The sequence below is a fragment of the Rutidosis leptorrhynchoides genome, chromosome 10 (genome assembly GCF_046630445.1).
Source record: "Rutidosis leptorrhynchoides isolate AG116_Rl617_1_P2 chromosome 10, CSIRO_AGI_Rlap_v1, whole genome shotgun sequence".
NCBI classification, from domain to species: domain Eukaryota; kingdom Viridiplantae; phylum Streptophyta; class Magnoliopsida; order Asterales; family Asteraceae; genus Rutidosis; species Rutidosis leptorrhynchoides.
Genome location: NC_092342.1, coordinates 324631272 through 324775450, shown reverse-complemented (window position 1 = coordinate 324775450; position 144179 = coordinate 324631272). Strand labels below are relative to the sequence as shown.

Sequence of the window (144179 nt, the reverse complement as noted above, 5' to 3'; positions counted from 1 at the left end):
CACTCCCGTGAATTTAATTATTAAAGTTTCCCCACTGTTTTTGTTTTGATTACAAATCAAACTATCTTTGTAAATATATATATACACTTATATGTTGATGGAAGATGATCACTCTCCTTCTGCATACCAAACCACCCTCTTCCATCTTTGAATCACCACCACTCCATCCGCCACACACCACCATCCATCATCACCAGAACCACCCATGACCGCCACCTTCAACCATCTTTCACCACTTTTAAACTTCTCTCTCTATACCTCACTCTCTCCCTCTCCTCTTTTCAAATGACCATAACCTCCATTTACGGTTACTGCTGCTACAACCGTCGAAACCATCACAATCATCATCATGATCGTTATTGCTGCTGTCCACAGTAAACACCACCACGAGACCCATCACTATTCTTTTTCTTGTTTCTTCTTCGTTAACAACCAAACCCTGTAACAACCCTGATTTTTTCGTTACTTTCGTTAACCTTCCGTTAGTTTATTTAACGGCGATTATTTAACTTTTATGCGTTTACGTGTATTAAATGCGTACTTGATCTTTGGAGGGTTTTAATAATTGATATGGGTTGATATTAATTCAAATAAATATTTCGGATAATGAAATACGATAAAAAAACGATACGATTTTGATAAAAGCTTTTTGAGCAACGAAACGCTCGGGTTTATTTTAATAATTAATTTTATTAATTAGTAACTTTTTAAAATATTTAATTTATTGGGTTTTTAATAAATTAGACAATTGGTTGCGTTTAACGATCGGGTTAGCGTTTCGGGCCTTCGGTACGACTAAACGGCACTTAAAACGGACCACGATTACACGAGATTGCAAAACGGGAGCCCGAGAACCCCATGTGGGCCCCATTCGGCCGACCCCTCCCCCTCACCCCTTTATGGTTAATTTTTGATAACTTTAGGGACTTATGTGCAATTTAGGAGAACTAGGGTTAATATAAATAGAAGTATTAAACCTAATTAGGAATAAGAAAATAAAAACGCAGCTTTTTTCCCCTCCTGCTCCCTCCCCATCATCGACATCATCACCATCACCATCACCTTCAATTTTCAATTTTTGATTAAACCTCAAGAACAAACGTTGTAATTCGCGTTATCCTCTACGCGTTGATATAATTCTTTTCGCGATCAAAGGTATAATTGCATGAACCCTAATTCTTAAAAATCTGATTTTATTAAAGTTTCATAGTTATGTTGTCAATTGTTCAAGTCTATACGCGTACGTGTTAATTGTAATCGTTATTTTGATTGTTTGATGCGCTAGGGTTTAAAAACGAATTTGTATTTGTTTGATCAGAAAAATTAAGTTTTTCAAATATTAATTATTATGTTATAATCATATTCCTTGCAAAAAACTATTGAGTTTAGGCTTTGGATTCGCTTGATTTCGTTTCCGTATGATTAAGTTATGTTGATTCGAATTATCGTTGTGTTTTTGTTGCTTGATCAGAAATATGGTATTGATAGAAAATGAATTGACATGTGAGACTTATACCACTGGAAATATAATTTAAAAACACTCAAGTTAGACTAGGATATCATGTCGTTTGCTTATGTATAACCCGAAATATGCTAGAATTAGTGTAAATGTAGTTTTATACAGCACTTGCATGAAAATAACCTTGTATGATAAAATTTGTTAACTTCTGTGATTGAAGCTTTGCATATTTGAAAAGTAGACAAAAATTACTTCATATTTCATGTGGATATCATAGGCTAATTGTATCTAGATCTTCGGATAATCGTATACGAATGTGACTAACTAAATGAGAATTTAATCTGTAAATTGCACACGGTTTTGTACTCTGTGAATTTTGTGAATTGTTTGAGCATGTATGCTTCTTTAAAATGAAACTTAACATGATAATTGACTTATTTTTAGTTTATGACAATCTCTGAAACCTTATTCATTGGGCACAATAGAGTCATACTTTATGCGAATTCTGATTTGAGCTAAAAACTGAATGTTCAAATTCCACGAATAAAATGTACAAATTGGCTAAACAAAAGTGGCTATATTTTTTATATGTGTTACTTTGATTTGTCCTTGAACTATGGCCAATGGTCTTGTATCAATTTCATGTTCCTAACTCCGGTTATAGCCAAAATGAAATCAGTGCGCGGTCAGAAACTGACCTGGCAAACCCCAAATGTATCCCTTCTGATTCCTGACTTTTGTTTGTCGTATGAGTCCCTGGCTGGACTTTTTGGAATCAATTTTAAGTCTATTTATGATCTAGAGTTTGTTATATTTACTTGAATTTTTTACTATGAGATAATGTGCTAAGTATGCTACGTGTTCATGGATTTGGTGCACAACGATAAACTGAAATTGTGAAAATGATTATTCATGACCTAAAACGTATTGTATGACTTAGGTTTGACATGTTGACCAATATTTGACATGAACCTACTGATTTTGACTTTAGTTGACCACATTGACCAATTTTGACTTTCGGTTTGACTTCGGTTGACTTTGTTTGACTTGCATGATATAGTTGACTTTTACTTTAAATCGCGTCGAGTCGAGAAATAAGACAACGTACACTATGAAACCACACTTATATAAGATACATATATTGACCAACCTACATACGTATACTTAGGTTACATTACTCGGGTCTAAACCATACAAGTCATTTGTCTATCATTCCGAGATTTATTCAAAGGTGAGTCTACAGTCCCGCTTTTTACATGTTTTCGGGGATGAGAATACATGTTGTTATGTTTACATTTTCAATTAATTTTATATTGACATGAGTACTACACATATGCATAATGAGTTTGTTCAAAAAGCCTCTAGCTTGAATACTTTTAATACCATCGGTGTAAGCACAATTTAGATGGACGGATCCGTTAGGTTGACAACCTCACCTACTATAAAAGCAGTGGTGCATTTATTTTGAACATTAAATACATTTGAACAAGTTTATAACATTTTAGGAGGTAAAGGCGGGTATAGTGGTTTCTATACTCAGGCTAATGCTAGTATTCAGGTGCTCGGTGTATGCAGCGATAGAATCTCGTGGTCAAGGAAATTAAACTATTTTCCTGATAACTGTTTTTTTTTCAGATACTATACAACAATATTTAAACTGTGGTTTACGAGCAAATGAGATAAAACATGACAGGGTGTTATCTACAAATGATTGAAATTTGACATGGTAGTGTCAACAAACTTTTGAAACGAGAAACAGTGTTGTCTAAAAACTTTAACATTAAACTTTGGTGGTCTTTCACTAGTAAACGTTTTCGAAATGTTATTTCTTAAACATACTGTATTGTTTACCTAAAACCGGTAGATTCGTTTTGCGTGTTTTATTCTCAGGTATTAATTGCTTCCGCTGTAGAATATTGCCATTACGTAGAAGTCAAGCCAAGCACTGGGACCAGAGTTAACATTCCGTTAAAGGAAATTTTGACGGGGTGTTACATTTGGTATCAGAGCTTTGGCTATAGGGAACTAGGATACATTAGTGTGTCTAACCGTAGGGCGCATTAGTGAAGTCTAGTCTATAGCTGTGTGTCTTGGATGACTTTTATACGCCATACCTGCACTATTTGCTTCACAATGCTACATGTAGGGCTACACATTACACCACATACATATATGCCTTATACCATACAACATGGACTTGGACTAAATATACTATATCACGAAACACATACGTACACACGAAGCCAGATTTAACTAAATTAAGTTGACTACGCTATCTTGAACTTATGGAGTGATGTCAAGTGGATATGTGAGATAGCGTAATGTAATGACTGGGATTACATTACGGTGACTCATATAGAAGTTCCAACATCGCGAAATAAGGAATTGGGAGCGAGTCAAGTAGGCTACTTGGATAAACACCGTTGTGAACACAAACTGTATAACCTTAAATATGAGTAGAGACTTACATTGTGCAAACTAATTGTTATTATAACTTATAAGTAACTTGTAAGCATGACACCACTCCTCACCGCTCGACACTTCCTTCCACCACCCGTCACTACAAAGACACTACTTAAACATACTCGTCATCTCATACCACTACTCAGTACTGTTTATTGCTGCTAACTACTACTCCACGCTGCCTCCGACTGCTAGTCACGACTGATCACTACTTCTCACTGCTTGTCATTACTAAATACTACTTACTATTACCCCTTGCTACTTGCTACTGCTCAATACTAATCATTACTACTTACCACTACCAAGCACTACTCGTCACCATTAACACATCCACGCTTTATTACTCACTACTGTGCATCACAACTCAATTCTGATACGTCTTTAGAGGAGGATTCCTGGTAACAGCCCGCACAATACGTAGTAGATATTGTCCACTCGATTTCCAACTTACCTATCATTCACTCACCCGCCGATCATGATTTTGTTTCCCAACACGAGCCTACTGATTGATAACTATTATGCCATATTGGGTGCATTAGTATATATGTATATATACTCATGATGCGAGCACGCTATCTAATAACTTATTCGCCACCGCTATCATCACTGCTTATCACCATCCATCGCTACTTATCGCTAACCCCATCACTCATTACTACTAGTAATACTACTTGTCACTATATCCTTTCTCATTCTGCCTCAACGTACTTTTCTTAAGCGGCAATCATTTTCATTATACCCACAAACATTACCAACCAACTTTGAACACATCGACTCGAACTACATATCAACTGTTTTCCCGCGAGACACACATGCCATGGAGATTGTGCTAACCCTTTTCGATTAAATATCAATTTTGTTTGACTTACCATTACACCTTTTTCATTTTCGTTTTCCATGAAATCCGTCACGTCCTCACTCATCAACCATAATGTTTATATATGCTGTCAACACCGGTGCTGAGAGAAGCCTTACGCTAGAGAAGTTTGGTCGCAACGTTTATAACCCTGTACCTTCCTTAGACAACGTTTACTAAATAGAACTATTAAACTAGGAAGTTTTAACCTCGTGGTTGAAACAAACTGGTTATCTGATGATACAACCTAGGCAGCTATGACCTGAGGGCTATTTGAATTCCTTCCACCAACGGTAATGGTGTATGGAGAGGAGATCAGTACACCCGTCAAGTTACACTAATTACTCGAAGGTCCAGAAGTACATGAGATGAGAATGTCTCACAAATCTGACACATGTAAGTAAAGATGAATTGACATTAAGAGACCCGAATATGCCCCGACTATTAGAGAATGTCCTAGGGTTACACGTCCACCCCACCGTGAAGTTGATAAAGGGTTGAATGAGTCGAACATCCGATAATTTTACACGAATAATCTACTAAACGAGAATTTAACCCGTTACCTCAGAGTCAGAAGGACTCCTTGATACCGCTAGGCCAAAGGCCCTCGGATTAATTTGGTGCCAGCAGCTACACCTATTACGTGTACGATATACGGACTTGCACCTTTAGAACTACAAGAGCCTCCTGTGCTGAAAAACATCAGTGTTGTAATGCCCTAATTTGCGACCGGTACTAGAAGGTGGGTCACATAGCCATGAATTTCCGAGTTGGAGCTCCAGTCTTGTTTGTTAAGAAGAAGGATGGGTCGACGAGGTTGTGTATCGACTACAGAGAATTGAAGAAGTTGACAATCAAGAATCGGTATCCGCTACCGAGGATTGATGACTCGTTTGATTAGCTGCAGGGATCCAGTTGTTATTCGAAGATTGATTTGAGATCCGGGTATCACCAATTGAGAGTCAAAGAAGCTGATGTCCCGAAGACAACGTTAGAACATGTTATAGACATTATGAGTTACAGTGATGTCGTTTGGATTGACGAACGCACCAGCAGTGTTCATGGACCTCATGAACCTTGTGTAAGCCATACCTAGATAAATTCTTTATTGTGTTTATTGATGATATATTGGTGTACTCCAAGAACAGAGAAGAGCACGAGCAGCATCTACGTTCGATATTGACCATGCTTAGAGAAGAGCAGTTGTATGCAAAGTTATCTAAGTGTAACTTTTGGTTACCAGAAGTAAAATTTCTTGGCCATGTTGTAGGGGCCAATGGAATACAGGTCGATCCAGCAAAGATTGAGTCGGTTAAGAATTGGGAAACTCCAAAGACGCCAACGCAGATTAGGCAATTTTTGTGTCTAGATGGTTACTACCGGAGATTCATTGAAGGATTCTCGAAGATCGCCCGACCATTAACCGCATTGACTCATAAGGGCAAAAAGTTTGAGTGGTCAGAACTGCAAGAGACTGCATTTCAGTTGTTGAAGGAGAAGTTAACAACTGCACCAGTATTATCTCTACCCGAGGGAAGCGAAGATTTTGTTGTTTATTATGATGCCTCACGTCAAGGAATGGGTTGCGTGCTTATGCAATGAAACAAGGTTATTGCTTATGGATCGCGTCAGTTAAAGATTCACGAGCAGAACTACACTACGCACGACCTTGAGTTAGGAGTTGTTGTGTTTGCACTTAAGATGTGGAGACACTACCTGTTTGGAACCAAGTTCACTATCTTCACCGACCATAAGAGTTTACAGCACATATTCGATCAGAAGCACCTCAACATGAGACAACGACGTTGGATGGAACTACTTAATGATTATAACTGCAAACTTCAATACCATCCAGGAAAGGCGAATGTTGTGGCAGATGCCTTGAGTAGAAAGGAGCGAGAGAAACCTATTAGGGTTAAAGCGCTTAACATAGTTGTTCGTACAAATCTCACATCACCAATCCGCGAAGTACAACAAGAAGCCATGGAACAAGAGAATTTTGATGTTGAATTTCTCAAAGGGATGGATAAGAAGTTTGACATCAAGGAGGACGGAACACGATACTTTGCTAACCGAATTTGGGTACCAAAGTTTGGTGGATTGAGAGAACTAGTGTTGGAGGAAGCACACAAATCGAGATACTCAATTCATCCAGGATCAGATAAGATGTACCAGGATTTGAAGGCATTTTATTGGTGGCCGAACTTGAAAGCTGACATTGCCACTTATGTTGGGAAGTGCTTGACTTGCGCTAAAGTCAAGGCTGAGCATCAGAAGCCATCAGGATTACTGATTAAACCAGAGATTCCCCAGTGGAAGTGGGAAGGAATTTCCATAGACTTCATTACGAAACTGCCGAGAACGGCGGGAGGTCACGATACTATTTGGGTTATCGTGGATCGTCTCACTAAGTCCGCACACTTCTTACTGATAAGGGAAACTGATAAAATGGAGAAGTTAGCTCAGATCTACATTAAGGAAGTTGTCTCCAGGCATGGAGTGCTGAAAGGACCCTTCCTAATCCACCTGGACGAAGTCATCAACATTTGGTCCCATTGCGATGATCGGCTCCAAGTAATGTCCTTATATTGAGCAAATGCACAGCGGAAGACTTAATTCGTACCTGAGAATAAACATGCTTTAAAGTGTCAACCAAAAGGTTGGTGAGTTCATAGGTTTATCATAACAATCATTTCAATATGTTAATAGACCACAAGATTACGTAATCATAAACATAATACACTCGCAAGTGTATGTAAAGCATTCTAAGTGGTTGAGCACTTGGTAACCATACTTAACATTTAATCAACGTCGCATATTCCCTTTATTATGAAATCTCACTACACCGTACCAAGTGTAGTCACCAAAACGAAGTACTGTGCAACCGTTGAATACTGGTCGTCCAGTCCGGTTGGGGTTGTCAGGCCCGATAGATCTATCAACAGGATTCGCGTTTACAATACCCATGTAATTAGTAGTTACCAAGCTACAGGGAAATATGCCAGTGGTACAACTTAACGTAGAATATATTTTTAAGTACTTCTGTCTATTTTGTAAACATTTATAAAAGCAGCGCATGTATTCTCAGCCCAAAAATATATATTGAAAAAGCAATTAAAAAGGGAGCAAATGAAACTCACTTTTGCCTTGAAGGTATTTAATTCGACTTGGTCTCCGATAGATATCACGAACCTAACCATATATATAATATATCAACATATTTTCTTTTTAAGTAATCGTTACATATATATATACTTTTAATACTTTTAATATTTTTCTTAGTCTGTAGTTAGCAGTTCGATGTTAGTGGTCCACAATTAGTTGCTTAAATAAAATAAATAAAGACCCCATCGTATTCGTATTGATCAGAATTAATCTCGACCCATGGTACCATGTTGTCAAATGACGTGTTGCGTACATAAAGTACCGTGTTGTCAAATGACGTGTTGCGTACAATCATGAGGTCTTATGATTAATCTTCTCGTGTTGTTTACGGGTGGTCCTGAAATATATAAAATCAAATCATAAGTAATTATATATAAAATATCATATTAATTAGAAAAGATATGATTAATTTACTTTTTCTCCAAATATTTCCGTAGCTAAACTAGCTTCGGATAACCAATCTTGTTTTAGTCGTAGTTTCTTCATTACAACTCCATTTTTGTTGGTTCAACTTGCCACTTCCTTGGATCGAGTCAAATTTTAAGAATATGAACTGAAAATACCTTAGTTTGTATTCGAAATCATAGGTTATAGGTCAAACTTTGGTGAAACTTATGAAAGTGATTATTTTCCATCATAAAAACAATATTTGATGATCATTTTTCTAAAAATACTTACACTTTGAGTTAAACCATGAAATTTTTATGTGTTAACATATTCATAAGAAATATCATTTTTCCAGAACATGAACTTCCAATTCAAAGTTCAAGATAGTTTTTAATTATCCAACCCAAAACAGCCCCCGGTTGCACTCCGACGACGTAGATTCAGTTTTTAAGATGTTCTTTGTAAAACCAAGTTATACCTTGTTAGGTTAGCATATAATTATGATATATTACAGGTCTTGAAGTGTTTTAAAATTCAAGTTAGAAGGATCTATTTAGTTTGCGAACAAGTTTGAAATCATTCAAACTATGTTCTTGTTGTTAAAATTTTATACCACAAAATAAGATAGCTATATGAATATGAATTGAATAAGATTATGAACAAGGTTAATACCTCAAGTTACTTGGAAAAAGTTACTTCAAAAGATAAGAAATAATCTTGGAATCAAAGAGTGGTGGAGTTAGATCAAAAGGTTGGAAGTAAACTTCTTCAAATGGGTGGTTATTTTGATATGTTCTTGAAAGAGTTTTCTTATGGTGTTTAAGGCTTGTAATTGAAGCTAAATGATGGAGAAAATGCTTGGAGATGATCAAGTATGAAGTTAGAAGTATTTTGAGAGAGAAATGAGGGTGTAGGTATGAGAAAATGGAGTGAAGAAATGGTGTTCATTTATAAAAACGTTTTTAGTTTATAAAGAAAAAAAGGATTCCTAATTTTGTTTTCTTACTAATAATTCATACTACTTGACAAATCCTAGTTTCCTCATATCTAGGGCAGTAATAATGTTGATTAGGATGTTGATTTGATGTGTATATACCAATAGTAAATACGTATAGAAGCTGGGTATGATACGGGTACATATACCCTAGATATACGTATAGAAATCTTGAGGAAACGGAACGAGAATTCAAATATAGCTATCTTTTGTGAATATAATTATATTGTTTTATGTATTTAAGCCCTTAAAAAGTGATTAAATATATTATATATACGATACATGTATAAGCATTATAGATTATAAGTATATATATCAAAGAATGTTACGTATAGTTATCGTTTTGAAAACTTAAGTTAGTAGTTTCAAAATATACTTATAACTCATTGTCATTAGTACACAATGAGATGTTAAACCATCCTTAGATCATGTTAAATATATATAAATACATATATATACACAAACGTATAATTATCGTATGTTATATAGTTCGTGATATCATCAGTCATATTGGACGGTCAAACGTCGTGTAAAACTCTTTTCAAAAACACAAGTCTCAACAATTTGGATTTCTTATCATGTTGGTATGGTTTAATTTGTGTAAATATTAATCTCATAAGTATAATTTGGTCAGAAAATTCCGGGTCATTACAAGTGCCTATATCCATTATATCCGACCGCGATAGCAGATTTACTTACAGGTTTTGGCAATCGTTACAGAAAGCAATGGGGACCCGTTTAGATATGAGTACAGCATATCACCCCCAGATGGATGGCCAGAGCGAACGAACTATTCAAACTTTTGAGGACATGTTGAGAGCGTGTGTCATTGATTTCGGAAACGGATGGGATAAGTATTTACCACTAGCTGATTTCTCATACAATAACAGCTACCATGCAAGTATTAAAGCTGCACCTTTCGAGGCATTGTATGGAAGGCAGTGTAGATCCCCCGTTTGTTGGAGCGAGTTGGGAGATAGCCAGTTGACAGGTCCTGAGATTATTCAGGAGACAACTGAGAAAGTTCTACAGATTTAGGAACGATTGAGAACGGATCGAAGTCGTCAAAAGAGTTACGTCGATGTTAGACGGAAGGACATAGAGTTCCAAGTTGGTGACAAGGTTATGCTTAAGGTATCACCTTGGAAGGGTGTTGTACGATTTGGGAAACGAGGTAAACTGAGTCCTCGCTATGTTGGATCGTTTGAGATAATTGAAAGAGTTGGACCAGTAGCTTACAGATTGGAACTGCCACAAACACTCAGCGGTATTCATGATGTTTTCCATGTATCCAATCTAAAGAAGTGCCTAGCCGATGATAATTTGATTATTCCTTTAATGGAACTACGTATCGACGACAAACTTCATTTCATTGAGGAACCTGTTGAAATCTTGGGCCGTGAGGTCAAACAGTTGAAGCAAAGCGGAATTCCTATCGTTAAAGTTCGGTGGAACGCAAGAAGAGGACCAGAGTTCACGTGGGAGCGTGAATACCGGATGAGGCTGAAGTATCCGCAATTGTTTCCCGAGGAAACCACTTCAGCGGATGATCACTAAAATTTCGGGACGAAATTTCCAATAACAGGTGGGTAATGTAACAACCCTGATTTTTCCGTTACTTTCGTTAACCTTCCGTTAGTTTATTTAACGGCGATTATTTAACTTTTATGCGTTTATGTGTATTAAATGCGTACTTGATCTTCGGATGGTTTTAATAATTGATATGGTTTGATATTAATTCAAATAAATATTTCGGATAATGAAATACGATAAAAAACGATACGATTTTGATAAAAGCTTTTTGAGCAACGAAACGCTCGGGTTTATTTTAATAATTAATTTCATTAATTAGTAACTTTTTAAAATATTTAATTTATTGGGTTTTTAATAAATTAGACAATTGGTTGCGTTTAACGATCGGGTTAGCGTTTCGGGCCTTCGGTACGACTAAACGGCACTTAAAACGGACCACGATTACACGAGATTGCAAAACGAGAGCCCGAGAACCCCATGTGGGCCCCATTCGGCCGACCCCTCCCCCTCACCCCCTTTATGGTTAATTTTTGATAACTTTAGGGACTTATGTGCAATTTAGAAAAACTAGGGTTAATATAAATAGAAGTATTAAACCTAATTAGGAATAAGAAAATAAAAACGCAGCTTTTTTTCCCTCCTGCTCCCTCCCCATCGTCGACATCATCACCATCACCATCACCATCACCTTCAATTTTTAATTTTTGATTAAACCTCAAGAACAAACGTTGTAATTCGCGTTATCCTCTACGCGTTGATATAATTCTTTTCGCGATCAAAGGTATAATTGCATGAACCCTAATTCTTAAAAATCTGATTTTATTAAAGTTTCATAGTTATGTTGTCAATTGCTCAAGTCTATACGCGTACGTGTTAATTGTAATCGTTATTTTGATTGTTTGATGCGCTAGGGTTTAAAAACGAATTTGTATTTGTTTGATCAGAAAAATTAAGTTTTTCAAATGTTAATTATTATGTTATAATCAGATTCCTTGTGAAAAACTATTGAGTTTAGGCTTTGGATTCGCTTGATTTCGTTTCCGTATGATTAAGTTATGTTGATTCGAATTATCGTTGTGTTTTTGTTGCTTGATCAGAAATTTGGTATTGATAGAAAATGAATTGGCATGTTAGACTTATACCACTGGAAAGATAATTTAAAAACACTCAAGTTAGACTAGGATATCATGTCATTTGCTTATGTATAGCCCGAAGTATGCTAGAATTAGTGTAAATGTAGTTTTATACAGCACTTGCATGAAAATAACCTTGTATGATAAAATGTGTTAACTTCTATGCATATTTGAAAATTAGACAAAAATTACTTCATCTTTCATGTAGATATCATAGGCTAATTGTATCTAGATCTTCGGATAATCGTATGCGAATGTGACTAACTAAATGAAAATCGAATCTGTAAATTGCACACGGTTTTGTACTCTGTGAATTTTGTGAATTGTTTGAGCATGTATTCTTCTGGAAAATGAAACTTAACATGATATGTGACTTATTTTTAGTTTATGACAATCTCTGAAACCTTATGCATTGGGCACAATAGAGCCATACTTTATGCGAATTCTGATTTGAGCTGAAAACTGAATGTTCAACTTGCACGAATAAACTGTACAAATTGGCTAAACAAAAGTGGCTAGATTTTTTATATGTGTTACTTTGATTTGTCCTTGAACTATGGCCACTGGTCTTGTATCAATTGCATGTTCCTAACTCCGGTTATAGCCAAAATGAAATCAGTGCGTGGTCAGAAACTGACCTGGCAAACCCCAAATGTATCCCTTCTGATTCCTGACTTTTATTTGTCGTATGAGTCCTTGGCTGGAGTTTTTGGAATCAATTTTAATCTATTTATGATCTGGAGTTTTTTATATTTACTTGAATTTTGTACTATGAGATAATGTACTAAGTATGCTACGTGTTCATGGATTTGGTGCACAACGATAAACTGAAATTGTGAAAATGATTATTCATGACCTAATACGTATTGTATGACTTAGGTTTGACATGTTGACCAATATTTGACATGAACCTACTGATGTTGACTTTAGTTGACCACATTGACCAATTTTGACTTTCGATTTGACTTCGGTTGACTTTGTTTGACTTGCATGATATAGTTGACTTTTACTTTAAATCGCGTCGAGTCGAGAAATAAGACAACGTACACTATGAAACCACACTTATATAAGATACATATATTGACCAACCTACATACGTATACTTAGGTTACATTACTCGGGTCTAAACCGTACAAGTCAATTGTCTATCATTCCGAGCTTCATTCAAAGGTGAGTCTACAGTCCCGCTTTTTACATGTTTTCAGGGATGAGAATACATGTTGTTATGTTTACATTTTCAATTACTTTTTTATTTACATGAGTACTACACATATGCAAAATGAGTTTGTTCAAAAAGCCTCTAGCTTGAATACTTTTAATACCATCGGTGTAAGCACAATTTAGATGGACGGATCCGTTAGGTTGACAACCTCACCCACTATAAAAGCAGTGGTGCATTTATTTTGAACATTAAATACATTTGAACAAGTTTATAACATTTTAGGAGGTAAATTCGGGTATAGTGGTTTCTATACTCGGGCTAATGCTAGTATTCAGGTGCTCGGTGTATGCAGCGATAGAATCTCGTGGTCAAGGAAATTAAACTATTTTCCTGATAACTGTTTTTTTTCCAGATACTATACAATGATATTTAAACTGTGGTTTACGAGCAAATGAGATAAAACATGACAGGGTGTTATCTACAAATGATTGAAATTTGACATGGTAGTGTCAACAAACTTTTGAAACGAGAAACAGTGTTGTCTAAAAACTTTAACATTAAACTTTGGTGGTCTTTCACTAGTAAACGTTTTCGAAATGTTATTTCTTAAACATACTGTATTGTTTACCTAAAACCTGTAGATTCACTCAACATTATTGTTGATTCGTTTTGCGTGTTTTATTCTCAGGTATTAATTGCTTCCGCTGTAGAATATTGCCATTACGTAGAAGTCAAGCCAAGCACTGGGACCAGAGTTAACATTCCGTTAAAGAAAATTTTGACGGGGTGTTACATTTGGTATCAGAGCTTTGGCTATAGGGAACTAGGATACATTAGTGTGTCTAACCGTAGGGCGCATTAGTGAAGTCTAGTCTATAGCTGTGTGTCTTGGATAACTTTTATACGCCATATCTGCACTATTTGCTTCACATTGCTACATGTAGGGCTACAAATTACACCACATACATATTTGCCTTATACCATACAACATGGACTTGGACTAAATATACTATATCGCGAAACACATACGTACACACGAAGCCAGATTTAACTAAATTAAGTTGACTACGCTATCGTGAACTTATGGAGTGATGTCGAGTGGATATGTGAGATAGCGTAATGTAATGACTGTGATTACATTACGGTGACTCATATAGAAGTTCCAAAATCGCGAAATAAGGAATTGGGAGCTAGTCAAGTAGGTTACTTGGATAAACACCGTTGTGAACACAAACTGTATAACCTTAAATATGCGTAGAGACTTACACTGTGCAAACTAATTGTTATTATAACTTATAAGTAACTTGTAATCATGACACCACTCCTCACCGCTCGACACTTCCTTCCACCACCCGTCACTACAAAGACACTACTTAAACATACTCGTCATCTCATACCACTACTCAGTACTGTTTATTGCTGCTAACTACTATTCCACACTGCCTCCGACTGCTAGTCACGACTGATCACTACTTCTCACTGCTTGTCATTACTAAATACTACTTACTATTACCCCTTGCTACTTGCTACTACTCAATACTAATCATTACTACTTACCACTACCAAGCACTACTCATTACCATTAACACATCCACGATTTACTACTCACTACGGCGCATCACAACTCAATTCTGATACGTCTTTAGAGGAGGATTCCTGGTAACAGCCCGCACAATACGTAGTAGATATTGTCCACTTGATTTCCAACTTACCTATCATTCAGTCACCCGCTGATCATGATTTTGTTTCCCAACACAAGCCTACCGATTGATAACTATTATGCCATATTGGGTGCATTAGTATATATGTATATATACTCATGATGCTAGCACGCTATCTAATAACTTATTAGCCACCGCTATCATCACTGCTTATCACCATCCATCACTACTTATCGCTAACCCCATCACTCATTACTACTAGTAATACTACTTGTCACTATATCCTTTCTCATTCTGCCCCAACGTACTTTTATTAAGCGGCAATCATTTTCATTATACCCACAAACCTTACCAACCAACTTTGAACACATCGACGCGAACTACATATCAACTGTTTTCCCGCGAGACACACATGCCTGGGAGATTGTACTAACCCTTTTCGATTAAATATCAATTTTGTTTGAGTTGCCATTACACCTTTTTCATTTTCGTTTTCCATGAAATCTGTCACATCCTCACTCATCAACCATAATGTTTATATATGCTGTCAACACTGGTGCTGAGAGAAGCCTTACACTAGAGAAGTTTGGTCGCAACGTTTATAACCCTGTACCTTCCTTAGACAACGTGTACTATATAGAACTATTAAACTAGGAAGTTTTAACCTCGTGGTTGAAATAAACTGGTTATCTGACGATACAACCGAGGCAGCTATGACCTGAGGGTTATTTGAATTCCTTCCACCGATGGTAATGGTGTACAGAGAGGAGATCAGTACACCCGTCAAGTTACACTAATTACTCAAAGGTCCAGAAGTACATGAGATGAGAATGTCTCGCAAATCTGACATATGTGAGTAAAGATTAATCGACATTAAGAGACCCGAATATGCCCCGACTATTAGAGAATGTCCTAGGGTTACACATCCACCCCACTGTGAAGTTGATAAAGGGTTGAATGAGTCAAACATCCGATAATTTTACACGAATAATCTACTAAACAAGAATTTAACCCGTTACCTTAGAGTCAGAAGGACTCCTTGATACCGCTAGGCCAAAGGCCCTCGGATTAATTTGGTGCCAGCAGCTGCACCCATTACGCGTACGATATATGGACTTGCACCTTTAGAACTACAAGAGCCTCCCGTGGTGAAGAACATCAGAGTTGTAATGCCCTAATTTGCGACCGGTACTAGAAGGTGGGTCACATAGCCATGAATTTCCGAGTTGGAGCTCCAGTCTTGTTTGTTAAGAAGAAGGATGGGTCGACGAGGTTGTGTATAGATCACAGAGAATTGAACAAGTTGACAATCAAGAATCGGTATCCGCTACCGAGGATTGATGACTCGTTTGATTAGCTGCAGGGATCCAATTGTTATTCGAAGATTGATTTGAGATCTGGGTATCACCAATTGAGAGTCAAAGAAGCTGATGTCCCGAAGACAACGTTTAGAACACGTTATGGACATTATGAGTTTACAGTGATGTCGTTTGGCTTGACGAACGCACCAGCAGTGTTCATGGACCTCATGAACCGTGTGTGTAAGCCATACCTAGATAAATTCGTCATTGTGTTTATTGATGATATATTAGTGTACTCCAAGAACAGAGAAGAGCACGAGCAGCATCTACGTTCAATATTGACCATGCTTAGAGAAGAGCAGTTGTATGCAAAGTTATCTAAGTGTAACTTTTGGTTACCAGAAGTACAATTTCTTGGCCATGTTTTAGGGGCCAATGGAATACAGGTCGATCCAGCAAAGATTGAGTTGGTTAAGAATTGGGAAACTCCAAAGATGCCAACGCAGATTAGGCAATTTTTGGGTCTAGCTGGTTACTACCGGAGATTCATTGAAGAATTCTCTAAGATCGCCCGACCATTAACCGCATTGACTCATAAGGGCAAGAAGTTTGAGTGGTCAGAACCGCAATAGACTGCATTTCAGTTGTTGAAAGAGAAGTTAACAACTGCACCAGTATTATGTGATGCCTCGCGTCAAGGAATGAGTTGCGTGCTTATGCAACGAAACAAGGTTATTGCTTATGGATCACGTCAGTTAAAGATTTACGAGCAGAACTACACTACGCACGACCTTGAGTTAGGAGATGTTGTCTTTGCACTTAAGATGTGGAGACACTACCTGTTTGGAACCAAGTTCACTATCTTCACCGACCATAAGAGTTTACAGCACATATTCGATCAGAAGCAACTCAACACGAGACAACGACGTTGGATGGAACTACTTAACGATTATAACTGCGAACTTCAATACCATCCGGGCAAGGCGAATGTTGTGGCAGATGCCTTGAGCAGAAAGGAGCGAGAGAAACCTCTTAGGGTTAAAGCGTTTAACATAGTTGTCCGTACAAATCTCACATCACCAATCCGCGAAGTACAACAAGAAGCCATGAAACAAGAGAATGTTGATGTTGAATTTCTCAAAGGGATGGATAAGAAGTTTGACATCAAGGAGGACGGAACACGGTACTTTGCTAACCGAATTTGGGTACCAAAGTTTGGTGGATTGAGAGAACTAGTGTTGGAGGAAGCACACAAGTCGAGATACTGCTACTACTTGTTACTAATTCGGTGCAGCTGCAAAACCGTCTCCATCTTCTCCTTCATCACCCTAAACCACCATATCACTATCTCCTGCTCGTCTTTTATTAAAACTGTCACCCATCTAATTGATCACTGCTGCTACACCCATGCTTCTATTTCTTTTCGATGATAGAACACAATCACATCATCAGCCAAATCGAACCACCTACTGCAACTCATGTTCTACTGCTGCTTTACAACAAATCGGATGTCAAAAGAAAACCAAAGCCTTGACTAATGATTATCGTTGCAGTCCATGGAAGTCAATCATCAACAAGTTTAACTAGCTAAGTGTGTTCTAAATTTCTATTACGATGGCGATGATACAAAGATAAATGAAGATGAAAAGGAAAAACTGTTTCTGCGTGTTCTTGGTTTTCAATATGGCCGACATTCACTAAACTAAGAACCCCACTTGTCTAAATAAAAAAACAAAAAAAAACAAATCGCATGGTTACTGAATTGATGTTGGGCCATTAGGATTCGTTTCATTTTGGGCTACTATGAGTTGCTTTAAATTTGTGGGCCGAGACTTTAATTTCAGTTGGGCCGTGACCTTGAATCCATTAAAACATGTTGTTGGGCCGAGATCTTTTTGTATGTAGGCCGAATTATACATGGGCCATTAGGACTTGCATTAGGCTTCATCATATTTTCCTTTTGTCATTAGAAGATGATGATATATGAATACGATGATTAATGAGCGAATTAATAGGTTATGCGTGATAATTCTGAATGAAGATGATAATAATTAGTTAGTAAGGATGATAATATAGAATTATGATGATGATCTTGAAGTAATGTTAATGATGGGTGTTAACAATAATAATTGAGAATGATGGTGAAAATATAAAGAAGATGAAAATGGAAGTTAAGTTAAAGGAAATTAAAATCATAATTAAAACGGAAAAGAGAAGCAGGGCAGATGGTTGAGCATGTGATGGTTAAGCGAAAGGTCTCGAGTTCAAACTCGGACTTGGACATTTTTTTAGGATTACTTCTTTAAGGTAGTTACTTATCTATTCATTTTATTAATATTATCATCTTATTATTATTATCATTATCATTATTATTATTATTATTATTATTATTATTATTATTATTATTATTATTATTATTATTATTATTATTATTATTATTATTATTATTATTATTATTTTTATTATTATTATTATTATTATTATTATTATTATTATTATTATTATAGGTATTAACATATAACATTTTATTATTAGTATTATCATTATTTTAGTATTAATATAATTATTAATTTAACAAACAAAAGATACTTATATAAAAATATATTTTACTACATATATCATGACTATATTAATATTACATGATATTTTCTTTAAAATGTTATTATCTATACTTATCTAACATTAATTAATTTACATAGCATATATAAATATTTTTGGGTATATATAATTATATAGGTAAATATTAACTTTAAAACATTATATGATATTTGTAATAAATAAAATACATTAAAATGCTTTAATAAGAATTTAATATATAATATATATAAAATAGTTACAATTAATCTATTTATTAAGATGACATAAAAATTATTAAAGTATTAATATATAAACTTGTTTGATTATGATTAAGTGTTTTAATATATATAACTGATGTAGGTTCATGAATCCGAGGCCAACCCTGCACTTATTCAGTGCCGTCATATGCATAATTACTATGAAATACAGTATCGTGAGTTTCATTTGCTCCATTTTTAATTTCTTTTGCAATATATATATATATTTTTGGGCTGAGAATACATGCGCTGCTTTTATGTTTGACGAAATAGACACAAGTACTTAAAATATATTCTACGTTGAGTTGTACCACTTTGCATATCTTCCCTAATAGCTTGGTAACTAATATTTACATGTTGGAAGAACATGTAAGCGCGAATCCTATTGATAGATCTATCGGGTTTGACCACCCCAACCGGGCTAGTCGCTCTAGTATCGTAAACGGTTGCATAGTACTTCATTTTTACTACACTTGGTACAGTGTTGGGAGATTTCATAATAAAGGGAATATGCCACATTAATTGTTAAGTATGATTATCGAAGCGCTCAACAACTTATAGAATACTTTTATACACTTGCGAGTGTACATATATTTATAAACGGAAATCTTGTGGTCTATTAATATATTTAAATAGTTGTTATGATAAACCTATGAACTCACCGACCTTTTGGTTGACACTTTTAAGCATGTTTATTCTCAGGTATGAAAGAAATCTTCTGCTGTGCATTTTCTCATATTACATGGAGTCGTTCATGACATATTTAAGTTAGTACCTCGCAATGGAACCAAATGTTGAAGACTTCGTCCAGGAGGATTAGGACGGGTCGTCACATGTGGTATCAGAGCGGTAGTCTTAGCGAACCAGGTCTTGCATTAGTGTGTCTAACTGGTAGTTGTTAGGATACATTAATGAGTCTGAACTTCGACCTGGTAGTTGTTAGGATACATTAATAAGTCTGGACTTGAACTTGGTCTGCATGTCAAGAATTTTGCTTACCATTCTTTGTCGAAAAATATCTACCTATCATTTTCAGTCTCGACACGTCTTATTGCAATTATTGCATAGATGGTGTACAGACAAATTCATATCCCATCACATTAAACCTTGTCTGACACGTCTCCTTAATTCCCTCCGTAATCTATGGGATCTTTTATACTATATATATGTATTCTATATAATTAGAATAACATCTGATATCCGAAAATCATTTCATATCAAAATCCTCTAACTAATCGTAAAAGATGGATCCTACACCTAGTTTGGATTCCATTAGTTCCGGGAGCGATTTCAAGATGTATATTGAAATAGACTCTGAAGTCAATAAACCTGAAGTGCCTCAACCATTTAGCTATTTTTCTTTCTGGAGGAGATGGGGGTGGGTCCGAGACTTACTCACCCGATGGAAAAATGAAGAAGGCGAACCCTCCCGTGAACCAAACTTACCTCCTAACATCGGAGAAAATGATGTACTCACTGGTGAACCTATGCGCAACACTCTTTTCACCCTTCTTGCCAAAATATTCAGCCTCGAAGGTCGAATTACTGCAATATCAGAAAATATTCAACCCCTGCTTCCGAATACCAATCTAAGGGGAATATTAGAAGAAGTTAGGGAACTTCGAATTGATAATCAAGATCTATCGAATCAGATGAGTGGGTGGATAGAAATGATAGAGGGTAGGATAGAAACCCTAACAAGAATGGTGCGTGATTTACAAGCTATACTTATGACACCAACGTCATCACCAGCCTCAGCACCAACAACATTTGTACCACCGACAGCAACATCCACATCACCAGCCTCGACATCACCATCTGTACCGCGAGTATAATATTTGTTCTACCTATCGTTATGTCTACTTTATCTTTGTTCTACATATCAATCTACGTCAATTATCTTCATTCTATGTGGCAATTATGTAATCTCTAAAGTCTTAAAGATTATATATTCTCGTTCTAACGGTAAATTAAATGAGCTTAGTATCATATTGACTCATTAAATCCATGATTACATCTGAGGAAAATATATATGTATATATATTTTCATAAAGATTGTAATTAAAAATTCTTTCGTACAAACTGTTATTGGTGAAAATATTTTAACGGGTAGGTAATACCCGAGGAATATTTAGATTTCACGTTAATAAGTACACTGTACATTCTTTCAAATCTAATTCAACAATCATTTACTATCCTATTTATAACCACTGATATACGTATCCGTTCACCGCAGAATAACCATTTTCATTCAATTTCATATTTAGATTTCGATCTATCAGAATCCAACAAGTGGCATAATGAAGAAAACATTGGACAAAATAAAATTTGTTAGAAACAAATAATTTAACTATGAAAAGAATTTTGTTAAGAAACCACGCTAACTGTTCCTAGCTAACTGTTCCTAGCTAACTGATTACATTTTATTTATCGCAATTTATTTATCGCAATTTATATTCTAACAATTTTATTTATCGTCATTTAATTTCTGTTATTTATTTTACGCACTTTAAATATCGGGACACGTATACAAGGTTTTGACATATCATATCGACGCATCTATATATATTATTTGGAATAACCATAGACACTTTATATGCTGTAATGCACGAGTTCGCTATACAGGGTTGAGGTTGATTCTACAATAATATATATACTTTGAGTTGTGATCGAGTCTGAGACATGTACACGGGTCACGATACATATTAATTAATTCGAATATTATATATTAAGCTATATATGAATTATTGGACTGTTAACTATGGACTATCAACTGTGGACTACTAACATTGCACAATTAAAATGAATTAAAATACTGATTATAACATATGAAACTAAACAATTCTTCAAGTTTGCCACTTGATTTCATCTTAAACATCCTTTGTATCTTGACGATCACAATCAGCGTTTAATCATCTAAAAACCTTCGATATTCTTGAAAACCCTCGGTTTGATAACCGATGATCCAGATCCGTTAACTTTGAAAATGCTGACGAAGCAGCATGTTGTAGATGACCTAAATGGCCAAAAGTTTGATAATAAAGAATGAAATGTTGGGAACACTCGATAGAAAATTTGGTACTAAAAAAACGGTTTGAGCTAACCATGAAGGAGACTATGGACAAATACAAGGACCAAACCCTATATTCAAAGAATCCACGTAATTCTGGATCCGATGAAACCTTCAACGAATATCTTGCTCCTTACTCATGTTAAAATCTTGCGGAAAATCTTTCTTCATCAACCTTCGAACTTAGAAATTCCAAAATATCATCATAAATATCCTCGATATTTCTGAGGATATTTTCAAAAGTATTCTTGTCCGAAATTATATACCTCTTCGTGCTTTCTGTATTACTTTATATTGGAAACTTCTGTAAAATTTAAATATAATTACGAATGAATTCTGGAGAAGTGTTAAGAATTTGGCATGAGTTAGTATAATATAATGACACTTGACCAACGTGATTATATTACAGTAAGTCATGCTGAAAGTTCTAATGAAACATGATGATTCACAGATCATACCATCATCATGTGCCATGTTACATAACTCTTTCATTTTACTTAACCTCTGAACATATCAAGAAAATATATTCTTGATAGTTCTATCCTCAGTGAATCTGGTAATTTGACAAGTCAAATAGTGAGAATACGTTCCTTCGTGCTTAGAATGTTATAATCATTCGAAACTCCATAAAAATTCTGGAACATTACTCGCTTTACTAGAGGTCGAGAAGAGAATAAAAAGGCAAAGATCTCCAAAACATAAGGGAAGATATAAAACTCGACAACAACACAAAAATTACAAACCGTGGATATTAATACGAATAGCAATATAATGACATGGTAGAATTAAGAATAATATCACCCCAAGATAATAGTAGAAGAAAACAGATTCTTCTGGTGAAAGATTAAAAAGAAGGATGATAGAAATGATAATTAGGAAAATATCAAGGATTAGAACTGGATGAAGCATTTTCACAATCTTTAGAAGTAAGAATTAAGAAAGAAAGTATAGGAGTGATGAAAATAATGGAACGGAAGGGTTTAATTTATAATGAAAATATCAGACGTAGCAATCAAGATAGATGACCACATTTAATTAAAAAGATCCTAATTTCCTTAAAATCTGAAGACTCGGATCTTATTTAGATTTCGAAGATTTCCTTAATCCCTTGAATTCTGGAAGTTCAACTAAGACAACGTCAAAAGGTTAGACGCACCTTATTTTCTAAATTCAACCATGACTACGTCAAAAGTTAAGACGAAATTTTTTTCTCTTTTGTGATAGCTTCACTCGTACGCTTCGAGTAATCGAATTGTTTTATCCATATTACTCAATGGTGATAAAATCCTATTTATCGACTCATACTCGTCATGAAAACATTTTTATTGTTAGCCATGACGACCTCGATCAAATTTTGGGACGAAATTTCTTTAACGGGTAGGTACTGTGACGACCCGGAAATTTTCGACCAAATTTAAACTCAATCTTTATATGATTTCGACAAGATAAGCAAACTCTGTTAAACCGAGTCTCAAAATTTTTGAACTGTTTTCATGAATTCATTTAATCTTTGATTATGCCCGACGACTCACGATACAATTACTTGTAAATAAATATGCTTATATATATTTGTATATAATAATATGAATTATTAGGTATTGTAATTGTTAGAATTAGATATATAAAATAATGATAATATATAATAAATATTATTTATATATAAATAAAGTATACATAATATATATTTTGTGATTTCGAAACTATTTAGTAAACGAAGGTAACGCTAAATTGTCATTCGAACGATATTACACGAGTAAAAAGAAACTTATGTGATTCTAAAATAAACGGTGATCCGAAAATGAGTTTTATAAATTATAGGCTTACTAAAAATGTATTTAGGAACTATTTATTGAATTTTAAAATTTTTTTTATATTTTACTTGGGGTTGGGGGTGAATAATTAATGTCATTTTTACTTCATAGTTAATGACCGGTTTTTATACCATAATGACCAGAATAAATAAATGGACTTAATTTAAAAATTTAGGATTTTTAGGAACACTTTTATATTTTAGTTGTTTAGCAATTGACACGATATACTACCCGATTGAAACTATCGGTAAGAGAAACCACAAATCACTCCCGTGAATTTAATTATTAAAGTTTCCCCACTGTTTTTGTTTTGATTACAAATTAAACTATCTTTGTAAATATATATACACTTATATGTTGATGGAAGACGATCACTCTCCTTCTGCATACCAAACCACCCTCTTTTATCTTTGAATCACCACCACTCCATCCGCCACACACCACCATCCATCATCACCAGAACCACCCATGACCGCCACCTTCAACCATCTTTCACCACTTTTAAACTTCTCTCTCTATACCTCACTCTCTCCCTCTCCTCTTTTCAAACGACCATAACCTCCATTTACGGTTACTGCTGCTACAACCGTCGAAGCCATCACAATCATCATCATGATCGTTATTGCTGCTGTCCACAGTAAACACCACCACGAGACCCATCACTATTCTTTTTCTTATTTCTTCTTCGTTAACAACCAAACCCCTACCATGAAAATATTACTGCTACTACTTGTTACTAATTCGATGCAGCTGCAAAACCATCTCCATCTTCACCTTCATCACCCTAAACCACCATATCACCATCTCCTGCTCATCTTTTATTAAAACCGTCACCCATCTAATTGATCACTGCTGCTACACCCATGCTTCTGTTTCTTTTCGATGATAGAACACAATCACATCCTCAGCCAAATCGAACCACCTACTGCAACTCATGTTCTACTGCTGCTTTACAACAAATCAGATGTCAAAAGAAAACCAAAGCCGTGACTAATGATTATCGTTGCAGTCCATGGAAGTCAATCATCAACAAGTTTAACTAGCTAAGTGTGTTCTAAATTTCTATTACGATGGTGATGATACAAAGATAAATGAAGATGAAAAGGAAAAACTGTTTCTGCGTGTTCTTAGTTTTCAATATGGCCGACATTCACTAAACTAAGAACCCCACTTGTCTAAATAAAAAAAACAAAACAAATCGCATGGTTACTGAATTGATGTTGGGCCATTAGGATTTGTTTCATTTTGGGCTACTATGATTTGCTTTAAATTTGTGGGCCGAGACTTTAATTTCAGTTGGACCATGACCTTGAATCCATTAAAACATGTTGTTGGGCCGAGATCTTTTTGTATGTAGGCCGAATTTTACATGGGCCATTAGGACTTGCATTAGGCTTCATCATATTTTCCTTTTGTCATTAGAAGATGATGATATGTGAATACGATGATTAATGAGCGAATTAATAGGTGATGCGTGATAATTCCGAATGAAGATGATAATAATTAGTTAGTAAGGATGATAATATAGAATTGGGATGATGATCTTGAAGTAATGTTAGTGATGGGTGTTAACAATAATAATTGAGAATGATGGTGAAAATATAAAGAAGATGAAAATGGAAGTTAAGTTAAAAGAAATTAAAATCATAATTAAAACGGAAAAGATAAGCAGAGCAGATGGTTGAGCATGTGATGGTTAAGCGAAAGGTCTCGAGTTCAAACCCGGACTTGGACATTTTTTTAGGATTACTTCTTTAAGGTAGTTGCTTATCTATTCATTTTATTAATATTATCATCTTATTATTATTATCATTATCATTATCATTATCATTATCATTATTATTATTATTATTATTATTATTATTATTATTATTATTATTATTATTATTATTATTATTATTATTATTATTATTATTATTATTATAGGTATTAACGTATAACATTTTATTATTAGTATTATCATTATTTTAGTATTAATAAAATTATTAATTTAACAAACAAAAGATATTTATATAAAAATATATTTTACTACATATATCATGACTATATTAATATAACATGATATTTTCTTTAAAATGTTATTATCTATACTTATCTAACATTAATTAATTTACATAGCCTATATAAATATTTTTGGGTATATATAATTATATAGGTAAATATTAACTTTAAAACATTATATAATATTTGTAATAAATAAAATACATTAAAATGCTTTAACAAGAATTTAATATATATATATATATAATAGTTACAATTAATCTATTTATTAAGATGACATAAAAATTATTAAAGTATTAATATATAAACTTGTTTGATTATGATTAAGTGTTTTAATATATATATAACTGATATAGGTTCGTGAATCCGAGGTCAACCCTGCACTTGTTCAGTGCCGTCATATGCATAATTACTATGAAATACAATATCGTGAGTTTCATTTGCTCCCTTTTTAATTGCTTTTACAATATATATATATATATTTTTGGGCTGAGAATACATGCGCTGCTTTTATGTTTGACGAAATAGACACAAGTACTTAAAATATATTCTACGTTGAGTTGTACCACTTTGCATATCTTCCCTAATAGCTTGGTAACTAATATTTACATGTTAGAAGAACATGTAAGCGCCAATCCTATTGATAGATCTATCGGGTTTGACTACCCCAACCGGGCTAGTCGCTCTAGTATCGTAAACGGTTGCATAGTACTTCGTTTTTACTACACTTGGTACAGTGTAGGGAGATTTCATAATAAAGGGAATATGCCACATTAATTGTTAAGTATGGTTACCGAAGCGCTCAACAACTTATAGAATACTTTTATACACTTACGAGTGTACATATATTTATAAACGGAAATCTTGTGGTCTATTAATATATTGAAATGGTTGTTATGATAAACCTATGAACTCACCAACCTTTTGATTGACACTTTTAAGCATGTTTATTCTCAGGTATGAAAGAAATCTTCCGCTGTGCATTTGCTCATATTACCTGGAGTTATTCATGGCATATTTAAGTCAGTACCTCACAATGGAACCAAATGTTGAAGACTTCATCCAGGAGGATTAGGACGGGTCGTCACATCATCAAAAGAACGAAACCCACCATAGCATCATCTCACCATTAAACATTTCTTTTCTTTCTTGTTTTGCAGCCCATCGATCACCTTCACCACCATCAAAACCCAACCATAATTAACTATTTTCTTTTTATTTTTCTGTCCGAGCAACACATCATACAACCACCATTAAACCCATAATAATCCACTACTGTTGCAGTTAACCTCGTGAATCAGCTCAGACTGCTGCTGTAACCTGCCTGTTATAACGATAAAATCCATCATCATCGAACCATTCCTTTTTCTGTTAATGGCATGTTTCTTTCCTTTTTCCTTTTTGCTTTTTGGCCGACAAACTCTAGACAAAGTTAACCATTTACTAAAAGAGATGAGAGTGGTTGTATTTATTACATCATGTTGAGTTGTGGTAGGACCGACACTCACAACAACAGATATCGGTTTATACACTTGGATTAAAATAAATGGACTCTTTTTTTCTTTAATAAAATTGGACTATACTCTTGGGCTTAGTTAATTTGTCAATTTGGCCGAGTTCCAATTATTTGTGAGCCGTTTTTCTGTGTGTTATCGGGCCAAAGTAAACTAGTTAGATTATAGGGTGAAAATAATACGATGAGGATGACATATAAACCATGAGATGATAATTTCGATGATGATGATTAGATGATAACATGATGATGGAGACTAGATGATATTAGAAAATTCGATGAAAATGATAAACGAAAATGATGATTAAGATGATGATAGATAATGATTGTGGTAGGGTTGCTAGGATAGATAGTCACCAGTGAATTTTGCATGCATGAGGAAGTCGATGTGTAAATTGTTTCTGTGATCAGACACTCATGAACCCACAACCACGTTCAACTTAATTTACATGTTGTTGGGCCGTTCATAACTAAAATGAATTTATAAATGGAATTTGCTATTGGACTTATATATGTTCTCTATTTTGGCCGATTAGATTATAGTTGTAGTGACCCGAACTTTTCCGAACCTTTCTATGATTATATGTTTAATGAAAACTATATTTACATGATTAAATGTTTCCAACATGTTAAGCAATCAAACTTGTTAAGACTTGGTTAATTGAAACAAAAATTTTGTAAACGTCTGATTACCCAGTTTGACCAATGATTCACGAACGCTATAAGTTGTATATGACATGATGATACATAAATGAATAAATATATATGTTTAACATGATATAATGATCATCAAGTATCTCATTAAAAATAGTAACAATAAGTTATATACTTAAAAAGGAGACTATTGACGTATGAAACTCGAAACGATACATATAACGATTATCGTTATAACCACGTCTTACTAAATATATATGAAGCATATTAATACATTGTTATATTATATATAACATGATAATATGATAATTAAATATATCATTAAGTGTATTAACAATGAACTACATAAGTAAAAACAAGACTACTAACTTAAGGATTTCGAAACGAGACATATATGTAATGATTATCGTTGTAACGACATTTAAATGTATATATCATATTAAGATATATTAATATATCATAATATCATGATAATATAATAATTTAAAATCTCATTTGATATTATAAACTTTGGGTTAACAACATTTAACAAGATCGTTAACCTAAAGGTCTCAAAACAACACTTACATGTAATGACTAACGATGACTTAACGACTCAGTTAAAATGTATATACATGTAGTGTTTTAATATGTATTCATACACTTTTGAAAGACTTCAAGACACTTATCAAAATACTTCTACTTAACAAAAATGCTTACAATTACATCCTCGTTCAGTTTCATCAACAATTCTACTCGTATGCACCCGTATTCGTACTCGTACAATACACAGCTTTTAGATGTATCTACTATTGGTATATACACTCCAATGATCAGCTCTTAGCAGCCCATGTAAGTCACCTAACACATGTGAGAACCATCATTTGGCAACTAGCATGAAATATCTCACAAAATTACAAAAATATGAGTAATCATTCATGACTTATTTACATTAAAACAAAATTACATATCCTTTATATCTAATCCATACACCAACGACCAAAAGCACCTACAAATACTTTCATTCTTCAATTTTATTCATCTAATTGATCTCTCTCAAGTTCTAACTTCAAGTTCTAAGTGTTCTTCATAAATTCTACAAGTTCTAGTTACATAAAATCAAGAATACTTTCAAGTTTGCTAGCTCACTTCCAATCTTGTAAGGTGATCATCCAACCTCAAGAAATCTTTATTTCTTACAGTAGGTTATCATTCTAATACAAGGTAATAATCATATTCAAACTTTGGTTCAATTTCTATAACTATAACAATCTTATTTCAAGTGATGATCTTACTTGAACTTATTTTCGTATCATGATTCTGCTTCACGAAATTCGAGCCATCCAAGGATCTGTTGAAGCTAGATCCATTTTTCTATTTTACAGTAGGTTTATCCAAGGAACTTAAGGTAGTAATGATGTTCATAACATCATTCGTTTTATACATAAAAAGCTATCATATTCGAAGTGGTAAACTAGTAATCACTAGAACATAGTTTAGTTAATTCTAAACTTGTTCGCAAATAAAGTTAATCCTTCTAACTACACTTTTAACATCAACTATACACATGATCTATATCTATATGATATGCTAACTTAATGATTTAAAACCCGGAAACACAATAAACACCATAAAACCGGATTTACGCCGTCGTAGTTACAACCGGGGGCTGTTTTGGTTTGGATAATTAAAAACTATGAAAAACTTTGTTTTAAAAGCTATACTTCTGGGAAAATGATTTTTCTTATGAACATGAAACCATATCCAAAAATCATGGTTAAACTCAAAGTGAAAGTATGTTTTTCAAAACAGTCATCAAGATGTCGTTCTTTCGACGGAAATGACTACCTCTTTCAAAAACGACTTGTAACTTGTATTTCCGACTATAAACCTATACCTTTTCTGTTTAGTTTCATAAAGTCAAGTTCAATACGAAACCATGGCCGCTTAATCACTCAAAACGGATTAGAAACGAAGAAATGGCGAGCAAAACAAAATTGGTAAAAACTACTCATTTTAGCTACGTGAAAATTGGTAACAAATCTATTCCAACCATAACTTAATCAACTTGTATTGTATATTATGTAATCTTGAGATACCATAGACATGTATACAATGTTTTGACCTATCATGTCGACACATCTATATATATTTCGGAACAACCATAGACACTCTATATGTGAATGTTGGAGTTAGCTATACAGGGTTGAGGTTGATTCCAAAATATATATAGTTTGAGTTGTGATCAATACTGAGATATGTATACACTGGGTCGTGGATTGATTCAAGATAATATATATCGATTTATTTCTGTACATCTAACTGTGGACAACTAGTTGTAGGTTACTAACGAGGACAGCTGACTTAATAAACTTAAAACATCAAAATGTATTAAAAGTGTTGTAAATATATTTTGAACATACTTTGATATATATGTACATATTTGTTATAGGTTCGTGAATCGACCAGTGGCCAAGTCTTACTTCCCGACGAAGTAAAAAATATGTGAAAGTGAGTTATAGTCCCACTTTTAAAATCTAATATTTTTGGGATGAGAATATATGCAGGTTTTATAAATGATTTACAAAATAGACACAAGTACGTGAAACTACATTCTATGGTTGAATTATCGAAATCGAATATGCCCCTTTTTATTAAGTCTGGTAATCTAAGAATTAGGGAACAGACACCCTAATTGACGCGAATCCTAAAGATAGATCTATTGGGCCTAACAAACCCCATCCAAAGTACCGGATGCTTTAGTACTTTGAAATTTATATCATATCCGAAGGGTGTCCCGGAATGATGGGGATATTCTTAAATATGCATCTTGTTAATGTCGGTTACCAGATGTTCACCATATGAATGATTTTTATCTCTATGTATGGGATGTGTATTGAAATATGAAATCTTGTGGTCTATTATTATGATTTGATAATATATAGGTTAAACCTATAACTCACCAACATTTTTGTTGACGTTTTAAGCATGTTTATTCTCAGGTGATTATTAAGAGCTTCCACTGTCTCATACTTAAATAAGGACGAGATTTGGAGTCCATGCTTGTATGATATTGTGTAAAAACTGCAATCAAGAAACTTATTTCGTTGTAACATATTTGTATTGTAAACCATTATGTAATGGTCGCGTGTAAACAGGATATTTTAGATTATCATTATTTGATAATCTACGTAAAGCTTTTTAAACCTTTATTAATGAAATAAAGGTTATGGTTTGTTTTAAAATGAATGCAGTCTTTGAAAAATGTCTCATATAGAGGTCAAAACCTCGTAACGAAATCAATTAATATGGAACGTTTTTAATCAATAAGAACGGTACATTTCAATAGTGAAGGTGATTATAATGATGTATTATGGTGGACAAATGATGAATTCATAATGGTAATAATGTGAGGGTAATCGATAAATAGTTTTGGTGTATCAATTAAATAAGAAATGAGGTGACAAAGGAATGGTTAAAGGCGTTATCGGGTTAGCGGGATGTTACGGGTTCAAACCCGGACTTGGGCATTTTTTTAAGGGCTACTTCTTTAAGGTAGTTATTATTATCTCTTATTAATATAATTATAAATATAAATATTATTATTATTACTACTAATTATTGTTATTATTATGATAATTGTTATCATTTCCTAACAATTTGAAGTATAATTATTATTATCATTAATCTAATTATTAGTATTATCATTTATATTATTATTGTGACACCGCTATTTTTTTTTATATAAATACGTGGCAGAAGCATTATACTCTTTAAATACGATATAAACATTTGTACAAACCGATGTCACGTGTCATTAAAACAAATTACATATTCAACTGAAAAGGACGTAATTACATTCTGCTTTCAAAAGTACATGGTTCATATCCTAAAAGACCACATCAGAGTTAACCATGTCAAACATAACATCACCATGCCCGTCTTCTCCCATAAAGCACTATCTACAAAAGCTATCAACCTGCAGGGAGGAGATGGATGGGAATTAACACGAAGCTAAGTGAGTACGACTAACTACAGGCCATAGCATACATAAGTGTTATACTAATCACAATAGTCTAACACACAAACATCACCCAAGTGCCGTCTACAGAGACTCTGGCGGCTCGGCCAAACCATTAACCACCAGCTGATCGGACTGGGGCTTACCAAAAGTTCCTCCACCACCGTATGTATATACATCATCCACACGTGACGGACGCGTCATTCACATATATATACACCACGGTTGTCTAGGCTACCACAGAGGAACCCAACCCGCAGGTTGATCTCTCCTACCGAGGCTACCACACAATAGGGACACACTGGGCTCCAGCAGTCAAGCATCAACTAACATGCAATCATCACAAGTACTAACTAACCACAACAATAAGTATATCTAACAAGCATGGCAATCATAATATAACATGCTTCTATATACTATATTCTCCAGTTAGTCTCACTCACCAAATACCAGCAACCAGCTCAGATAATCTACTACTGAGCGGCTTCCTTATCTTTTTCACCTGAACATAAGACAAATCAAGTTAGTTATTGTCTATTAATACCAAATAACACAATATATAAATTTTTGTCAGAAAAAGTATCCGCTAAAATTTTTTGCTTAACACTTGTGCACTTTCAAAATTTACAAAAATTTACATCAATATCATCAAAATACAAACGGGCAGCATAACGGCTAAAACTCAACACTTAGTAAAAAATTTCTACTGCATAGACCATCGGTCGATCGTCAGGGACGACCGGCCGATCGTCACTACACCATCGGCCGATCGACCACACTATCGGCCGATCGTTAAAATTACAACCGTTGGTCGAAGGACTTCCACCATCGATTGATAGTCTAGTCCATCTACCGATCGTCACACACCATCGGTCGGTGGTCAGAGACCATTGGCCGATGGTAGTTCATCTGCAGCAGCAGCTACCAAAGTGACGGGTTTCTCACCAAACTCACCAATTCTCGATCTGGAGCTCGTTTTTAACCTCAAAACTTACCAAATCGAAGACACTAAACATGTAGGAACATAAACCCACAAGATTTGGACTCAAACAACATCAAATCTAACTCTTTTGACCCAAAATACACATTGTAAAAACTAACACAAAAACTCCATTTTCTCAAAGATTAAAGCATAAAAACTTGTGATTCTTACCTTGATAGAATCAGTAAAACACAAGGAACAAGGTAATGTAAATGATTTGAGCTCTAAAACAAGAATTAAAGATTAGGGTTAATTAGGTGAAAGAGATGAAGGTACGGGAGTATGTGTGGAAGAGTCTAGAAAATGAGAAGAACACAGCTCACTAGTTATCTAAAGTGGGTTAAAATCCCACACTGTGCAACACACAGGTATTTATCAGTTATTTGATATCTTTCGTACAACATTTGGCAACCCAAACGAAGTCCAAATTAAATAAACAAACCTGTTCTGTGACCCTTGTCACAAACTGGTCCTAACCACATCATTAAATAATAATAAATATTAAATAAAAATAAAAGTATATAGTAACACAATACTAACTTAAGGGCAAAATAGTAATCTTACAACTAGGCCCGATTGAGGATGTTACAAATCTACCCCCCTTAAGAAGATTCCGTCCTCGGAATCTGGTCAAGGTCAAACAAATGGGGATAGCGCACCCTCATTAACTCCTCGGTTTCCCACGTCAAGTTATAACCTAAACTGTGCCGCCATTCCACTAACACCATTGGAATCTGTTTCTTTCTTAACTTTGTGACTTTCTTATCCACTATTCTAACCGGCTCTTCTACTAGTTTCTTAGTCAAGTCGACTTTCAAATCTTTCAATGGAAGAATCTGACTTTCATTGTCTACTTTGCACTTTCTCAGATAGCACATGTTGAACGTGTTATGAATTCCTGCTAACTCTGATGGAAGATCTAAAACAATAGTTTGATCATTCAGAATTTCTATGATTGGAAATGGCCCAATAAACCTCAGAGCTAGTTTACCACGTTTGCCAAATCTGATCACCCCTTTCCACGGTGATACCTTCAAGTATACACGATCACCTACATTAAAAATTACCGGACACCTACGCGGATCAGCATACATCTTTTGTCGATCTCTAGCTGCTTTTAACTTCTCACGTGCAATTTCAACTTTTTCTGCAGTTAACTGAACAATTTCGGGACCTGCAAATTATTTCTCACCTGCTTCTAACCAACATGTCGGAGTTCTACACTTACGACCATACAGCATTTCATATGGCGGCATTCCAATACTCGAATGATACGAATTGTTGTAAGCAAACTCTATCAGTGGAAGATGTGAATCCCAAGAACCACCATATTCTAAGACACACGCTCTCAACATATCTTCTAAGTTTGAATCGTTCGTTCACTCTGACCGTCTGTTTGTGGATGATATGCTGTACTTAAATTCACACGCGTAACCAGATTTTGTTGTAAAGTATATAAAATAAATATTTAATTAAGTTATTAATAGATAAATTAATAAAATAACATTTAATAATAAGATATATATAAATTATGCAATTATAATTATATGTGTTAATATATATATAAATGATATAGGTTCATGAATCCGAGGCCAACCCTGCATTGTTCAATATCGTCATATGTATTTTTACTACAAAAATACAGTATTGTGAGTTTCATTTGCTCCCTTTTAAATGCTTTTGCAATATACATTTTTGGGACTGAGAATACATGCAATTTTATAAATGTTTGACGAAATAGACACAAGTAATCGAAACTACATTCTATGGTTGAATTGTTATACCGGATATCGCCCTTGTTGAACTTGGTAGCCTAAGAATTGGTGTTTATTATAATTTCCACCAATTTATGCGAATCCTAAAGATAGATCTATGGGCTTTGACACGCCCCAGTCAGAGAATTTTAACTACTTTAGTACTTTGATATTTATATATGGGGATATTCTAGATGCATTTTGTTAATGTCGGTTACCAGGTGTTCAATCAATATGAATGAATTTTAAACACTTTCGAGTGTATGATTATTGAATAAATGAAATCTTGTGGTCTGTTAAAATTATGGAAATGATTGAATATGATAAACTAATGAACTCACCAACCTTTTGGTTGACACTTGAAAGCATTTTTATTCTCAGGTACGAAAGAAATCTTCCGCTGTGCATTTGCTCATTTTAAAGATATTACTTGGAGTCATTCATGACATATTTCAAAAGACGTTGCATTCGAGTCGTTAAGTTTATCAAGATTATTATTAAGTCAATTATAGTTGAATATATTATGAAATGGTATGCATGCCATCAACTTTTGATGTAATGAAAGTTTGTCTTTTAAAAACGAATGCAATGTTTGTAAAATGTATCATATAGAGGTAAAGTACCTCGCGATGTAACCAAATGTAATGTATTCGTCCAGATGGATTAGGACGGGTCATGAAAGTTGGTATCAGAGCAGTGGTCTTAGCGAACCAGGTCTTGCATTAGTGTGTCTAACTGATAGTTGTTTAGATGCATTAGTGGGTCTGGACTTCGATCGTGTCTGCATGTCAAAAGTTTTGCTTATCATTTCGTGTCGAAAATCATCTACTTATCATCCTTAGGAAATTACCTGCTTATCATTCTTAGTCTAGACACTTCTTATTGCATTGATTGCATAAATAGTGTAGAGACAAAATTCAGATCTTAGCGTATATGTTACTGTAGACTTTGTCTGACACGTTTCCTTAATTTTCTCCGCAATCTACGGGATCTTCTGTACCATACATAGATATTCTATGTAATTAAAATATCATCCAATATCCAAAAATCATTTCATAAAATCCTTTACCTAACCGTGCAAGATGAATTCCGCAACCAGTTCAAGTTCGTCGGATTCCGATAACTATTCCGATATGGATTTTCACTTGAGCTCCGAAATCAGTGTAACCGGAATGGATCAACCGATTAGCCATCATCTATTCTGGATGAATTAGGGCTGGGTTCGTAGCCTCCTCAATCATTGGAGACAAGAAGAAGGTGATCATTTTCATCCACCACATTGCCCACTTGGCGAAGAACCTGAAACACTCACCGACGAACCTGATCGAAACACCATTTTCACCCTCATTTCCCGAATATCTCGTCATGATTATATTCTATCTAAAATTTTAAACCTTATTCATCCACTCGTTCCGACCGACAATCATCGCAGAATAATAGAAGAAGTCAACGAACTTCGCGCTCGAGTAATCAATTTAGAAAATATGGTGCAAAATTTACCAGCTTCAGCAACAGCACCCGTACCATCAACACCACACGCCACAATATCACAATCTATACCCAAACATGATTTTCGCTTTACGTATCGTTCTACGTCATCTATCTTCGGTCTTCAAGGAAATTATGTAATCTCTAATGTTTTAGAGATTATGTATTCTAATTCTGACGGTAAACCAAATGAGATTAATATCATATTAACTCATTAAATCCATGATTATATCTGAAGAAAATATATATATGTATATATGTTTTCATAAAGATTGTAATTAAAAATTCTTTTGTACAAACTGTTAATGGTGAAAATATTTTAACGGGTAGGTAATACCCGAGGAATATTTAGATTTCACATTAATAATTACACTGTACATTCTTTCAAATCTAATTCAACAGTCATTTACTCTCCTATTTACAACCACCGATATACGTATCCGTGCACCGCAAAATAACCATTTTCATTCAATTTCATATTTGGATTTTGATCTATCAGAATCCAACAAGTGGCATAATGAAGAAAACATTGGACAAAAATAAAATTTGTTAGAAACAGACAAATTAATTATGAGAAATTTTGTTAAGAATCCACGCTAACAAAATCCTAGCTAACTGTTCCTAGCTAACTGTTAATTCCTTATTACATTTATTTATCGCAATTTATTTATCGCAATTTTAATTCTCGCAATTTTATTTATCGTCATTTAATTTCTGTTATTTATTTTACGCACTTTATTTATCGTCATTTAAATACTGTTATTTACGCATTTTAAATATCGGGACACGTATACAAGGTTTTGACATATCATATCGATGCATCTATATTTATTATTTGGAATAACCATAGACACTCTATATGCAGTAACGATCGAGTTCTCTATACAGGGTTGAGGTTGATTCTAAAATAATATATATACTTTGAGTTGTGATCGAGTATGAGACATGTATATAACGGGTCACGACACGTAATAATTAATTCGAATATAATATATTAAACTATATATAAATTATTGAACTGCAAACTGTGGACTATTAACTGTGGACTACCAACATTGGACAATTAAAATGAATTAAAATATTGATTTTAACATATGAAACTAAATAATTCTTCAAGTTTGCCACTTGATCTCATCTTAAACCTCATTTGTAACTTGACGATTACAATCTGCGTTCAAACTTTTCATGATTCTTGAAAACACCTCAATCGAGAGAATGAACCAACCGGACTTCATCTACGGAAGGAAAGATTGATGCATATAGATATGTACCTAAAAACACTCGGAACCTGAGTAAACGTTTAACACGTATCTGTGCTAGCTCAATTGGCGTTATTATTACCGAAAATAACTTTGCAATCCCTTTCCAAATTAGCCAATTTTGTCACAGCTCCAGCAAATCAACTTCAACTTTCATTCGGATTAACCTAATTATAACCTTGAGATATAATTTTGTCTTTCGTCATCGTTACCGGGGAACCATTTATATCCTACCACATTAGCAGTAAACTTACCAGAAACTTCATTACTCGTTGACTTAAATCTCTTCGACAAATCACTATATTTATCTATTGAAGTCTTGTCATGAACTCATCCGCACCTTATAACAATAATTTTCATATCAACTACCGGGAAGCTTCAATTACTAATCTCGAATCTCGCAACGTATCTACATCAACAATTATATGTATACATATAACACTTATCTCTTAGAATTATGATCTTCCATTTTAAAATTCTGAAAAGCACCTAGTCTACGAACCAATGCTCCGAATGTTGAAAAAAAAACTGAATGAGGCAACAACAACCGTAAACGACCTTAATCGTTTGAAGTTTGATAATAAAGAATAGTATGTTGGAAAAGCTCAGAAAAGTTGGAATTAGAAAACAGATTGAGCTAACCACGAAGGAGACCAAGGACAAATACAATGACCATACCCTATATTCAAAGAATCCAAGTAATTCTGGATCCGTTGAAATCTTTAGAGAATATCTTGCTCCGAAGTCATGTTAAAATCTTGCGAAAAATTTTTCTTCATCAACCTTCGAACTTGGAAATTCCAAATTATCCTCATAAATATCTTCGATATTTCTGAAGATATTTTCATAAATATTCTCGTTCGAAATTATATACCTCTTCGTGCTTCCTGTGTTTCATTATATTGGAAACTTCTGTAAAATCTAAGTTTAATTTATGAATGAATTTTGGAGAAATGTAAAGGAATTGATGCATGAATTAGTATAATATAATGATACTTGATCAACGTAATTATATTACAGTAAGTCATGCTGAGTTTCTAATGGGATGTGATGATTCACAGATCATAACACCATCATGTACCATGTTACATAACTCTTTCATTCTGCTTAACTTTTGAACATATCAAGAAAATATATTCTTGATAGTTCTATTCTCAGTGATTCTGGTAATTCGAAAAAATCAAATCGTGCTATTACGTTCTTTCTTATTTAGAACATTAAGTTCATTCAAAACTCCATACTTACGAATTCTGAACCATTACTCACTTTACTAGAGGTCGAGAAGAGAATAAAAAGGCAAAGAGCTCTGAAACATAAGGGAAGATATAAAACTCGACGACAACACTAAAGTCACAAACCGTGTACATTAATACGAATAGCAATATAAAGACACGGGAGTATGATAAATACAATTACCCCAAGAGCGAAGTAGAAGTAGACAGATTCCGCTGGTGGGAGTTGGAATAAAAGAATGATTGTTGCGATAGTCAGAATGAGGTTAAGAACCAGAGTTGGATTAAGCATTCACAATCATGGAAAGTATGGATCGAGAAAGAAAGTATTGTAGTGGTGAAAATAATGGAACGGAAGAAGTTCATTTATAGTGAAAATACCAGACAAAGCAATCGACACAGATAATCGCATTTAATTATAGAGATCTTAATTTCCATAAATCCCGAAGAATCAGATCTTATAGATTTTCAAGATTTTCTTTTAAATCTCTTGAATTCCAGAATTCAACAGTGACTACGTCAAAAGTAAGACGAATCTTTATCCTCTACATTTTACTCTTTTGTGATAGTTTCACTCGTACTCTTCGAGTAATCGAATTGTCTTATTCATATTACCCTATGGTGATAAAACTCTATTTATCGACTCATATTCATCACGAAAACATTCTTTTTATTAGCCATGACGACCTTATTCAAATTTCGGGACGAAATTTCTTTAACGGGTAGGTACTGTGACGACCCGGAAAATTTCTACTAATTTTAAACCAAACTCTTGATATGATTTAGTATTTTTGACACAATAAGTAAAGTCTGTTAGGTTGAGTCTCAAGAACTCTGAACTGTTTCGTATATTTAATTTAACCCCGACCTGTTTCGACGATTCACGAACAATTAATTGTAAATAGATATGTGTGTGTATATATATATATATATATACATATAAATGGTAATTGGAAATATAATTTGAAATATTATATAATGTAATCATGAAAATTAATATTGTAAAATAAAAATAATATATAATTATTATTATTAATAACATATCTATATGAAGTATATCTAATATATAGATGTGGTTTCGAATTTATTTAGTAATCGACAATAACACTCGTTTATCGTTCGACTGATATTAAACAAGTATATACGAAATTATGAAAATTTACTAATAAATGTTAGTCTGAAATTAAGAGATATAAATTTTAAAGTTGCAAAAAATATATTTAATTATCTTAAAATGAATTTTAATACTTCGTACATTTTTACTTGGGATTTTTCTGAGTACTTTTATCCTCCACTAATCTTCAACGGAGTACGAAATAATACCCTAATTAGAACCGTCGGTAGACATGAGTGACTGCTTTAAGAATCATACGTTTATATTTATATTATATTATTATATTATTATTATTCGAACACTGTTTAATTTGAATCATTACTCCGTATTAAATTGGACCATTTATATTCTATTCTTCCACTTGCACAAAAATCACATTTTCTGTTTTCCCTTCCTTTTATTTTTCACTTTCCAGCGCTTACTTTTCAATTGAATTATTCGTACAATCAACCAAACAAAAACCATTAAGATTTATATTATAATATATATATAAATCGAAAAAGGTGCATATTCGGTTAGCTATCTATATCAGTTTCATCTTTTCTCTGCTCTGCTCGTGATTTCTGGCCTCCCACTGAATGTATATTATTGATAAAAGTTGAATATTGTTTCCTTTCACTGTGTATCTATGAGATATATACAAAGATATCAACCATATCTATCTATCTTCATTACTCTCTTACGAGCCACCATAACCATCACCCACAACACCATTTACCTTCTAACAACACCACTTGAAATCAAACCACCACTGAATACTCTCTGGGTGCTGTGTTAACCGAGAACCACCACATCATCTCGATCACCAATCATGACCATCATTGAAATTTTTGCCACTCTTATTATCATTTCTGTTTTAGCATTCGACTACCACCACCAGCTCGTTACTAAGGTAATGTTTCTATTTTCTATTCGAAGATCACCACTTCCTTCTTGTTGTTTCCCTTTTAATGAAACCTTCCAACCCGACGAGCCACCATCTATCACCATAACACTACCTTTACAACTCACCATCGGCTATCACCTTCGGTTCATCAAAAGAACGAAACCCACCATAGCATCATCTCACCATTAAACATTTCTTTCCTTTCTTGTTTTGCAGCCCATCGATCACCTTCACCACCATCAAAACTGTGATGACCCGGGAATTTCCGACCAAATTTAAACTTAATCTTATATGAATTCGACCCCAAGTCTATTAAACTGAGTCTCATAATGTTTGAACTATTTCCATGAAAGCATTTTACCTTTGACTAATCCCGACGATTCACGAACCTTTGAATTGTAAACACAAATGTACATATATAAATGATTATATATATAAATAACTATACATAATAAGTTAGATATATTAATGAACTATTATATATTTAATTTTTTTAGTTAAATTAAAATAACTAAAACTTGTTATTAAATGATTCCGAACATAAACTGCCAACGTTAATAAAGTATTAAATATATATAGTATTATACTTGAGATTAAATATTTTTAATTAATACATTTAACTAATTAATAAAATTTGATTTTTAGAATGTAATTATATACAGTAGTTTGAATAGTATTATTATCATTATAAGCATAAATAATACAAATAGTATTATTATCATTATTATTATCAATTTTATAATTGATATCATTATTATTACTTATTAGTATTATAAATATTTAAAAAAAATTATTATTAGTATTATCATTAATTATCATTAATAATACTATTATTATCAATACACTAAGAATTATTATTATGAATTGTTATTACTACTAAAAATATTATTATCGTTAATAATATTATTACTATCATTATTATTAATAATATTATTATTGTTTATTATTATTAATATAATTATTATTATTAGAATTATTAATATTATTATTATTATTATTATAAATTGTGTATAATATTTATCAGCATTAATACAGATATATGTTTAACAATGCAGATTATATCCAGATAAATAGATATATAGATATACACTACGATTATATGTAAATTATATATATAAATATACAGAATACTGAATATAGATAGATATAAAGATATAAATACACGATATATACATATGAATACAGAAACACACGTAATAAATTTCATATCGATTTCAGCTGTATATAATTGATTTGTTAGTACAAATCAGAATCTAAAACAAAGAGATGAGTCCAAGATTTCTGTTAGCAATACCTTTCTGCTCTTATTTTTTTATATTTATTTTGTACCTGAATGAAGAAACCTGTCGACCATTAAAAGCTATAGGATTTAATAAGTTACAGTATAAATGATACCAGACAATTTACATTATCAATTAACAACCTCAGATATCCTTTACAGCTTTCCAATTATCGAGTTCAATCAGAAAAAGGGAAGAAAAGAGAAAAATGTCCTGTTCTTATTCTCAATCTCCAAAAAACACGATTTCTTAATAAAATTTAAAAGCTGCAATTGCAGTTACGTTCTAAATCCTTTACTAAAACTATCTGGAAACTTTCAAGGATCAATTTTAACTATCGTGTTCTAATTTTCGAGTCAAACATTTGTTACAAAAAGTCAAACAGGTAGTTCCTTGCAAAATTTGAACTTGTTTTAGAGTTTTAAGATCAATTGAGGATCCAGAGAGTTCCTATGAATGTTTTAAAATCTAATTCGTGTTATAATTATTAACCAAAACGATCTGGATTTAAAAATCACAATTTGGGTTCTGTTGGTTCTTCGTGAGGTCTGTTAACAGACCTTTCTATTTTTTTTTTCTTCTGTCAATCAAATGATTTCTTAGGTTGTATGTATCCAATTCAAGTCTTAAATCCAAATGATAAATCCTGCTGTTATGGTTATTGATGGGTTATGGGTCGACTGAAAATTTGGGGAAAGAGGAAAAAGGAAGCAGTAATGTAAACGGGTTATATATATATTTCCTGGGTTAATATAACAGATAAAATGAAATGGACGAGTGGTAAGGAGGGTGTTCGGGTGTGCGAGAGGTCAAGGGTTCGAGTCTCGATTTGGACAGTTTCTTTCTTTTTACTCATTCTAATTAAGGTAGCCTTTTATTTATAGTTTCATTATTATTATTATTATTATTATTGTTATTATTATTATTATTAATTATTATTATTATTTTTGTTGTTAATATTAATATTGAGATCGTTAGTTATTGTTAATACCACTTGTATTATAATTCGTATTGATAACATAGTTACAAGTAATAGAACTATTATTATTAATATCACTACTAATATATGTATTATTATTAACATGTTTAGGATTATTATTATTATTAACATTATTAATGTATCTATTATTATGAATTTTGTCATTTAAGTATTAGTTATCATTATCATTATTATTATTATATTTATTAACAACTAATATAAGTATTATCATAATTGTTATGTAAACGTAAATACTATGATTAATCATCATATTGTTATTAAGTAACATCTTTATGTATTATTAATGTTGATATAATTATTATTATGATTAGGCCTATTATTATGATTGTTATTATGAAAATAATACAAACTAGTATTATTATGATTAATATTAGTATTGTATCATTGTAGAATCATATTTATTATTATTATTATTAATAAAATTATTATTATTAAGATTACCATTAATAATAAGATTGTTATAGTTATTATTATTAAGCATTATGTACTAATGTCAATAATTATTATTTTCACTATCAATATTATTAAATTATTTATTCTATTAAAAACTACTGATATTATCATTATTATGAGATTGATTATTGAAAACTACTATTAATATAATTATTAATAGAACTATAAATAATATTATCATTTTTATTAATATTAGTATTAACACTATGATTATTTCAAATATTACTTTAGTATTATTAAAGTACCATTTTAATTAACAAATAACATATATATAATTATATAAATATACTTATTACATATAACATAACGAAACTTAAGATTTTTTTATATAAAATGAATATAAGTTATTAATATAAAAATTGTATCACTAATAATAATATATATATATATCTTTGTTCAACTACAAGTATATGTTTTAATATATATACAAATGATATAGGTTCGTGAATCCGAGGCCAACTCTGCATTGTTCAGTTTGTCTAATGTTGTCATATGTATTTTTACTACAAAATACATTAGGTGAGTTTCATTAATCCCTTTTTAAATGCTTTTGCAATATATATTTTTGGGACTGAGAATACATGCGCTGCTTTTATAGATGCTTTACGAAATAGACACAAGTAATTGAAACTACATTCTATGGTTGGATTATCTAATCGAATATGCCCTTTTTATTAAGTCTGGTAATCTAAGAATTAGGGAACAGACACCCTAATTGACGCGAACTCTAAAGATAGATCTATCGGGCTCAACAAGCCCCATCCAAAGTACCGGATGCTTTAGTACTTCGAAATTTATATCATGTCCGAAGGAGGATCCCGGAATGATGGGGATATTCTTATATACATATTGTGAATGTCGGTTACCAGGTGTTCAATCCATATGAATGATATTTTTGTCTCTATGCATGGGACGTATGTTTATGAGAAATGGAAATATGAAATCTTGTGGTCTAATAAAATTATGGAATGATTATTTATGTTAAACTAATGAACTCACCAACCTTTTGGTTGACACTTGAAAGCATGTTTATTCTCAGGTAAGAAAGAAGTCTTCCGCTGTGCAATTGCTCATTTAAAAGATACTACTTGGAGTCATTCATGACATATTTCAAAAGACGTTGCATTCGAGTCGTCGGGTTCATCAAGATATTTATTTAGTCAATTATAGTTAAATATATTATGAAATGATTTGCATGTCATCAGTTTTCGATATAAAGCAAGTTTATCTTTTAAAAACGAATGCAATGTTTGTAAAATGTATCATATAGAGGTCAAGTACCTCGCGATGTAACCAACTATTGTGAATCGTTTGTAATCGATATGGACTTTGTCCGGATGGATTAGGATGGGTCCTTTCAGTTGGTATCAGAGCGGAGGTCTTAGCGAACCAGGTCTTGCATTGGTGTGTCTAATTGATAGTTGTTAGGATGCATTAGTGAGTCTGGACTTCGACCGTGTCTGCATGTCAAAAGTTTTGCTTATCATTTTTGTCGAAAATCATCTGCTTATCATCCTTAGAAAATTACCTGCTCATTATTCTTAGTCTAGACACGTTTTACTGCATTGACTGCATAAATAATGTATAGACAATTCATATCTTAGCGTATCTGACAATTCATATTTTAGCGTACCTGTTATTGTTACCTTTGCCTGACAACTTCCGTAGATTCCTCCGTAACTTATGGGATTTTAGTATTATACATGCATATGTAAATTATGTATTGCAGGTTACTAATCTACATTCTATAATCTATTTCTTATCGAAAATCCTTCATCTGATCGTACGAAATGAATCCCGCAACCAGTTCGAGTCCCTCAGATTCCGATAGCTATTCCGATAGTTATTCCGACAGCTATTCTGACATAGATGTTCACCTAAACTCCGAAAACAGCGTCATCGGCATGAATCAACCAATCAGCCATTATCAATTCATCTGATGGGTTTGTAGTCGACTTAATTAATGGAAACGCGCAGAAGGCAATCCCTTCCACCAACCGAATTCACCTCTTGACAATGAACCTGAAGCGTTTACCGGCGAACCTGTTCGAGACACCATTTTCAGTCTCATTTCCGGGGTAACTTGACAAGATTATATTCTATCCACAATTCTGAACCTTATTCATCCGCTTGTTCCAACCGAAAATCATCCCGGAGTAATACAAGAAGTCAACGAACTTCGCGCTCGAGTAATCAATTTGGAGAATAATGGTGCAAAACGTACCAGCTTCAGCAACATCACCTGCATCAACAGTACAACCAACAACATAAGTTTCAACATTACATGCTCAACATCTCATTCTGTACCTCGAGTATAATCATCGTTCTACGTATCGTTCTATCTATGTTATTTTCGTTCGACATGGCGATTATGTAATCTCTAATGTTTTAGAGATTATATATTCTTGTTCTAACAGTAAATTAAATGAGATTAATACTATATTAACTCACTAAATCTATAATTACATCTGAAGAAAATATATATTTAAGTATGTTTTCATAAAGATTGTAATTAAAAATTCTTTTGTACAAACTGTTAATGGTGAAAATATTTTAACGGGTAGGTAATACCCGAGGAATATTTAGGTTTCACATTAATAAACTACACTGTACATTCTTCGAATCTGATTCAACAGTCATTTACTATCCTACTTGCAACCACAACTATACGAATCCATTCATCACAGAATAACCATTTTCATTCAATTTCATATTTGGATTTTGACCTATAAGAGTCCAACAAGTGGCATAATGAAGAAAACATTAGACAAAATAAAATTTGTTAGAAACAAACAAATTAACTATGAGAAATTTTATTAAGAATCCACGCTAACTGTTCCTAGCTAATTGTTCCTAGCTAACTGATTACAGTTTATATTAATGCAATTTAATTATCGCAATTTACATTCTCGCAATTTTATTTATCGTCATTTAATTTTTGTTATTTACTTTACGCATTTAATTTATTGTCATTTAATTTCTGTTATTTATTTTACGCACTTTAAATATCGGGACACGTATACAAGGTTTTGACATATCATATAGACGCATCTATATATATTATTTGGAATCACCATAGACACTCTATATGCAGTAATGATCGAGTTCTCTATACAGGGTTGAGGTTGATTCTACAATAATATATATAGTTTGAGTTGTGATCGAGTCTGAGACGTATACGGGTCACGACACGTATTAATTAATTCGAATATTATATATTAAACTATATATATGAATTATTAGACTGTCAACTATGGACTATCGACTGTGGACTAATAACATTAAACAATTAAAATGAATTAAAATATTGATTATAATATATGAAACTAAACAATTCTTCAAGTTTGCCACTTGATTTTATCTTAAACGCCATTTGTATCTTGACAATTCTAATTTACGTTCAAACCTTTCATGATTCTTGAAAACACCTCAATCGAGAGGATGAATCAACCGCACTTCATCTACGGAAGAAAAGATTGATGTATATAATTATGCATTTGAAAACATTCGGAACTTGTGTAAACGTTTAACACGTATCTGTGCTAACTTCTTTGGCGTGTTATTATCGAAAATAACTTTACAACACCTCTCTAAAGTAGCCAATTTTGTCACAGCTCCAACAAATCAACTTCAATTTTCATTCGAATTAGCCTTATTATAACCTCGATATATAAGTTTGCCTGTCGTCATCGTTACTGGAGAACCGTTTATATTTCACCACATTAGCAGTAAACTTACCAGCAACTTCAATGAATTTGGACTTTCTAAAAAATCATTATATTCATTGAAACCCCATCTTGTATTCATCTATACCCTGTAACAGTAATTGCCATACCAATTACTGGGAATCAGCAATCAGTATTTCGAATCTCGTAGCATTTCTACATCAATAGTTATATGTATACATATAACAATTATCTCCTAGAATTACGACCTTCAATTCTGAAATTTTGAAAAGGCACCCAGTTTACGAATCGATACTCTGAATTTTGAAAAAGCTGAATGAAGCAGCAGAAACTGTAGGCAACCGTAAACGACCTTAGTCGTCGAAGTTTGATGATAAAGAATAATATGTTGGAAAAGCTCAGAAACGTTGGAACTGAAAAACGGAAAGAGTTAACCATGAAGGAGACCAAGGACAAATACAAGGACCATACCCTATATTCAAAGAATCCAGATAATTCTGGATCCGTTGAAATCTTTAGATAATATCTTGCCCCGAAGTCATGTTAAAATCTTGCGGAAAATCTTTCTCCATCAACCATCGAACTTAGAAATTCCAAAATATCATCATCAATATCTTCGATATTTTTGAGGATATTTTCATAAATATTCTCGTCCGAAATTATATACCTCTTCGTGCTTCCTGTGTATCATTATATTGGAAACATTCAATAGAAAATTTAGTACCGAAAAGTAGATTATGCGAAACTATGAAGAAAGCCGTGGACAAATACCAAAGAATAAGTTTGACTTCAAAGAATCCAAATGATTCAATGTCTGCTAAAGTCTTTAGTGAATATCTTGCTCCTTACTCTAAACCCTTGCAGACAATAGTTTCTATCATCCTCTGATCTTAGATATTCAAAGATATTATCTTATCTTTCACTATAAATATCCTCCATATTTCTGAAGATATTTTCATAACTATTCTTATCTGAAATCATTAATCTCTTCATGCTATCAGTGTTACATCATATGGAAAATGTTAGTTTCTATATTCTGTAAACTTTCGAGCTTAAAAAAAAATGAATGCTATTGAAGTAATGTTAGGAACTGATGCATGAGTTAGTATAATATAATGACACTTGATCAACATGATTATATTACAGTAAGTCATGTTGAGTTTCTAATGGAACGTGATGATTCACAGATCATAACGTCATCATATGCCATGTTACATAACTCTTTCATTCTACTTAACTCCTGAACAAATCAAGAAAATGTATCCTTGATGGTTCTATCTTCCGTGATGTTGATAAATTTAAAAATCAAATCGTGCTATCACGTTCCTTCTGGCTTAGAACATTATAATCATTCGAAACTCTATATCTACAAATTCTGGACCATTATTCGCTTGATTGGAAGTCGGGAAGAGAAAACAAAAGCATAAAGCTTTGAAATATAAGGGAGAATATAAAGCCCGATAACAACACATAAATTACAAACCGTGAATATCAGTACGTATAGCAATATAAAGACACGGTAGGATTATAAATACAATAATCCCTAGAGCATAATAGAAATAAACAGATTCTTCAGGTGGGAGTTGGAAAAGAAGAACGATCATTACGATAGTTAGAATAAGAACAAGGATCAGAACAGGGTTAAGCATTTTCATAAACCTTTTGAATTTGGGAATTGAGTATAGAAGTGGTGAAAACTAATGGAACGGAAGAGCTTAATTTATAATGGAAATATCAGACAGTGTGATCGAAGCAGATCACCGTATTTAATAGAGAGATCTTAATTTCCTTATTCGCTGAAGAATCAGATCTTATAGATTTCCAAGATTTTCTTTTAAATCCCTTGAATTCCGGAATTCAACCATGACTAGTGAAAAGTTATGATGAAACTTGTCTATCTCATTTTACTATTTAGTGATAACTTCATTCGTACGCTTCGAGTGATCAAATCGTTTTATCTGTAATATTCAATAATGATAAAACTCTATTTATCAGCTCATATTCGTCAGGAAAACATATTTATTGTTAGCCATGACGACCTCACTCAAATTTCGGGACGAAATTTCTTTAACGGGTAGGTACTGTGATGACCCGGGAATTTCCGACCAAATTTAAACTTAATCTTATATGAATTCGACACGATAGGTAAAGTCTATTAAACTGATCTCATAATGTTTGAACTATTTCCATGAAAGCATTTTACCTTTGACTAATCCCGACGATTCACGAACCTTTGAATTGTAAACACAAATGTACATATATAAATGATTATATATAAAAATAACTATACATAATAAGTTAGATATATTAATGAACTATTATATATTTAATTTTTTTAGTTAAATTAAAATTACTAAAACTTGTTATTAAATGATTCCGAACATAAACTGCCAACGTTAATAAAGTATTAAATATATATAGTATTATACTTGAGATTAAATATTTTTAATTAATACATTTAACTAATTAATAAAATTTGATTTTTAGAACGTAATTATATACAGTAGTTTGAATATATATATATATATATATATATATATATATATATATATATATATATATATATATATATATCATTTCTATACATATATATTATTATATGTAGTATATATAAAATGTATAAATATCAAGTGTTCCATATATGAGATTAGTGAATGTATTATATAAATATGAAAATTAATACATGTAAGGTGTTAGAATTACTAATATTATTGTTATCATTATTAATAACATTGTTATTGTTATTATAATTAATAGTAAAATTTAATTAGTAATATGCTTATTATCTTTATAAGTATCAGTATAAGCATAAATAATACAAATAGTATTATTATCATTATTATTATCAATTTTATAATTGATATCATTATTATTACTTATTAGTATTATAAATATTAAAAAAAATTATTATTAGTATTATCATTAATTATCATTAATAATACTATTATTATCAATACACTAAGAATTATTATTATGAATTGTTATTACTACTAAAAATATTATTATCGTTAATAATATTATTACTATCATTATTAATAATAATATTATTATTGTTTATTATTATTAATATAATTATTATTATTAGAATTATTAATATTATTATTATTATTATAAATTGTGTATAATATTTATCAGCATTAATACAGATATATGTTTAACAATGCAGATTATATCCAGATAAACAGATATATAGATATATACTACAAATATATGTAAATTATATATATAAATATACAGAATACTGAATATAGATAGATATAAAGATATAAATACACGATATATACATATGAATACAGAAACACACGTAATAAATTTCATATCGATTTCAGCTGTATATAATTGATTTGTTAGTACAAATCAGAATCTAAAACAAAGAGATGAGTCCAAGATTTCTGTTAGCAATACCTTTCTGCTCTTATTTTTTTATATTTATTTTGTACCTGAATGAAGAAACCTGTCGACCATTAAAAGCTATAGGATTCAATCAGTTACAGTATAAACGATACCAGACAATTTACATTATCAATTAACAACCTCAGATATCCTTTACAGCTTTCCAATTATCGAGTTCAATCAGAAAAAGGGAAGAAAAGAGAAAAATGTCCTGTTCTTGTTCTCAATCTCCAAAAACGCGATTTTTTAATAAAATTTAAAAGCTGCAATTGCAGTTACGTTCTAAATCCTTTACTAAAACTATCTGGAAACTTTCAAGGATCAATTTTAACTATCGTGTTCTAATTTTCGAGTCAAACATTTGTTACAAAAAGTCAAACAGGTAGTTCCTTGCAAAATTTGAACTTGTTTTGGAGTTTTAAGATCAATTGAGGATCCAGAGAGTTCCTATGAATGTTTTAAAATCTAATTCGTGTTATAATTATTAACCAAAACGATCTGGATTTAAAAATCACAATTTGGGTTCTGTTGGTTCTTCGTGAGGTCTGTTAACAGACCTTTCTATTTTTTTTTTCTTCTGTCAATCAAATGATTTCTCAGGTTATATGTATCCAATTCAAGTCTTAAATCCAAATGATAAATCCTGCTGTTATGGTTATTGATGGGTTATGGGTCGACTGAAAATTTGGGGGAAGAGGAAAATGGAAGCAGTAATGTAAACGGGTTATATATATATTTCCTGGGTTAATATAACAGATAAAATGAAATGGACGAGTGGTAAGGAGGGTGTTCGGGTGTGCGAGAGGTCAAGGGTTCGAGTCTCGGTTTGGACAGTTTCTTTCTTTTTACTCATTCTAATTAAGGTAGCCTTTTATTTGTAGTTTCATTATTATTATTATTATTATTATTATTATTATTATTGTTATTATTATTATTATTAATTATTATTATTATTTTTGTTGTTAATATTAATATTGAGATCGTTAGTTATTGTTAATACCACTTGTATTATAATTAGTATTGATAACATAGTTACAAGTAATAGAACTATTATTATTAATATCACTACTAATATATGTATTATTATTAACATGTTTAGGATTATTATTATTATTAACATTATTAATGTATCTATTATTATGAATTTTGTCATTTAAGTATTAGTTATCATTATCATTATTATTATTATATTTATTAACAACTAATATAAGTATTATCATAATTGTTATGTAAACGTAAATACTATGATTAATCATCATATTGTTATTAAGTAACATCTTTATGTATTATTAATGTTGATATAATTATTATTATGATTAGGCCTATTATTATGATTGTTATTATGAAAATAATACAAACTAGTATTATTATGATTAATATTAGTATTGTATCATTGTAGAATCATATTTATTATTATTATTATTAAAAAAATTATTATTATTAAGATTACCATTAATAATAAGATTGTTATAGTTATTATTATTAAGCATTATGTACTAATGTCAATAATTATTATTTTCACTATCAATATTATTAAATTATTTATTCTATTAAAAACTACTGATATTATCATTATTATGAGATTGATTATTGAAAACTACCATTAATATAATTATTAATAGAACTATAAATAATATTATCATTTTTATTAATATTAGTATTAATACTATGATTATTTCAAATATTACTTTAGTATTATTAAAGTACCATTTTAATTAACAAATAACATATATATAATTATATAAATATACTTATTACATATAACATAACGAAACTTAAGATTTTTTTTATATAAAATGAATATAAGTTATTAATATAAAAATTGTATCACTAATAATAATATATATATCTTTGTTCAACTACAAGTATATGTTTTAATATATATACAAATGATATAGGTTCGTGAATCCGAGGCCAACTCTGCATTGTTCAGTTTGTCTAATGTTGTCATATGTATTTTTACTACAAAATACATTAGGTGAGTTTCATTAATCCCTTTTTAAATGCTTTTGCAATATATATTTTTGGGACTGAGAATACATGCGCTGCTTTTATAGATGCTTTACGAAATAGACACAAGTAATTGAAACTACATTCTATGGTTGGATTATCTAATCGAATATGCCCTTTTTATTAAGTCTGGTAATCTAAGAATTAGGGAACAGACACCCTAATTGACGCGAACTCTAAAGATAGATCTATCGGGCTCAACAAGCCCCATCCAAAGTACCGGATGCTTTAGTACTTCGAAATTTATATCATGTCCGAAGGAGGATCCCGGAATGATGGGGATATTCTTATATACATATTGTGAATGTCGGTTACCAGGTGTTCAATCCATATGAATGATATTTTTGTCTCTATGCATGGGACGTATATTTATGAGAAATGGAAATATGAAATCTTGTGGTCTAATAAAATTATGGAATGATTATTTATGTTAAACTAATGAACTCACCAACCTTTTGGTTGACACTTGAAAGCATGTTTATTCTCAGGTAAGAAAGAAGTCTTTCGTTGTGCAATTGCTCATTTAAAAGATACTACTTGGAGTCATTCATGACATATTTCAAAAGACGTTGCATTCGAGTCGTCGGGTTCATCAAGATATTTATTTAGTCAATTATAGTTAAATATATTATGAAATGATTTGCATGTCATCAGTTTTCGATATAAAGCAAGTTTGTCTTTTAAAAATGAATGCAATGTTTGTAAAATGTATCATATAGAGGTCAAGTACCTCGCGATGTAACCAACTATTGTGAATCGTTTGTAATCGATATGGACTTTGTCCGGATGGATTAGGACGGGTCCTTTCAAAAACCCAACCATAATTAACTGTTTTCTTTTTATTTTTCTGTCCGAGCAACACATCATACAACCACCATTAAACCCATAATAATCCACTACTGTTGCAGTTAACCTTGTGAATCAGCTCAGACTGCTGCTGTAACCTGCCTGTTATAACGATACAATCCATCATCATCGAACCATTCTTTTTTCTGTTAATGGCACGTTTCTTTCCTTTTTCCTTTTTGCTTTTTGGCCGACAAACTCTAGACAAAGTTAACCATTTACTAAAAGAGATGAGAGTGGTTGTATTTATTACATCATGTTGAGTTGTGGTAGGACCGACACTCACAACAACAGATATCGGTTTATACACTTGGATTAAAATAAATGGACTCTCTTTTTCTTTAATATAATTGGACTATACTCTTGGGCTTAGTTAATTTGTCAATTTAGGTCGAGATCCAAGTATTTGTGAGCCGTTTTTCTGTGTGTTATCGGGCCAAAGTAAACCAGTTAGATTATAGGGTGAAAATAATACGATGAGGATGACATATAAACCATGAGATGATAATTTCGATGATGATGATTAGATGATAACATGATGATGGAGACTAGATGATATTAGAAAATTCGATGAAAATGATAAACGAAAGCGATGATTAAGATGATGATAGATAATGATTGTGGTAGGGTTGCTATGATAGATAGTCACCAGCGAATTTTGCATGGATGAGGAAGTCGATGTGTAAATTATTTCTGTGATCAGACACTCATGAACCCACAACCATGTTCAACTTAATTTACATGTTGTTGGGCCGTTCATAACTAAAATAAATTTACAAATGGAATTTGCTACTGGACTTATATATGTTCTCTATTTTGGCCGATTAGATTATAGTGAAGGTGATTATAATGATGTATTATGGTGGACAAATGATGAATTCATAATGGTAATAATGTGAGGGTAATCGATAAATAGTTTTGGTGTATCAATTAAATAAGAAATAAGGTGACAAAGGAATGGTTGAAGGCATTATCGGGTTAGCGGGACGTCGCGGGTTCAAACCCGGACTTGGGCTTTTTTTTAAGGGCTACTTCTTTGAGGTAGTTATTATTATCTCTTATTAATATAATTATAAATATAAATATTATTATTATTACAACTAATTATTGTTATTATTATGATAATTGTTATCATTTCCTAACAATTTGAAGTATAATTATTATTATCATTAATCTAATTATTAGTATTATCATTAATATTATTATCATAAGTATTACTATTAATACTATTTTTTATTAATATGATTGTCATTATTGGTATTATTATTATTATTATCATTATTATCATTAGTAAGTAAAATTATTATTATTATCAGTAATATTATTATTATCCTTATTACTAAAAGTAATTTTTATTAATTATCATTTTTATTAAAATTAGTATTATTATTGAAATTAACATTTTTTATTAAACTATCATTTTTAAAATTTTCATTTTTATTATTATTAGAATTATCATAATTTTTATCGTAATTAGTATTATTTTTATCATTATTATTATTAGTATTATTAATATATTAAATAAAGATTTTCTATATAAAAATATATATATATATATGACATAACACATAACTATAATAATATATTTGTAATAAATATTAATAATTCATTTAAAGTATATAAAAAAAATATTTAATTAAGTTATTAATAGATAAATTAATAAAATAACAATTAATAATAAGATATATATAAATTGTGCGATTATAATTATATGTGTTAATATATATATAAATGATATAGGTTCGTGAATCCGAGGCCAACCCTGTATTGTTCAATATCGTCATATGTATTTTTACTACAAAATACGGTATTGTGAGTTTCATTTGCTCCCTTTTAAATGCTTTTGCAATATACATTTTTGGGACTGAGAATACATGCACTTTTATAAATGTTTGACGAAATAGACACAAGTAATCGAAACTACATTCTATGGTTGAATTGTTATACCGAATATCGCCCTTGTTGAACTTGGCAGCCTAAGAATTGGTGTTTATTATAATTGCCACCAATTGACGCGAATCCTAAAGATAGATCTATGGGCTTTGACACGCCCCAGTCAGAGAATTTTAACTACTTTAGTACTTCGATATTTATATATGGGGATATTCTAGATGCATTTTGTTAATGTCGGTTACCAGGTGTTCAATCCATATGAATGAATTTTAAACACTTTCGAGTGTATGATTATTGAATAAATGAAATCTTGTGGTCTGTTAAAATTATGGAAATGATTGATTATGATAAACTAATGAACTCACCAACCTTTTGGTTGACACTTGAAAGCATGTTTATTCTCATGTACGAAAGAAATCTTTCGCTGTGCATTTGCTCATTTTAAAGATATTACTTGGAGTCATTCATGACATATTTCAAAAGACGTTGCATTCGAGTCATTGAGTTCATCAAGATTATTATTAAGTCAATTATAGTTAGATATATTATGAAATGGTATGCATGCCGTCAACTTTCGATGTAATGAAAGTTTGTCTTTTAAAAACGAATGCAATGTTTGTAAAATGTATCATATAGAGGTCAAGTACCTCGCGATGTAACCAAATGTAATGTATTCGTCCAAATGGATTAGGACAGTTCATGAAATGACACTTAGACATATTAGGGAACTCATAATGGGATAAAGGTTACCTAACCGTTATAAGCAAACTAATATGATTAAGGTGAATTTCGCATGCTTGTGGGATAAAGGTCACCTAACCACCTGTATGTTAAGTTTACACGTTTACACAAGTAGGATGACTTAATTTGGGAATCATGAACTTAGGGTCACCGAAGCATGAGGAACAAATAGGCGTTGATGGGATAAATATGCCATACAAATGGTTTGTATGATCTCATACCCTAAAAGTTGCAAAGGGATTGCAATTATCATTTTAAGACTAGCTAAATCAAATAACGAGATAAAGGTCACCTAATCGAAATTTGGTTTACCGTTGGATTCTAAAATTTAATATATCAATTGGATTTAAAAGGGTATTGATTGTTAAATTAAAATTGATACTTAAACAAACTTTGTTAAATTTTGTAGATGGCCTCCAATAACAACAACGTTCAAAACGCACCAATCAACTTTAATAACTTATCATTGAGGTCCATCCTCGAAAAAGAAAAAACTCAACCATACGAACTTTATGGATTGGTACCGCAATCTTAGGATTGTCCTCAAACTTGAGGATAAAGCGTATGTGTTGGAAGACCCCATTCCCGACCAACCCGAGAAAGATGATGCCGAAGGTATGGCATATTGGGAAAAGTATTGCGCCGATTCGGTGCAAGTCGCTTGCCTTATGCTTGGGACTATGATCCCCAAACTCCAAAAGGACTTTGAGCATCATAGTGCATATGACATGATCAAGCAATTGAAGGAGATGTTCCTTTAACAAGCTCGTGTTGAGTGATTTGAAATGGTTCGAGCGCTTCATGCATGTCGTATAGACGACTCCCAATCTGTTTCATCTTATGTCCTTAAGATGAAAAGCCTCATTGATCGATTGCACCGTCTAAACTGTAACGTGTCTAATGAATTAGCCACGGACCTTATCCTCAACTCTTTGTCAAAAAGGTTTGACACATTCGTGTTAAATTACAACATGAATGATTGGGATAAGAGCATTGGAGAATTGCATGTCATGCTTAGGACGGCCGAATTAAGCATGGGTAAAAGGGTTTCACCCGTGCTTATGATCAATGAAGGCGGGTCTAAGAACAATTCCACTTCTAAGCCAAAGGTGTCCAAGAAGAAAGGACCCTCCTACCATGGCAAGGGCAAAGGAAAGGGGAAGATGGTTACCCCAACCAACAAAAACAAGAAGAAAAAGGTTGTCGGTCAAGCAAACCCCAAGGAAGATCCGTGCTTTGGGTGCGGTGAGATGGTCACTGGAAACACAACTGCCCGATCTACCTAAAGGAGTTGAAAGAAAAGAGGGATGCAGAGCAAACCTCGGGTAATGTATATATGGTATACGTTGAGCTTAGTATTACTTCTTCTAATACATGGGTATTAGACACAGGATGTGGAACTCATATTTGAAAATCTTTGTAGGGGTTCAAAAGAAGTAAACAAGATGCGGGAACAACAAGTCTCTTCATGGGAAATGGTGCAAAGGTGCACGTAGAAGCTCAAGGAGACTTTATTATGAAGCTACAAACTGGTTTGGAGCTTATTTTGAAAAATGTTTTGTATGCACCTGATTTAACTCGAAACATTATTTCTGTATCACGTTTAAGACATTTTGGTTTTAATCTTAATTTTATTAATGATGATATCCATGTTTCTTTAGATGATGTGTTCTATTTTAAGGCTTCGCCTTCGAATGGTATTTATAAATTGGTTCATGATGACACATCATACAATAGCTCAATATTTCATGCAAACACCAAGAAACTCAAAAGAGATTTGAATGATTCCTACTTATGGCATTGTCGCCTTGGTCACATAAACAAGAGTTGAATGCATACACTTCAAAAGAATGGTCTTTTGAAATCAAATGAGCTAGACTCCTTTGATGTATGTGAATCTTGTTTACAAGGCAAAATGACTAAAGCACCTTTCAAAGGGACCTATGAACGGGCTAAAGACTTATTAGGATTAATACATTCAGATGTATGTGGACCCTTTAAGCCCATGACTAGGAATGGTGAAAGATACTTCATTACTTTCATTGATGACTTCGGTCGTTTCGAATATGTCTACTTGTTGAGACATAAGGACAAAACTGTAAGTAACTAGAGGGGGGGTGAATAATTACTTAGTAGTTTCTTAAAACTTTTTCAAAATCTTTAACAATCAAAACATAAGTTTTAAGTTTGAAACCGTTCCTGTTTGTTAATGCAAGTATGTAAAGAATGTAAGTGCACAAACACAAGGACTTATAGTGGTTCGGGTGGATGTTAACTAATCCACCTTAATCCACTCCCCAATTCTACGAATTGAGAGTTTTCTTCACTATGATACCCCAAACCCGGTGGAGTGTCCAGATACAATACTAGCTCCTCGATAAGCCGCTACTTATGAACCCTTGCGTCCCTTTGAAGAATTCACAAACACCAAATGCTCTTACCACAAGATCCTAATGCTCTAGCCTAATGAAATCACAACTACCTTCTAGATCCCTTTAAGAAGATAGCTTACAAGTAAACTTATAGCTAAGCTTACAATCACTCATAGTTCTTCAATAGGTCACACCAACTTAATTCCCAATGGAATTGATCAACATCCTAGATCCCTTTAAGGAAGTTGAAAAATTAAGCAAGATGGTGTTTCCTATCATAAGAACTATCTAACTTCCTTGACCCCCTAAGGAAGTGTCTTACAAAGAAAACTTAAAGATACAAATGATAAGTACAAAGTTTACATTTCAATTCTACTTAGTGTAAGTAGAATCTCTCTTTCTCTCTTATAATCTCTCCATAGATATGTGCTTGAGGCTTAGGAGATCAGTAGATATGACTTTGAAAGAATGTTGGAAAGAGGTGATCTTCTAGTTTGGCAAAGAGGTTTATTTATATTCCAAGAAAAACTTGACAGACAAAACTGCGGTCGAAGCACGGTCGACCGTGCGGGTGACCGTACAACTTCTGTCAGCATTTCAACATATCCGTTGGAGCTCCTTTTTCTTTAAATTTTTGGCTTCTTACCCAATATAGAGCCTTCAAAATATGCTTAATACACCTAGAAGTTAACTCCATTACCCCTTTAATCTTGGACATATGCATGGAGGTTGACATGTGCTAGCTAAAGAGGAAAGTCCAATGTCCTTGACCATTGTCATTGATTTCCTAAAAAGGTAAATGCAGATTTTTGTCCCTTGACAAACCACTAGCATCCAAAATTCATTACCCAAATCTTTAAAATCTTGTCTTCATCTTTGATGGAAGTATCTTACCCATTGGAACCTTGTTACAACTTCATTGAACTAGTTTGAGAACACTTTGACTAGTTGCACTAATCACAAAGATACATCACTACATTCCAAACTTCATACCCATGTCTTCACCAACTTGTCTTTTCTTTGATGGAGGTATCTTGCTCTTTGGAACATTGTTACATCTCAAATGAACTAGTTTGAATCTAGTTGGAACTTAATGATCCTTTTTACAACCTTGACTAGCTTGAACTAATTACATTTACATACATACAATGGTACTTAAAACTAATGAGAGAGCACCTCTTTAATTGGGACTTTAATGACCATTATTAGTATGTTTAAATGACACTATGTAATAAGATAAAAAGATATAACACTTGTATGTTTAATCTTATTTCAAGTTAAATCATCATTAAAATGTCATTAGGTGTGATTAATCAAGATTAACATCTTTTGGTTCAAAACTCTTTTGAAATCAAAGAAGGCAACTATTATAAGTATGTTTAAAAAGGTTTTGTAAATTATAGATGCCTCAAAGTGATCTAACTTAAAGTGGCTGAATTTGGTTACAGAGAAAACTGCGGTCATTCCACGGTCGGCCGTGAAGTTGACCGTAGATCAACAGTTTTGTAAAATGGTGCAGCCGTTGGAACAGGACATCTACGGTCAGACCCGCGGTCGACCGTGGTGCAGCCGCATATCAGTTTTTACCAAGTTAATTATTTATGTATTGGTCTTTTGCTAGAGATAGTGTAGGCTTATGAACTCATGTCGTCTTACATATGATTAAGCACTTATCTCTTTTATGTCATCATCAAAACAATGTGATTAACTTTTGAATATTATAATTTAACCAACATTCTCCCCCTTTTTGATGATGACAAACATATGAGTAAGTGTTTAGTTATGTAAGCCGACATAAGTGTTAACATCACTTACCATACACTGTCTCCCCTTTTTGTCGAAGCAAAAAGGTTAGCTCCCCCTGGAACTAAGCGCGCCCTAGAGTTATGCTCCCCCTTGAATCATACATAGTAGAAGATCTTATGGCTCCCCCTTGAAACATACACAGTTATAAGATCAAGTAAGGAGTGATATGAACTCAACGAGCTAGATAAACCTTCAATCAAGGGTTAGTACACACACATAATAGTATATAGCAAGCATAAGAATCGTTGTGTATCATGCATAACTAAGATAGTGGAGCGAGCACTTTGACCAATATATGTGATCGTTAGAGAGCATGTAAGATCAAAGACGCGTATGAACCACCACATATCAGAGTTAATGAATAGTATAGCATGAATGTGTGATATAACATGTAGTGAGCAGAAACCTTAGTATATCATGCAACATTAGCATTAAGTACCAACATTACTCCACTAGTTCTACCAATTTCAGGTATGTATAAAAGCAAGTAGGTTTAAGCAAGCATGTAGAACCATATAGCATAGCATGGTATACATTTTACACATAGCACAATGTGAAAACATAAGTGAGAGTAGCATGCAAAAGCTAATATACATTAGATCAATTGTCAAGCAAACAATCATGCATAACAATCATATTTATAAGCTTAGATGCTAGAGCATGAAAGTAAGTTCAAACAAGCATGTTAAAACACAAGCATAACATAGCATGGCAAACAATTAAGAGTATCACACGTAATCATATCATGTAACACTATAGATACTATCATAGTAGTTTCAACAATCATGTAAAGAGACAAGCATGGCATACATATGGCACGTATCATTAGCATAGCATGTTTAATACATATTGTAAGAGCACAAGTAGCATGCTAAAGCTAATATACGTAATCATGCATAACGATCTAATTTTTGTATAAGCTTAAAACACGCATGAGGCACATCTATTCAACATTATGAGCACACCAGTCGAAGCATGTCAAGTAATAGTGATCAATAAGGTCGATATGAAAAGGCAAAACGTTATCCACATGATAAGTTATCATTGAGAAATCATTTGCTAAGTTTCAGGTTATTCAACTAAGAGCACATCTCTTTGTATACTTAGTGATGAACATATGTATAACCTAAACATATAGAGCATGTTAATATTTCACTTATCATGCAATGATCAAAGCTAAATCGATGTTCAAATAATCACTTATTAGGTTAACTAATCCAATTTAAGCAAGATGATGCACACATATATGAGTTTCAGAAGAAGTGGTACCTTAATCGAGAAAAGTTTGTTTCATCCATAAGTCGTGAGCACATGATCTTTCAATCGCTACATACTCGAATTTAGTGGTAGAGAGAGAGCTACGGGTGTTTGTTCCATTGAGAGCCAAGAGGTTATGCATAAACTAACTAATGCACATACACCACTCTTCTAAATAGTAGCTATCCATAATTATCCGAATCTCCAAGGCACATGATATTCATGATGCATAGAACCCTTTAGATTTCTCTAAAGATCCTTTTAACGGCTCAAAAGTGTGACATATCGGGACTTTCCTTTGCATGGGTGATAAGCATAACAATGCCTTGAAGTCTCGCATGTATTGTTAGAAATATATGCATGCATAGGATTCAAGAATAATAGTCATCATAGTAATCACATGTCACATCAAAACAAGCAATCATGCATAGTAAGCTCAATTAAAATTCATACTACAAGTGAGTAGCAATTATGCATAACAAATAAGTAATCATGATTGTCAAATATAAACATGTTCCATAGTATGAATATTGATGAGAAAATGCATAAACTAAATAACTAGATCAAGTAGGTATTTGACTTGTAAACTACGATCAACATGATATATGTTAAGTCACTACTTATTTAGTCATTTATTCAAATATAGCTCAAGATTGCACTTAAATGATATAGCATAACAGGCAGTCACATAACTCATGGTAAGCTAGCTAATATTAAAGTATTATTTAGCACTCAACAAATATGATGTAGAGATATGTTAACTTGACTACGTATAATGTTAACTAGTTAAAATTTTCGATGTATCATAGTTAACAATTTGGAGTATATTGGATCGTGAGTATAAAAACATCCATGCATAATTTTTCAACATGTTAATAAATCATAAGCATGTAAGCACATAAGCATGATGAAAATATAAGGCATGTTAGATGTAGCAAATATTAAGCACAATGCCTTCACAAATAAGATTCAGTTAGCAAGTTAATGAGCCTAAAGTGTGTAGTATAACAACTAACAAGGTGATTTTAACCAACATTGGTTCAAAAGAGATAACTCAAGTTGTCAAGCATGAAGATCATATGAGCATGCGAGTATGACAAGTAGATTTGCACATATACGAACACATAAGCATACAAATATGGCATGTAGATGTTGCACACATACTTATACAAGCAAAGAACACATATATGGCACATATAAGAGATAAAGATTATGCAGTTTACACCTAGTGTATAATGAGCGGAAGCCTAGAGTTAAGCCTAGAGTGTAAAGCATACAATAAAGCATTCAAGTTTCTCTATCAAGTATGTTTCAAACTTATCATCCGTGAGTTCAAAGATCTTTTCACAAAGAAAATGGTTAATTGGATCAATAACCAAGTCATAAACATCTATTAACATTTTATTCTTATGCTCCTTAGCAAATAGTGTATTGCCAACTTTTACCATTTCTCACACATGATCAAGCAAGTATGTCCTAAGTTTATCAAGACTTTCAAGATGCAATGATATAGCCTTTTTATGTATGTTCGATTATTCCTTAAGGCTACTCGGACATCTCTTTAGACCTAGGTGAGTTTTGCTTTCTAAAGAGTATCCTAGAGACGTACCTACCTTTAGAGTCACACCTACACCTTTGAGTGATAATCTAGCATTGATTTCCATAGGTGTTTCTAATTACTTAGCACTTATCTAAAAGGTTAGTGAAACTTTTCATTTTACTTGTTTGTTCTAAGTGTTCGTTTGACGCAAACCTAATCCTAGTTTAGAAATTAAGAGCATGAATTATTCTTAAAGCTTTCTAACCTCAAAGATTTAGAATCATCCGTCCTAATATGTCTAAGTGTGTTTTAGACATTTTAACAACTCAACAAACGCTTATGGGTTTAACTAACAATTTTTATTAATGACTACTACTCTAGCAATTTAGACAAGAATAATATCATTTTCTTTTTGTGATTTAGGCATGAGCCTAGAATGAGTTCTATCATCACAAATATATCTCCTTAAGCATAGATGATGGAAATTATATACAAACCCTTTAGAAAGACTACAAGGTTGATCTTTGGAAATCTATATTATACCTAGAAAACGAAGAACTTAGACTACACACTTCAAATCTAGTTTGACTCCTATTGATGTCTCCTAAGATTTGTTTAACATGATTCTCTTTGCTATCATTGTTTATCAAATATTTACTTTGTTGAAGCAAACTAGTGAGAATGAACTTTTTAACACTTTAACTCACTTAGTGATCATCATATATTACTTTTAGGTAGATCTCTAATGATTAGTTTCATGGTCGTATGATCTAATCTTTTATGCCATCAAATTGAAAAACATATGTTGACATATTTTTCTCTTTTCACCAATTTTTACTTGTAAGCATGTATGACGTTCTATTTAATTGTAACATGTTTTTTTTTAATGGAATATGACTTTAACTAGCATGTTAAGATATTTGCATATTAAATACTTATAGAGATCAAATAGCACACTTTTAAGACTATCTCATTTGTAAGTAAAGTTACCTCCACCGATGATCATTCATCAAATATGTCCATCCAATATTACGTCACCATCATCATGATCTTTGTGCTTGATGTGGCATATTTATCATGAACATGTGTTTTGAGTGCTCGTGATTACATCATCTTCCACCACACTTGTTAACAAACCTATAACTTGTTAGAGACACAAAACATGGTACCCAATGTTTGTTGGGTCCGAGATTGTTAGCATCAAATATTCTCACGATAACTCATCTTTGTACCTTTCTCAAAGAGTAGACTATTGTTCTTTTAGATATGTTTATATTTTAAATTTCGATAAACCAATTTCATGTCTTGATTGAGAATAATTGATCTTTTACGCTTATAGTTGTTTAAAAGTCACTAACACTTACGGGTTGAAAACTCAACCTTTTAAATGAGTGTCGTTTAATGGCAATAATTAGCTTCACATTAGCAAATGTGTTGATCTTACCAATAAACAATATAAAACTAATATTGTGATCATTTTAAAATGATTCAACATCTAAAAGTGTCAAACCACGGCCGATCATAAAATTGCGAAAGCACATTTTGATCAGAGCCTATGCAGTCGATCCACGGTCGACCGTAGGTTCGACCGCCTACTGGTTTGACATTATGTTGAGTTTTATCAAGTGTGTTTTCAAAAAGCTTGTGATAGGTTCACTCAAGGTGTCTTTCATTTGGTATCTTTAAAAATCACTTTTACTATATCACCACTTTTTGTCATTTTCTTGTTCAAAATAGTCATATGCTAGTTATTCTAGTTTCAAATTATTATTACCCCTAAGTAACCTTTAGTTTGATTATATGGGTTTCGAGAATGCTTATTAAGATACTTAGAGTCTAATCTTAGATATTATATTCTAGCATGTAAGATTAATTAATCAAGCATACATCAAGTAATCACCCATGTCATTTTTCATGCAAGGATTCAAGGTACAAGTAATTTCAATTATCACATACATTGCATAGACCTAAGTTTCATGGCAAGTTTCAAAGTACTTCTATTGTATACACTATAGTTGTGATTTTGACCCAACCCCACATTTTTCTTTACATACTTTATTTTTCAAAAATTAACTTAGTTTAAAAAAAAATGTTTCTTTGTTCAAGTTTTTCTTTTTAATCATAGTTTTGTTACTTATCACAACATATAGTGTACACAAATATTAAATAGACTAGAAATAAGCAAACTTACCTCACCATGTGAATGGTGGTATTTTTCCTTAAAGTAATGGATGTATGTTTGAGCATTCGGGTTCGATCCTTGACTCCACATCACGCAAGTGTCTTGAAGTTGCTTCTCATATATAAATTTTCATCGTGATTCAAGACTAACTCATCCAAGATCTCTTTTGCGTTCTTCAAACAAGTAGAGTTTAGTTCCAAGATCTTTGACTCGAGTCTTTGCACAAAATGAGTTTTTGGCTCAAGCAAAAATGTTTTTAGAGCAAAGATTCGAGCAACCGCTCTGATACCAATTGTAAGTAACTAGAGGGGGTGAATAGTTACTTAGTGGTTTCTTAAAACTTTTTCGAAATCTTTAACAATCAAAACATAAGTTTTAAGTTTGAAACCGTTCGTGTTTGTTAATGCAAGTATGTAAAGAATGTAAGTGCATAAACACAAGGATTTATAGTGGTTCGGGTGGATGTTAACTAATCCACCTTAATCCACTCCCCAATTCTATGAATTGAGAGTTTTCTTCACTATGATACCCCAAACCCGGTGGAGTGTCCAGATACAACACTAGCTCCTCGATAAGCCGCTACTTATGAACCCTTGCGTCCCTTTGAAGAATTCACAAACACCAAATGCTCTTACCACAAGATCCTAATGCTCTAGCCTAGTGAAATCACAACTACCTTCTAGATCCCTTTAAGAATATAGCTTACAAGTAAACTTATAGCTAAGCTTACAATCACTCATAGTTCTTCAATAGGTCACACCAACTTAATTCCCAATGGAATTGATCAACATCCAAGATCCCTTTAAGGAAGTTAAAACATTAAGCAAGATGGTGTTTCCTATCATAAGAACTATCTAACTTTCTTGACCCCCTAAGGAAGTGTCTTACAAAGTAAACTTAAAGATACAAATGATAAGTACAAAGTTTACATTTCGATTCTACTTAGTGTAAGTAGAATCTCTCTTTCTCTCTTATAATCTCTCCATAGATATGTGCTTGAGGCTTGAGAGATCAGTAGATATGACTTTGAAAGAATGTTGGAAAGAGGTGATCTTCTAGTTTGGAAAAGAGGTGTATTTATATTCCAAGAAAAACTTGACAGACAAAACTGCGATCAAAGCACGGTCGACCGTGCGGGTGACCGTACAACTTCTGTCAGCATTTCAACATATCCGTTGGAGCTCCTTTTTCTTTGAATTTTTGGCTTCTTACCCAATATAGAGCCTTCAAAATATGCTTAATACACCTATAAGTTAACTCCATTACCCCTTTAATCTTGGACATATGCATGGAGGTTGACATGTGCTAGCTAAAGAGGAAAGTCCAATGTCCTTGACCATTGTCATTGATTTCCTAAAAAGGTAAATGCAGATTTTTGTCCCTTGACAAACCACTAGCATCCAAACTTCATTACCCAAATCTTTAAACTCTTGTCTTCATCTTTGATGGAAGTATCTTGCCCATTGGAACCTTGTTACAACTTCATTGAACTAGTTTGAGAACACTTTGACTAGTTGCACTAATCACAAAGATGCATCACTACATTCCAAACTTCATACCCATGTCTTCACCAACTTGTCTTTTCTTTGATGGAAGTATCTTGCTCTTTGGAACATTGTTACATCTCAAATGAACTAGTTTGAATCTAGTTGGAACTTAATGATCCTTGTTACAACCTTGACTAGCTTGAACTAATTACATTTACATACATACAATGGTACTTAAAACTAATGGGAGAGCACCTATTTAATTGGGACTTTAATGACCATTATTAGTATGTTTAAATGACACTATGTAATAAGATAAAAATATATAACACTTGTGTGTTTAATCTTATTTCAAGTTAAATCATCATTAAAGTGTCATTAGGTGTGATTAATCAAGATTAACATCTTTTGGTTCAAAACTCTTTTGAAATCAAAGAAGGCAACTATTATAAGTATGTTTAAAAAGGTTTTGTAAATTATAGATGTCTCAAAGTGGTCTAACTTAAAGTGGCTGAATTTGGTTACAGAGAAAACTGCGGTCGATCCACGGTCTGCCGTGAGGTTGATCGTAGATCAACAGTTTTGTAAAATGGTGCAGCCGTTGGAACAGGACATCTACGGTCAGACTCGCGGTCGACCGTGGTGCAGCCGCATATCAGTTTTTACCAAGTTAATTATTTATGTATTGGTATTTTGCTAGAGATAGTGTAGGCTTATGAACTCATGTCGTCTTACATATGATTAAGCACTTATCTCTTTTATGTCAAACAATGTGATTAACTTTTGAATATTATAATTTAACCAACAGAAACTTTTGAAGCATTCAAAGAATATCAAAATGAAGTACAAAATCAACTCAACAAAACAATCAAGGTACTTCGTACTGATAGAGGAGGTGAATACCTAAGCGATGCTTTCCAGGATCATCTTAAAAGTTGTGGGATTATCTCGCAACTTACTCCACCCAGGACACCCCACCTTAATGGAGTCTCCGAAAGGAGGAACCGAACCCTAATGGATATGGTTCGATCTATGATGGCAAGAAGCTCATTACCTCTATCATTTTGGGGTTATTATCTGTGCTCCGCGACTCGTATTCTAAATATGGCCCCAACCAAGAAACTGGAACGAACACCTCATGAGATGTGGTTTGAAAAACCTCCATCTCTATCATACTTAAAGGTATGGGGATGTGAAGCTTATCCTAAGCGCTTCGTTGCTAATAAGCTGAATGCTCGATCCACGAAGTGTATTTTCATAGGATATCCCAAGGATGATATAGGATACTATTTCTATGATCCATCCGAGCAAAATGTATTTATTGCTCGAAAGGCAGAATTCCTTGAAACTAAGTTCCTAATGGAAGGTAATAGTGAAAGGAAGATAGATCTTGAAGAAGTTCAAGATCAAGTAGATGATACACAATTGGTTGACACTAGCACTCAACACGAAAATGTTGAGAATGATCAAATGGATGATCAAAGTATACAAAACGTTCGTAGATCTGATAGGATTAGTAATCCTCCTGAGAGATATGGATTTCTCATGGATGACTGCTATGTGGTTGATTTGGATGAACCAACCAACTATCAAGATGTTCTATCATGGGCTGATAAAGATAAATGGCTTGAAGCCATGAACGCTGAGATGCAATCCATGTATGACAACCAAGTTTGGGAACTTATTTTACAACTAACTAACTCTAGATTAGTTGATTGTAAATGGATTTTCAAGATGAAAACCGACATGCATGGAAACTTGAATACATATAAAGCTAGACTTGTAGCAAAAGGTTTCACTCAAACTCAAGGGATTGACTATGATGAAACTTTTTTACCTGTGGCAATGCTAAAGTCTATCAGGATATTATTTGCCATTGCTGCTCATTATGATTATGAGATATGGCAAATGGATGTCAAGACCGCTTTCCTAAATGGATATCTTGAGGAAGAAGTCTATATGGTTCAGCCTGAAGGTTTTGTTGATCCGAAATATCCTAACAAAGTGTGTAAGTTAAAAAAGTCAATCTACGGATTGAAACAAGCATCTAGAATGTGGAATCATCATTTTAATGAGGAGGCCAAGAAATTTGGCTTCATTAAAAATGGTGATGAAGCTTGTGTATACAAAAAAGCTAGTAGGAGCACTATGATGTTCCTTGTACTGTATGTGGATGATATATTATTATTTGGAAATGACATTCCGACAATGCAAGGTGTTAAAACTTGGCTAAGAAGCTGCTTCTCCATTAAAACTTGGCTAAGAAGCTGCTTCTCCATTAAGGATCTTGAAGAAGCACAATACATTTTGGGGATTAGGATCTACAGAGATAGATCCAAGAAATTGATAGGTTTAAATCAAAGTGCATACATTGAAAAGATCTTGAAAAGGTTCAAGATGGAGAACTCTAGAAAGGTTTGGTACCTATTCAAAGAGGGATGCTTCTCAGTTCATCTCATTGCCCTACCACGAAAGATGAACAAGAGAGAATGAAGAAAGTTCCGTACGCATCTGCTATTGGGTAAATCATGTATTCAATGATATGTACTAGACCGGATGTGTCATGCGCTCTTAGCCTGACAAGTAGATACCAGAATAACCCAGGAAACAGTCATTGGATTGCGGTTAAAAGTATATTGAAATACCTTAGGAGGACTAAGGATATGTTTCTTATATACGGGTCTGGTGAGGAGGAACTCGCTGTAAAATGTTACGTGGACGCGAGTTTCCAAACTGATCGAGATGATTCTCGATCACAGTCCGGTTATGTATTCACGTTAAATGGAGGTGCGGTCTCCTGGAAGAGTTCAAAACAGGATGTTGTTGCATTATCCACTATAGAGTCGGAGTACATTTCCGCCTCATTAGCAGCTCAGGAAGCTGCATGGATGAAGAAATTCATCGACGACTTAGGAGTAGTCCCTTCCATTCAGGACCCTCTTGAGATCTTTTGTTACAATGAGGGAGCGATTGCTCAAATCAAGGAACCTCGTGCTCATCAAAAGACCCGTCACATTGAGCGGAGATTCAACTACATAAGGGATGAAGCTGAAAAGAGGAAGATATGTATTCGCAAAGTTCACACATATCTTAATATAGCAGATCCACTCACGAAGCTCTTACATGGAGCAAAACATGAAGGACATGTTTGTGCATTAGGGCTTCGATATTCTAGTGATTGGTTGTGATCTGTTTTATGTATTGTAATAGAACAAAGTTGTTCAAACTCATTAATATAATTATGGTGTTAATTTATTAAATTTGAGTTATGTTCCCATTTTGCATATTTTATCCATGAATAAGCTATTATTCTAGATTCCGTAGTCGATCACATTTGTGGGAACAAGTGTGAGGTCTAGACTATTATGAACTTAGATTGGTATACATTCACAGGCTGAATGTGGAGCAAGATTGCTACCAAGGTTCATAGATATTTGTGAGATACAAATATTGGAAGACCCGCTCTCAAGATTTACTAAATAGAGCCTTTGTGGTTGATCACATGTAATCTTGAGTAAAGGCGAATATCATTGTATCCTCTGACCTGAGATACATATTGGGTTCGGATATTCACTAAGTATTGTGCCTTGATTCTTTCCTTCGCTATTATGAAATATGATAGTTCATAAGGAAGAGCTCGGGTGTAATACAAAGTATATATCTAGAACGTATGTAGTCAAGATGGAATTTGTCCCTCTTATTCGTTGAGAGTCAGATGTCTAAGGCCTGATAAAGTTAAATCTAGAAGAGAGTGATCACTATGTGTCTCTTGGATTTAACATGATATCTAGGACGAAAGGATAGAATGAAAAGATTCACCTATTCATATTCGAGATGGGAACTCAAAAGGGATGATGTTATTGAATGGCACAAAGTCATAACATATTGGGGGTGATGGATGGTCGTTAGGTGGTATCCATCACTTGCATTAATTTCTTATGTTTCTCGTGAAAGTGGGAGATTGAAGGTATTTCGTATGCCCGAGAGACATATTAAATTAATGTGGTTAATATGTTTTGATCCAAGTCGGGTCATACCCAATAACAAGCTTACCAACACCTTATTCGTATTTGATCTTAGCGACTGGATCGTTGATTAAATTACGCGACACTTGGATTTTAGGAAAAATGGTTTTTTAAAATAATATTACTTGATGTGTATATAAATTATGGAATAATTTATATAATAAGAATTTAATTATTTATAGGTTAAATAATTAATTTTGTTATGTTACATTTTATAAAATTGGTTTTATGAATAAAAATGTACATAACAGATTATATGGAAGTTTTATAAAATAGTTTTTATAAAATCTAACTTTTACAAAACTATTTTTTATAAAAATATGGGTGGTCTTGGAAGTGGAAGTTTACTTCTCCTAGATTCTTTTAGTTAGCCATGCTTTTCCATTTATCAATATGTATGTTCCTTGACTATTTGAAAAACACACACATGCAAACATATCAAGTAAAATAGCAAAAATTCTCTCCCTTTTTTTGTTGATTCTGGCCGTGAGGTTCAAGAGCAACAAAGGGGGGTCTTAAGTTTATTTGTAAGCTCATTTCAAGTGTTAAATAAATCCTAACCAAAAGCAAGGGTGTCGGTGTTAAAGCTTGAGGTATTACAACTTGAGGCTTCATCTTTTGGAGCTCCATTCTTCATCATCATCTTCATCATCCACTACCTAGCTTGGAGAAAGTATAACCTCCTTTCTATCTTCTAGTTTGTAAGTATATTTCACAACTTAATCCTATTTGGGATTTAACTTTAAATGGTTAAAATATAACATGTTCAAAATGGTAATATATACATGCTTCCGCTAAGTTTAACTTAAAATGGTTTTAAGTATTATGTAACATGTTAAATCCCAACACAAATAGCCCAAAGCCGACATCAAAAGAGGATGTTGAATCAAGACACGTAGGATAGATTAGAGACCATCTTCTAGCCGAACCAAACTAAGACGTGCAACATCTACAAACACAATATCAAATCTCCCTCACTTTATTTCGGTCCCCCGTACCATCCTCTTCTTTCGAGGCTTCTTCGACTTTGTTGATGTTTTAGGACGATTCAAATAATTAATTATAGCTTATATTTTTTTTAACTTTCATAACCTTTCATCACATCGTCAAAGACCCTAAAAATGAGCAAGTCTTACGGATAACATCCTCGGGGCCCAAGTCACAAAGAATAAGCTTGTTACCATTGTTCCTATCCATCTTTTCTGCAACAGTATCAAAAATGATTCATCCTTTTCACAGTTAATCTATTAAAAAATTCTAATGCTAACAGTTTACCATAAAACAATTATATATCAGGAGGCCACCAACGTTTATCGTTTTGTGTTCGTAAGCCACGTATATTTTAAAATTATTTTGTAAACCACCCATATTTATTTTTTCATATTTGTAGACCATCCATATATGAAAGAGATTTTGGAGGCCATCAAAGTTCATAGGCTGTTACATATATATCAAATTCGACTATAAAAAGTCTTTGAAAATAATATAAAAATGCAAATATCCGTGTATTTGTTAAGGGGGATGATTCTCACACACACTTTTTTGATCCTCACACACCTATTTTAACCTTTTACTCTTCTAATAATACTCAATTGGTGTGTGAGGATCAAAAAAGTGTGTGTGAGAATCATCCTCCATTTGTTAACAATAATCGTTGTATAAATAATGTTAATTAAAAAAAATTTGGTCATTTCTGTTAGTTTTTTATAATTTTTTAATAAGATTTAGTCAGATTTATATGTATGGAACAATACATGAACTTGAATGACACATAAAATCACTTTCAAACATGGGTATGTTTGAAACCTATAAACACGACAAAATAAACTTGACGGCTTACAAAATAATTTTTAAATATCACATATCAAAAAACACAAAATGATGAATTTGAGTATCCTAAAGATATATAATCCTTAGCATATAGCCATAAAAATAATTTATCATATCATTGATATTTTTCAGTACAATACTGTTTTGTAAGCAAAAGATACGCAAAAGATGACTTTTATTTTTATTGAAATCGATTAAAAAGAAAACAACTTGAACCGAGATTCTAAGGGAAAAATAACTAACGTAAATTAAAAATTAAAAATTAAAAATTAAAAATTAAAAATTAAGAAACAAAAACAATAATAAGAATAAGAATGGTCAATGAATTGAAGACCAACAAGTACATCTGAAGAAATAAAAAAAAAAAAAAAAACATGAAACAACTACAAAAAAGAAATAAACTTTGATGATGAATTGATAACGATGATGATTTCAAATCTGACAGTGTTCTTGTGTATCATATGGGCTTCTACTCTTCTTTATGGCGAGAAGTTTTCATTTTGGGTACCTTCCTATTGGACCTGTTCATGGCCTCAGGTTACTTTTTTTTGCTTTCAACTTATTAATTAATTTATTATTTGATTCAAATCTTGTGCTAGATGTTGTTACCAAACAGAGTAAGTAATTATGAGCTGTAATCTTGTTTATTTTTAGCAAATAGCTTTTCTTTTACTTTGAAATCAAAATGATACTATTTTACTTATGTCATTTTCAGGAGATTTCTATAATTACATATGTAAGTTGAAGTACATATGTATATATAGATATAGATATATGGATGCATGAATTATATACTCTAGAAAGATCACATTTGAAAGTACAATGTTTGACTATAGAATTAGAGGAAAGTTTACTATGTGATCTGAGCAAGTGTTACAAACATATAGATGCCCTAATTGTTAAGTTAAGCCAATTATGTAAATAGATGTAAGGTATGTTTACCAATGTTATACAGGGGTTGTTTACTTTTTTTCTAAATTTGCCTCTGTTTTCATTTGCCTCTTATTCTGGAGGGGTGTCTGATTCCATGTCTCCTAGAAACTGATCAATTTTCAAATTTAGTGGCAGATTAAGTGACAAAGAAACAACAATTTTACTTACCGAATTAAGAGCTGTACAGAAACGGACCATTATGGTGTAATGACTTTTTCTTGTAACCTAATTTGTGCTTAATGTCATTAAGATTCACTGATATATCCGGTCATTGTTTATTTTACACGAAAATTTGTTCCCACCCACAATGCTATATAAATATTCATAGTTTAGTGTTCATAGTCAAATAGTCAATCTCATGATGAGTGATCTATTAACTTTATAATGCAAATAAGAATACTGTCAATTTCTATTACTACAATAGTATAGTATTTCTCATTTTTTAAAAATTTCTATAAATACATATATATCATTTATTGAATACTGTAAATAGGAAAATATTTAACTTTAACTTTCAAAACTTCAGTGTTTGATTTCAGAATTACAGGAAATATTTCAATATTATAGGGATATGTTGCAAAATATACCAGCAAAAAACGCCAGAATATGTATGATTAGTTGTCAGTTTTGTTTTTTTATTGATTATTTGTGTAAGCAGCTATGTTTTGACACAAAAAATACTTGTTAAGTGTAATATATTTATATTTAAATTTATGAGACTAATTTTCTTAATGGTATGTTTAGATGGATACAGTCGATAATCCCGGTGAATATGTGAAAATTGCAGTGATAACCGACCCACAGGTATGTGCAATCTGAATAATGCGGACATGTAACTTAAATGTAGCTCCGAATTTGTTTTATTTTTTAACGAGTTTTTTTTTTTTTTTTTTGTTGTTGTTGCTAACAGCTTATGGATAGAACTTCACTTAAATTAGCTCCAAAATCATTGACACTGGAGATTGTACAATTTTATACCGACGTCTTCATGCGCAGAGCAATGCTGGCTTCCATTATGCCTTTCAAACCTGACGTAGTTTTGTTTTTGGGCGATTATTTTGACGGTGGTCCCGTTCTTTCCGATGAAGAGTAAGGCCAAAACTACCATTTTTTAAGTTTTAAGTATTATTTTTTTTTTATTTTTTGCAGATTTTCAATAATCTTCTGATACTAAATTTTGTTGGTTTTGCAGATGGCAGGATTCTTTGAACCGTTTTAGGCATATTTTTGATCTTAATACTCTTGAAAAAATTACAAATAATCATGTCTACTTCCTCTCGGGGAACCATGATATTGGTTATGCAGCATATCACTCTCGTAATCCTGAGGTATTTTATATTTTTCGTATAATAATATTTACTCACTCTAAAATAATGATGATAGTATTTCTATTTATATGGTGTAATATAATACATAATGTGTTTTCCTTCATTTATTACTTAGTAGGTAATCAGCCGCTATGAAAAGGTATTTGGTTCAAGAAACTATGGTTTCACTGCTGGAGAAGTTGAATTTGTTGCTGTTGATTCCCAAACATTAGATGGTAATTAAAGTTTATTATCATTATTATTATTATTTTTAATATTATCACGAAACATTAAAGGATTCTAATTGGTGATGAAGGTCTTCCACAACAAAACCAGACCGCCGCTTCATGGAATTTTGTTAACATTGTATCTAAAGGTATGTAACACTAATTGAAATTTTAATCTTATATATAATATATATTTTTTTTTGTTTAGAAGATAATATTATTTGCAATTCTATAGATACTTCTTCACCTCCACGGGTTTTATTAACTCATATGCCACTTTATCGACCTGACTGGACTTCGTGTGGTTCTCAACGTTCTTCGCCTATTATAAATCAGGTTATAATTATAAACATAAATAATTATGTTAGTTCATCGAAGTCTTACTTTTTATGCGTTTTTGTCGACTTATATTGACTTCACGTTTTCATGTTCAGAGAATATCTCGTGCAACCGATGATCGGGAAATAATGTAACTGTCTTATACTATCTACTTATCTTTTTATAACTTTTTACGGTTGCAAACTTAATAGCAAGGTACTGATGCAGGTATCAGAATTATCTTACAAAGAAAACAACAAACAAGTTACTAGATTCGATCAAACCTGTATGTTCTCTCTTCTTTACAAAAAGGGTTGAGGTTGTATAATGCACATTTTAAAACCAAATCATAATGGTAATATGCACATTTCAAAACAAAATATCTTTAAATGTCATGTAGGAGCCACTTGGACACCACATGGACTTTATGTCATCTAGATCAAACATGTTGGTGTAATGTAGACTCCACATGAGCGCCACATCATCAAATAAAATAGCTACTTGGTAATAATAGCAGGTAATTTGAGAGTTAGATAGTAAGTTTTCCATTCTAAAAGAAGTAAAGATATTTGAAAGTTCGATGTGTGTAAAAAGAGAGTGCATACCATAATGACTTTTTTGGAAAACTATGTAACATAAATATAACCTTTCTTTTTGGACAGTTGTTAGGATCACCCAAGGGGACTTAACCACCCACGCGTTCATCTCCTACACAGTTATACCCGCCCCCAACTGCGTGCTTAGGAGGAAACCCACACCAATCCCATACGGGGCATGGACGGTAAAAACCCCCTCCCCTTTACCCCCCAACGCGATGTGGGAAAGGTGCCATGGGTGGAACTTCATGGCAGGGATGAAATTGTGGGTTAATATGTAGCCAACGGGGGTCGAACTCCTGACCTCCCCTAAAGGAGGCACCAACCGCTGGACCACATCACAACTTCAACATAAATATAACCTTAACCCTTCATCCAAACCCAAATCATGATTAAAAGTTATTTTATATAAAAATAAAAAAAACAAGGTCATTAATTTGAATTGTGCGAACAGGTGCTTGTTTTGTCTGGTCACGATCATGATCAGTGTAGTGTTACTCATATAACTTCACATGGGCCGGTTGTAGAGGTACGTTTGTTTCAATCTTAGTGTTCATCTGTTTCGTCTTAATATTTTAACAATTTTCGTTTTTTTTTTTCTTTTTTTTCTTTTTTTTTTTTTTTGAAAACCAATGTTTTGACAATTACTTATTTTCTTACATTTGGTAGCATACTCTTGGGACGATTAGCTGGCAGCAAGGAAACTTGTATCCGTCTTTCATGCTAGCAACTGCAAGTAAACTTGCGGTTTCAAACGCATCGAATGCCGTTTCAACTCGTCTATGTTTTCTTCCTGCCCAAACATTTATTTACATATGGTAACCATAATAGATGGATATATACAATCTATAATAAATTTTTGGGTAAATTTTGATACTTTTTTATACACTTAACCCTATATATTTGTGTATACCAATTTCCTGAAATCTCAGGTATCTCTTATTATTTGTGATTACTCTTGTCGTGGTTCTCCTATGGCCATCAAATGGGCTGCGCATTAACCTACACATTGGTGACTTGCTGAGTCATATTTTAGGAATTTTTAGAAATAACACTAAAGAGAAAAATGAAGATGATAACTGCGAGTACGAGATGGTTTGGGATGCAGAAGGGTCAATGCATTTAATAAAAAAAGCCGTTAAAATTGCTCCTTCACGATCAACCGAGAGGATTGAAAGGTTGGTTTCTAATACTTGAACAAATCCGAGGCGGTAGTCGTACTTGTAGTGATAATAATAAGACAAAATATCACAAATGGTCCTTGTCGTTTGAATCGTAAATCACCGGTGGACCCTGTACTTTTTTTTCATCATAGATGGTCCCTGTGGTTTGCATTTTGAATCACCAATGGCGGATGATCCCTGTGGTGCATATCCACAGGGACCATCTATGACAAAAGAAATGCAAATCACGGGGACCATCCTTGACGGAAAAAAGTACAGGGACCACCGGTGATTTCTGATACAAACCACAATGACCATTCGTGATATTTCGTCTAATAATAATTATAATTATAATTTTTTAATTTTTTGTTTTTAGGGGAAATGCAACGATGCGCGCAACAGCGAAAAAACAGATAATGCAGGAGATTAATGTTACAATGCCTCAAGATGTAAGTGGTCAATTGGGGCCGGATGCTGTTGCAAAATTGGGAGGTTTTAAAACAAACAAGTCGAATATTATAAGACTAGTGATTCGAAGGTTGATACGAGCTTTTCTAGTGATTTCAGTTGTTGCTGCTGTTAATGTGCCTATCTATATAATGATGTTGTTCAGTGATTGGATCGAGAAATGATGATAAATTAATCGATATACAAGTTTAAGATTTAGAAGTTGAGAATATTCAGGCAATGTATGCTTTCTTAAAGCAGACTGATATTTTTGTGTTGTAATACAGGTCACTGTTGTAACTTTAATATGTATCTCAATGCAATTACCGCATACAAAGACATAAAATCAACCTGTGGTTATAATTGTATACAAAGTTAGATACTTTATTGCATAATTTGCCCTATTTTTTAACCATTTTGCCAGGGCGGTTTGAAAGATATTGAAACATTATAATCATGGATTTTTGCAGGTTGGACAGAATTTTGAAGAAAAATAAACTACTGTTATTTCATTTCAACATATACTAACAGCCACCGCCAATTTGGTCGTTTTGGACCAAGAAACAAATACATACGACAAAAAAAAAAAAAAATGGAAAAAATAACAATATAAATAAAAAGTCAAAAACTTTATAAAAAATAGCCTAATAACATTTAAATATGCTTAACTCTTGTAAATGTTTCTTTGAAAACATTAAACTATAAAGTAAGTGTGAAATCAAAAGTTATACGACAACTCTATATACTAACTTTTAACCCCCAAGTTTTAACAGGGTGCAACTTCACCCCCCAAAGCAGGGGTACAAAATGTCAAATTCTTATTTTAATTAACAAACTCCACCCGGTTTTTCAGAGAGACATATCTTCCCGCTCGGTGCGACTTAAATTTTTCCGAGAACACCGTTCAGCTCTAAAAAAATCTCAAGAACCCAACGGGACTAACTACACGCGAAACGGACATCGTTAAAAAACGCTAAATAACGGGCCCTATATTCTCGCTCGGTGCGTCACCCCCCAAAACAGGGGTACAAAATGTCAAATTCTTATTTTAATTAACAAACTCCACCCGGTTTTTCAGAGAGACATATCTTCCCGCTCGGTGCGAGTTAAATTTTTCCGAGAACACCGTTCAGCTCTAAAAAATCTCAAGAACCCAACGGGACTAACTACACGCGAAACGGACATCGTTAAAAAACGCTAAATAACGGGCCCTATATTCTCGCTCGGTGCGAGTTAAATTTTTCCGAGACCACCGTTCAACTCAAAATAATTTTACGAACACAACGCGACTAACTATACGCGAAACGGACATCGTTAAAAAAGCTTTACATACATATACATACACGTCCAACAAACAACCCAACCTACTAGATATATTTATCCCAAGGATAACATCCAAAATCATAAATTACACACTATGTTTATCACACACCCAAAAAAGTGTAGATGTTATTAAGAAACAGGCCTCGCGTTCGGGGTCTTGATTACCCGAGGTTTACTCTATGAAGAGCCAATGTGCTCGTTTATAGGAAATTTCCTCGCTTATAAAAAAAAGGGTGTAGATGTTATTGAAAACTTTGCAGTGTGTTTTAAACAAGGGAGCATATGTTATAATATGCAAATGAGATACAATTTCTATGAAATTTATGATACAATTAGGAGAATTAAGATATTCAGTTCTTAGATAACAAGATGTATATGGTTTAAACAACCAACTTGATCTCTTGTTCTTTAATTTAGCCTTGTCCCTTGATATCCAAGATCCAACTTCTCTATCTTAAACAAAAGAAGGGAACTTTCTTCGGCATTGATGAAGGAGGAACATAAAAAACGCAGAGTGGCACAACAACGAACAATAATATAAAGACTTTCAACCTGTTTTTAAACCAAATAAGCAAACTTTCTTGTTATGTCGCTACCCTTTCTTTTTGAATAGACATTAGCAAGTTAAATAAAAAAAACAACAATAATTCATTATAATCAAAAGTTGGTACATGAAGATAACATTATGTTGTTCCAAATTAAACAAAGATTGAAATAAGTTTAAAACAAACATTGATAATGATAATCATGATCCGCGAGACTCTTAGTTGTAAACCATGTATTTCGGGGTAGCACTGAACTTCTGGTATCCCTTGATCACCTTGTTCACTGCATCAAGAAAGTCTTTTTCAGTTACTGTTTTTCTGCGTGCCCTAATTGCATACATTCCTGCCTCCGTGCACACACTCCTGATATCCGCACCTGCACATCAAATTCACACATAATGTTACCAACTTTAAAAACCATCTAATGTGTGATAGTTACTGAGAATAAAACAAAATGTGACAAATAATGAATGTACCAGTAGAGTTGGGGCAAAGGCGAGCCAAAAGTTCAAACCGAATATCTCTCTCGCAATTCATTGTTCGTGTATGGATCTTGAAAATTTGTGTCCTGCTTTCCATATCTGGTAACCCAAATTCGACTTTACGGTCCAATCTTCCGGGACGTAACAGTGCAGGGTCCAGTGTATCTGGCCTGGAATATAAATAATTGCAGGCATAACAGAATTAGCATTTTAAAAATTCAAAAAATGACATTTGTCGAAAGTGGTTATAGAAATAAGCAAACCTATTTGTGGCCATTAGAACTTTGATGTTACCACGGGCATCAAACCCGTCAAGTTGGTTCACAATTTCAAGCATAGTTCGTTGAACCTCGTTGTCTCCACCCGCACCATCATCAAAACGGGCACCACCAATTGCATCAACCTCATCAAAGAAAACGATGCAAGCCTTTTTTGATCGAGCCATCTAAAAAGTGGAAGACTGTTAGTTTTAAGTTGTCACATAGGGACACTTTTTTGATGATAATAATTACTGTCTTTCAAGCTACTCTTCACTTTATCAAATTTCTCATTTCAGATACTCAACTTATATACCAATTAATATTAATATTATGAATATTATATTATATTATATTATATTATATTATATTATATTATATTATATATCATAATAACATTACCATAAAACAGACCATTTATTGTCAATTTAAAGAGTTTAATTTTCTTCGTGTGTGTGTTCAGAAGCTACCTTCTACGATGACCAACACAGAAAAAAAGAACATATATATGATGATATTTAGGTGGCTTTGAGTAATTCATGTGAATCCTAAGATGACTACAGTATATGTTCAATCAATATATAACTTCATTTGGTTGTAACCTGGAATAGTTCGCGAACCATGCGAGCTCCTTCACCAACATACTTCTGAACCAATTCACTTCCAATTACACGTATAAAACACGCATCAGTCCTATTTGCAACGGCTCTAGCTAAAAGTGTCTTGCCGGTTCCAGGAGGACCATAGCAAAGAACACCTTTGGGTGGATCGATTCCAAGTTGAACAAACTTCTCAGGGTGAAGCATAGGTAACTCAACAACCTACACTCATATCAAACAAAAAAATAAATACAATAAATATCTAAAACAAAACAGTTCATAACTTCATATAGTGATATAAATTTAGTAACTTTTACACACCTCTCTCATCTTCTCAATCTGCTCCTTACATCCACCAACATCATTATAAGTCACATCTGGCTTTTCTTCGACCGTCATCATTGTCACACTAGGATCGATCTTGGGAGGCAACGGGATCTGAATCTGATATTTTGTTCGGTCAACACTGAAAAAACCACCAACATCAACAATTACTTGTCTAAAATAGCATAAAAGTTCATAAAAATTAAAACTTTAATGATAAAACCTACCCAACACGCATGCCTTCTTCAATATCAGTAGGTGAAACTTTGTCACCCAACCCAACAACAAACTGAAAATTATAAAAAAATAAAATATCAGATGAATCAATTCATATATAAAGCATACTAAAGATCTAAATACTTGTAGAGAAGAACAATATTAACATTAACATACCTTTGCAATTTGCTTGACATTTATAACATACTTTGCGTCTTCGGTGTTTGGGTTAATTATCTTTGTGCATCTAGCAACCTGTATGGAAAGATGAGACAGTAATCGTGAATAACAGAATATAGAAAAAGATAAAAACTTTATTCAACGATTAGCGAATAATTTGTACCTGAAGAGGTTGCTCCTCTTGCATCATTTGTTTATCAGAAACAAGATCCCACTGGCTAGGTGCAGCTAAACCAGTGTCTGATTCCTTAATACCACATAAATCATTGATCCTTTTAGCCATGTCCTTTACATCCTTTTCAGCTTTCTTGATGCTGTTGGAATAAGGTCCCAATCCCTACATGAAATTCACCTTCATTGTTAGTTTAATTAGTGATAAAAATACCATCAAAATCGTACCCAAAACAAACGAAATATTTCACACAAGAAGATAAATATGTTATCAATCTACGATTGGACACGTAGAAGAAAGATTGTGTCAACCTTCAAATTCTTGAAATAGAAAGCACACACACACACATTCATCGACACAGAACCATGAAGCTAAAAAGCCCTAATTTTCATTAATTTTTAACTAAACTATCTCTACACACTTGATAGCTAACGTCACCGATGTAATTTGCAAAACGGTCCACTTACGTAAATATAATTACCTAACTCCATCTAGTATTGAAGTCCTTATATTAACTAGATTAATATGTCAATTATATAACAGATGGGGGCAGAAATATCCAACTCAACATAATCAAAGAACTTTAATCACTAAAGTTGACCACTTTACATAGTAATTTGCTATCGATTAACGTTTAATAATAGATAATAATTAATTATCATGTAGACAAAGTAAAACATAATAAAGCATCGAGCTTTGTAACCCTAAATAGTACAGCAATAGCAAAAAAAATAGCAAAGAAAGAAACTGGCAAGATCTAACATAGTAACAACAGAAGTTAATCAAAGATCTAATTTTTCATCCAATTGAATGATGAATAAATCGGAAAAAGTAATTTTTAGGGTTTTGTAGAAAAGGGAGAGAATTGGTTACATAGGTCTTCAAGAGAGCAATATCATCTTCATCGAGAGGTGGTGGGTTCTTCTCATCCTTGATCTCGTCTTCAATATCAGTCGGCATAATGATTTAGAAGTGATTTTACGCCGGAGATAAAAGTGTAGAGGCTGCAATCGTTAATAGTTTTCTTGAAGAGCAAATAAATGGAGATGGAATAAAAGAGCTGATGTGCTAGGGCTATATATATATATATATTATTATATTATATATATAATAATAAAACTTAAAATAGTTTTTTTAGAACGAGAAAATAAAAGGAAATACTATAAAATATGTAAAATCACAACTTTTTTTTTTTTTTTTTTTTTTTTTTGAACGGCACGTTAGCTTCGCAGGTTAGTGGTTAGCACACACGCAGTCAGAGGAGAAAACCGGACCGTAACCAGAGGGTAGAGAGACCGAGGTCTCACAGGTTAAGGCGGGGAAAACCCCCTTGGCGCAAGCGAGACTCGAACCCGGGTCTCTACTCACCTAACACCCCCAGGTGTTAGACCACTGAGGCAAAGCCCCAATGGCGTAAAATCACAACTTATGTAACATTGAGATCTTAAGGAAAATTTAAGTGACTTAAGTTTTTGCTTTTAAACGAAAACGTAGCATTTGAAATTCACGGGACCAATCACAGCACGACACGTCACATGTGATTAACACGGGAAGTTCACATGTGATTGACTTGAAATATTCAATTACATGTGATAGTGATGTGATTGTAATATCACAATCACATGTGATTGAAATATTCAATCACGTGTGATAGTGATATTCATCACCATATCAATTAGAAAATTATACTGCAAGCTGAAGACAAAGCTTCGAAGGTCAATCAATGGCGGAAATATAACTGAAACCATGGGAACTGAGTCATCGTCTCTATCGCAAGAAAACAAAAATACGAACTCAGAAACATCAATTTTTGACGATACCAGAGCTTGTGATGCTGAACTACTCCATCGAACCACAAAATTAAGGTTTCAAATTCGATCAGGACGCAGTGAGTGACGGACGGAGATGGCGACGGCAATGACGGAGACGAAGATGACCGAGACGACGGCTGGAGATGGCGCCGACAAGAAGTGAGCGTACAGATGACGGAGTAGGTGCGTAAGAATGACGGAGTGAGCGTACGAATGAATGATTTAATTTTGAGGAAAAGGGGATTGGATCTAAGCCATTGATGATCACTCAATCCAATGGATGGCGGCGGCAATGGATTAGAATCATCCCTTGGATCTCAACCTTTTTATTGGACTCAAATGAATAATCCTCAGTATATACAACTTAACTTTTTATTTACAATTTAAAATCATCATATTATAATAATAAATTTATAAATATTGATACTAAATTTGAATAATGACCGTACTAAATTCAGATTGCGGATAAAGTACGAGTGTAAATCACAATCACGTTAACGGTGAGTGGTTTTAGTCTTCATGCACTCTCCGAATAACAATGATTACCGGATCTAAAGTCAAACTGCGAATCTAGTCAAGGTTAAACTTGGTCAATCACTTTAGAGATCGAAATTTCTACTATAATAAAATGATACATTCTGGCTATCAATGAAGTCCAGGTGGCCTATTTATAGGCAAAAAAGTCAAAGGTTCTTCTTCAAGGATGGACACGCGTCGTGTTCTGATTGGTGAGTCAACCCTTATTCTTCGAAATTTGACTTTTGTTCTTAACGCCATCCGCTGTCCGCTGAAACTTATAGTGTTTTTATGCTTTTATCCATGTTTATGGTAATCGGTTCTTCTTTGGATTATGTTTTGCTGTCATGTTTCCGTACGCTAACCGAATAGCGTAACATTTAATAAAACAAAAAGTTATTTTTATACAATTAATGAATTTAGAATTTAGAATTTAAATATAGTAAACTTAAATCTAAAATCTATATGTCTTGATCTAATTCTATTTGTTTAAAAGAATGGATGATGAAAGGTGAATGAAACACCAATTTTTTTGAACGGCTTAATTTTATAAAAAAAGTGTACTCCTAGCAAGACGCTAGAAGCAACACAAAACAAATTACAATGGCTTTAACCGTTATGAGTTCCAATCAAGATTACATGAGCTTCTACTAACGATCTAACTAAAGGAAAAAATGCGAATCAAATCAAATAACAAAATTTTCTTCAAAGTACTCGCGCCGAAGATAGTCTCGTTGCGAAATCTCCAAATAAACCATAAAGAAGTCACAATGATGACATATAACATGTTCTTGATCTCCTTACTTTTGTTCCATGCTACAAGCCAAGAGAGCCATTGTTGTCAATTATCGTAAATCAGAAAGGAACACCAATTAAGAGTGACGAAACATGTAACATGCGAGTACCATAACTTAGAATTTTCTTATAGTACTCACTTAAATCTATTTTATATTTTTATATTTGTATTATACTTTCGTATTTTATAACGATTATAATACAATAATATATCTTATATTACAATATTGTTTTATCAGCATTATACAAATTTATGTAATAGGCTTTCAATACATACATCTCTTCATGAAACTGACTGATTATGTTACTTTTATTTTACTTTTTATAGAGGTATTAAGAAATGGAAAATGTTTTGTTGGAAATAGAAAATAAAACAAAAAAAAAACCTCCTCGTTTTTTTGAGAATATTCATTACGGAAGTAATTTATTATAGCCGAACGTAACATGAAGCACCAGTGGTCTAGTGGTAGAATAGTACCCTGCCACGGTACAGACCCGGGTTCGATTCCCGGCTGGTGCAATTTTATGAGTTGCTGTGAGGAAAACTGTGCTACATTGTGATGTTGGGTCATCACAGCTATTCGATATTTCGAATCAAGAAGCACATCTGAGCAACTCATTTTTCACTATAATTTTATACCTGTGGTTCTTCACATTCAAACCTTTTTTTAAATGAATATTTGTGAACATTTTACAGATCTCTAATATGTTACTTTTAGTCGAGTGAATTATGTACAGATTTATACACCTTATGTTACAATTATTTGGTTAATGTAGTGTCTGCTTGTTTTAGCAAAATCCGTTTGTTAGTTCAAGTCTAGTATCTAACTGAATGTATAAATAATAGGTGGTTAGGATTGTTGCAATTATACTTTGATTACGGAAATAAATAATCAACAACAACAACAATAACCAATTCCACTAGAGTGGAGTATGGGGGAGGTTAGATGTAGACAGTCCTTTCCTCTACCCTAAAGTAAAAGGGAAGTCATTCCTCCACCCACGGATACCTATCGGTCCCCAGGTAGAGGAAGTCGTCCCTCCCTATTCTGTAGAGCAGAGAGGCTGCTTCCTAGGGACCTCCGACCATAAAGAACCATGAATTCCGATATGTGCAGTAAAAGTATACAAGTAAAGTAGATAAAAAAGAAACTTTACCATGAATAAAGTATATATCAATACGATATGTATAGGTAAATAAAGCATGTAACAAAATAATGTAATATAACATATAATTAAAATATGTGCGTGTCAAATATGCAAGTATAACCAGTCATGTAAGTACAATAAGTATACGAAAACATGTTGGTAAGAAGCATGTAGGTATACTATGCAGTATAAAATAGATGGTATACAATGTAAACATAGACAAATAAGCATACAATGATAGCATAAAAGCATGTGATATGTAAGTATGTATAAATTAATTGCTATATAATGTAATACAAACATGTAACCATATAGTGCAATAAATCCTCTGAAAATGCTACAATAAGTATAGATATATAATATAACCATAAAACAGGTACAGCCAATACGATAAGGCACACAAGCAAGTAGGCAGGAAATATAATATAAATATATAAAAAAAAATAAAAAAAATGTAGAGCCTAGTCATCTATTCTAATTCTACTCCTCCACAAATTCCTATTAGAAGTCATGTCCTCAGTCAATAAGAGCTCCTTCATATCAAGCTTCAATCTATCCTCCAACCTACGTCTGGGTCTACCCCTTCTCCTTACGCCCCCAACAACAAGGGTCTCGACTCTCCTAACCGGGGCTAAAAGTGGGCGCCTCAAAACATGTCCAAACCATCTTAGTCGTCCTTCCATCAGCTTGTTGGTTATGTTCCCAACTTTCAAGTTCTCCCTAAAAACTCTATTTGGTATCAAATCTAGCATTGTCTTACCACACGTCCACCTAAGCATCCTCATTTCTGCTACCTCCATCCTTCTCTCCTGGGCTTTCGTCATTGGCCAACACTCCGATCCGTACAACATGGCCGGTCTGATTGCCACCTTGAAGAATTTCCCTTTCAATTTAAGGGGTACCTTCTTGTCGCACAACACCCCTTTCGCTGCCCTCCACTTCAACCATCCTACTCGTATACGATGTGTCACGTCCTCATCTATCCTTCCCGATTTGTGAAGCATCGAGCCTAAATATCTAAAGGACTCTTGTGGAGGTAAAATTTGGTCCCCAATTCGGACGTCCACAATATCCTCTTGTTCCTCTTCGCTCGTCCTGAAATCGCATCTAAGGTACTCCGACTTAAGTCTGCTAATCCGTAGGCACGGAAATAAATAATAATGTGTGAAATTTGACGTCTGAACATATGCAGTAGGCAGCAATATACAGTGATAGCGAAAAGTTATTGCTTTAAAAGGGAGGCCTAATGCATATTATATAAATCAGTAATAACTGCACAATCTTTTATTTCTGTTGAACCAAAACAACCTTATGATGTATTTTGTCAAGTAGCAGCACTAACAAAATCGTCATTGGTCCTTTGACAGGCGTGTCATCAGTTACATAACCTAAACTGTAAATAAGATCCATGTGTGTTTAAGTACATGGTTCAACAAATAAAAATTTTCGATAAATTTCTATTTTCCTAAAGAAGTGCAATTATTTTAGGTGTTGCTGGTATTTTAGCACATCCATGGTGTTCAAATCGAAGACCTTGCATATTTCAGTTAATTTACATTTATTAACTTCATTTCCATCTCCAATAAGTCTTTGAAGCTCCTCTGAGGCTTGCATTACCTGCACACAAAATAACTTATTTTAGAAAGCAATAAATCTTTTCTCCTTACTATAATCTTAAGCTGAAATGGGTTTCAAGCAATCATGGATCAAATATTATATAGAGGCAATCACGGAGGAATACCAACAAAATCGACAATGGAATGAAAAAAAAAAAAAAGCAAGGTAATGAAATTGGATTATTACATTTCAGTATCATGAGAAACATCTCAACTAAGATTATGGAGAAAGGTATATATTCTAGTTAGTATTGCAAAGTTAAGGAGTAATATAGTTGTAGTTTTTGAAGCTATTGACTACTGCTATATATAACTTCTCAGGCCAATCTATGACAAAGTAGGGAAAATAAAACAAAAAACACCCTGTACCATGAATAAAATTCAGCTAAATGGAAGGAACCACATTCCTAAAGATTGGTGCATTTGTTGCATCGGATAACAATTAGGCTTCTTTCATTCTAATGAAATGCGTCATTTATACTGAATTGTACCTATAGATCAAAAAGCTTTTTAGTAAACTGGGATTTTAGGATATAACTTACCAGTGGAGAATCGGGTGTTGTGTGGTTTTCCTTCTCTGAGTCGTTTTCTGTGGCTTCTTTCTCTTGGTCAGTCTCAGGAGAGTTCAAACGCTTTGAGGAATCTGATACCAGCTCAAGAAGCTTCTCACTTCCCTGATAGTAAAAATATGAACGAATACATAACATTAAGATTGAAATTGATACAATCCAAAACACAGAATATGAACATAATTGAGTTCTTAATAACCCTGGACAATATAATTTCATATTTATGGGGAATTTTAAATTTTGATTGGAAACTTCTTAATATTTTAGAAAATTTTCTGGTTTTATTATGCACTTTTGGTAGTATATATATGACTTGCTATTTATCAGATGGGTCATTGAATATCAGAATCATCGTTTAAGAACTGTTACTTAGTCTGTGAATTCTTAGATTTATATTATTATTATTATTTATTTTTATTTGTGAGTGTGTGTGTGTGGGTGGGGTGGGGGGCAGGGGGAAGGGGACTTGAAGCTCCAAAATTGAGGTATGCCATCATGAATGAATATTATAGAGGATTCTAAAAATGAATATAATATCATCATCAGAGAACAATTTGAATCAATAGCAGCTGGCAGTGAGATATTCATTGGGTTCAAAAACTATCAATGTCACTTACTTGACATGGATTTAGAAACTTAACTCACCTTGCAGGCCCTCCAGTGCGAATAGGTGCGGAATAAGATCCAAAAAAATGGTACATTAGGCAATGGAAGTACCTAAAGAGGTTATAAAGAAAATAAAATCCAAATTAATTTGATGCCAAATAAGTGAACGAGTAGCAGGCTGAAAATGGATATATTTTATCACAAGACTCAAAAGTGACATGTGATGTACGTTTCAGATCTAACTGTGCATGGATATACGTACGGCAAAAGCAGAGGTAACTGGTAGCAGAGTAACTGATCCATAAAAGTAATTCTTGTGAATAATACTCCCCCTGCAAATCAGAAAGAAAATGCCATTGAGCTCAACAACATCATATATAATACTACCACAAATTATGAGACGAATTACCCTTGAAAGAGTTGTGAAGCTAGTGTAATAAGACACTAAGTAGTTACAATAAGCAAAAAGTGTGTTCCTGAAGTATTAGCTGTCCCTTTTTCAAATGAATATAGGACTAACTTAGGATTGTGGATTGTCATGTGCAAATGTGTTCTTAAAACATGTTGTCATTCGTAAAAACAGTTACACCGGGTTCCTAAAAGACGGCTTGAAAATTCCTTATTCAAATAACTCTATCAAATACTAACTCACAGTGATTATTGACCTTTTTTCTCAAAAGAGAAACACCGTGAACAGGAGTTGAAGCTCATTATTAATTAAAAGGATTCATTTGCTCAAATCAGCAACAATGAGTCTACAACAGAGTAAACTAATGCGTACAAACTTCAAGTATTATAGTACGCTAATTGAAAGGTTTCTAATCTCATAATTTATTTGCATGTTACGATTTTACCAACTCTAGTATTTTAATTCATGCTATACTAAACAACAATAATGAAATGAAGGAAAAAGACTAAACTTCACCTCATAGCAATGTGCCTTAATCTTCGGCGAACAAGTCTTGCATTTAAGCTTCAAACCAAATCAAACACAAAGTATCAGTACTCAACAATGTCCACAATTAGCTTTATTACAATCTAACCATGCACGATATTATAATTTAGACATGAGCAGGTCTCTTGGTTAATGCCAATATTCAAAATTTAGAAATCGAGCACCTATATGACTAACACAAAGTATTGAGAGAAATTGAAACAAACCTTGCTGGATAAACAACCTCTACTCCGCTTAACTGCTTCGGAATCGATTTTAAGAATATCTCAGAAGGCCTAACCCGTGACAAAAGTTTTAATCCCAAACTACACATCACAATCAATAAACGAATATATCACAATCAATATTCAATATCTTATATTAAAATAACATTAAAATGACACAAAAATAAGCTTTATACCTATGAATCTGATTCTTAAAGCTTCCTTCAGGTGCTTTCTCCAAACCTGACCAAGCGTTATTCATCTGCACAATACACAATACTTTTGAACATACATGATCCTAACTCTATGCACAAACTTACACATCGCATACCTATATCAAAATTAAACATGTACCTTATTAGCTGCGAAATCAATACAGAGTTCAACATTAGCAGCGGTTGGTTTATGAGATGATGAAGAAATTTGTTGCCAGAGTTGTTTAAATGTGAATGGAGTTTGGGAAGATTGAGATTGTGATGTTGACCGGTCAATCGATCTGATAAAACACCAATTTCTTCCTTTGATTGGGAACACTAACAACCTAGCTCTCATTTTTGTTCGATTATTGAACGTATAAAAGCAGTAAACCGTAAACGGTCAGTATGAATGATACAATTTGGTTATGAATTTGTTGAATTGAATGAAACAAAAATGTTAGTTTTGTGTTTTCTAATTCTAGGGCTAAATAGCGTACGTATTATTATGTAATGAATTGGATCCCGACAAAAAATTGTATTTCAGTGGGCTGAGTGTGAAATCAGGGGAATTGAATTGGCAGAGCGGCGCGATGAAGGTGCGATTGTGATACAGCGGTGACCGGAATAGTTTCCAAACTAACCCCTAAAGTTTGTTTTATTAGTTACTTTACCTCCCTTATGTATACAATAACGACGGTATAGATCCTTATACTTATTAACAACATAATTAAGACTAGATGGTAGTTTGTAGCTTTTAGTTGTGAGTTTATGTCAGACTCAACAACCCAACCCGAGTAGAACAAGATCGACTGAAGACCAAGACCGCCAGTAGTCATTTTAACGATATAAATAGCGATGTTCTTTTATGGTTCGAGAAAAGGATAAAAACTTGGTAATACAATTTTGATTCAATGCATATACAGAAATTATTCATATGTCAACAAATGATTTTGTGCAACAAAGAATAGACAATAGATGGAGCTTTTATTATATCTTTATTGTATCATTGCAGAGCAATTGAAAGCAAAATCACTAGCTATGTTTGCCATCTCTATAAGAATGAAAGGTATAATAAAGATGGTTTGTCATAGGCATAGAACAAAAAAGAAAAAACATGCAGCACCCTCATCACCTGTTTTTTTGTTGTTGTCTACTACTACCTTTGCCTCCTTTTTCTTGTTTTTCACCATCTGTTTCCACTTTCTTCACAAAAAACTCAAATCAGTCCATGATGATGATGACGAAGATGACGAAGAAGATAATGATGGTGTTGATAAATCCGCACACTCAGTTCCATTCAACTCAAGACCCAACTCATCGAACTTTTCAAATTCATCAGCACCTAACCTTGTAGTTGCCACTCCTCCATTCACGCCTTTTTGTGCTATATCCTTAACACCTTCCATTACCTCCTCCCTGTCAAAACTAGCCCCTGGAGTTCTACCATCATCCATCTCTGTAGACTTGATATTGCTAATTGTTTCAGCCATTGGACTCATAGCTGCAGATGCCTCTAATGCCTCTGCACCTCTCTGTGCTTCACCAATCAAAACCCTAAAAGGATAGAAAATAACATTTTTTTTTAGTATCACCAATTTTAGTTTCGCTTATTTTGGGATCTGCAGCTGGTCTCTGTTCTCTAATTTGCTTGCTAATTTTCTCATAAGAGTCCCACTGCAGCTCTTACTCATCGGCTAGTCCCTCTTTAGAAGTTTCTGAAATTTAGGGAAGCCATTCACAATGGCAATGCGCCCAAGAAAACACCGCTTATTCAATGTAAGCCGCAAAGCAGCTACAATCATTTCTCTATTCTCGCGACTGCACCCAAGAAAACACTATACTAAGCAACTAGAAAACTACATAAAACCGAAGGGATAAATAAAGAACTTATGAAGTTTATCAAGGATCAAGATTCAAATGCCAGCAATCAACATCAACATGGGAAATTTAAAGTAGTGGTATCAAATCAAAGAATAGGAATGAAAAGAAACCTACGTTTGATTATGTATTCCCTTTAGCAATTTCAAACGATGCAGATAAACATACACTAAAAATGGTCAGTTGTCCTCATTTAAAACCAGGTAACTGTACCATCTTGATGACCTACATTAGGTAACAAGTAATACATATCCAAGTGAAAATGGTCATTTGTCTTCCTGAAAATGTTTGCATAGCTTACAATGATCATCTAACTAGAAATCAGTTAGCCATACACCTTTTATCTTAGTTATTCGATACCCTTATCACCAACATTTCAACGGTTATTAGACTGCATAACCATAAACTCCAAATAAACACACAACTTCAACATAGTACGTTTCCTTTTACAAAGCCCTTTTCTTTTATTTTTCCCAACTACACTCAGACTCTGCTTCTGATTAATAATAATAATGTTAAACTATGCAAAAAGGCAAAAATCAATATTAATTCACGTTCGCATGTGACTCGAATTCAAGTTCATTCAAATAAAAACATAAATCACCTTAGGACTATGCATAGGGTCTCGTCCTCTCACGTATATTTTATCTAGTTTCAACATAGATATAGAGATATTCATATAACAACAATAAGCATAAAAAACTTCTCTTAATTACAGTATATACAAAGCATGCATGGCATATAGACCTGGGTTATGCTTTATCTCTTTATTCCATACTTCTTTGCCTTTATTCGCTTTTGAAATCCTATTTCATCTCCTCAACAACTCCTTTTCGTCTTGAACCGGAGGTTCTAATTATCCACCGTTAGCTGCCGGTGACAATTTCCCTTTAAAGTTTACCAGAAGCTTTTGCGCTTTATCAGAACACAAAGGTTCAAGTGTAGCTACCGCCTTAAAGAGTAGACAGCAACAATTCATCGGAGTTATAACCGGATTACAAAAATACTTCTACTTCCATCTGGCGGTTTTTAGATCGCTGGACATAAATGAAACATGATGAACACTATGAGATAATCCAATCGAATACAGATTGTCCCTGAACGATGATTGTGGAGTAGCAAGATCTGCAGAATATAAAGTGAAACTGTTTAATGTTGTAAAAGGGAGGTGATCATCCAATACATGTACCCTTTTGTCTCATAAGCTGACAGTTATACCCCTAGATTAATCGAGGGAGTTGAATTTATATTATTATTCTAAGTATAATTAATGATATAATAGATAGATAATTAGGTGTACATTGATCAAAAAGTGGTGTGTGAGACTGTGAGGATCACCTCCCTAAAAAGTAGTGGTGGTGGTGGTGGCCGCCGCCGCCGCCGCAATAGTAAGAAGAAGAAGAAGAAGAAGAAGAAGAAGAAGAAGACCACTCCCTATAGTTCATTACCCGTTCATTACCCATCATTACCCGTAACTAACTATAGGCACGCTAGTTACCCGCTTTAGTTACCCGCATCCACCATCAATTTAACGAAAGATTTAAGTTTAGTTATAGGAATTGTGGGTCCATTGGCTTTTTATTGTTGGACTTGATGCTTTATTGCTTGTACGTTGTATATTAAGGAGTATTGTTTTAGCCATTGTAGGGAGTGTTTAATTATGAGTTAGTTATAGGATATTGGTGTTAATGTGGCGCTGATGTGAAAGGTTAAGAGGATGAATAGTTTAGTTATGATAGGGAGTGGCCTAATAATAATAAACATGAAATCAGTGGTGAAATCTCTCTCTTATTAAAGGCATGGGGAGGTCATTCAGTCAGCAAATAAAGATAAATAGCATATGTTTACGCAATTAATTATTGTGAATTTCAGAAAAGATAGGGTTAAAGATGGAAGAAAGGAGAGGAAGTGTAACGATCCCAAACCGAAACATGAGAAAACACATGTTTTTTTTTATATATATATAACACAGTTTCTTGTCTGACCATATGCGCGACGCGCATATGGGTGCGCGGCGCGCGCTAAAGCGTAAAACAAATTCAGTAGTTGACAACTGGGCAGACCACCAACAACAGGCCAAAGCGCGGCGCGCAGGCCAAAGCGCGGCGCGCTTTAAAGCTGGAAGACAGATTCAACGCATTTTAAACATGACATACCATTTTCAATCCAACACAAGTTTAACTATTTCAAACAATACGCAAACGGGTTTTATATGACGAAAGAGTATTCAACCCTCGGGTCTCCAACGACCCATGAATACAAGACGTGACTAATTCGACCCAATTACACATTTAGAGGAGTTAGGACTCTATAACCTAACCCGATACCAAGAGCATAATCCCGGGAACTACCAAATCCCCAATCCACGTCCAATATCCAAAAGCTACCCCATTGAAATGTCCCGTTCTTATTGATTAAAAACGATCCATATTAATTGATTTCGTTGCGAGGTTTTGACCTCTATATGAGACGTTTTTCAAAGACTGCATCCATTTTTAAAACAAACCATAACCTTTATTTCATCAATAAAGGTTTAAAAAGCTTTACGTAGATTATCAATTAATGATAATCTAAAATATCCTGTTTACACACGACCATTACATAATGGTTTACAATACAAATATGTTACAACAAAATAAGTTTCTTGAATGCAGTTTTTACACAATATCATACAAGCATGGACTCCAAATCTCGTCCTTATTTAAGTATGCGACAGCGGAAGCTCTTAATAATCACCTGAGAATAAACATGCTTAAAACGTCAACAAAAATGTTGGTGAGTTATAGGTTTAACCTATATATATCAAATCATAATAATAGACCACAAGATTTCATATTTCAATACACATCCCATACATAGAGATAAAAATCATTCATATGGTGAACACCTGGTAACCGACATTAACAAGATGCATATATAAGAATATCCCCATCATTCCGGGACACCCTTCGGATATGATATAAATTTCGAAGTACTAAAGCATCCGGTACTTTGGATGGGGTTTGTTAGGCCCAATAGATCTATCTTTAGGATTCGCGTCAATTAGGGTGTCTGTTCCCTAATTCTTAGATTACCAGACTTAATAAAAAGGGGCATATTCGATTTCGATAATTCAACCATAGAATGTAGTTTCACGTACTTGTGTCTATTTTGTAAATCATTTATAAAATCTGCATGTATTCTCATCCCAAAAATATTAGATTTTAAAAGTGGGACTATAACTCACTTTCACAGATTTTTACTTCGTCGGGAAGTAAGACTTGGCCACTGGTTGATTCACGAACCTATAGCAATATATACATATATATCAAAGTATGTTCAAAATATATTTACAACACTTTTAATATATTTTGATGTTTTAAGTTTATTAAGTCAGCTGTCCTCGTTAGTAACCTACAACTAGTTGTCCACAGTTAGATGTACAGAAATAAATCGATAAATATTATCTTGAATCAATCCACGACCCAGTGTATACGTATCTCAGTATTGATCACAACTCAAACTATATATATTTTGGAATCAACCTCAACCCTGTATAGCTAACTCCAACATTCACATATAGAGTGTCTATGGTTGTTCCGAAATATATATAGATGTGTCGACATGATAGGTCGAAACATTGTATACGTGTCTATGGTATCTCAAGATTACATAATATACAATACAAGTTGATTAAGTTATGGTTGGAATAGATTTGTTACCAATTTTCACGTAGCTAAAATGAGAAAAATTATCCAATCTTGTTTTACCCATAACTTCTTCATTTTAAATCCGTTTTGAGTGAATCAAATTGCTATGGTTTCATATTGAACTCTATTTTATGAATCTAAACAGAAAAAGTATAGGTTTATAGTCGGAAAAATAAGTTACAAGTCGTTTTTGTAAAGGTAGTCATTTCAGTCGAAAGAACGACGTCTAGATGACCATTTTAGAAAACATACTTCTACTTTGAGTTTAACCATAATTTTTGGATATAGTTTCATGTTCATAATAAAAATCATTTTCTCAGAATAACAACTTTTAAATCAAAGTTTATCATAGTTTTTAATTAACTAACCCAAAACAGCCCGTGGTGTTACTACGACGGCGTAAATCCGGTTTTACGGTGTTTTTCGTGTTTCCAGGTTTTAAATCATTAAGTTAGCATATAATATAGATATAGAACATGTGTTTAGTTGATTTTAAAAGTCAAGTTAGTAGGATTAACTTTTGTTTGCGAACAAGTTTAGAATTAACTAAACTATGTTCTAGTGATTACAAGTTTAAACCTTCGAATAAGATAGCTTTATATGTATGAATCGAATGATGTTATGAACATCATTACTACCTTAAGTTCCTTGGATAAACCTACTGGAAAAGAGAAAAATGGATCTAGCTTCAACGGATCCTTGGATGGCTCGAAGTTCTTGAAGCAGAATCATGACACGAAAACAAGTTCAAGTAAGATCATCACTTGAAATAAGATTGTTATAGTTATAGAAATTGAACCAAAGTTTGAATATGATTATTACCTTGTATTAGAATGATAACTTACTGTAAGTAACAAAGGTTTCTTGATCTTGGATGATTACTTGGAATGGATTTAGAAAACTTGGAAGTAAACTTGCAATCTTGGAAGTATTCTTGATTTTATGAAACTAGAACTTTTGGAATTTATGAAGAACACTTAGAACTTGAAGATAGAACTCGAGAGAGATCAATTAGATGAAGAAAATTGAAGAATGAAAGTGTTTGTAGGTGTTTTTGGTCGTTGGTGTATGGATTAGATATAAAGGATATGTAATTTTGTTTTCATGTAAATAAGTCATGAATGATTACTCATATTTTTGTAATTTTACGAGATATTTCATGCTAGTTGCCAAATGATGGTTCCCACATGTGTTAGGTGACTCACATGGGCTGCTAAGAGCTGATCATTGGAGTGTATATACCAATAGTACATACATCTAAAAGTTGTGTATTGTACGAGTACGAATACGGGTGCATACGAGTAGAATTGTTGATGAAACTGAACGAGTATGTAATTGTAAGCATTTTTGTTAAGTTGAAGTATTTTTATAAGTGTCTTGAAGTATTTCAAAAGTGTATGAATACATATTAAAACACTACATGTATATATATTTTAACTGAGTCGTTAAGTCATCGTTAGTCGTTACATGTAAATGTTGTTTTGAAACCTTTAGGTTAACGATCTTGTTGAATGTTGTTAACCCATTGTTTATTATAACAAATGAGATGTTAAATTGTTATATTATCATGATATTATGATATATAATATATCTTAGTATGATATATATACAGTTAAATGTCGTTACAACGATAATCGTTACATATATGTCTCGTTTCGAAATCATTAAGTTAGTAGTCTTATTTTTACATATGTATTTCATTGTTAATACACTTAATAATATATTTACTTATCATTTAACATAATTAACCAAGTGTATAAATATCTTAATATGATTCATATGTACCTAGTAAGACGTTGTTATAACGATAATCGTTATATATATCGTTTTCGAGTTTCTTAAATTAATAGTCTCATTTTTATGTATATAACTCATTGTTAAAATACCTAATGAGATACATACTTATAATAAAATCATGTTAACTATATATATAACCATATATATGTCATCGTATAGTTTTTACAAGTTTTAACGTTCGTGAATCACCGGTCAACTTGGGTGGTCAATTGTCTATATGAAACCTATTTCAATTAATCAAGTCTTAACAAGTTTGATTGCTTAACATGGTGGAAACACTTAATCATGTAAATAACAATTTCATTTAATATATATATAAACATGGAAAAGTTCGGGTCACTACACCCATCGAGCCAAGCGCTCCTACGCATCTAGTCTAACAACTAGCTAGCTTCGTAATCACAATACCTGTAAAAAAGTGAACAACGAGAGGGGTAAGCATAAAGCTTAGTGAATGCAATAATTATACATATACATATATAATTTACTTACTTGCAAACACTTACACAAATACCGCATACGAGCTAGCAATTCAACAACCATGCAATCACAATGCAAAACTAAATATCCGCAATTCAAAATAAGCTAGCATCGCTAATAACATATAGTTCACAATTTAATATGCTAAAACTACAACACACAACCATGGTTAACCAATCGTACAAGGGAATGGTGCTCGCGAAAGACCGTCAGAGTTCATAACATCCATTAGTGTACTAAACACCGCGTATCACTAACCCCCGGGTGGTATCTTAACACTTCGATACTTCACCCATCATACATCCCGGAGTGGTGTCTTAACACTTCGACACCAAACATTATACTTTCCGGAGTGGTGTCTTAACACTTCGACACTTCACTCGTCACGTTAAATGTGGTGTCTTAATACTTCGACACTTCACATCTCACGCTACACAAATAGATACATCACATACATACACATATAATTATTCCACTCATCTTGAAATGCCCGTACAAGTCATGTATGTAAATTGCCTCCGACTCAACCGAGCAAGCCTTTACCTATAATGCACATATAGGTACAATACGCATAAATAACAATTCTCTAAAAGAGAACCCGACACTCACATCCCTTAGTTGAGGGATCTCACCTTGCTCGTTTGACCCGCCCATTTATCTCCTAATGAGCTCAACCCAATTACCACTTCGGGTGGTATTTCAAACCCACACTAATAAGTACAAGTTAACCCAATTTGCACTTTACACTAACTAGACTAACCTAGGTCCCGACACTAGATTACTACTTAGGTAGTGATCATTTCAAACATCATTTACACCAAATTACAACATGTGCAATATTGACTCATATTGCACTTGACCACGTTTGACTTATATTAAAAACACCACTTTGACTCAAAATCACTTCTCATGTGTGATTACTTCCAAAACGCCATTTAACACTTAACACAAGTGTTTAAACATCCATTTGACCAAAACTGGTGTCATTATCAAATTTGACCCAATTCAATTTACTCATTTTGACAAAAGTCAACAAAACGCCCAAAATCACTAACGGCTAGTGATTATATTTCCAAAACACCAATTAACACCTAAATCAAGTATTTAGGTACTTGACTCACCAAAACTTGACTCAAAACTCATTTTGACACCAAACCAAGTCAACACCCATTTTGACTAGTAAACTTGTTCTTAAGAACATTAAAATCATCAATACGCTTACAAACTAGTGACTAACACCCAAATCCATGACATATACTTCCAAATTCATCATCAAACCCTAAACCCACTATAGTCAGGTTTACTTACACTAACAATACCCAAAACCCTCAAATTTCACAAGAAATGGCGTTTATAACCCTAACTAGCACAAACCCTAACCCCAAATCAAAATCAAAGTAATTAAATCGGATCTAGGGTTTACCTCAACTCCAAAACCGAGCTAGTAATAAGAAAAACCAAGGAGAACCAAAAACCGCTTCCAATTTGGGCAAAAATTATCATCTTTATCATCCATTCAAGCTTTCTCACTCTAGAACTCTAATCTCCCTCTAGAGTTTTGGTTGGTGAGACTAAGGATGAAATGAGGATAAGATAAGCTTGAAACCAGTTTTGTGGCCAAAAACCCGGTCCTAAAGTGAAAAGACCAATTTGACCCTTTAAAACCCCTAAAAAAACGAAGGCATGTTGTCAGCTCATTTTGGGAAACAAAAGATAATTCTCAAATCCTTTGGATTCGCAACCTCCTCCAACACGTCTTCATAGTCGAATATCAATAAGACACATTTACATTTTACACCCCCAACCTGTTAAGTCATTAAATTCACTAATTTACCCTAACTAATCACTCTTAGGCCTCACTTTTTTTTTTTCCTTGTTAGGGCCCTTTGTCTGAATATATACATATGACGTCTGAAAAAATTAATTGACGAAAAAATAATTATTGTTTGTTTTTTAGACCGGAGAAATGTCTGAATAATTAAATTTACTAAATTAACCTTGGTAGTCAAAATAGCAGCTATTAAAAAAAGGACTTAAATGAAAATTCACAATTCTTTTTCTTTTTTAAATTAAGACATGTCTTATTTATTAAGTCAAAAACAAACACTACTTAATAGCTTTTTATATCAAGTTCCATTGTATTAAGTTAATTAAGTGAAAAACAAACATGACCTTGACCATTTATTTCATGAAATTTCAGTCAAACTTGACTTGAATATAACAAAAAAATGACATTCATCCAACGAATGTTAAATACAAAAAAAAAGGGGGGCGACAAAGGGAGTATTATCTGAAACTATCAATGTAGAATGTAGAGCTATACTTACTAAAATGTTAACATTATCATTGATGCGTAATTTACACAGGTTCAGCCATAAAGCTTTAAAAGCCAAACCACCGGTGGTCGCAAAAAGGATCCGGATAAGATTACATAGCGACGGTGGTTTAATCAGGAAGAAAAGCAGGTGGCGGCTCAAAATATTAGGGCACCGATGAGAAAAAACTTTTAGTTGTATGGAGAGGAAAGTTTAGAGAGAGAATATGTTAATGTTACTTTTGCAATTTGCTTTAGCCACATAATTTGTGAACAAGTGTAAGAGTAAAAAGGTGTGATGGTTTAAAAAATTCCAAGAAGAAACATGTGTGTTGGTTTAAAAATGGTTGCATTCAAATTCAAACTTTTTTAATATTAGACCCGTAATTGTGTGAATGTTTTTGTTAAAACTGCAGGCACTAATTGTGATAAATCCAAACAAGATTGGAGCTTGTGTGTTTCTTATTAGATTACATGTACAACGTAGAGATAAGATTATTGTTTTTCTGACAATATTTTTGCACTTCAAGAATATGCAATAAAACTTCGTAAACCAATGATATGTGGTGATACCATGTTTGTTATGGGCTTAAAACATCTTGTCACAACATTTTTCTCTCTTTTTGTATGTGCTATTTGGGAAATAATATATATTTGTTTATCACGTGTAACCATATTTAAAGGACAAAGGTACTAGACCTTTCATTACTACCAAAGATGTCAACACTATTTTCCTTTCAAAAGTATCCTAAATTCCTCTTTAATTATTCATTTTAATTGTTATTTATAAATTATATTATATGGTTGTTTCATGAATATTGTATGTTATAAGTGGGTGATAACTCCATAGATATTCCTAAGGCAAATGTGATTATTCAAATATCATCATGGTTCAAGACGTCAAAAAGATCAACGTCTTGAACGTATTATTAAGGCGAATGTGTTTATCGTCTTTGTTATTTTTACAGTGTTATCCGTGTTAATAAAGTTAACCAGACTTTTGTTATGATAACTTGCAAGTTGATAATTGAATCTGTTTGCTACTGTGAATAATGATCGAGTGTGTAGGTCGTCTTCAAGATAGAATGGCTGGTAGTAGGAAAGGAAAAGGCGTTGAGGAACCAAGTGGGATTAATTGTGTGACATGTGGTAGTAGAAGATCAAAATTGAGTAAGAAGTCATCGTCGTCTAGGAATAGCAAGAAAAAGGAGGTGAGCCAATTGATATCGGAAAACAGTATTGGAGTAGAGGAATTCGGCACCAATCTTGGTCTAAAATGGACCAAGAAAGATATGTAAGTGTCTTTTTCTCTGTTCGTATCTTCTGTTTATTAATGAAGATTATCTCCTTAAACATTCGTGGGTTCGGGTCCGGGAAAGAAAGTAAATTTGGTGATGCTAAAAGCTTATGTTTCGTAGAAAGGCCCTCTATTCTAGCGTTGCAAGAAACGAAATGTCATAAACTAGTCGACAATTGATTATTCGGGCTTTGGGGTTCTATTGATTGTGGGTATGTTCAAAAAGAAATGGTTGGTAAGTCGGGCGGACAATTATTAATTTGGGATAAAAACATCTTCGAGGTTTCTAGTGAGTTAATTGGTGACTTTTTTATTGCTATACGGGGAAAATGGAAAAAGTCGGGTAATGAATCGATTATTGTCAATGTGTACGGTCCGCATGATGACGCTAACAAATGTAAATTTTGGGATTCGCTGGACAAGATTTTGTGTATTGATGGTGTGTCGTGGGTCATTTGTGGGGACTTTAACGAGGTTAGAGATAAGTCAGAAAGATTGAATTGTGAATTTTATGATAATCGGGCTAAGAGGTTTAACGAGTTCATTGACAGAAATAGTTTAGTGGACATTCCTTTGGGTGGGAGGAAATTTACTAGGGTTAGTGATGATGGGATGAAAATGAGTAAGCTAGATAGATTCTTGGTTTCAGACGACTTTCTTAAACTTTGGACCGATCTAAAAGTGGTGGCTTTAGATAGAAGTGTATCGGACCATTGTCCTATTTCGTTGTCGGATGGTGAGGTGGATTTTGGGCCTAAACCGTTCAAAATCTTTGATGATTGGTTCGTGGTTGAGGGTATTGACAAGGTTATTGCCGATTCTTGGTCTGGTCCAATGGGGGGTAACCGGAAAGATTGCGTTTTCCGTAACAAGTTAAAAAGATTAAAAGGTGACCTTAAAGAGTGGAGTAAAGTTCACTTTGGTAAGCTTGATAGTGAGATTGAGTCGGTTAAAAAGGTAGTAACGGATCTTGAATTGAAAGCTGAAGTAGGTTGTTTGAATGATGAAGAGCGAGCTAAATGGCTAACCTCGAGAAAAACATGGATGGAAAAGGAAAAAATTAAGACAGGGATGCTAAAGCAGAAAGCTCGTGTTCGATGGATGACTGATGGAGACGAAAACTCAAAATATTTCCATAATTCCTTAAAGAGAAAATATAATAAAAACAACATCCGGGGGATTAATGTTAACGGGTCTTGGTGTGAAAATCCTAATACAATCAAAGAAGTTGCTTTCAACCATTTTAAGAGCATTTTCGAGGTGCATAATTCGGATGGACCAAGCCTTGAAGGGCTGTTTTCTGAATCGATTTCATCAGCGGATAATGAGCTCTTAGAAGCTCACTTCACGGAAGAGGAAATTTGGGAATCGGTCAAATGTTGTGGTAGTTCGAAGGCCCCGGGACCGGATGGGTTCAACTTTGGTTTTTTCAAAAAGTTTTGGTCCATAATCAAAGATGATTTGATAGGTGCAATCAACTGGTTTTGGGTTTTTGGTGAGTTTTCAAAGGGTTGCAATGCTTCTTTTGTTTCCCTTATTCCGAAGAAATCGGATCCGCTGAGTTTTAGTGATTATCGTCCGATTAGTCTTATATGCAGTTATTATAAAATTATCGCGAAAATGTTGTCCTTGAGAATTCGTAAAGTGGTACCTCGTCTTATAGGGATGGAACAAAGTGCGTTTCTTGGGGGTAGATATATTCTTGATGGTGCGTTAGTTGCTAATGAAGTAGTCGAAGATCTTAAAAGAAACAAAAAGCACGGCCTAATTTTTAAGGTAGACTTCGAGAAAGCCTTTGATTCGCTTAATTGGGATTATCTTCTTGAAGTGATGAAATGTATGGGGTTCGGTACCAAATGGTGCAAGTGGATTTCCTCGTGTCTTAAATCGGCTACAATCTCCATTCTCATAAACGGGTCTCCGACAAGTGAGTTTAATCTTAAAAGGGGAGTTCGCCAAGGTGATCCTTTATCGCCTTTTCTTTTTATTATTGCAGCGGAGGGACTTAATATCCTAACGAAAGTGGCGGTTGAGAGAGGGATGTATAAAGGGGTGGAGGTGGGTAAAGATAAAGTCGTCATCTCCCATTTGCAATATGCGGATGATACGATTTTTTTTGGTGAATGGAGTAGACGTAATGCGCGAAATTTAATGTACTTGTTGGAATGTTTTGAACGGGCTTCGGGGTTGAAGGTTAATTATAATAAAAGTCAATTATTTGCGATAGGCATTAGTAATGATAATGTGGAGGCTCTTGCGTCTTGGTGTTCGTGTCTCGGCGGTCGATTGCCTTTCATGTATTTGGGTATTCCCGTGGGTAATAGGATGAAGAAATTGAATGATTGGTCCCCGGTGATCGAGAAATTTAACAAGAGGTTAGCAGATTGGAGAGCAAAAATGATTTCTTTCGGTGGACGGTTAACTTTAGTTAAGTCGGTTCTCTCTAGCCTACCTCTCTATTACTTCTCGCTCTTTCGTGCCCCTACTTGTGTGCTTAATTCTCTCGAGAGTGTGAGACGGAATTTTTTTTGGGGCGGGACGGGTTCTAATTCTAAAATGTCATGGGTTAAGTGGGAAAAAATCCTTCTTCCTCACGAAGAAGGAGGTTTAAATATCATGTCCTTAAAAAGTAAAAATTTGGCTCTTCTTTGTAAGTGGTGGTGGAGGTTTAAGACCGAAACTAACACTTTGTGGGTCACCGTTATTCGTAGCATTTATGGTTCTAATGGAGGTCTTGTACTTGGTAACGGACTTGCCCGGAATCCAAACGCTAGCCTTTGGAATTCTATTTGTGATGCAGGAAAACATGTGGACGGGTTAGGGATTTCTTTCTCTAATTCTTTCATACGCTCAATCGGGGATGGGAAAAGCACTTCTTTTTGGGATGACATTTGGGTGGGGAACGCAAGCTTTAAGGACAGATTCAAAAGACTACACAGGCTAGAGATCGACAAAGATATCAAAATCAGTAGCAAAATCGAAGAATTTAAGGGTGATGGGCTCGGCAATTGGGCCTATCCACCGATGGGCCGAACGAATAGTGAACTAAATGAGTTACGTGATACTGTTCGGAACTTGCAGGTGACCGAAGGTAAAAAAGACTGTTGGAGCTGGAATCTTAATTCGAAGGGCATTTATACGGTCAAGGAATGTTCGGTTATTGTTGACAAAATCATTCTACCACGTGCGGTTAATTCTATTGAGTCGTTGCGAAATGGTTTGGTTCCAAAAAAAGTGGAGGTGTTTATTTGGCGGGCGAGATTAGGACGTATACCGGTAAGATTCGAGTTAGATAAACGGGGCATCGACTTGAATAGTGTGAGATGCCCGATTTGTGATGGTGACATTGAGACGGTGGAGCATATACTTTTTTCTTGTCAAGTGGCAAAAGACATTTGGGCTAAAGTTCTTAAATGGTGGAGGTATAATTCGGCTATATTCGGGTTTGAGGATATTTTTAATGGTACTTTCGGTTGTGTAGCATAGGATCATAAAAAGAATCAATGGCAAGCGGTATGTTGGGTGGTTTGTTACATTCTATGGAAGAATAGAAATGCAAAGGTGTTCAAGAATAAGCTCGAGACGGTCCCATCTTTATTTAGCGAGGTTCAAGTTCTTTCATATGATTGGATTTCACGACGTTGCAAGGGTCATATTATGGATTGGCTACAATGGTTCTCACACCCTTAGTTTTAACCCCTTTTGTTAGTTGCAATCTTTGCAATTAGCTTAAGGCGATGTAATTTGTTTTCCTTATTTCTTTCGTGATGTATCGTGCTGTTAAGGTTGACCAGTCAATCATGTACTATTCGTGTTTGTTTAATATAAGTCTTTCTTGCTTTTCAAAAAAAAAAAAAAAAAAGAATGGCTGGTGGTAAAGAAGAATACAATGCTTTCTTTTACTCCCTAGTTTCTAGGGATACACAAGTCAATATTAAATTAAATTAAAAATGAAAAAAAATATATATATAAACCAATGCCTAATGTTAAACGTATAAATTATTAATCCTAATATAAATTCTAAAAATAAGATGAAGCAATTTCTGATCGGTCAAGAATATAGTTTTAAGGTAACATGTTACTTTTGGTCTTCAAATAAAGGAGTATGTTCAGGGACATACAGTTTACATTAAAAAAACAGACGTTTATATGTTTATGATTCTGTTGCATTAATTTTATGCATTAATTTTATCCCGTTCATCAGGTGATAAAGAGCTCGCCTCCTTCAGACATAGGGGCAAAGTTATGCTATCGTTGTTTGGATGATCAACTTTATCTTCTTAACAAGATTTTACTTATTTCCCTATTGAGTTATAAGGTTGTAACGGGTTAATTTCAATGTGGGTCGAAACGGTTTGTGTATTAAGTTGACCCACAAACATTTTGATATCCAAATCTGTATATATAATTATTGAGATGTTTGTTATTTTACATAATCTAAATTCAAAATAAAAAGCATATGAAGGTTTGTATAGATTGAGTACCTAAACCCGTTTAATTCATTCTTCCTTTAGCTAAAATACAAATGAGCCAAAATTATCTAGATCTAGTGTCTGGATCCTCCCGACAGTTTTAGCCCATTTGTATTTTTTTTAGCTAAAAGGAAAATGGGTCAAACAGGTTTAGGTACTCAAATTCTATACAAACCCCTTTATATCTTTTTTATTTTGAATTCAGATTATTTAAAATAATAAACTTCTCGATAACTAACATACAAATTAGATACCAAAATGTATGTGGGTCAACCTAATGCACACAAACCGTTTGGACTCATTAAATTAACCCATTACAAAAGGATAAGAAGGGGGAAATAAGTAAATCCTTCTTAAGAAGAGAAAATTGATCCTCCAAATGACGATAACTCATCTCTTTCCCTATGTCCAGAGAAAACAAGCTTTTTATCACCTGATGAACAGAACAAAAATTTATGCAACAGAATCATTAACATATCAACGTCAATGTAAATTGTCTGTCCCATATTAAAAAACATGTCCCTTTAGTTGAAGACTAAAAGTAACATGTTATCTTAAAACCATATTCTAGATCGATCATAAATTGTTTTCCCTTACTTGAGTAGTTCATTTCCGTCCATTTTTAGAATTTAAAATAAAATTAATAATTAATACAAAAAACATATACATTTAACAATAAGCATTGGTATATATTATTTTTCTTTTCATTTTTAATTTAATTTAACTTAATATTTACCTGTGTATCTATCGAAACTAGATAGTAGAAGAAAGCATTGTATTCTTCTTTACCACCCCGCATTCTATCTTGAAGACGACCCTACACACTCGATCATTATTCACAATAACAAATGAATTCAGTTATCAACTTGCAAGTCAACATAACAAAAGTTCGGTCAACTTTATCGGTTAGAATTAAAACTATAAAAATAACAAACAACATACATTTGAATAATCACATTTGCCTCATATCTATCTATAGAGTTATTCTACCTATAACAAACAATATTTCACGAAGCAATCATATAGTATAATTTATAATTCACAATTAAAATGAATAAACTCGAGGAATTCAGGAAACATAACATACTTTTGTAAGGAAAACAATGTTGACATATTTGCTAGTTTTGTAAACCTCTATTACCTTTCTCCTTTCAATATGGGGACACATGATAAATAAATATATATTATTATATTATTAACACCTGGAAAAAAAATTGTCACAAGATATTTTAAGCCCCTAACAAACCTGGTATCACCATAGATCATCGGTTAACGAAGTGTTATCGCGCATTCAGTAAGTGCAAAAAGATTATTAGCAAAAACAATAGTCTTATTTCCACGTTGTTCATGGAATCGTATAAAAACTCACAAGCTCTAAACTAGTTTAAGTTCCTCACAATTAGCGCCTACAATTTTAACCAAAACATTCACACAATTACGAGTCTAATATTAAAAAGGTTTAAATTGAATGCAACAAATTTTAAACCGTCAAGCCTGTTTCTTCTTGGAATTTTCCTTTTTTAAAATACTCAGCAAAGAACTCCTTATTCATCAAAACTCCTTATTCATCGGGCACCACACTTCACCACATTGTACATTGGCAATAAATCCTCCTTTAACTAAATCCATCTTGTTCGCCTTTGGGACTAATAAGATAATTCAAATCTTTTATCCTTTCATCCTCTCTAACAAGTGTAGTAGCTAGCTGAAAATTGTAGCATTGCCACCTTAGCCAATTAATGTACATGTAAGATTAAAAAAGACACAAGACGGAGATAAGTAGGTCATAAACTTGAAAGCTCGAGTCGGTCAACGAGGTCCAGACACACGTTGACCGGCGTTGACTTTTAATTAATAATATATATATTGAATATAAATATTTCAAACATATATGTTTTAAACATAGATTAATTTAGAAATACATGATTTACAAATAACATGTTGTTAGTGTTAGTTTAAATAATATATAGGTTTCTTATAGTTATAGTTAATTTATTAATTAATTTTTAAGGGATAATATGTAACTTAGTGTTTTTCCTAGCTAATATTTGAATGGGTCAGGATTTTCGTTTACACTAGAACAAGGGTATACAAAAAGTCAACTTTTGACCGACTTTGACCTAACTTTTTAGTGTTGACCGACTAATTTGTACATGTATGGTATAACTATTAAAACGTACCAGTAAGCCCAAGCTTGCAGTGCGATTTAGTGATGCAAATGACTTGACGAAACATGTGTTCAGAAACGTGCACCTGAAGAAAGACCAGTACCAACTAAGACCAATGTTTTCGTTATCACAAAACAAAGGTCCCAAAAAGTCAAACGTGAAAATTTTGAGTTATCACCTCATCTATGAGTAGCAAACCCCATTCTCTACGTACCCGTCTTACCAATACTGATTAGCTTAAGACAATCTCTTGAACAATCTTTTCAGATTCCTTAGATAGCTTACCACAAAAGGCGACCATGTTGTATGTGGTTATTACAACTACATTATTTCTTTGACGATTTTTTTCTTTACATTTTCGACCTGTCAAATATAATTTGTTAAAATCCATATATATATTATCTCACTTAAAACCCATGTATGACCCAAACTTTCAACACAATATAATATTTTGCACAATTTACAACAGCGTAAACGTACACCCGCCCTTACAAGAATAGCTGAAGTAGCCCGTCAAAATAGAAGATGAAAGATACCGGAGCTGGATTGATTTCAAGCGAATGAGCTTCTTTTTAGTATATAACCTAAGGAACCAAAAATGAACTAAAAAACGACACAAGCATAGCTCTTCAAAAGAGCCCATATAAGGCAACAAACCTAATAACTATAAAATAGATAACAAATGATGAGTTGTAATCACTTGCATTCATAAATTTGTTTGAAAACAAAGGGACCAATAAGAACGTGACATGTGGCGCGAAAATCACATGTGATTGAAAAAAAAAATTCGAAAAATTTTTTTTTTTGAAATTTTTTTTTCGAAATTTTTTTTTTCCGATTTTTTTTTAAAATCATATGTGATTATCATTGTCAATCACATGTGATTGTAAACCCAATCACATGTGATTATGCATGGCAAATCCAATCACATGTGATTGTACAATTCAATCACATGTGATTGTGCAGGTAAATCACATGTGATTGTAAACAAAAAAAAAATTCGAAAAAAAATTTAAAAAAAAAAATTTCGAAAAAAAATTTAAAAGTTTTTTTTTCTAAAAAAAATTTTTGAATTTTTTTTTCAATCACATGTGATTTTCGCGACACATGTCGCGCTCTCATTGGTCCCTTGAATCTCAACTTAATTTATGGACTCAAATGAATATCCTCAACAAATGATGCATTACAAAGAAAGAAAGAAAAAATAGTCATTTAGGTCACGAATAGTTTTCATTAATCACACATGTTAGCAGAACATTGTATTAGTAACATTAACTGTTCAAGTTTAATATTAACAATCTTTTCATCTACAGAAAAGCAAGAATAATTGATACACATAAAATTAAAATTTACTGACTGCAAAGACAAACCTCACTGAAAATTATCACTTCATCATTTAATAATCTCTTCAAACCCTACAAATAAGCATCAAAAGTCTCAAAAGTTTGATGCGTTAACAACAAACCTTAATCGATTAGATCAATGCCTCAGATGCTGTAGCTCCGTTTTTACAAAAACCAGAAGGATAGTACGGAAAGCACCGAGACATCCTCGATTGATCGAATCATCAATAAAAAGTATATGAAAAAACGTAAACCTTTTTTATTTTCGTTTAAACATGGTATATACAACGACAAATTAATGTGTTTATTAGACCAACTAACGATCTAAACAACCTGAGTGAACGGATAGATCGCGGTTTTAATAAATTTTAAAATTAGGGTTAGGGTTTCGATGGAGATAGCGAAAGAGGAAACAAATTGAGAAGGCTTCTAAATTTCTAATATATCATTGTTCTGAAGGAGGGTAGGGAGATGCTCCGTATTTAAAGATGGGAAGTTGGGAACCGACTTGAACACGTTTTTGGCATCATGGGTAGGGTGTTATCTAGAGTTTTAGGTAGGGATGGCATCGGGCCGCGTTTAAGTAATTTCAGACCCGAACTCGATTAAGAAACCTCGCTTCAAACCCGGCCCGAAATTCGTCAGGTCCCCATTTACTTACATACTATCGGGTTTCGGGTTTCTCCACGAATAAACGAGTATACCCGATTAGTCATTCAGTATCTATTTTTCAATAAGTTACCAAATCATAATATCGATAAATAACTTAATCACTTCATGTATAAAGTATTATAAAATATCACATACAAAAAGTTGATTGAAAAGTTTATAAATTACTCAAATACATAAAGTATATAAAATATTACATCTCGAAAATTTGTCTTATATGATTATATTGAATAAAATTATACTCGTTTTCAAAACAAATAAGAGAAATCTTTCATACATTAACAATATAATACTAATAAACCTTACATAAAAATCATTATTAAAATTTCCCGGGGACGGGTATACGGGTATGCGGGTCGGGTATACGGGTCAGGTATACGGGTTTGTATCCAAAACCATACCCGAACACGGAAAATTTTTTGTAACCATTCTCATACCCGGCCCATGACCGACGGACTCGGGTCAGACCCGACCCAATTATAACGGGTTTCGATTTTCTCCATCGGGTACGGGTCATTTTGCCATCCCTAATCATGGGGTCTTTTAGTGGGCCTTTTTAATGTGTAAATCGTAAGTTGTATAATGAGGCCATATATATATATATATATATATATATATATATATATATATATTGTGCGTGACAATAATTTTACGTGTTAATTTCTGATTATATTTTGTTACGTGTCAACTTCTTATTTACTACTGCCATATATCAGTCTATAAGTTATTTCCATATATTAATTGAATTATTAAATTTTCTAATTTAAATTAATATACAATTAAAAGTTGTGATGTGGTCTAGCGGTTGGTGGTCTGCCTCCTTTAGGGGAGGTCAGAAGTTCGACCCATGTTGCCTACATATTAAAAACACAATTTCATCTCTGCCATGAAGTATCCACCAGTGGCACACTTTTCCATATCGTTTGAGTGGTAAAGGTATGGGTGTTCATCGGTTTTTTTGGTTTTTCGGTTTATTCGGTTCGGTTTTTTCGTTTTTAAACTTATAAAATCAAAATCGAAAACCAAACCGAAATCAAATTTAAATATCAAAACCATAACCAAAACCGAATCGAAAACCGAATTTAATTTCGATTTGGTTTCGGTTAAAACCGTAAATTACTAAAAATAAAAATTTTAACGAGCATAAACTTACATATAAATTTGGAATAACGGTTGTGGATAAATTTAAGTATACAGGGCATATAAAATGTTTATTGTTTAATAAAAATGTAATAATACATTAAATATAATATAAATATAAAATATTATAATTATAAATATGTTTTGATATGTTATTAATTTGAATTCGGTTTTTAATTCGGTTTTCGATTAACCAATTTAAAAAATTTCAAAACCAAATACCGAATTATGAATTTGGTTTCGGTTTCGATCGATCCGAAAATCGTTTAAAAAATTTGGTTTTTTTTTTGTTTAGATTCGATTCGATATTCGGTTTGAAACTAAATGGTGCACACCCCTAGGTATAGGGGAGGGGTTTTTACTTGATCGTACCCTTGGATCGGTTTCAAAGTTTTCTTCCAGGCAGCGATGGGGCGCGAGGTTATTATCGCTGCATCGGCATAGTCAAAACGGGAGATGCTCGCAACGGGTGGTTTAGTTCTCCTCGGGTGATCTCAATCGCTGTTAAAAAAATAAATATACAATTTCATTACCTAAAACATTATATTATATTACATTATCATATAATATTATATTATATATTAATATTAACAAACAATAGATGTTATAATTAAATTACTAACATTATAAAATTGTTTTTGAGACTATTAGAACTATTCTTTCTCAAATAATATATATTATTATAATGAGCTAAAAATTAGTTCTATAATAAAATAAATAGTATAATAATAATTTTAAAATTATATTAAATCGATACATTAATTTAATAAATATTGATATGATTTATATGTATAATAAACGGTCATATGTTGAAAATTATTAAAAATTGTTTTTATTGTAATAAAATTATAATAGATCATTATTAATTAATATTATAATATTATGTAAGAATGATATTTTATATAATATAAAATTAATTTACAATTTGCGCATACAAATTACGTTAATATAATATTTGTAGAATATTATATAAACGCACGGGCTCATGTTTGTCAATTGAAGTAAAAATGATTATATTATAGATATTTAGATGTATGTCTGTTCTGCTTCTTTTGAGATTTTAACATAATGAAATTAGTTTGCACTAAAAACATATACAATTAGAGATATACATAACATATTATTCTTAGCGATCGGTTTTAAAACAACTTTTGGGGTGATGGTAGCCAAAAGACTCGACACACGAGTGGAAGATGAACATGCTAGCAGATGTCGAACAGGCTAGCGTGCACCATTAGAGAGGTAGCCAATGAATCCCTGGGTATGGTAGTTGGGACATCAAGATCACATAAGGATAGTAAGGAATCATGATGGTTTACTGACGAGGTTCAAACTAAAGTCGCGATTAAACAAACGAGGTTTAGGGAGCTCATCACGTTTCGGGAGGGGACACTTTCTGATAGAAGGTAGAAAAGAGATATAAGGAAAGTCAAAAAAGAAGCAAAGAAGGTTGTTACACGTGCAAAAGAAAAGCGTATGAAGATTTTTATAAGAAATTAGACTCCAAAAAGGGTGCAAATGATATCTATTAAATAGTCAAAGCTAGGGAGCGAAGGTTTGAGCTCATAAACTCAATATGACGATAGCAAAAAAAATAAAAATAAAAAATAAAAAAAATTACAAAAGTTAATGAATGTCACCTTGGACAGAAAGTCTACTATGAACACATGCCACATAGATCCCGATTTTCTACCATGTTTTGCATCATTTTAACCCCTTGCAAAAACGAAGTTCACAATCAGGTACAGACCCTTTGGCACTTAGAAAAAGCAATTAAGGTTTGCAGGCCCGGCCCAAAGGGGAGCAAGGTGTTCACTTGCTCAGGGCCCAATATTTTTAGGGGCCCAATTACGAAAACTTATTGCTATTACTAAGCCCAGGCACAAGAAAAACAGGCCAAGCTTTACTTCATTGTTTACAACCCAACGCTTGGTTCACCTTTGCATTTTATAGATAACACGTTAGAGTTCACCTTTGCATTTTATAGAATATATTTTATTTCTTAAACACCGATGTGGGAGAAAGTGACTATCCAAAGTTGAATCTACTGCATTATCCAAAATTGAATCTGCTGCATTATTTCAACTGAAAATATTGTAGAATCATGAACTATTTGTTATTAGTTAGTATAAGTTATCATATTAGAGTGAATTATAAAGACCGTTCCCAAATGTGTACCACAATTAAAAAAAAATTATTTTGTTTCTTCCATCAATTGACTATATCATCAACCATACTTGATTGATTTCTATCCATAACATTCATACAACTATTCTATATCTTTCCAGTTTGTTCACACATCTGCCATATCCTCAAGGGTAGTTTCATAATGCTATGCAATATTTTTTTTAAATTAACAAACTGATTGATTGAATAAAGTAACAGTAATAATCTTTAACGATTGATGACGTTAGTTGTCTCTTTTTTAATTACCTTATATTACTCGTATATATTATTCGTTAGGGTCTAAGGGCCCTTTTTTTTCGTTTCGTTAAGGGCACTCAAATTCTCGGGACCGGCCGTGAAGGTTTGTAATGCAATGAAATGCATCCAACGATTAATAAATTTACATGGTTGAGATCAATAATCAACGAAGTTGGACGGCCAGGATAAAAAAGTCAACATTATTTCAGTTGATGTTATGGGATAAACAATACGTATATTTTTCAAGAAAAAATTTGTGTTAGGCGTTTGAGTTGACTTTCTAAAAAAGACTTTACATGGTTAGTTTGTTTGACTATTGTTCTTAGCTTGGATCAAATAACGACCTATTACATTTGTTTGCCTTGCTCCACCCCAAAAAGCAAACAACCACCTATTACATTTAAACTTAAATTGCTCTTAGCTTGGATCAAATTAGAAGCCGTCACCGGCACCGGCACCATCAAAATCGCAGCAATTTTCCGAACCTGAGAGTATAACTTTCGCCGGCAAACCTCTCGCAACGCGCCGCCACGCGCCGCCTCTCAGATCGCCGGAATAGTTCCCTTTTTTTTTTTTTTTTTTTTTTTTCACAGGTAATATAACGGAGCCGCTGCTACCTCTCCGTCGGGAGCCGCTGCTGCCGGAACTCCTTCATCCTCATAAGGCTGTGTTTGTTTCTCTGACCCTTAAATTTCTCTTCTCCATAGCCTAACTTTTCTGTAGCCAACCTTACTGTACAATTTCTATTTGGTTTTCATAACTTAAACTTTTATGCTGTTTGTCTTTTTCTTTTTTTTTAAGCCTTTACAACCTGTGCTTTTCCCGAATTAAGAGTAATATTTTTGTAGCTATAGTATATTAAGTTTCCATCTAATAGATTTTTTTATAAATTTATTAAGTATTTTCCATTGGGTATAAATTCTTCTTATATATACATATATATATTTTTTTTCCTTTTTTTCTCTCCTATTTGACTATATTGGATTATATATTATTCTTTTATTGATATACCGCCTAGTTGTAATTTATATTATAGTATAACTTACATTTATATATATCCTTTTTTTAGTTCTAAATATTATAATTTACAATTTATACGAATTTATCTTATTCATATTGTTTAGCTTGTACTTGGCCATCTTTTTAGTGCACAAAGTAACATAGATCCTTCGCATAGTTATGGTCACTTGAGGTCATGTTCTCCTGTTTTAGGGGCGGGTAGGCCTAGAGGGGTTAGAGGAGGTTGTAGGGTAGCCACCGTTGGTAGGATTAGAGTGGGTAGTTGGAATATAGGAACCTTGACTGGTAAGAGGATTGAGCTCGTTGATACCTTTCTTAAGAGTAAGGTAGACATAGTGTGTGTTCAAGAGACTAGATGGAAGGGTGAAGAGGCGATAGAGATTCAGGACTATAAGTTGTGGTACTCGGGTTCTAGGATAGCACGAAACGGGGTAGGTATCTTTTTAGGAAAACTACATAAAGATAACGTTGTTGACGTGGGCAGGTTTAGCGATAGGATTATGTCGGTTAGTTTAATTATTAAGGAGGAGACTTTCACGGTCATTAGTGCATACGCACCTCATGCGGGTTTAGGTGATGCGGAAAAGAAGAGTTTTTGGGAATTGTTAGATGAGGTGGTGAGGGGGTGCCCAGCCGACCATCGACTGATTATAGGTGGTGATCTGAATGGACATATAGGAGTGGAGGCAGAAGGTTATGAGGGAGCCCATGGTAGCTTGGGGTTTGGTCCTAGAAATGAAGAGGGGCGCTCAATTCTTGAGTTTGCCATTGCCCACGAGTTGGTGGTAGCAAACTCTTTCTTCAAGAAGAGGGATGCTCAGTTAGCCACATTCCATAGCGGGGGTCGCAGCACCCAGATTGACTTTTTGCTTCTTCGTAAAGGGGAACTTAGGACATGTAAGGACTGTAAGGTCCTCCCAGCTTTGACGTGCTCCTCCCAGCACAGATTGCTGGTCATGGACCTAGTCACTAGGGGAAGAGTTGGCAGGAGGGCTAGGGCTGTACAACCTAGAATCCTTTGGAAGAACCTCTATGGAGCGAATGCGGAGACTTTTAGAGCGATTGTTGTTAATAGATTGAGTGTAGAAGAGGATTACGTTGCCCCTACGGACGCAGACCAGATATGGAATCGCATGGCGTCCACTATCAGAGATGTGGCAAAAGAGACCTTAGGAGTGGCTATAGGGACATCGAGAGCCCATAAGAGTAGAAGAGAGTCGTGGTGGCTTAGTGACGATGTCCAATCGAAAGTCGCGTTAAAGCAGACGAGGTTTAGGGAGCTCATTACTCTTGGAGAAGGGACACCTGAAGAGAGAACTAGGGTAGAAGAAAGATATAAAGAAGCTAAAAGAGAAGCTAAGAAGGCCGTAGCAATTGCAAAAGACAAAGCATATGAAGACTTGTATAGAAAACTAGACTCTAAAGAGGGAGCTAATGACATATATAGGATAGCCAAAGCTAGGGAGCGAGGAAGGAGGGACTTAGGTAACATCAAATATATCAAGGATGTAGCAGGGCAAAGTATAGTGAGAGAAGACCTTATTAGGAAAAGATGGGAAGAATATTTTGCATCCCTTTTCGGTAGGGGAAGACCAGAGCGGAACGGTGAACCCCACGAGGTTCAGGAGTTTCAAAACAACTGTTTCTGCACGAGGATTAATCAGGAGGAAGTTAGATTGGCCCTACGAAAGATGGGGAGAAACAAAGCAGTAGGACCAGACCAAATTCCGATTGAGGCGTGGAAGTGCCTAGGAGGTGACGGGGTTAGATGGTTGACAAACCTTTTCAACACGACGTTTAGAAGCGCAAATATGCCTATGGAATGGAGACTCAGTGAGGTTATTCCCATTTACAAGAACAAGGGAGATGCGCAATTATGTAGTAACTATAGAGGCATAAAGTTACTCAGTCATACTATGAAGCTTTGGGAAAGAGTGATCGAGACGAGGCTCAGACGCGAGACGAAGATTTCAGAGAACCAATTCGGCTTCATGCCAGGACGCTCGTCGATGGAAGCGATTCACATAGTTAGGAGCCTTATGGAGAAGTATAGGGAAAAGCAAAAGAACCTACACATGACGTTCTTAGACTTGGAAAAAGCTTATGACTGTGTCCCGCGTGAGCTGATTTGGAAGACTCTTAATGCTAGGGGAGTCCCAAGTAGATATATAAGATCTATTAGAGATATGTACGAGGGGGCGAAGACTCGTGTACGTACGACGGTAGGAAACACAGAGTTTTTCCCGGTAGAGGTTGGTTTACATCAGGGATCTGCCCTTAGCCCTTATCTTTTCGCTTTGATCCTAGACGAGTTGACTCATAGGATACAAGACAACATCCCATGGTGCCTGATTTTCGCCGACGATATTGTATTAGTTTCGGATTCTCAGGATGAGCTTAACAGGAGGCTAGAGCAATGGAGGATCGCCTTAGAATCAAATGGCCTACGGATTAGCAGACTTAAATCGGAGTACCTTAGATGCGATTTCAAGGGGGCGAAGAGGAACACGACGATATAGTGGATATCAGAATTGGGGATCAGATTCTACCCCCGCAAGAGTCCTTTAGATATTTAGGCTCGATGCTTCACATTTCGGGAAAGATAGATGAGGATGTGACGCATCGTATACGAGTAGGATGGTTGAAGTGGAGGGCTGCGAAAGGGGTGTTGTGCGACAAGAAGGTCCCACTTAAACTGAAAGGTAAATTCTTTAAGGTGGCAATTAGACCAGCCATGTTGTATGGATCAGAGTGTTGGCCAATGACGAAGGCCCAAGAGAGGAGGATGGAGGTGGCAGAAATGATGATGCTTAGATGGACGTGTGGTAAGACCATGCTAGATATGATACCAAATGGAGTTTTTAGGGAGAAATTGGAAGTTGGGAACATCATCAACAAACTTAGGGAAGGACGACTTAGATGGTTTGGGCATGTTAGGAGGCGCCCACTTTTAGCCCCAGTTAGGAGAGTCGAGACCCTCGCCGTTGGCGGCGTAAGGAGAAGGGGTAGACCTAGACGTAGGATGGAGGATAGATTGAAGCTTGACATGAAAGAGCTCCTACTGACGGAGGACATGACTTCTGATAGGAGCCTGTGGAGGAGTAGAATTAGAATTATTGAGTAGTTTTTTTTTTTTTTTTTTTTTCATTGTGTTAGTTACTTTTATTATACAACTACATATATAACTATAACCAGATATTCAATAACCACACTATTTATATCCCTCTACATGGTTTATATGCCTTTGTATCTATGTATATGTTTTTAGGCTATATATATGTACCGATGTATATGTTTGTATCTCTATATATATGTATCTATGTATCTAAGTGCATGTATTGGTGTATGTAGGTTTGTCTGTCTTGGATCTGTACCTAGGTATATATATCTACGAATGTATCTATATGTATTTATGTTTAAGCATGAGTTTTTTTTTTTTTTTTCATGCTTTCGTGTGTATATATACATCGATGTGTGTGTCGGTGTGGGTGCGTATATGTATATGTATATGTATATGTATATGTATATGTATATGTATATATCTTGTTTGTCTGTATGTCTACCTGAAATTAAATGGTTATGTGCACTATTTTATTCATGCTCTTTGCCCTACTGTTGTGCATTACTGCTATATGTGTCCCCTTTATGGTTACTGTGTATGATTGCTTCTTGCTAGGCGCTCATTACTCGTACAGGTACGTATCATTTGCCCTGTCTATTTCGTTCTTATGAGCTCTTCGGGCCGGAGGTCCTTTAGGAAGCAATCTCTTTTGCGCTAGAGTAGAGGGAGGGACGACCTTATCTAGGCGCGGGTTCTATACCCGCGGATGGAGTAGTGACTTCCTTCTAACCTAGGGTACGAGGAATGATTGTCTACACTCACCTCCCCCATACCCCACTTTCGTTGGATTGGGTAATGTTGTTGTTGTTGTATTATTTCAGTTGATGGTCCGCCAACTATGTAGAATTATAATAGATGAACCTTAGAATTTAGAAAATAGTGTCTAGATGCTCTTTTTTTTCTAAGTTTGAAATAATTAGATGGCTGACTTTCGACAAGTTCTCATTTTTGTATAATCAACTAATAAAACGACTTAAGCTAACATTTTTTGTGAAGAAACTAGAGACGTTTTGGGAAATTCGAGTAGAACACTCTCAGGTTAGTTTATAAGAAGTGGTGAATAAAGTAATTCTGCTTTTCTTTTAGATAATCAGTTTTGATGCACTCGGTCAACTCACTTTTTACACTATAAATAATCAGATACTCATAAACATATAAGCATATAATCAATTATTGAGTATATTTCATTAGGTACGACAGGTACGTTTCAAGAGATACAACTACTTTGAGAGGTACAACAGGTACACTTCAACAAACTTCAACAGGTACTGTGGCAGGTATAGATGGGCAAAAAAACCGGATCCAGATCCGATCCGGTGATCCGATCCGGAACCGGACAGAAGCAGAACCGGACACAGCAAAAACCGGATCCGGATCCGAGATCCGATCCGGTTCCAACCGGATCCAGATTTTCAAGAAAACCGGATTTTTTTCCGGATATAAATCGGATTTTATCCGATCCGGTTTGGATCCGGATCCGGATCCGATCCGGTTTTTCAAAAAACTAGCCCTTTTTTTTTTTTTTTTTTTTTTTTTTGCAGTTTCAGTCTTTTTTTTTTTGCAGTTTTTTGAGTTTTTTTTTTTTTTTTTACCATTTTAACCCCACAAAGTCCATTATAAATACATGGTAATGCTTTGGTTGAAAATGCACCAACAAACATTCTCATAATTCTTTCTAAATCACTAAATATTCTCTAATCTCTAATTTTATATAATGACGGAAAAAATATGCGAATTTGCTAACTCAAATAATGTTATTTTTAGACAAGCGATTTTTCATATAAGAAAAAAACTAAAAAAATATTTTGGAGAGATACCGAAGGTATTTTTATGTGCGGCCGCACTTGACCCACGATTAAATTTTAATGGGGTTGAACGATTGATGACAACAATATATACCAACTTTGATTGTGTGCATGGTGTTTTCGATGACGAACCCAACTATCTTTTGAACCAAGTACACGCTTTTAATGATATTTTTGAGAATATGTTTGGTATTTATGCAACAAAATATGGTCGACAATCAAACCCAATTGTTGACCAACCCGGATCATCTTCTCGAAGGAGCCGAGACCTCAAAATAAGTCTTTTTAACTTGGTACGTGAAGACGCTTCCAAACGCGCACGAACATCGGCACCCACAAGCGAGTTGGGAAATTATAAGATGACAAACTTTGCACTAAACATGAGTGAAGAACAATTTAACAACCTTGACATTTTAAAATGGTGGGAACAAAACAAGACACATATCCAATATTAAGCATTATGGCTCGTGACTTATTTACCGTTCAAGCTTCAACCGTAGCTTCCGAATCGGCTTTTTCTTTGAGTGGTCGAATTATATCGGAAAGAAGGTCAAGACTTACCCCCCAAGCTGTGAAAGTATGTGTATGTTTGAAAGATTATTTGGATGGGGTAGATAGGATACAAGATCAAACTTCATTAGAAGGTCCGTTATATAACGACATTGAAGAATGTATAGAGTATGAAGAAAATTTAGCGGGATTATCACCTACAACAACCGAAGAGAATTCCGACAATGAACTAAACGAAGTGGATGAAGGTGACTATGAACCGTTTGATATGGACTGTAACGACCCGACCAAAACCGTTATTGACGGCGCCGTTAACTTAGGTCCCGTTGCGTGGTCGTAGTCCCTATATGAGACTCGTTTGACCAAAATTATGTCGCATTCATTTGAAAGGTACAAGACTTGCAAGTTTAGTTTACAAAACCGTTCGACAACAAGTCTAAGTTTACAAAAGTCATAAAGTATAAATGAAATAACTTGCGACATAATATAAGTTGAAAAACACAGTTGCTATAAATAGCGTAAGTATGTAAACAAAAGTTTGAATCCAAAAGTGCTATCCCTAGCGTATGTATGTATGTATGTTTGACCCCAAGCAAGAAATCAGAGTGTATGCATGTATGCTCGACTCCAAGCAAATATGAGTGTACGCGGAAGCATGTATCAAATAGCCAAGTATGAACCTGAGAAACATATAGAAAACTGTCAACGAAAAACGTTGGTGAAATCATAGGTGTTTGTAAACGTTGTTTTTGAACCACAAGATTTAGTATTCCCATAGTTGATTATCAAAATCGTTTGCATTCCAAAAGTATTGTTCGCGAGCACCCAATTATCAAGACTTAACGTTTCCTTCCATAGAACCCCATCACAATAGTGTTAGAACATACACTGTTTCTCGAAAATATATTTCATCCGTAGACGGTAGCGAACCGTCCGTAATGAGGGTTTGTCAAACCCGTATGGCCACACAATATAAGTTCTCGCTTACACCCTGCAAGTGTAACTAATGATAATCGAATTGAGGATTTTTGTTCTAACTCGCTGTGGAATGTTTGTTTCCTTGTACTTGTGTTCAAAGTATAAAAGTATGTAGTATAAAACTGTATATGTTTCTCATCCCATAATTTAAAAGTATAAAAGTTGTTGAAAGATGGGACTATGATCTCACCTCGAGTGCACGAGTATAAAGGTACTTCAACAAGTAAACGTGTGCATGAAAGTTGCTTAGCCTTGACCTAAACAAGTAAGTTGTATCAATTAACCGGTTACGACACAAGGTCGGGTGAAATGTGTTCAATTAGTCCTATGGCTCGTTACGACTCGATTAAATATAGCATGTGAATCACGTTGTCAAGTTTCATACAAGAAACAAGTATAAAAGCATGTTAGAATGATTGTATAAAAGTTTGGTTAAGTTTGACTAAAAGTCAAACTTGGTCAAAGTCAACGAAAAAGTCAACACGTTCGGGTTCGGTCCCGAACTATTTTTCTGAGGTTTTTATTCATATATAAGCATATTAGAACAAGTTTCATGTGAATCGGAGGTCGGTAGCTAGTCAAACATTTCGCGTGAAATGTGACAAAGTGAGCAGAATCTGGCCAGGCGATTCTGCGCGCCGCGCGGGGATGTGGCGCGCCGCGCCACTACCTGGGCAGAGAATTCTGGTCAGTTTTTCAAAGTATGCACGAACCAAACATCAAACATTCACCATTTATGATCCGCAAACAACCAAAATATGTATCTTATATCCTCGGAAAGGTATTTTGACGAGCAATACAACTAACCACATATCATCAAACAAAAACATCATTTACAATAACCGAAAACTCGTCAATTGATCAAGAAAGGTTTATTTTCAAAGTTTCAAGTTCGTAAAACGTATTTTATGATTCGGGAACTTTTAACATACAAATGATATGCCGTTTTGAAGGTAATAACGCATACATTGCAACTAGACGCATATTCCAAGTTTCAATAAACATTTACTACGTCAAAATCACTAGCCACGTTATCGTTTCAAAATCAATTTCGACACAAATGAGACTTATGATTCACTAATCAAACGCTAGCATACATCACACCATTTCGAAGCTATTTACGCATACAATTTAACTAGTTAACTAGCATACATTCAAACAAGTGTCTCAACTAGCATTCAACCGCATCAAGTTCCTACCAAAACGATAATCGATTCACCAAAAACACATTTCATGTTATTGAGCTAGTTTTTCATCATCCAACATATCAAAACGAAGCTAAGGAAGTAACTAACACTTTTAACACATACACTTTATCTTATAACATCATTTGAGCAACCAAAACTCAAGATTAAGCTAGACCCATTTGGGTGTTCATGTCATATTTTCAAAACACGAAGAACGAGCATACAAATTACATACACGACATCCCTACGAGCCATAGACACTAACTAACACAATTTCAAGTCAAAAACACGAATTTATAGAAATCTAGAGTTTTAGAAATGTTACCCAAACTTGATGAAATTGGTACCAAATCGAAGAGGATGAAGAGAGGATCACGAATATGTAATTTGTTTTGATGTTTGCTTCTCCAATCGGATTTAGATGATGAATTAGTGAAGTTGGGAGAAATGGAGTTCTTGAGCTAGAGAGAAAAAGGAGGTGAAGATGGATGGAAATGAATGGATGAGAATGGTGGGTTGACTAGTTGACCTAGTCAACTAGTTTGCCCACTTGACAACTTTGGTCCCTCAAGTTTCAAAGCGGGTGCGGGAATTAACCAAACGAAATATTTTAAAAACGCTCGAGTAGACGAGTGGTGTTATAATTAAATAACGAGAATATTATAAACGTTAGTCAACGGAAATTGGGAATTTAAATAGCGAAAGATATTATTTAAAAAAAAAAAGACGGTGTTAAAAATAAATTTAACGGAAAAACGCGGGATGTTACATTATCCACACCTCAAAAGAAATTTCGTCCCGAAATTTAGTTGGAAGTAGTAGTTGTTGAATCTTACTCGAGATCTTGCGTTGTAAATTCTACGAATAAGTGAAGGTACGTCCTTGAGTATTTCCACGAATTTTGACGGTCGGGATCATATGTTGTTTTAAGGTTTGGCTTCCATGATTCATGGTTTCAACCGGTCCTCCTAGGAAGTGAGGTTTATCGTCGATAGTGAGTTCATCAAAGGAGATAACAAGTTCTCGTTTCGCAAAACACGTCTTTGAGTTGATACATCGAATGTAGGATAAACGGAGACTCAAAATGAGTCGGAAAATCTAAACGGCTAGCGACGGGTCCAAAACACCCCAAGAATTTAAAGGATCAAAATATCGCGGATTTAGCTTCCTACGTTTCCCGAAACGGATTGCACCTTTCCAAGGTGCGACTCTTAACGTGACGCGGTTTCCCACGTGGAATTTGAAATGTTTACGTCTAACATCGGCGTAGCTCTTGGTGATTACGAGTCGCGTAGGGTTTTGCCTGAATATGAATAAATTCTCTCGATTGCTCATGAATAAATCCTCTCGGCCCCGGTGAATTGATCATCGTTTACTTGGTTTCGACAAAAAGGAGGATGATGTTTCCGGTCACATGTGGTTTCAAAAGGTGTGACGTTAAAACTCGAATGAAAATCATTGTAGTACGAGGATTAAGCTAAAGGAAAATACTTTTCTCAAGTAAATTTGAAGTTGGTAATACAAACTTGTATTATGGTTTCCAAGGTTTAAATTGCATGTTTGTTCGGTCCGTCGGGTTGTGGATGGTACGCGGTACTCATGTCTAAACGCGGTCCCGAGGCTTTTTGTAAGGTACTCCAAAATCTAGAAGTGAAACGAGGATCTCGATCCGAAACGGGGTACATTTCCCTAGGGCATATTGAACAAGTTTGCTAGGAATTGAAAACGTTAGCTAGGACAAGTTTCTCAAGAAAATTCGCGTCGCGGAAGATTTATCGGTTTCCAAAAACGTTCGTCGGGGCAAGTTCTCCTCGGTTTCTGAAAGAAAAACGTTCGTCGGAACTATTCACCCTCGAGGTGAATACTAGTATAACGTGGAGAGTCTCTCTCCATTGGGAATTTAGAATAAGGACCTCCTGAACCGGAAGTACGAGTGTGGTGAGAGAGAAGTTTCCGCCTCAGTGCGAGCATAACGAGTAAATTGTAATTAGTCAATAAGACTGCACGAGGACGAGCTAGTATACCCGTGTGACATACGGTTGAAGTCGAATGGAATCGGTAATTCATTCGGAAGCATAAATATAATTTGACAATAATTGAAGGTGTGTCCCCGGCATGGTTGTTATAAATATTTTCGGAGTTTTCGGATGTCCAAACCTGAAAAGATGAAGTCATGTACATGGCACATGGTGGTGTTTAGGTTGATCGAGTCTAACCACCATCACGCGTCACTAGAACTTTGGTATGTCTTACCGTAATATAACCACGTTGATCGAGTGTCGTTATATTACGCTAACTCATACTTCCATTCCCACATCACTCTATAGATTCAAGTTCGTGTAATCGCGAAAATCTAAAATGAACAAAATGTAACGACGTCTCAAACATGATTCGTATTGAATCGAAAGAATTAGTGCAACTCTAAAGATGCGTTCCCAGAGGGAAGTGTATAAGTGATTGTTCACGTCAATGCGGTTCGAATCAGACAATAACTGATGATGTAGCGTGAGGGTACGAAATAGTATTAGTTTTAATACAAAATACTACAAAATATGACACAAGTTTTATTAATTTACGGATGGGATATACCTAAACCTTGCTACAACACTATAGGCAGTGTACCTAATCGTAGAGTAGTGTAGTTTTTAGTAAGTCCGGTTCGTTCCACAGGGAGCTGGTGATACTTACTATATTTTTAACAACTATATTTATACAAAATATATATAATTATATAAGTAGTAATATTATTATAAAAGGGGGGTTTTACCGTTTAATGACCGGTTTGTCGATTCTATATTTTAAGCGCAAAGATAAATGACGATAATTAAAGTGCGTAAAATAATGACAATAAATAAAATGACAGTAAATAAAATTGCGAGTAATAAAATGACAGTAAATAAAGATACGATGAGAAATACAATAAAAGAATTATACTTATTTAAACTTCCGTAATCATGATGTTTGACGTGTTGATTTTAATTTATTACCATGGGTTAATTGTCCTTTGTCCTGGTTTATTTGATACCTATCTGGTTTTTGTCCATAATAGTCCATCGGTCATAAATATAAAGTGCGAGTATCCTCGTCAAATTACCCTTATACCCGAAGTCAAATATTCCAACTGATTAAGGATTTAAACTGTGACGCAGTTATCACTTCTGTCAACAATTACACCAGTTATCACTGTATGTAATCTACCCCTGTTTTGATTAGATATGAATATTAATTTACCCACTTGATCAGTTTGAATAATCAATTACCCAACCCGAATAATTAATTAAATGATTATAATAGATTCCATATGAACGTCACTAAATAGGACAACCATAATCATTATTAATTATTAGGATAATTAATTTGAAGATAGGTTCGACAGACTCCAATGAGTTGTCACTCAATTAGACAATACCCCCCATCTATTAATAGTCAATAGTCCAATTTCCACAAGTGTCGGTCTTTTGCCCAAACCTTAATTATGGTACAAAGCCCAATTACCCAATTTTAGTAATTAGCCCAACATCATGATTACTTCGTTTTAAATAAGCATAATAATAACTTAGCTACGAGACATTAAATTAAAAAGGAAAGACATAACTTACAGTGGGTATTAATATCGTAGTATTACACGGGCAGAGTCTTGACTTAAAACCCGTAAATCATTTGTTACAATACTAAACTAAATCATAATTATTAAAATTATAATTAAAATTATAATTATTTATTTATGTTATATGTTTACAGAGAAGGAAAAGAAAAAGATGTGTTTGAGTTCGTGCATAAACTGCCTTTTTATAGGCATTTGGCCAGATTTTTACTGCCATGCGACTCGCATGGGTTTATGCCTATTTGCCATGCGACTCGCATGGCCACGCTGGACAGCTCACATATCTTTTGTCTTCTTGTTCGTCGACATATTTATTAAATATATATAAAATATAAATAATTTTAATAATTATTTATATATTTTATTATATTTATGTGCATAGTAGACTAGATATTTTTGGTCCATTGCGTCGGGCGTTTCTTCTTGGCTCGGGTCCCGGTTCCGGATTTTCGGACGTCCTTTCGTACTATTTTATATCGTGTACTTTGCGTTCCGCAACTTGTACTCTTGTCATTTTTAGACGTTCTTCATCAATAATTTGAACCTTTTTATTTGTATCTTGTATATTTGAGCTTTTTGGACCTTTGTGTCTTTAATTCGTCGTTTTCGCCTTTTGTCTTCGCACTTATTTAATATAAACGAATATCACTTGAAAATGGAACAATTGCAACTAAAATCTTGTCTTTCTTGGGGGATTTTGCTATGAAATATATGTTCCTTTTTAGCCTTATCAATATCCCCACACTTGAGCGTTGCTTGTCCTCAAGCAATACAGTCTTGAAATAATATAATACATCACACGAATCACTTCTTTATTCTTCACACTTTGTACATCAGTGATTTTGATAGAGCGGTATAAATAATGATATTAACAATAGAACCATGGTTAAAGGTGGGTGTGTCATCCACAGTTGCCTTGGGTTTAGGTCAACGACACTTGCAATCAAATAGCCGATTTACTTTCGGTTTCCAAAGCAAAGTGCACATTTAAAAGGCGGTTTACAGTCCCACATGACTATAAAAATGTAGATCCTTTAGGAAATTGGATCTTTATGAAAACATTTGATCTTTTAAAAATTCAAGCTAGATTTTACCCTAGACAAGTTTTCTGATTTGACCCACCATCGGTGTTGCAAAATATATTTGTGGATCAATATTTTGGCTAAAAACATTTAGGTTCGTGTAATCCACTGTTATCCCTGTATCGGAAAGCACACATCCAATTTACTTGTTCCGTATATTACCTTTCGGTAAACTACCGTCCGGTTGTAAAGGAAAGCGATGAACAAGAAACTGTTAAGGCAATGTCCCATGACATGCAGATGATTATGGTCTTTTGACGTGTCGGATGCTAGTACTATCCTTGGTAGGAGCAATAGTAAAGATCATCCTATGATTTTTCGGTCTGGCACAAGGTCCTGTCTCCGACCATGCTATGCAACCACCGTTCTTACGGTTGACACCCGATTTGGTTCAGGTGACCTAATGAATTCCAGGTGAATTCCTAGGATTTTACGTTCAATGGTGATGAACGCATTGAAAATGGGTTTTCAGAAAACAAATCGGTTTGTATTTTTGATCAAAATATTTTCTCGTTCAAGCTCGAGTTTAGATATCATTGAATTCCATGAGTTTGAATTCTCAATCTTTAAGGTCAATATCAAGGATTGAGTAATATCAGGCTTAAATGCTGATTTTTAATCTTTAAGGAGATTATCCTTTCTGGGGATCTGATTCATTAGTCTTATCAAGCTAATTTGCACGGTGCCCCCCCATTGTACGAGATAAATCCTTCTCATGGTTAGGATAAATCTGACCACATGGCGACCCTGTTTGATGCTGAGGTCCGTGGATTTCCTGCTGATTTTAGAGATGACTTTTCTAGATTTTTCGTCAACCTACAGCTGGTCTGGACAACAACTTCATGACCTAAATCAAGAAGCGCGTGTCTTTTTCGGAAGACTTTACTTCCTTTTAATGATGGAATTGATTCATCGTGTAGATCCATCTTTTCTTTCAAATATATTACAATAAACCGGGTAAAACTGTTAATTAAGTCCAAAACAAAAGCACCTGCAATAACTTTACAGAAACATGTGATAGATAGTTTTTAATTGAATAACTTGGTACATTCTCCCCACACTTAGTTTCTTTCTTTGCCTTTTTATTCTTCTTTATTCCTTTTTAAATGAATTCAAGCGTTTTGGGTTGTTTCTCAATTTATGTCCTCGAGGTAACGATAATTTCGGTATTAACACCTAGTTTTCATCGTTCATAAATATGTATAAACATGATTTTGACTTCATTTAATTGAAAATTTTGAAAAATTTTACTAGAAGTGGGTAGTCAGTATATAAGACTAGGGCTGTTCCTTGTTATCAGAGAGCACTAGATTCTAATACAACTACTGCGTTACTAGTATTTTAGTTGAAAATTTTTCAAATTTTCATGAAATTTGGCAATTAAACTAAGTATAAACCCGAGAGAATTTATAACCCTTCCCCACACTTGAGATCATGCAATGCCCTCATTTGCATGAAATCAGACTATAATTATAAATTCATGAGGGTGATTAGTGTAGAAAAGTGATTAAAAATACCGAGTTTGTAATTACAAAGCTCGTCGAATGATTGATGGCGCCTCATCGTTCATTCCTCCATTTGTTATATAACATTTGTTATTTTGCGTCTTGTCGTCAAAATTGGTACCTTTTGCTGAACTTTAATGACAGTCTTTGAAAGTGCGTTGTTTTACCCTGTTGTGTTCATGATATAAACTACAAACATATATACATATTTTTGAAGTTGGGTATATTTCCCCACGTTCAAAAATTTATAAAATATAATATATTTTTTTTGGCATACTTTAGATCAATAAAATTAAAAATAATGATAACAAAATTTTTCGCCCCGCTCTCGGGTAAAGCAATTTCGGCTCTATGACCTAGTCTTCAACTCACGACGAATTTTAGAAATCAATTTTTTTTTTTAACTTAATGAAATAAAGTAAATTTTGTTTTTAAAATCACACAAAACTTAAATTTAAAAAGCATATTAATTTTTATATAAAACCTACAAAATAAAAAAAAAATTCAGAATGGAGGGAGGAAACTAGTTCTTTAGTGTCTGCTAGCGGAAAAGACCAATCGGGTTCCATTCTCGGAACTACACGAGAACAGAACAACTAACTCTAGATAGCATTTTCTTTTTAGAACATTTGAATCTCCCCACACTTAGGTAGCCGTGGTGTCAAAATTGTGATTAACTTCATCGTTAATTTCTCTTGGTCCATAATCAACTTGCATATCCGTGACTTTTTCTTTAAGCCATTGGTCGGATTCCTGTGTAATATCCACAATTTCAACTAGTTTCTCCTTTTCTTTAGGTGATAGATTGGATACTAACCGGTTACATAACTTAAAGTTCCCCTTGGTTCTAGCATCGCGAATCCGTTTAATAAGTTTCTTCATTGAACTATTAATAACGAGATCATTTAATTTCGTATCAACAACGGAGTTCTTTGTTATCATGTCATCATTAGGTGTTACTTCATTTTCCCCACACTTAGGCGTTTCATTATTATTAAGCACTACCGTTGGAGTTGGTAAAACAACATGGTTGTTACCAATCATTTTTGCTGGTTCAATGGTTTTGGTTGGTGGAGATTTAGACTTTCGAATCATAAAGGTGATCGATTTGTTACCACTACTAAGTGTCATTCTTCCATTTCCTACATCAAATAACGCCCCGGTGGACGCAAAGAATGGTCGACCTAAAATTAGAGGAATGTTTGGGTCCTCTTCTATGTCAATGACAATGAATTCGACTAGAAAGGTTAAATTACCTACTTGAATGGGTAGGTTGTCAGCAATTCCAACTGGGTGCTTAATGGTTTGATCAAAGAGTCGAACACTCATATCCGTTGGACTTAACTTACCTACACCTAATCTCTTATATAAGGAAAGAGGCATAACACTTACACTTGCACCTAAATCTGCTAGTGCATCATACATGACACAATCACTAAGTAGACAAGGAACAATAAATTCACCCGGATCACCTACCCTAGGTGGAGGTTTTGGTGGAACTGTCTTCACCGGGTTTATATTTACGGCTTTTGTTTCTTGCACTTTCTTATTCTTTTTCTTCTTCTTCTTTCCAGAGGTATCACAATCTTTATTACCTATCACTTGCTCATACTCAACTCCTTTTCTTGGAAACGGGATGGGTGGTTTGTATGGTGCCACCACTGGCTTTACATACTCGGGTGGTGGTGGTGTAACTTCTTCATTGTTACTCTCATCTAAAACCTTCCCATCATCTGGTGCTGGTTTTTCAGAATTCGTTGAAACCATATTAACATTCTCATTCCGAGGATTTACTTCAGTATTACTCGGTAGCTTTCCTTGTTCCCTCTCACTCATCATGCTAGCAAGAGTACCTACGTGTTTTTCTAGATTCAAAATGGAAGCTTGTTGAGTTCTTAATGACTGATCAAATCTCTCGTTCGTTTGGGTTTGAGTTTCAATAAATTGTGTTTGAGATTCAACTAGCTTGAATACCACGTCTTCCATATTTGACTTTTTCTCTTCGGTTTGTTGTTGTGGTTTATATAAGCCAGGTCTTTGTTGATTGAAAGTGTTATTTTGAGTTGGTTGGTTATTCGGACCTTGTTGGTTATACCAGTTATTTTCGGGTCCTTTTGGATTGTAAAGAATGTTTTGATTTCGATTGAAGTTTAGCTTTGGCGGTTGATAATTATTTTGATAATTATTTCCAGGCCTTTGGTTCATATAGGAAACATTCTCTCGTTGTTCCAATGTTGGTTCAATGTGACAATCTTTCAATAAGTGTGGTCCACCGCATAGCTCACAACTGATTCGTATTGCGTGAATATCTTTATTCATCTTTTCCATTCGTCTTTCGAAAGCATCTATTTTTGCGGAAACGGAATCAAAGTCATGGCTAGAATCAGCTCTAGCCGCTTTAGATGATCGAAAGATATCTTTTTCTTGGTGCCACTCATGTGAGTGGGATGATGTGTTATCAATAATTTTGTAAGCTTCAGTTGCGGTTTTCTTCATAATGGAACCACCGGCTGTTATGTCGATGTCTTTTCGTGTAGCAACGTTGACACCTTGGTAGAATATTTGTACTATTTGGTAAGTGTCTAAACCGTGTTGAGGACATCCTCTCAACATCCTTCCGAATCTTGTCCACGCCTCATATAATGTTTCATTTGGCTTTTGCGCGAACGTAACAATTTCTCCTTGAAGTCTCACGGCTTTGGATGCCGGAAAGAATCGTTTAAGAAATTTTTCAACTAAAACATCCCATGTGTTAATCGCCCCTTCAGGTAACGATTCTAACCAATCTTTGGCTTCTCCCTTTAAAGTCCAGGGAAACAACATGAGATAGATCTGCTCATCTTCCACTTCTCGGATTTTGAATAGTGTACAAATTCTTTTAAACGTACGAAGGTGTTCGTTAGGATCTTCATTCGGTGCACCACTGAATTGGCATTGGTTAGTTACCATGTGTAGAATTTGTCCTTTGATTTCATAATCTGGCGCATTAACTTCTGGCTTAATAATGGCGTGACCTTGGCCCGTGCGTGTGGCTCTCATTCGATCTTCCATACTTAGAGGTTCCGTTACTTCCATAATTGAATTTGTTGAATACGAATCACTAGAGGATTCTGATTTAATGGTTTGTGGCTCAGGAGGAATAATTAGTGGTTCAGGATCTTGGAATTGTCCTTGAATATGCTCCGGGTTCTTAATTGTGAAGTCGGGTTCAAAAGATGGATTATCGGAAATTTGAATTGGAGTACTTGGTCGACTAGATGACGATTCTAAAGAAAAATCAACGGCGACAATATTTGCTAGATGTCTTGATCGAGTTACAGGTGGTGAACGTATGAAAGGTGGTGAACGTTTTGCTCGGTGCATTCACTGAATATCCTATTAGTTTTTAAAAAGGAAAGAAAAATTATAATAAGTTATCCAATTAATAGACTTTTCTGATTTTGCCCACGTTTCGAATAGCCAAAAGATGCAGCAGAGGGGCAGGATTCGTTTGGTCTCAATATAATTGAGGACTGTTTGGCTCCAATAACCCGGTCCACGTACAAATCCAACTATTACTACGAACCAGAAAATTTTGATGTCTATCAATTTAACCACTTAAAATAAATTTTCGTAATTTTAAGAAATTTAGAGAAGAAGTAGAAAAAATTCTAAGTCCTAAAAACTAGAATGGCGAGAAATAAGAGAGAAAAAGATTGCGCGTCGAAAAGTGTCGAAAAATGAAAAAGACGAAGAGTGGTTTGTAAACACGCGGTTAATCCAACCTTATAACGATCACTATCTTAAAATTAAAGCTACAAATGGAGATCACTAATTGGAATTGTAATTGATACATAGGTAAAAGGCGTCGAAAAATACGAAATAAGAAAATAGCACGAAAAATGGCGTCGCAAAATTTTAAGGCACCTAAATCTTAGTCTAAAGAAAAAGCACTTAAGGGATTTTACGGCAAAACTAAAAATTCTAGAAGTAAAAATAACTATGGCAAAACTAAACTTAATACTAAAAGTTGCGAATATAGTCTAAAAATCTAAAGGTAATAAAACTAAAAAAAAAAAAAAAATTTTTTATAGACAAAATCTTAAAAATATATTTTTTTATAATTTTTTTTTTTTTTTTTTACGTTTTTTTTTTTTACGTTTTTGTTTTTTTTTTTTGTTTTTTTTTTTTTTTTTTTTGCAAATATAAATTAAAAATATAGCGTTTTAGTGCTCCCCGGCAGCGGCGCCAAAAACTTGATGATGTAGCGTGAGGGTACGAAATAGTATTAGTTTTAATACAAAATACTACAAAATATGACACAAGTTTTATTAATTTACGGATGGGATATACCTAAACCTTGCTACAACACTATAGGCAGTGTACCTAATCGTAGAGTAGTGTAGTTTTTAGTAAGTCCGGTTCGTTCCACAGGGAGCTGGTGATACTTACTATATTTTTAACAACTATATTTATACAAAATATATATAATTATATAAGTAGTAATATTATTATAAAAGGGGGGTTTTACCGTTTAATGACCGGTTTGTCGATTCTATATTTTAAGCGCAAAGATAAATGACGATAATTAAAGTGCGTAAAATAATGACAATAAATAAAATGACAGTAAATAAAATTGCGAGTAATAAAATGACAGTAAATAAAGATACGATGAGAAATACAATAAAAGAATTATACTTATTTAAACTTCCGTAATCATGATGTTTGACGTGTTGATTTTAATTTATTACCATGGGTTAATTGTCCTTTGTCCTGGTTTATTTGATACCTATCTGGTTTTTGTCCATAATAGTCCATCGGTCATAAATATAAAGTGCGAGTATCCTCGTCAAATTACCCTTATACCCGAAGTCAAATATTCCAACTGATTAAGGATTTAAACTGTGACGCAGTTATCACTTCTGTCAACAATTACACCAGTTATCACTGTATGTAATCTACCCCTGTTTTGATTAGATATGAATATTAATTTACCCACTTGATCAGTTTGAATAATCAATTACCCAACCCGAATAATTAATTAAATGATTATAATAGATTCCATATGAACGTCACTAAATAGGACAACCATAATCATTATTAATTATTAGGATAATTAATTTGAAGATAGGTTCGACAGACTCCAATGAGTTGTCACTCAATTAGACAATACCCCCCATCTATTAATAGTCAATAGTCCAATTTCCACAAGTGTCGGTCTTTTGCCCAAACCTTAATTATGGTACAAAGCCCAATTACCCAATTTTAGTAATTAGCCCAACATCATGATTACTTCGTTTTAAATAAGCATAATAATAACTTAGCTACGAGACATTAAATTAAAAAGGAAAGACATAACTTACAGTGGGTATTAATATCGTAGTATTACACGGGCAGAGTCTTGACTTAAAACCCGTAAATCATTTGTTACAATACTAAACTAAATCATAATTATTAAAATTATAATTAAAATTATAATTATTTATTTATGTTATATGTTTACAGAGAAGGAAAAGAAAAAGATGTGTTTGAGTTCGTGCATAAACTGCCTTTTTATAGGCATTTGGCCAGATTTTTACTGCCATGCGACTCGCATGGGTTTATGCCTATTTGCCATGCGACTCGCATGGCCACGCTGGACAGCTCACATATCTTTTGTCTTCTTGTTCGTCGACATATTTATTAAATATATATAAAATATAAATAATTTTAATAATTATTTATATATTATATTATATTTATGTGCATAGTAGACTAGATATTTTTGGTCCATTGCGTCGGGCGTTTCTTCTTGGCTCGGGTCCCGGTTCCGGATTTTCGGACGTCCTTTCGTACTATTTTATATCGTGTACTTTGCGTTCCGCAACTTGTACTCTTGTCATTTTTAGACGTTCTTCATCAATAATTTGAACCTTTTTATTTGTATCTTGTATATTTGAGCTTTTTGGACCTTTGTGTCTTTAATTCGTCGTTTTCGCCTTTTGTCTTCGCACTTATTTAATATAAACGAATATCACTTGAAAATGGAACAATTGCAACTAAAATCTTGTCTTTCTTGGGGGATTTTGCTATGAAATATATGTTCCTTTTTAGCCTTATCAATAACGTAGTTAGGTATGAAAAGAGTAACGAGTCATGATAGCGAGTAGTACGCAACCGTAGCGATAAATAGTGATGACGATACTCATCTAGAGTAGTGACAGTGACTTTACAATACTCATGGATATTAAGATGAGACGGGGTGAATAACAACCAAGGAGTCAGAGTTCCCGAACTAAAGTGGCAGGATACGAGTTCGTATAATGAAGGTTGGGTATCATTAAAAAGTTTGCCTAAGAATGATTCAAGTATAATGCACAAGTAGTCACGTAAGTGCTATCTATAGCAAATGTATGTCAGAATGCAATGGCTAACTATCCGGTTGTAGTCTAGACTCACTAATGCGTCCTAACGACTCTGTTAGACACACTAATGCACGTCCTAGTTCCCTACAACCAACGCTCTGATACCACCTGTAACGACCCGACCAAAACCGTTATTGACGGCACCGTTAACTTAGGTCCCGTTGCGTGGTCGTAGTCCCTATATGAGACTCGTTTGACCAAAATTATGTCGCATTCATTTGAAAGGTACAAGACTTGCAAGTTTAGTTTACAAAACCGTTCGACAACAAGTCTAAGTTTACAAAAGTCATAAAGTATAAATGAAATAACTTGCGACATAATATAAGTTGAAAAACACAGTTGCTATAAATAGCGTAAGTATGTAAACAAAAGTTTGAATCCAAAAGTGCTATCCCTAGCGTATGTATGTATGTATGCTTGACCCCAAGCAAGAAATCAGAGTGTATGCATGTATGCTCGACTCCAAGCAAATATGAGTGTACGCGGAAGCATGTATCAAATAGCCAAGTATGAACCTGAGAAACATATAGAAAACTGTCAACGAAAAACGTTGGTGAAATCATAGGTGTTTGTAAACGTTGTTTTTGAACCACAAGATTTAGTATTCCCATAGTTGATTATCAAAATCGTTTGCATTCCAAAAGTATTGTTCGCGAGCACCCAATTATCAAGACTTAACGTTTCCTTCCATAGAACCCCATCACAATAGTGTTAGAACATACACTGTTTCTCGAAAATATATTTCATCCGTAGACGGTAGCGAACCGTCCGTAATGAGGGTTTGTCAAACCCGTATGGCCACACAATATAAGTTCTCGCTTACACCCTGCAAGTGTAACTAATGATAATCGAATTGAGGATTTTTGTTCTAACTCGCTGTGGAATGTTTGTTTCCTTGTACTTGTGTTCAAAGTATAAAAGTATGTAGTATAAAACTGTATATGTTTCTCATCCCATAATTTAAAAGTATAAAAGTTGTTGAAAGATGGGACTATGATCTCACCTCGAGTGCACGAGTATAAAGGTACTTCAACAAGTAAACGTGTGCATGAAAGTTGCTTAGCCTTGACCTAAACAAGTAAGTTGTATCAATTAACCGGTTACGACACAAGGTCGGGTGAAATGTGTTCAATTAGTCCTATGGCTCGTTACGACTCGATTAAATATAGCATGTGAATCACGTTGTCAAGTTTCATACAAGAAACAAGTATAAAAGCATGTTAGAATGATTGTATAAAAGTTTGGTTAAGTTTGACTAAAAGTCAAACTTGGTCAAAGTCAACGAAAAAGTCAACACGTTCGGGTTCGGTCCCGAACTATTTTTCTGAGGTTTTTATTCATATATAAGCATATTAGAACAAGTTTCATGTGAATCGGAGGTCGGTAGCTAGTCAAACATTTCGCGTGAAATGTGACAAAGTGAGCAGAATCTGGCCAGGCGATTCTGCGCGCCGCGCGGGGATGTGGCGCGCCGCGCCACTACCTGGGCAGAGAATTCTGGTCAGTTTTTCAAAGTATGCACGAACCAAACATCAAACATTCACCATTTATGATCCGCAAACAACCAAAATATGTATCTTATATCCTCGGAAAGGTATTTTGACGAGCAATACAACTAACCACATATCATCAAACAAAAACATCATTTACAATAACCGAAAACTCGTCAATTGATCAAGAAAGGTTTATTTTCAAAGTTTCAAGTTCGTAAAACGTATTTTATGATTCGGGAACTTTTAACATACAAATGATATGCCGTTTTGAAGGTAATAACGCATACATTGCAACTAGACGCATATTCCAAGTTTCAATAAACATTTACTACGTCAAAATCACTAGCCACATTATCGTTTCAAAATCAATTTCGACACAAATGAGACTTATGATTCACTAATCAAACGCTAGCATACATCACACCATTTCGAAGCTATTTACGCATACAATTTAACTAGTTAACTAGCATACATTCAAACAAGTGTCTCAACTAGCATTCAACCGCATCAAGTTCCTACCAAAACGATAATCGATTCACCAAAAACACATTTCATGTTATTGAGCTAGTTTTTCATCATCCAACATATCAAAACGAAGCTAAGGAAGTAACTAACACTTTTAACACATACACTTTATCTTATAACATCATTTGAGCAACCAAAACTCAAGATTAAGCTAGACCCATTTGGGTGTTCATGTCATATTTTCAAAACACGAAGAACGAGCATACAAATTACATACACGACATCCCTACGAGCCATAGACACTAACTAACACAATTTCAAGTCAAAAACACGAATTTATAGAAATCTAGAGTTTTAGAAATGTTACCCAAACTTGATGAAATTGGTACCAAATCGAAGAGGATGAAGAGAGGATCACGAATATGTAATTTGTTTTGATGTTTGCTTCTCCAATCGGATTTAGATGATGAATTAGTGAAGTTGGGAGAAATGGAGTTCTTGAGCTAGAGAGAAAAAGGAGGTGAAGATGGATGGAAATGAATGGATGAGAATGGTGGGTTGACTAGTTGACCTAGTCAACTAGTTTGCCCACTTGACAACTTTGGTCCCTCAAGTTTCAAAGCGGGTGCGGGAATTAACCAAACGAAATATTTTAAAAACGCTCGAGTAGACGAGTGGTGTTATAATTAAATAACGAGAATATTATAAACGTTAGTCAACGGAAATTGGGAATTTAAATAGCGAAAGATATTATTTAAAAAAAAAAAAGACGGTGTTAAAAATAAATTTAACGGAAAAACGCGGGATGTTACATGGACCAAACCGAAATGAATGTATCGGGTTACCAACAAGCTTACCTTTCTCTAGTTGATGACCCCGCTTTTGAAGACTACGATCGAAGGCACCATCCTCAACGCGCTCAACAAGATAACACATTTGGGTCATTTGACGACTAAAGTGTAACGGGTGATGGCCATGCCGAAGCTCGATATACTTTAGTCTTAATACATTATTGGGTGATGGCCATGCCGAAGCTCGAAATGTATTAATTATAATTGTATTGTTCGAATAAAAGTGTTTTTATTTTTATTATTCTATCGTTCGAATAAAAGTGTTATTTATATAATTGTATTGTTCGAATATTGTTATTTATATTATCTATTGTGTTGAGCACTTGAGTCTTGAGCATTATAACTTTTCTTTATACCGATTATATTATTGTTGTCAAACGTTAAAAAAAATAGAACCGGTAAAAATATAATTCGCAAAATCGAATCCTAGTCCAAGAAAAATCCGAAAAAATCCGATCGAGATCCGAAAAAGAACCGGTTCCGGAAAAAAATCCGAAAAAAATCCGACGCCGAGAACCGGAACCGGTTCCGAAAAATCTGGACAAAAAAATCCGATTTTTTTTTTGTCCGAATCCGGTTTTTTATCCGGTTTGTGCATCTCTAGTGGCAGGTACACTTTTCCTGACTTTTGACAGTGTTGAAAAACCTAACAAGTAACAACAACACAACGTGAAATATCAACATTAAATTAGTATGTGAACACATTGCAAATAGTCAACTACTAAATTTAATTTAATAAAGTAAGAAAAGAGGTTTTATTTTTTAAAATACACTTGGAAGGCTTTTGACACGCTTGACCCATTTTCTTTTAGCCTTATGCGAATCCTTTCACCCATTAGGAATGAGAGATAAACATGAGCAACATTCACAAGTAAATGGGTCAAAATTTTCAAGGGATAAAGTATCAAACAAATTATTATTGATATACCTTGAAGAGATGGGTGTTACAGATCTTCTCAGCAATTGCCTTCTTAACTATCCTTGTAACACAATTTGAATATGTTATTAAAGTCAAATGGTCACATTTCTTACAAGGTTAGACAATATTGAACATTAAATCTAAGCTTTTGAGTATTAAAAGAATACAAACAACAATTTTAACCTTAAAGGTTAGTGACTAAAAAATCGTATCCAACAATCTTTACTTAGTCACCACATCGTGAAAACATTTTGCTATAGTGCTCTCAATCATGTTGGTCAAACGGATCTTTAAGAAACACAATAGGGTACTTCCTCACAAAGGGCTTGTAAATATCTTTGAGTTGTACTCCATGATATATAACCATATGTTGTTCTACCAACATGAATCAAGAAAACAAACATGAATCTTGATTTCCCATAACTTTAATTTTATATTTGTACTATAGAAATAAAATTAAACCATGAATCAACCCAATATGGGTAAAAAAAAAAAATATCGGATCGGTTCATCTGATTAAATGAATATTATAAGCAATACACCTTCATCACCTATATTTTGTTGCATCCTGCCCATATTTCTACTTAATAACGGATTGCAAAAACAAAATAAGTTGTAATTTAGTATGAACTACACCAAAAGACATAGTATACAATAGTAGGGCCAATAACATGGTTAAATTGCCAATGGGGCTTTGCCTCATTGGTCACCATGTTAACATGGTGTTCGAGGAGACCAAGGGTTCGAGTCTCGGGGGGGGGGGGGGGATTTTCGTGAATTAACTCTAACCACTAACATTGCCTTTCAAAAAAAAAAAAAAAAAAAAAAAAAAATAACATGGTTAAATTTGGAAACCGTTTAATCATATAATGCATAAATTAGCATATATCAGCATCAGGGGCGTAAAAAAATTCTAAATTAAAAACCACATATTAAGACTATAAGCACACCTCGATGACACCTTTTTCAAAGTAAATTAACATATACTAACATATGATCAAAAATCATATAATATATAACATGCCATATATGAGCATTACGGTTGTCAAGAATGCTAAATTGACAAACACATAATAGTTAAAGCTTAATTATATTAACATAGATAGCTGCATTAGTTATATAAATTAATTCAAGTTCATACCCATGTTTGCCTATAGGACAAAATACCGTAATAACACTTGTCACAGTCAATTTTACAGTCGTTAAGACCAACGTGGAAAAGTTCACTCAACCAGTCCTAACAAGAATTTTGACGGTCACTTTTGCCAACTTCAGTATTGTAATTGTAATATTTCATATTAGTAGTATAACAAAATACAATAATAGTATCAGGAAATGTCAATCAAATAATTAAGGCGATCGAATCTATACATCAATTCCTGATAATCATACAAAAAATTATACCGGATGTATTGGCAATGATATCCGATCTACATGTTAATAAATTTATGACTAAAAAAACTGCCACTTGTGATACTAATACATACAGTGATAGCATGTTGTAATTTCCATGTTACACATCTGTATTTAACGAGAGCCGGACCAGCCCGCGCGTTGCGACGGGGGTGTGCAGTTTTTCTAAGGTTCGGTGATAAATAGGCGTTATGTTGGGCGTAGGTGTTGGTATTTACATAAACAAAGTAGTTACGGCTGTATGACACCTTAGTTAATTACAGACTACTGGTTCAGAAAACGGGTCATGCCGGATAGTTTAACAACATAATATATTACATGCTGATATACATAATAGATGATGTACAGGTTTGTTGTAGTCTATTTCCTTTGCTTTTTTGTCTGCCATACACCGGTGCTATCATTTTTCAAGGTAGAATGTGCAGACCTGAATAATCAGTGGAAAGATTATGCTAAATATTTGATCGTGTATGTTCCATTGGTGTCACCATTTTTGCGCAATCGATTTCAACTAATGATGATACATTGAAGTTGTAGCTGTTAAATGGACGGAACAAATATTTAGGCAAAGATTTGTTACTCTCAATTCCTAGGTATAGTTAACTGGAAATTTTCCGTAGATCATATGTTATTAATGTACAAAAAGCATCATGGCAGTCACATTGTAAAGGGGTGTATCTATAAAAATTATATTGGAAACAAAAAAGTATGAAAAATGTATTTTTTTTTAACCGAACAGATGTAGATCCGCTGGTACCCTTGAGTTGTCCATGGGCTTTAAGTTGTTCGTTATAGCAAAAAGTACGACAATGTCAAACCTAACAGGCAGTATACATATGCTGTCCACATGAAGGAAGGTCTTTAAGGTCCAAGCAACATCTCACTACCTACATCGTTAAAACTTTTGCGCATCTAAGTTGAAGGCTCGTTTGAAAGGGTTATTGATTATGTGTGTCAATTTTGACCCATTAATGATTTAGTTAACTGATAAAATGTTTAAGCTTTAAAGGAATAGTTCAAACGGTTTAAATGGGTCAAAACTTGCCCAAATTGTATCAAAAAAGCGTAAATTTTGTGAGTGTGGTTACCCAAATGTGTGTACCAACTTGTCTATTTTGCTACCATTTAGGTATTTTTTTTTCTTTTCATATTAGTATGCTAGAACAGTTGGAAATTCTAATAACTAACATTTTCTCCTGATGTAGTATGAGTGAAAAATATGGTTTCTATTTATTTGTCTTGAACGTTTAATGGAAACATGTAAACATCAAAGATAAACATCAAGAAGAGACTTGCCTTTGTGGGTTCAATGATACCATCAACTATTAGGTCCCCATTCTGCCAATCCCTTTTCACTGGATAGAATTCAAGACCTGAAAGTATATTATACATAATGAAATTTTTAGTACTATGATAATAGGAACCAAATGTAGGAAGATTAAAACGGGTATCATTAGGTTGTAGAGACCCACATACACTTTTTAACCAATCTTTTTGAATTCAAAATAATTATATGACTACGTTTATCCCTTTGCATAAACAAACTTAATATATTTATGCTCAAACAGTCAAACCAACAACAACTATATTTTATCATGGGCTGCAATCACTAATAGTAATATATTATAATTACAAATACTATAAATTAAGATCACACCCTACAATTATCATCACTTATAGTACTCCCCAATCTACTATAAATTATGAACAGGGGTGCTTTTTTCCTGAGGTGCTTAGTTCTGGTGGCACAGACCATCACCCATTTTGACAATTTTTAGCACAAACGGGTCAAAATGACTTCCCATCATTTTGATTATAGTTGTATCATCACTTTACTTCTGTAAATCATATTATAGATGTAAATTACGTTGACTAACTGGTTCGAAACATATTTAAAAGGATGTTGTCTTTGTCATTTCAAGATTATTTTTGGCCATCTCAAGATTATCTTTGGACAATGTAGAGCTGTCATACATAAAACAATAACGATGTAACTATGAATATACAAAAACACCAAGTTGGTTTCGAGCAAAGAGTATACAGTACCTGTTAGCAATGGGGGAGGGACACTGTGGGGACCCTGAAGATGAGGCAGGAAATAAATCATTTCTGTTGGCATCCTGGACATCAGTATTCTTAATTTGCCTTGAGTTTTTTGTATGACCAGCAGGCGAATGCGAAGAAGTTTGTGTATCAGTAGCAAGGGGTGTATAGTTCCTAAACAACCACATTGAAAAATAAATAACAAATAACATGTAGACACAAAAAAGTAAGAAAATCAAAACAAAAAGCAAATTAGAAATACCTTCCAAAAACGATATGTCGACATCGTTAATAGAAAGGTCGTTAATAGGCGGGCATAATCGTCACTAGTACTGCTCTTGTAGCATCTTTAGACAAAAAAAAGCGGCCTTCAAATCAGCACCCATGATTGCAGGGTAGAATACATCCAACACAAATAAGATACAGTTGAATAGAGGTTGCTAAAAATGGACTGCATTCAATATTATTACCTGGAATACATATACCTGAATTTATACTTGACCAACTGATGGATGTTGAAACCAAAGACGGCAAATCAACAACATTTGCAGCCTTTCTATCAGCAGTGGTTATTACGCTAGTAGGGAAGACATCGGGAGGATCAGACAGTTGATTCAATGACATGCTCGATATATCGCGAGACACATTATCGACCCAAATGAATCATAGTTTCCCATCTTAACTAAAATAAGTTCAAGACTCATTTTCAAAATACCAAAACTTGCCATTACACTTAACAGAACATGGTGGACGTGTTTTAACCATCCCTATAGATATATCAAAGTAAATTATATTTAGAGTCTTAGTATTTATCCATGGAAATGAGAGATTCTAATATGATTTTAATTTGCATTTGCTGTTTAATAAAGTTTTGCTCTATTTTGGGTATGTAACTTTTCAGCAAGAGAGTAATAAATGCATACCACATTTAGCTACTTGCCATTCAACTAATATACCGAAACACAAATATTTTGCTACTAACACTATCTACCGAAACAACCACCCAAGAAAGACTCCTACTATTCTAAAAATGTAAGGATCGCATAGCCCAAACACAATGTCCTGCAATATAAGTCCAAGAGTCCATCCTAATGGACAAGGAAAGGAAAGAAACGTTTCACTAATAAGAATAATAGGAATTACACTTCTCACTAATTACAAGGATAAACACTAATCTTTATATCTCTTGTGATTAGGAGATTAACACTCACTAACTCTCTATAGACTCTTTTAGTATACAAGAACACTTGTGATTTTGGGATGTATAAATGAGCATGTATGATGCTCTATTTATACTAATTGAAAATGAAGAAGTTGTGTACAATTTGACCACCATATGCTAGTTGTAATCAAGTTGTCATATATATGGTAGTTGTAATCAAATTGACAACTATATGAAAGTTGTAAACAACTTGACAACCATATGAAAGTTGTGATCAAATTGAATTTGTCATGCTATCTTCTAGATTATTAATTCAACAATCTCCCACTTGAAGATTTGATTGAAGCTAAATCAATCTTCACACGTTAATCCTTCCTTGCCAATGATGTTGCTTACGTTTCTGCTAGGCCGCATGAGGAACGACACTGTAAGACCCGAATATTTCCTTGTTCATATGTGTAATTAGGTTGAATGAATTGTGGGGTTTCTTTGTATATTTTAAAAAAGAGAAAAGAATTCTACCCAGGCTATCTGCGCGCCGCGCAGAATTATGGCGCGCCGCGTCATTACGGGCTGATAGCTCATCTCTTGATTTTAAATTAGATATTTTAAGGGCTTTTTGGTAAATTCACATGGGACTCGACTTTAAGGCTTGAGATCAGTTGTTGGAGTCTCATTTACTCCATTTCCATCTACCTTATCACTTTCCATTAAATCCTAGAGAGAGGAAGTTCTAGAGTGAGAGAGCTCCATTAAAGGAAGAAGGAGGTTGAATCGGGTCTTAGTGCGAGTTCTAAAGTTGTTCATCTTTCCTCTAGCTACGTTTTGGTGGTAGTGGTATGCTCTAATCTTGATTTCTTGATTTTAATTTGATTAAGGGTTAGGGTTTGGGGTAAGTGATGAACTTAAAACCCATTTGTTGGTGAATTGGGTATTTTGGGTGAATTT

General features: G+C 33.9%; 4 protein-coding genes, 1 long non-coding RNA gene and 2 other non-coding genes across 7 annotated transcripts; 4 read left to right on the top strand and 3 right to left on the bottom strand.

The window, feature by feature from the left end:
* The first annotated feature begins 72885 nt into the window (after positions 1–72885).
* On the top strand, positions 72886–77830 carry LOC139872828 (uncharacterized protein C630.12). Its single transcript, XM_071860756.1, has 13 exons — positions 72886–73050; positions 74191–74250; positions 74357–74535; positions 74639–74774; positions 74893–74989; positions 75070–75129; positions 75216–75316; positions 75415–75449; positions 75527–75584; positions 76349–76423; positions 76564–76712; positions 76827–77072; positions 77434–77830. Exons 1-13 carry the CDS (start codon positions 72937–72939, stop codon positions 77687–77689), a joined length of 1566 nt encoding a protein of 521 aa, XP_071716857.1. The 5' UTR covers positions 72886–72936; the 3' UTR covers positions 77690–77830.
* A 1626-nt stretch (positions 77831–79456) lies between these two features.
* Positions 79457–82659, bottom strand: LOC139873494 (26S proteasome regulatory subunit 7 homolog A). Its single transcript, XM_071861422.1, has 9 exons — positions 82476–82659; positions 81594–81767; positions 81428–81505; positions 81262–81323; positions 81032–81176; positions 80714–80932; positions 80118–80299; positions 79849–80024; positions 79457–79748 (listed from the first exon to the last, which is right to left on the bottom strand). Exons 1-9 carry the CDS (start codon positions 82560–82562, stop codon positions 79591–79593), a joined length of 1281 nt encoding a protein of 426 aa, XP_071717523.1. The 5' UTR covers positions 82563–82659; the 3' UTR covers positions 79457–79590.
* Positions 82660–85173: 2514 nt separating this feature from the next.
* Positions 85174–85244, top strand: TRNAG-GCC (transfer RNA glycine (anticodon GCC)). Its single transcript has one exon. It is a non-coding gene; the product is annotated as a tRNA-Gly (tRNA).
* Positions 85245–85254: 10 nt separating this feature from the next.
* Positions 85255–85339, top strand: LOC139873794 (small nucleolar RNA snoR114). Its single transcript, XR_011767515.1, has one exon. It is a non-coding gene; the product is annotated as a small nucleolar RNA snoR114 (small nucleolar RNA).
* A 1803-nt stretch (positions 85340–87142) lies between these two features.
* Positions 87143–90573, bottom strand: LOC139873396 (uncharacterized). Its single transcript, XM_071861330.1, has 8 exons — positions 90177–90573; positions 90020–90084; positions 89826–89924; positions 89590–89637; positions 88927–88996; positions 88704–88775; positions 88032–88163; positions 87143–87490 (listed from the first exon to the last, which is right to left on the bottom strand). Exons 1-8 carry the CDS (start codon positions 90372–90374, stop codon positions 87353–87355), a joined length of 822 nt encoding a protein of 273 aa, XP_071717431.1. The 5' UTR covers positions 90375–90573; the 3' UTR covers positions 87143–87352.
* Positions 90574–106216: 15643 nt separating this feature from the next.
* On the bottom strand, positions 106217–108323 carry LOC139873541 (uncharacterized). The gene is made up of 4 exons (XR_011767373.1): positions 108293–108323; positions 108127–108199; positions 106683–107651; positions 106217–106379 (listed from the first exon to the last, which is right to left on the bottom strand). It is a non-coding gene; the product is annotated as an uncharacterized lncRNA (long non-coding RNA).
* A 4152-nt stretch (positions 108324–112475) lies between these two features.
* LOC139871301 (uncharacterized) lies at positions 112476–119151 on the top strand. Its single transcript, XM_071859029.1, has 6 exons — positions 112476–112532; positions 113730–113793; positions 114284–114357; positions 114815–115980; positions 116158–116473; positions 119023–119151. Exons 1-6 carry the CDS (start codon positions 112476–112478, stop codon positions 119149–119151), a joined length of 1806 nt encoding a protein of 601 aa, XP_071715130.1.
* The last annotated feature ends 25028 nt before the right edge of the window (positions 119152–144179 follow it).

Excerpts from the sequence above, each read along its gene's own strand:
- LOC139872828 (XM_071860756.1), top strand. The coding sequence starts at position 72,937 with ATGATGATTTCAAATCTGACAGTGTTCTTGTGTATCATATGGGCTTCT. Across the intron at positions 74,775-74,892 it reads ATCACTCTCGTAATCCTGAG|GTAATCAGCCGCTATGAAAA; the intron begins GTATTTTATATT and ends ATTACTTAGTAG. Across the intron at positions 75,585-76,348 it reads TACTAGATTCGATCAAACCT|GTGCTTGTTTTGTCTGGTCA; the intron begins GTATGTTCTCTC and ends TTGTGCGAACAG.
- LOC139873494 (XM_071861422.1), bottom strand. The coding sequence starts at position 82,562 with ATGCCGACTGATATTGAAGACGAGATCAAGGATGAGAAGAACCCACCA. Across the intron at positions 81,768-82,475 it reads TTGCTCTCTTGAAGACCTAT|GGATTGGGACCTTATTCCAA; the intron begins GTAACCAATTCT and ends AATTTCATGTAG. Across the intron at positions 80,933-81,031 it reads AGATTGAGAAGATGAGAGAG|GTTGTTGAGTTACCTATGCT; the intron begins GTGTGTAAAAGT and ends ATATGAGTGTAG.
- LOC139873396 (XM_071861330.1), bottom strand. The coding sequence starts at position 90,374 with ATGAGAGCTAGGTTGTTAGTGTTCCCAATCAAAGGAAGAAATTGGTGT. Across the intron at positions 88,997-89,589 it reads TTAAGGCACATTGCTATGAG|GGGGAGTATTATTCACAAGA; the intron begins GTGAAGTTTAGT and ends TCTGATTTGCAG. Across the intron at positions 88,164-88,703 it reads CGCACTGGAGGGCCTGCAAG|GGAAGTGAGAAGCTTCTTGA; the intron begins GTGAGTTAAGTT and ends TTTTACTATCAG.
- LOC139871301 (XM_071859029.1), top strand. The coding sequence starts at position 112,476 with ATGTCGAACAGGCTAGCGTGCACCATTAGAGAGGTAGCCAATGAATCC. Across the intron at positions 115,981-116,157 it reads GTCGCGTTAAAGCAGACGAG|GATAGCCAAAGCTAGGGAGC; the intron begins GTTTAGGGAGCT and ends TGACATATATAG. Across the intron at positions 116,474-119,022 it reads AGTGCCTAGGAGGTGACGGG|GTACGACAGGTACGTTTCAA; the intron begins GTTAGATGGTTG and ends ATATTTCATTAG.